The sequence below is a fragment of the Alnus glutinosa genome, chromosome 7 (genome assembly GCF_958979055.1).
Source record: "Alnus glutinosa chromosome 7, dhAlnGlut1.1, whole genome shotgun sequence".
Taxonomy (NCBI): Eukaryota; Viridiplantae; Streptophyta; class Magnoliopsida; order Fagales; family Betulaceae; genus Alnus; species Alnus glutinosa.
In genome coordinates, this window is record NC_084892.1 from 5,788,550 (window position 1) to 5,932,728 (window position 144,179).

Consider the following 144,179-nt stretch of genomic DNA (forward strand, 5'->3'; position numbering starts at 1 on the left):
AGAAGGTGTGCTTGGTGCTTGGTGCTTGGGCTTGTGCTTAGCTTTAGACATAAATTCTTCTTGGAGGCCTGACAAGTTGAAGAGGAGAAAAACATGGCAGAAGGCCATCCCAGCACTACGATGAGCGGTTAAATTCCTAATAGGGTGTTGATGTAGCCATTTTCAAGTAACAATGGTTTAATTGTATTTTAGTTTGGGATTTTCTCTATGCATGATGGTTGTATAACTGTGAGAATTGATTTTAATGTTTATATTCAATCATTATGAATTTCTTATCTTGTCTTAGAAAGTCTTTTATAATGATTGAACTCAATCCTTCATATTTTTTGTGATTATGTGAATGATTGTTATACAACGGTTTTAATTGATATATGATCAAGAGGAATAGATAGACCATGCCTAGGGAAGACGAATTGTACTACACCCTAGTTTAGTGTAATTTAGGTAGACAGTCTGTGCCAACCGAAGATAGGTTATACTATTCCATTGATTGTGTGTATATCCTATTAAAGACGTAGTTAGTCCATGCCTAGGGAAGACGGGTCGTACCGCATCTTAGTGGTTAGGTGGACGGTCCGTGCCAACCGAAGATGGATTATACTTATTCTTTAGAGGTAATTTCTTGACTACTCGAGTGAGACGAGTCCTATATCATGCATAGTATGAATTTTCCTTGTTAATTTATGATTGACCATTGTTATGCGGTGAGTGGTGAAATCAATCCCCTATTCTTAATCTCATCCCTACTATCTTTAAATTTATGTCTTTTACTTTTATGTATTTCTTTTTTATAAAACAAAAACCAAATCAAACATCTTTTTAATTAAGTTATATTTAATCTCGAAAAGCTTGATAATAATACATACGCAGTCCTTGAGGTTTGACACCCTCTATATAGCCTTATCCTACAAGGATTCGTACTATTGCGAGTGGTAATTTTATTATTGATATATTTTGGTAAACAAAAGACCACATCAGTATCCTTATCCTTATCCCTTCGGAAACCCCCAATCGATGGGTTTCTTTTCTTGGTATCCTTTCCATAACCCTTTCGGGTTGTCCGAGGAAAGGACTCGGGTGGATTCTCAAACTTTCCATAATTTTTGAAACGGATCGGCAAACGATCTGCTTTATTGATGATAAAATTTGTAGAAAAAATAAAAAAATTACATATAATATTTCTTCAAGTGTTCGGCGTTCCATGATCTTGGGAGCATCTTCCATGTCTCGGTCATCAGACGATAAGCCCCTTTTTGATGACATCTTACTACCTGATAGGGACCTTCCCATTTTGGTGCCATTTTTCCTTCTGTTGGATCTTTTGTCATTAAGCTCACTTTCTTGAGGACTCAATCTCCGACCTAAAACTTTCTAGGAACCACCATTTTATTGAAGTACCGAGTTGTCCGATTTTGATATGCTGCCCATATAACTTGAGCGTCGTCTCTTTTCTCCTGCAAAAGATCTAGGTGTAGCTTGACCTTTTCATCATTGAGCCTGGGATTGTAGTAAGCTACACGAAAACTCGGGGATCCCACTTAAGTTGGTATCACAGCCTCGGTCCCATAGGTGAGTGAAAATGGCGTCTCGCCTGTCGGAGTTCTCCTTGTGGTTCGGTATGACCAGAGCACCTGTGGAACATATTCAACCCATGCTCCTTTCTTCTTTTCGAGCTTTTTCTTCAATGTCCTTACCAGGGTCTTGTTTGTCGTCTCCACTTGCCCATTCGCCTGTGGACGCAGTACCGAGGCATAGTAGTTTCAGATACGAAGTTTTGAACACCACCTCCGGAATGGTTCGCAGTCAAACTGCTTTCCATTATCTGTGACAAATGCATGTGGGATTCCAAACCGACACACCACCGACCTCCAAAGGAAACTTGTGATATTTGTTGTGGTTATAGCTGCCAATGCTTATGTCTTTGCCCACTTGGTGAAATAGTCTACAGCCACAACTAAGAACTTCTGACTCCCCTTCCCTACAGGCATTGGGCCAACAATATCCACCACCCACTTCGCAAACGGCCATGGAGAAGTAAGGGGAGTAAGCTTTTCAGGAGCTGTCTTCATAATTCTTGAGAATCTTTGGCACTTGTCACAATGCCTCACAACTTGGGCTGAATCTTTACTTACCGTAGGCCAATAATATCCTGCTCGAATGGTTTTTTGCGCTAGCATTCGACCTCCCGAATGGTTCCCACACACACCTTCATGGATTTCTTTCAGCACATACTCCGCCTCGACTTTGGAAATGCATTTCAGTAAGGGTTCAGAGTATCCCCTTTTGTAGAGTACTTCTCCGAGGAGACAGAATCGAGTTGCTTGATTTTTGATCTTCCGAGCCACAGTCTTGTCTTGGGGTAATGACCCGTTTTTTAGAAACTGAATAATCTCAGTAGCCCATTCCGGTTCATTTGGTATTGTATCGGCCTCCATAATGTTAACCTTCGGGGTTATGGACGGCTCGGTCAAAATAATAATTTGTCGTTGTGAGGTCTCGATCTCCTCCTCTGTTCCCGAAGCTATCTTTGAAAGCTCATTTGCCCGGGTATTTGCCTCACGGGGTACCTTTGTGACAACAACCCTGTCAAAATAAGATTGGTAATGGCATACCTGTTCCAGATATCTGGACATTCAGTCTTCTTATGTGTCAAACTGTCCTTGAACTTGGCCCACCACTACCTGAGAATCACTTCAAATTTCAACGTTTGTCGCTCCCATCTCTCGAGACAGTGCCAATCCTGCTATCACTGCTTCATATTCTGCTTCGTTGTTGGTGGTGACAAAATCTAGTTTTATAACAAAACCGAACTCTTGGCCTTCGGGGTTCCTAAGGATGACTCCCACCCCGATTCTGCCTCGTGCCGAGGATCCGTCTACATGCACAACCCAGGTTGATTGTTTGGGAAGTTCTTTCGCTTCGGGGACATTGTAGAATTCTACCAAGAAGTCTGCTAGAACCTGTCCCTTGATAGCTGTCCGAGGATGAAACTCAATGTCGAACTGTTCGAGTTCTATTTCCTAGTTGACTAATCTTCCTGAAAGGTCGGGTTTTTGCAAAATCTTCCTCATTGGATATTTAGTTAAGACTCGGATAGCATAAGCTTGAAAGTACAATCTCCGAGCCGAGACGACCAAAGCAAATGCCAATTTCTCGATCTGAGGATATCTTTCTTCTGCTCCATGTAAAGTAAACTGATTTTTGAACTCCTCCGTCTTCTCTAACTAGAGCGGAGCTTATCGCTGAGCAGGATACGGCCAGATAGAGATAGAGTATCTCTCCCTCTGTTGGGCGGCTCAACAATGGAGGATTCATTAGGTATTCCTTCAGCTTTCCGAATGCCCCATCACATTCCTCACTCCATGTAAAAGCTTTTCTCAGAATTTTAAAGAATGGAAGGCACTTATCTGTTGATCGTGAAATGAATCGGTTCAAGGCCGCAATTCTCCCTGTTAACTACTGGAGTTGTTTTGTTGTTCTCGGTGCCTGTATATTGAGGACAGCCTTGACCTTCTCGGGATTTAATTCGATACCCCTCTATGATACCATGAATCCCAAAAATTTACCTGAAGAAACACTGAAGGCACACTTCATGGGATTGAGCTTCATTTCGTACTTCCTTAAAGTTTGGAAAGTCTCTCGAAGATCTTCTATATGTTTGGTTGCCTGGATACTTTTTACCAATATATTGTCTACGTACACATCGACATTTCTTCCAATCTGACCCCGAAACATCTTATTTACCAATCGCTGATAGGTAGCACCGGAGTTTTTCAATCCAAAAGGCATCATCCTATAACAGTAGAGTCATCGGTCTGTGATGAAAAAAGTTTTTTCCTGATCTGTCTCTTCCATGTAAATTTGGTTGTATCCCGAGAAAGCATCCATGAAGCTTAGGAGCTCATGTCTGGATGTTGAGTCCACCAATAGATCGATCAGAGGCAAGGGGAAGCTATCCTTTGGACACGCCTTATTCAAGTCAGTGAAGTCTACGCACATCCTCCACTTGCCATTATACTTTTTTACCAGTACCACATTGGCCAGCCACTCGGGGTAATCTACCTCCCGAATGAATCTCGCTTTTAATAACTTCTCTACCTCTTCTGTAATAGCTTGATTCCTCTCAGCGGCGAATGTCCTCCTCCTCTATTTCATTGGCCGATGATTTGGCTCCACATTCAGCTTGTGGACAATGACCGAGGGATCAATCCCTGACATATCTTCGTGGCTCCAGGCAAATACATCACTATTGCACCTTAAGAACGCCACCAGCTCTTCCTTCACATGTTGGGGGAGTTGTGAACCTATTCGAACCCTCTTCTTGGGATCACCCACTTCAAATTCCTCCAATTCTTCCACAGGCTCCCTTAACGGTGATTGATATTTCTCTTCCTCCTTAGTCTTCTTACCCAGGCTGCACTTCTTTGGGGTATTTTTCAAAGATAAGTTGTAGCAACGTCTAGCCTCTCTCTGACCCCCCTTCACCACTCCGACTCCCTCTTCGGTCGGGAACTTCATACTGAGATGATGTGTCGAGGTAACAGCTTTCAAGTCATTGAGAGCTGTCCTTCCAATAATGGCGTTGTAAGCTAAAGCTTTTTCTACTATCAGAAATTTTACCATGATGACCTTTTGCCTCGGGTAAGTTCCTGCAGTGACATGGAGTTCAATTGATCCGAGAGGCACCATTTCCTCTCCGACGAAACACAGTAAGTGGCACGTGACCGGGATTACCTTCTCCAGCGGAACGCCCATATAGTCAAAGGCTGATTTAAACAGGACATCTGCAAAGCTTCCTGTGTCAACAAGGATTCGCCGAGTCTGATGGTTAGCTATTGTCAAAGAGACCACGAGAGCGTCGGTGTGTGGAAGAGAAACTCCCGCATAGTCTTCGTCTGAAAACCCGATAATCACAGGATCATATTTTCAGGCCTTAGGGGGCTTTTGGACCGAATAGACTTCAAAATCATCTAGCTGCCTGGCATAAGCCTTCCGAGCCGAATTGGACTCTCCTCCACCTCTAAATCCTCCCGAGATGGTGTGAATGATAGGAAGGTTGCCTTGCTGCTCCTGTCAGGCCCTACTCTTGCTTCTTCCCCTTCTTTCTTCCTCTCGGAGCCGAGGTGCTGGTTCTCTGCTCTTACCTTTTCTTTCTTCCTGCCTCGGTTGATAGTTTCTTCTTTCGTTTCGATCTTCTTCTCTTCTAGGCCCCGGATATTGGTCCCGTTCCTGTCGCTGCTGATTTCTCTCATCAACAAGAAATCGGACTAACTTCCTATTTTCTCTCAGGGATACACACTGCTCGGTTAGATGACCATATGAATCATGGAAGGCGCAGTATTTGTGAGCCAAGCGTAGAGGCGGATTTCTTGGGATGGGCGTCGGCCTCTGGTAGTGTGGATCTTTTTTGAGTTCCATAAGCACCTCGGTGAGAGAGGCATTCAATGGAGTCCACTTGTAATCTCTGAAATTCCTCTTTATCTTCTTGTACTCCCTAGGACTGTCATCCTGAGTGGCCTCGGGCTTCTTCTTTTTCTTGGGTTTCTCAGTGGAAGGCTGCTGTTGCTGTTGAGAATCACCGAGAAGGGCTCGGAGCGTTTCCTTCTGATTGATATACCTGTCCACCTTTACCATAAAGGTATAAAGATCCTTCGGTGGTTTCAATGCCAAATCAGCCATCAGCGGTCCGTCTTTTTTCAGTCCTTGGAAAAAAATCGCACCATAAATGAAATCGTCTGGCGCGCTTTCTGTCTCCAACTTCTCCTAGTTGAACCTCCATAAATAATCTTTCAAAGATTTGTTTGGCCCCTGTCGCACGGAGAGTAGATACCCTCGGGGTTTTCTCCTGGTTCTCTCAGACACAAACTGGGCCAGGAACTTCCTTCCAAGAGTATCGAAATTATCAATCGATTTTGGGAGAAGGTTCCTGAGCCAGTCTCAGGCCTTTCCTGACAAGGTGAGGGGAAAAGCTCGGCATGCCACCGCGTCGGGTGTCTTGTGTAGAGACATGTGAGCTCGGAAGTTATCCAAGTGCTCGACTGGGTCTTCACTACCTGAAAAAACAGAAATATCGGGTGCCTTGAACCTTCCAGGCAAGTCGAAGTTAGACACTTCATCAGTGAATATGGAATCCTTGCTTTGGAAGAGGTTGTCCACAAGAGACTCTTTCCCATCGCGTTTCTAATCCATAGTTCTCGATAGTGCATCATACTTTGTGCCCAAGTTTAGGACCATCTGCTGCAACCTTTTCTCTGCCTCCATTTGTTGGGGTGGAGCCGGGTTTGCAGGCATAGCTCGTGGCTCGGCTCTTTCCCCTGACCCTTTTGGGTGTTCAACTCGTGCCTCTGCATCGAGATTATTTTCCTCTCACTCCAAATGCGATATTGGTTGTGGCGTCTGAGCAGCGTGCAGCAAGGCATTCTGAGCCAACAAGTCCTCTACATTCTTCTGTGCCTGAGCCAATTGTTGGCTTAACTGGGCTATCCTATCCTCCAGACCGGCAGACTCTGCTATTTCATGGGCATCGTCTCGACCCGGATTAGGACGTCGTGCTTCTTCATGGACGTTGTCTTGAACCGGGTTAGATCGTCGCGTAGTCACCATCGCGGATTTGTTTTTGAGGAACAATGTCGAGTTCCCACAGATGGAGCCAAACTGTTGGTACAGTTTCCGGTATGGTGATGTGTCGCCTTATGATTCGTCGTCTATTCCTCCTTGTGATGAATTGATTCACCTTGTAACCTGCAAAAATAATAAACGACTTGTCGGGGGTGCCGACTACGCCCACTCCGATGCCTAAGTCAGTTAAAATTCTCTGAAGAGTATTTGCAATCTCAAAGCTCAAAAGATGCGTCTCAAAAATACCTGGCGTAGTGGTCTTATTTATAGGCTTGTAGTTACAAACTTACTGGAACTCTTGAAGCCCAATTGGACTAGGAGTTTGAGTCCCAGTTTGCTCGAGTCTCAGCCTTATCTTCAGGAAATTTGAATAAAGCAATAGAGTCTAGGTTGGATAGCACTCTGCCTCTTCAATCCTAGTTCCATATCATTAGCAGTCTTATCCCATTAATTATGGGATAAAGATTAGCCTCTAGGCTTCCGGGATATGGGCCTTATCACATTGTGTAGCGTTCTAGCTTCGGGGATTTACTCATGCTAGTGTTCTATAAATACTTAATCACTTATTAGTCAAGTTCAAGAAGATACCTCCGAGACGATTGTAGTGTGCTTTGACCAATGGCCTCCAAGGTGTAAATATCCGAGACATGTTCGCTCCGATCAGATTAGGAGATCTCGGAATATCTCACATTGTTGCTAAGTTTGGTAGGTCCGAGGTGTTATCATACCGAGACAATCTTCTTGTACAGGGTCATGATGAATGTCCGAGATGTAACACCGAGGTGACTCAAGGTTAGGATCCACGTGTCCTCGGAGTTGATTTTATCCCTAACAACGAGTTTTTGCTCACCCCTAATTGTAGTGTCCTCAAGGTTTGAAGGTTACAAAAAAATTTACATTTTATGCTCCGTTTGTTTCGACGTAAAATGGTTTCCGTCGTAAAATGATTTCAGGGAAGTCATTTTTCAGGAAACCATTTTCCGTCAAAAGCATTTTCCGGTGTTTGGCGCGTACGGAAAATCGCAAATATTTTTTTATATTTTTATTCAATCATATTAACTTATAAAAATCAATTTTTATTCGCAACATAAAAATATTAATATAAAATAATATAAAGATCATCGATGACGAGATTCCGTTACTGACCGACTAGATTCTGACTATTTTCACCTGATTCCGACTAATATAACTAGAATTCGAGATAAAGGCCGAAATCCAAACAGTTTCGTCGGAATCTGGGATAGCCGGATTCCGGCCATCTGGCCGGCAGGATGGCCGGATCTGGCCAGATCCGTCTGGCCAGGGCCGGCCGGAATCCGGCTCTCTGGCCAGATCCGGCCAGATGGCCGGAATCCGGCCTTTCTGGCCAGATCCGGTCAGATGGCCGGAATCCGGCCGGTCTGGCCAGATCCGGCCAGATGGCCGAATTCCAGTCAGATTGGTCGCCGGAATCTGGCTGACCGGATTCCGGCGAAGGTGGCCGGATTCCGTCGCCAGATTTCGGCGACATTAACGGATGTTGGATTCCGATACCGGCAATATTTCGATGATAGTCGGCTGCTTGAACGTGAAGGTCGACTGTGCCGTTTAAAATAGATCGATTGCGTCTGACGTCTTCGGAAAATGATTTACGCTTTTAAAAAGCGTAAATCATTTTCCGAAATTTACTAAGCATTTTTGGTCAAACAGAAATCATTTTTCGGTTGACTATTATTTTCGCCCCTACCAAACACCGGAAAATGCCGAAATCATTTTACGCCGAAACAAACGGAGCATTAATTGAATGTAAATTACATTATGCCAAAAAAAGAAAATTGTTACGAAAATGTAATTTATACGTAATTGCATACTATCCATCCATTATCCAATATTGTGAATTACAATGATATCCCTGTATTCATAACGTTGAATTTAACTCTTATCTAAAAAAACAAAAAAACAAAAAACAAAAAATAAAAACAAAAACAAAATTCAATTGCCATTATCACCATCTAGGAGAAGGAGGCTTTCTACGTAAGACGCTGTCCAATACTTGATGAAAGTATGCTTATTATTTTGATCAACAATCCTGCAGCATGTGTTCTCTTTTATGTTATACCAAAAGAGTTTATTGGACTCGTCCTCAATCAAAACCTTTTCACCATCCTTTGAAAGCGCTAGTGATCGGCTGTAGCGAAAAGTCATAGGTATAGTATAAAGCCGACTCCAACTGCTCGCCACTCCGTGCCCGTTCATCATCCAAACTTCAACGCCCATGTCCGCCGTGTTTCCAGAAACACAGAGTGATCCTCCCAAAACCTCGAAAGCCACATTCAAATACGATTCGAAGGGAAACGTTTGCACTCCAAATTTCTCGGTGGTGAGATCGAATGTGAGAAGGGTCCTTACTCCAGGTGCACTCATAACCAACCAATGAAAAACACCGTTGGAGAAAGCCGGCGGCCCCGAACAAATAAATGACTCCTCCTTGTAAGGCCATTGATCTTCTACTCTTCTCCAAGAATGTGATTTCAAACTATATACCATGATTTCAATGGGATCCATGATTTCTATGGCCCATTGAGGCTCAAGCCCCCAATTATCAGGCTTCACAGATTCTACAAATACAATCTTTAAAACCTTGTAGTCGTTGTTGACTGGGTCAAACCCGAATGCTAAATTGAGTCGCACTGGGTCATACCCGAATGCTGATATGATTTGGCTGTGCTTATCATGGTCTAGATCAGGCTCGTTGGGCAATTTCTTGTATTTTTTGATTGATGGGTTCCAAATCACAACTTCATCATCATATTTGCGGATGCAAACCAAGCTGTTGCAACAGCCTATCACAGAGGCAGAGGGGTGGTTGAGATTTTCTTGACGCCAGATAAATGGTGGGAAGATCTTCACGCGCTCCCCGAACGACCGATCCTCGTCGGAAAAGTTTACTGAGTAGTAATCCTTTGGCCAATGACGTCTACATGTCTCCACGATGAGACTACGTTCTCTGCTAGCAGCGTTGAGATGCATGTTGATGAAATATGGGTCGTTGATTAGAGCGCAGCATGGCTTCGAAACACACTGAAAACGTACCAGAGACTTGATGGATAGTGGAGAAAATATTTCGGCGATGAGGTCTTGGGGGAGTAGTACTGTTGACATATTTCCGTCCATTACGATCAACTGCAAAACAAAGCGACGACGCTTCCTCTCTGAATATCTCTCTCTCAAAAACACGGCAAGAAGCTAGAAATTTCTCTTATTTGCTGACTGAATGAATGAATACAATTATACGTACAAAGGCCATTAATTATATATAAGAGATGAAGGTCGGTCTAACATTACGTACTAATCACAGCCTGAAAACGAAACCAAGAAACCAATCATAATAATAATAATAAAAAGTTTCAGAGAACCACTGGAAGTGGGAGAGCAAAACCCATCAGTATATAGTAGTGTATTCCTACTTGTATTAGTTGTATGCGTTAGCTAGGGGAAATGCTGGTCGATTTTGTGGCCACGTGCGTTGACTTTTTCAAATATTTGCTCTATATTTTTTGATCAAGTCAAAAAGCAATATCAACAGACGTTTTCTTGCAAAAAAAAACTTAATTTTTTTTTAATAATAAAAAAACCCCCAAAAATTTCATTTATACAAATTTTTCTTATACATTAACATTATATAGGTGGTAATTCTTACGCAATTTATCTAGGGCCAAAATCTTAATTTCTATTTTTTGGAAGGATCTTAATTTATTTACCGAAACCATAATTCCGTAAATATATATTGAATTTCACGTGATCCTAATTTGGGTAAAATTTATGAGAAATGATCCATACACTCATTTCTCACAACAGCCCCACAACAAGCTGACGTGGCTGGTAATATTTTATTATTTTTTTACAAAAAGAAATGAAAACAAAACAAAAAAATAATAAAATATTACCAGCCACGTCAGCTTGTTGTGGGGCTGTTGTGAGAAATGAGTGTAGGGATCATTTCTCAAAATTTATATCAAACAACCCTTGTCAGGGTTTAGCGCCATTTACTACCAAAAATCAAATAATTTTTTTAGGGAAAGTACACATAACCCCCTCAAACTACCATTCAATTGTCAATGTACCCCTTAAACTACCAATTGTGTCAATCTCCCCCCTTAAACTACCAGAAAATGTCAATGTCCCTCCTAAGACCAACAAAAAGACAAAAATGACCATAATTTTTTTTTAATAAGGCAAAAATGTCCTCATAAATTCAAAAAAATTAAAACTAAAACTAAAAAAATTAAATAAAATAATAAATAAAAAACGAAAAAAAAATATTTAAAAAAAAGAACAAATTTTTTAATTTTTTTTTTTTAAAAAAAAGTAAACAAAAAATAACTGATTTTTTTTAAAAAAAAAAATGAAAAAAAGAAAAAAGAAAAACCTGCTTTTATTAAATTAAAAAACGAAAAATAACAAATTTTTTTTAAAAAAAAAAAACGAAGAAACAAAAAATAACTGAAATTTATTTTTATTTTTTTAAAAAAAAAATGAAAAAAAAAAACAGTTTTTATTAAATTAAAAAACGAAAAAGAACATTTTTTTTAAAGAAAAAAAAAACGAAAAAACAAAAAATAACTGAAATTTATTTATTTATTTTTAAAAAAATAAAACAAATGAAAAGAAAACCAGTTTTTATTTAATTAAAAAAACGAAAAAGAACAATTTTTTTTTTAAAAAAAAAAAAAGGAAAAAAAAAAACTGAAAATTATTATTTTAAAAAAATAATAAAAAACAGTTTTAATTTATTAATTTTTTTTTTGGAATAATTTTTTGTTATTTTATATTTTTTTAATAATTTTTTTTAGTTTTTATTTTATTTTAATAATTTTATGAAGGACATTTTTGTCATTAGGGGGACATTGACATTTTCTGGTAGTTTAAGGGGGGATTTTGACACAATTGGTAGTTTGGGGGGTACATTGACAATGATGTGGTAGTTTGAGGGGGTTATGTGTACTTTTCCCATTTTTTTAACATTAATTTTTTTTCAATTGTTTATTTTTACTTTTTTTTTTTGTAATTTTGTAAGGACTAAAATAATAAAAATATAGATGGAATTAATTTGTATAGAACTGTATGGTTTTACATTTCCTTTGCTCTAATGCCATTTGGGTACGTTGTTGATATACATTAATTTGAAGTAATCAGATGTTGGAAAAAAAAAAATGGAAAAAAAAAAAAAAAAATCTATTTTAACACAACTTCTCTCGAATGTTTTGAAAAAAAAAAGTTTTTTTAAAGGCTTTTTTTTTTTTTTTTTTTTTTTTTCATAAACACTTTTTAGACAGCTATTCAAACAAGTTTTTTTTTTTTTTTTTGACATGTCCACACAAGGGGGAGGGGGATTCAAACTAATGAGCTCCACTTGATGAGACGTGATCTCCAGCCAATTGAGCTACCTCTTGTAGACTATCCAAACAAATTTTCAATGTACATTAATTTGAAAAACAAAAAATACTTTCCGATTTTATTTAAAAACAAAAAACAAAACATTAAATACTTTTAAACAATTTATCTAAACCGAGTCAGTTATGTATTCCTTAAAGATCGCACAAAATTTGAAAAGCTAGATTTCAACAATCTATTATGTTTGTTTAAGAGAAATGATTTTTTGTTTTCTCAGCAAAAATGTACTTGAAATTTACACCAGAATACAAATAAGCATTTCTCTTATCTTTAATGTGATCAAAATCTACTAGCTTTCATATTCATTAGGTGGATATATAGTTTTTGTTAGAAATATTCAACATATTACTTAAACTAACATGCGCAGCGGAAAAAGAATAAGACAGGATTCGGGCTTACCTCTAGCCATATTTGCTCAAGCGTTTCCACGATCCATCTGAAGAACAAAAAAAAAAAGGATTATTTGAAGGATCTTCTAACCTATGCCTATTGCTTGATGGCTGTACTGATGGTGTACACAGGCACTCTATTTATAGGCTGGGTTAGGGACCCTCAAATGGTAAACACCGTATTGTTTCCTTCCATCAAGGAAACAATATTGTTAATTGATTTTTCAATTAACCGATTCCATATTTACGGTAATCTAAATTAATAGAAATAATCATAATACCGTATATGTTTATTAAAAAATAATAAACATAGCAAACACCGTAAATGTGATATAAAGGCCACATAAGGGAATAATATCTTACATTCTCCCACTTGGCCTTTATGACACATGACCTTATGGTATTAGGTTCTTTAGTTTGGCCAATCACTTATAGAATCCTCCCACTCAGATAAAAAATGTTTCACACGAATCATGGCGGTAAAACCATTATAAAATTAGGTTGTCCCTTCCATGTATCATAATGTAAAACACTCATTATATGAGTACTTTATGGATAATTAAGCTTTATGAATGAACTTCCTATAAGTCATTCGGGTCCAACTTTATTTATCCCCATGGATAAAATAACAAATGTGCACAAAATCTTTATTATAATAACTTTATGTCTGTAGACCAAAAAAGAGACAAACCAAGCAAAAAATGAATTAATGAGTCTCATATATTCCGCATGACTTTATTCTTTATTTACTGGTAAACTTTAAGTCATGGAATCCGCAATCATTAATTCAGTACTTATATGCTCAATAGACCATTTATGTCTCTTAATGTTATCTCTCGTACTGAGATACTTGATGTCGATTTACTTATACTTCTACTCTTTATTCTTATAAAAGAAGATTATAGTAGAATTATCGCAGAGTATCTTTATGGTCTAACTGTAAAAATCGACAATATTGAGACTTTCAACAAACTGTCTCAACCATCATGCCTGTGTACTAAATTCATAGCACGCTAGAATTTTAGCTTTCTTGGTAGACGTAACAACCATAGTCTGCATACTGCATCTTTAAGATATATCTCTCAATAAAAAGATATATACCCTAAAGTAGACTTTCTACTATCTACACAATCAGCAAAACTCAAATCTGAACAACTAACCACCTTCAAATGGAAAGTGTATCCTTAGGTTAAGTTGTACTTCTTGGTTCCTTGCATATACCGTAAGACTTTATTTGCAGCACTTTATTGACTCAATATACTTATTGTCAGTCATATGGTTATGTATAATGCAGACACTTAAAACTTTTCAATCTACCCTTATTCCAATACCTTTTGGAACATTAATCTGTATTTAATTGGTCCCTCTTAATTGCTACTGAACGTACATAATCCTTCATTCTAAATCTTCTCAAAACTTTTTCAATGTAGGCCTTCCGAGACAATGTTAATATTCTTTATGTCTCTGTGAATCTCTATGTCAAAAGACATAAGAGATTTCACCCAAATCCTTCATTTCAAAGTTTTGTGAAATGAACTTTATGTAGCAAACCTAAATCAGCACTTGCAAAAATAATATCCACATATAGGACCAGAAAGATTACTGTACTCCCACTGACCTTAAGGTATATATACTAATTAATAAGGTTTTCAATAAACAATAAAACAATAATCTTGTAAAAAGTATATTACCAATGAGAGATCTATCACAGCCCATAAATAGAATTATTTAATTTGCAAGCTTTTTGACTGTTATTTATAAAACCTTTTGATTGTTTCATGTAAACCTCATCTTTACGATCCCCATTCAGAAAAGTTGTTTTCGCATCCATTTGATGTAGCTTTAGATAAAAAATGAGCTACTAATGCTATTATTATCTTGATGAACCATTCTTAGACACTGGAGAGAATGTTTCACGATAATCAATGCATTCCTTTATGAGTAAAACCATTGGCTACGAGTCTAGCTTGACCTTTTAGCCATGGACTTATCTCTTACTTTATGACATTGAATCACAATGTGGAGTTTTCTCCACTCATAGCATGTGAAAACAAATTTGGATTATCTTTATGTCCAATGTCAACATCAGACTCTGGGAGATATACAACATGATCACTAAGAATTGTTGATCTCCTTATTCTATAGGATTTTTCTTAATTCTACTTCCTCTGCATTTTGCAATGGGAGAATAGAGTTTTGAACCTGTTCTGTATGAGTTGGTTGATTGTGGCTCAGGATAATCAATCTGATTTTTCTTGAATACAATCAATCATCCTCTATGAGGAGGAGATTTGGCCAACTCTAGTGCTTCCTCAAATTCCAATTTATGTGAATGAGCACTCCCACTAGGTTCCGTATCCTCTAGAAATTTTACAATCAACAACTCTATGCTTATATGAAGGATAATAAAACATTAAAACTCCTTAAAGTTTACTAGATAGCTTATAAAAGATCCACTGGTTGTCCTTGAATCTAATTTCCTTAGGCGAGGATTATAAATCCCTTTTTTAGCAAGGCAACCCCATATGTGTAAATAATTTAAACTTGGCTTCTATTTATTTCATAAGAGGTGTCTTAAGGACAATCTTAAATGGAATCCAGTTCAACATATACACAATGGTCTTCAAAGCTTTACTCTATAAGGGTAATAACAGATTAGTATTACTAATCATTTCCCTTTTGTGTGTACCTACCTTAATACTCTATGCCTATATTGAATCTTATGATCTTCATATTGTTTCTCTTCTTCTTCTTCCTTATAGGTATTGATAGCATTCAATACCCCAGCTTTAATATTTAGAAGATAGAGATACATAAACTTTATATGGTCATCATTAAAAGAGATAAAAAAAATCTCTGACCATTTAGGCAATGAGTATGAAAAGGTCAACACCTTTCAATGTACATGATCTCAAGAATCTCAAAATGCTCTATTTGGCACCTCTAATGGTCTTGTTGGTATCCTTTCCCTTATGCAGTTCACACAAGTACCAAAGTCAGTAAATTACCGACTTTTGTTTTCTATATGGAGATATATTTCAATCTCCAAAACCATAACAAGAGCATTTTTAAATTCTCAAAGACTCTACTTTACGTCAACATCAGTATGCAGAAATAAATAAATAATTTTGTTTCAAAAATTGGGATGTAGGTCAATTTTAAATTGACTTTAATTAAACCCCAACCAATATTCCACCAAAAATAAGAAAAAAATTTCAAGTTTAAAATAAAATTGAAATTTTTAACAAGTCAAACTTGAAAATAAATTTCTAAAAGATTATGGAATATAAATCATTTTTTTAGGTAAAAAATGTAACTGAATTTCAAAATTAACCTATAGATCCCAACAACCTTAAATTATAAACACGTGTTATTCATTTTAAAAAGGACTCTGTATTTGTGTTGACAACGTGGATTGTTAAACCATAATCAATCCACAACATATTTGAATGAGTCACTAAAAGATATTCACGACATATTAGATATATGAGATTATCTTTATTTTAAGTCATTTCTTTTACTTCATGCAATCTTTCTTTATATGCCCTTAATTTTCCTTATTGCATGAGAAATAGGTGTCTTGATCGCCATAATACTTTATTGGCACATTATTCTCATGCTTTAAGTGTTGGACATGATTGCATTTATTGGTCCTTCCCTTGACATGAGTAATCATGTGAACACTTTATGGATTCTCTCATATCCTTGAACACACATGGTTAGAAGTTTGTTTACTAACCATTTATCCTTACATGTGTTACAAAATGAAAATTTTACACTTAGAAGAGAGAATTCAAAAAATGAAATAGACCAATAATGACTCAAAAAATCTCAATCTTTAGGGATTTAAGCTAAGCTATAATATCCTTCATTCCCATGATGGGATTATAAACACTCAAATGAAAAAGTATATTAACCTTTTTCCAGTCAGAAAAATATTACCATAATGTATTGGAATATAAAACTACCAAAAGGTAGATTAATAGGAATAGCTGCAATTACCAAGAATATTAAAATAAAAAATACTGTAATGCTATGAAGTAACTTTATTTTAAATTGGCCAATGCCAATTTAAATAGTAAATAGTAAATTTCAACCTACCTGTGGGCAAAGGTTGCATCACGCATGAAATTTACTCTTTATTAATAAGATTAAAGCAAATTTAAATATTAAAAAATGGGAAAAGTACACATAACCCCCTCAAACTACCATTCAATTGTCAATGTACCCCTTAAACTACCAATTGTGTCAATCTCCCCCCTTAAACTACCAGAAAATGTCAATGTCCCTCCTAAGACCAACAAAAAGACAAAAATGACCATAATTTTTTTTTAATAAGGCAAAAATGTCCCCATAAATTCAAAAAAATTAAAACTAAAACTAAAAAAATTAAATAAAATAATAAATAAAAAACGAAAAAAAAATATTTAAAAAAAAGAACAAATTTTTTAATTTTTTTTTTTAAAAAAAGTAAACAAAAAATAACTGATTTTTTTTTAAAAAAAATGAAAAAAAATAAAAAAGAAAAACCTGTTTTTATTAAATTAAAAAACGAAAAATAACAAATTTTTTTAAAGAAAAAAAACGAAGAAACAAAAAATAACTGAAATTTATTTTTATTTTTTTTTTTAAAAAACAAATGAAAAAAAAAACAGTTTTTATTAAATTAAAAAACGAAAAAGAACATTTTTTTTAAAGAAAAAAAAAACGAAAAAACAAAAAATAACTGAAATTTATTTATTTATTTTTAAAAAAATAAAACAAATGAAAAGAAAACCAGTTTTTATTTAATTAAAAAAACGAAAAAGAACAATTTTTTTAAAAAAAAAAAAAGGAAAAAAAAACTGAAAATTATTATTTAAAAAAAATAATAAAAAACAGTTTTAATTTATTAATTTTTTTTTTGGAATAATTTTTTGTTATTTTATATTTTTTTAATAATTTTTTTTAGTTTTTATTTTATTTTAATAATTTTATGAAGGACATTTTTGTCATTAGGGGGACATTGACATTTTCTGGTAGTTTAAGGGGGAATTTTGACACAATTGGTAGTTTGGGGGGTACATTGACAATGATGTGGTAGTTTGAGGGGGTTATGTGTACTTTTCCCTTTTTTTAATAAGGCAAAAATGTCCTTATAAATTCAAAAAAATTAAAACTAAAACTAAAAAAATTAAATAAAATAATAAATAAAAAACGAAAAAAAAAATATTTAAAAAAAAAGAACAAATTTTTTAATTTTTTTTTTTAAAAAAAGTAAACAAAAAATAACTGATTTTTTTTTAAAAAAAATGAAAAAAATAAAAAAGAAAAACCTGTTTTTATTAAATTAAAAAACGAAAAATAACAAATTTTTTTAAAGAAAAAAAACGAAGAAACAAAAAATAACTGAAATTTATTTTTATTTTTTTAAAAAAAAAACAAATGAAAAAAAAAACAGTTTTTATTAAATTAAAAAACGAAAAAGAACATTTTTTTTAAAGAAAAAAAAACGAAAAAACAAAAAATAACTGAAATTTATTTATTTATTTTTAAAAAAATAAAACAAATGAAAAGAAAACCAGTTTTTATTTAATTAAAAAAACGAAAAAGAACAATTTTTTTTTTAAAAAAAAAAAGGAAAAAAAAACTGAAAATTATTATTTAAAAAAATAATAAAAAACAGTTTTAATTTATTAATTTTTTTTTTGGAATAATTTTTTTGTTATTTTATTATTATTTAAGTGAACACATGTATCTATTAGTTTGTTTATTTTAAAAGATTAAAACGAAAAAAAAAAAGAAAAAAGAGTGCAACTTTTAGATTTGAGAAGAAAGGCCTTTATTGTTGCCACTAGCTAATCGCGCCTAAAACTTAAAAGAGTAGACAAAAATTAATGTTCATATTCTTGTTATGCAATATGAATTTCAAACTGGTACAATTCTTTATTGTTAAAAGAAAAAAGTTCAATTATTTCTCCACAACTGCTGTACTTTCCAATAAGGCATAGAGAGAACGTCCTGAGGGTTCTAGAGAGAGAAAAAAGTTTAATATTTTCGTTTGTGAGGGGAGGCCTTACACCTTCCTCTCCTGGTGTTGTTTTTGTTTTTTTTGTCCTCTCGGCCTTTTGGGCTAAGGTTTTTGTTCCCCCTAGCTAATTTTTAGTGGTGGTTGTCTTCTCCAAACCTTTAGGATTTGTGGAGTTTTGGTCCTTCCGGTGTTTGTATCGGTGAAGGTTTGTTGTTCTATTTATTTTTCTTGGGCAAGCAGGTGATTTTAGGTATTGGTTTGTGGAGAAAGGAGGGTGTTGGAAGATTTCTGGTAGAGACGTTGTTCAAAGCTAAATCTTGCAAACTCGGCTAGTTTTTCTTCTACATGAATCCTCCTGTAGTGGTTTTTGGCCCTCTCCGGTCACGATGGATGCCTAATGAAACTGTGTGGTGCGTTCCTGTTTGGTACGTGACCTACACGCGTTGGGGGTTTCTCTTTCTACTCTTGCGCATGTGAGTCACAGCTTGCTTTTCCGACTTCGGAAGGTGTCGATCTAGGATCTGGAAGGTTGGCTGTCATTGGGACAGCTCCCGGAGAAGGCACGTGCTCTACATGTGCCGGTTCTGGTGGGGTTTTTTTTTTTCGGAGCCTGTATTTCTGAGTTTTCTATTTGTTTGTTGTTTGTATATTTTTATCTTGATTCACAGTCTATCGATTTGTAGCTGCTTTAAGCTAGGTTTTCCTAGCTTTCTGGGTAGAGAATCTTTTTCTCTAGTCACTCCTATGGTCTTCGGGCATTGTTGTTATTTGCCAATAGGCGTTTGTAGTAACCTTCGTTGCTTTGTTCTTGTATCCAATGTTCTGGGGTAACCCGTTGGGGTCTATTTTTCTAGTAATGAAGAAGGTTATTGTGTTAAAAAAAAAAAAAGAAAAAAAAAAAAAAGAAAGTTCAAGTTCAAACTTCAAACCTTCACATTTTAGGATACGAGAGAAAACAACAGAACCAACCAATTTGACTTCCGATTCATTTTTGTTTCATCGATCCTATTTAATTCGGGATTTCGGGTGAATAAATGTGGTTTGGTCGCTCATATTAAATTTGCATGCAAATTTATTTAATTTAATTTGCTCACAACTCTAGTTATATATTTTGGATAAATTGACTCAATCAGTTATAGATTAATCTATATATATATATATATATATATATATATATATATATATATATATATATATATATATATATATATATATATATATATATATTTCATTTAATGGAGTACTAAGTTGAAAATATATGTGTATTGTATCATATTCATTAAGAAAAAAAAGGTCGTATCATGCATGGCAAGAGGGAATGACCCAAAGAGAAGCTTGAATACTTCGTTTAATTTTGAAACTAAAAGAAGGCTTTTTTTTTTTTTTAGAAAAATATCCCCCCGTAGCACAGCCATGGTTATGAAATTTTCAATGTAACCACTACGTTAATTATTTTTGTCTTCTCTAACAGAAATTATTAAAAAGGCCTAAATGCCTCCACTTTCCTAAAAACCCACCTCCAAACCAATTGGAGTGGTTGAGCTACTCCCTTCTGATCGGAATGTGGGTTGTTCGGCCCTCCCCAATTTTTTTTTTTTAAAAAAATTAATTCATTTTGAGAATTCAATTCGTGTATATGAAGTAATTTGGAAAAGTTTGTATTGAAATACAAAAATAGATAACGTATGAGTTACATTGAGAATTTCGAAAACGTTGAGATACATTGTCAAGTTTTAAACATTGGGGTCAAAAATGAAAAAGTGGTAAAATTTTGAGGGGGTAAATGTTACTCTACAGACTAGTGAGAGTCTGAGACCCATCCAGTGATCCACAAACATACTTATTATATTTTTATACAATAATGTCAAGTATATATAATATATTATATATGCACATTCTTTATACTCGATGGATCCATTTTCTTTCTCGGGGTACAGATCGACTAATAGAAAGTTTTATTGGGGGTAAAATAAGAGGCTACAATTAATTGCAGATCTTCTGTCACATGCATATATATATATATATATTTGAAGATATTATACAATTAATTAAAATACGTATGTAAATTCGTATACATTCGTTATTGTAAGTTACACCAAGCTAGAGTTCTCTCCAGTGAGACACGTAGGTACGGTACTTTCCATGCAATTCCTGACGCGCGACTCAAGGAACATCTAGACGAACGTCACGAACCAACGCAAGATGACGCTGATCATCGTGATTCACGGAGGCGGCCTGCCCATGGACGACATTACGCCAAATGAAATTCTTGACGACAATAATCACGAAGATTAATAACGCCGCAAAAGCCCCAATATAATTATAAGGGCGCCTATTGATCAGCAACTCCAAGGCGAAGTGCATAGTCAACGTCGTCGTGACTTCAAACATGAAGTAGTGGTGGCCGGGCCTGAGTAAATTGATTATAGAGAGGGCATCAACTGTGATAAGAGCACTCGTTACTACACCTGCAACTTCAGAAAATCTTATGCAGCAGTCATGATCATAAGGTGCCATCGCCGGGATTATTATCTGGCTGTTGTGCCTTATTTTCAGAAGCAGTAAACAAGATCCAAACATGACTAGAAAATCTCCAACGGACTTTATCAGAAAATAGTGCCTGTATCTCTCGCACGCAGCATCACAGAAACCAAAGAATAAGAGAGACACCAGTGCAATTGTGTGGATTATTACCGCCGTGCAAAAGAAGGCCACACGCGCCACACGCCCACGCGCTCCAATGGTTAATGTGTAATACTGAGTTGTGGAGAACGCGTGCAACGCGCAAAGGAAACTTACAGAGCCCACAATGAACCAGAAGCGTCGAACTGGGGTCACCCGGGGATGAACATTCCGATCGACTTGTTCATCGGGGGCTTGCTGGCCGCCCCAAAGATTCCTCCACGAAAGATGTACTGCTTCCCAAAACGTGGTTATTGGCACATTAGGGGGAACCTGCAGATACAGTACCTGACTTGCCAACACATCGCGCCGGATATTCCACGGTGGATGATGGCCATCTCCTGGCTCGGGAGGCACATTCATAGGCCGAGCTGGTAACTGATCAGGGTTCATGAGAGACAAACAGGCCAGGGGTTTGAATTGGCTATTTGAAGAGTAATGAATCAGAGAATGTAATGCAAAAGGTTGGGGATTTGGCTGGGCGGCCATGGGTAGAGAAGCCAGAATTTTTATAAGGGTTTTTCAAGGCATTTGTTCCACAGATCGAGAGCAAGAAAAGGAAAGCATAAAAATAAGAAGAAGAATGTAAGATAGGAAAAGCATAAAGTATGATGTAAAGGGGGAGACAGGAATTTTATTTTTATTTTGTTTTATTTAAGTCTTATTAGTTAATTAGATTATTAATATTTAGTTTATGTTTTGTTCACTTTTCAAGAGTCAACTTATTTTTTGTAATTTAATAAATAAGTGTACGCAGGAGCTGCATGAACTAGCTAGGTAAGCCATTAGTCCCCCCTAAATTTTATGCTTTTTATGTAATATTCTCTCCAAAATTAACAAATGTCCCCCCAAAATTTTAAAATTACATCTAAATTTTATGCTTTTTTCAGTTATGTCCCCCACTTCAATGTATAGTTCATCCCAGAGTGTACGTTGTTCTAAATTATTTTGAGTAACTCAATAAAGATGTCGCCCTAAATTGGTTTTGGTAATTCGATATTTGAGTATTGCCCCTAGATTAGGGTTTAAAGTCTATTTAAGTGTGATCATTTGTATTCGGATGGAGGAAACTTGATGGAATAAAAAGAAAATAAAGAATTGGTTCTTCTCTTTTTCCTTCTCTCTCCCTCCTCCTCCTCCTCCCTCTCTTTCCTGGTTTCTTCTTCTTTCTATCTCCCCCGGAATTCCGAGTAGTGTTAGGAACCATTTTTTTATCCTCTCAAAATTGATTCGGCTTTTAAAATCAACATTAGCTTTGAAATCGACCACTATTAGATTTTGATCCAATGGTGATTTTAAAAGTCACATAAACTAAGAATAAAAAGATGGAAAATGCTAAAGGTACTTACAATCTTTTACAAAGACAATTTTACAAACTGACGTGGCATGTGAGGTAGATTTTATTAATTTATTTTCATTATTTTTGAAAAAAGAAAAAAAAAAACCCACATCTGTTTCTCCCCCTTTCCCCCTCTCCGGCACTCTCTCTCTCTCCCCCCTCTCCCTGGCACTCTCTCTCACCCCCCTCTCACCGATCGGCCGGAAACCCACGCTCGGCCGACGTGGGTTTGAGAAATCCGGCCGGATCTCAGATTTGGCTATGCGTGGGTCTCGGCCAGATCTGAGATCCGACCGGATACCCACGCTCGGCCGATTGTTATGAACCTTAAGATTTCCGACCAAGTGCCCATAACACCGAAACCCAATACGTGTCGTTTCAATCTCACTGGATATCGTATCGACCATGATGGAAACTGCCGACAGCGCCTCCGTCCCGGTGGTCTTCTTCGACGGGGTGGCCAGAGATCCGGCCGAATCTCTGGGTTTCCGGCCATCTCTCTCAGTCGCCGGTGGTCGGGTTCCCTTTTGTACAAATAAGCCAAGCCATGTCAGTTTGTAAATATAAGTCATGTCACATTCCACGTCAGTTTGTAAATTTTTTTGTAAGCTTCCCTTTGCACATGTAGCAGCTCTCTAAAAGGATAATGAAAAAAAAAAAAAAATTGGTTCCAAGCATTACTAATCTCTCTCCCCAAGCTTCCGTCTCCTCTCTTTTACCTTCTGTATTCTTATTCTTTCCCCGCTTCTTAGCTTCTTGTTCTGTGATGGATTAGTGTAAACCACTGTCAAGTAAAGTATCACTTTCTGAAATTTATGTAACACATTACACTTTTTTACGTAGACATTTTAATAGCATATATAATTTGTTGGGCATAGATCTATTTTTTGGATTATAGCTAGGTTGATTATTGCAATGTGAGTGAATGGATACTGGATAGAGTATCTATAATTTGTCTTTAACCTTTATATATATAATCCAAAAATATAATTTAAACTAGTAAAAACTGTAAGATATTATTCCCTTATGTGGCCTTTATATCACATTTACGGTGTTTGTTATGTTTATTATTTTTTAATAAACATATACGGTATTATGACTATTTCTATTAATTTAGATTACCGTAAATATGGAATCGGTATTATGGTTATTTCTATTAATTTAGATTACCGTAAATATGGGATCGGTATTGTGGTTATTTCTATTAATTTAGATTACCGTAAATATGGAATCGGTTAATTGATTTTAAAAATCAATTAACAATATTGTTTCCTTGATGGAAAGAAACAATACGGTATTTACCATTTGAGGGTCCCTAACCTAGCCTATAAATAGAGTGCCTGTGTACACCATCAATGCAGCCATCAAGCAATAGGCATAGGTTAGAAGACCCCTCAAATAATCCTTTTTTTTTTTTGTTCTTCAGATGGATCGTGGAAACGCTTGAGCAAATATGATTAGAGGTAAGCCCGAATCCTGTCTTATTCTTTTTCCGCTGCGCATGTTAGTTTAAGTAATATGTTGAATATTTCTAACATGTGGTATCAAAGTCAACTTCTATGCTATTTTGCTTAGCAATAAATTTTTGTTGAATCCATAATTTCTGTGAACATAGTCTGTTTTTTATTGTTCAAGTTCGGTTGTTAAATCATAGTTTTGTGAACATATTTTTGTTCAATCCAGTAGATATTTTGTGAATACAATTAAATTTGTTGTTCACATACGTTTGAAAACTCATAAATTTGATATGGCAATTTTTTATTATTATTATTATCACTATTATGTGAATTGTGATGTACTGCCTATTTTTGAGTTGCTGTAATCTTGATATGGGTATTTTCATAAAGGGGTGGCAGCTAGGGTTCCAATTTTTAGGGTTTTCAACCCATCTGGAACATTAAGGGTCGGGTTGGTTGGTGACCGGGTAGGGTTTCGACCCATTAAGGTTTCTAGATTGGATATATTTTCGGGTAGGGTTTTTTAAAACCCATGCAGTTTTGGGCCATTTAAGTGGGCTGACCCAATTTGGGCCAGCACTATACATAGACCCAGAGGCCCGACCCGATTAAGTGGGTTGACCTAATTGCCCAATACAGTAGCCCATTTGGAGTCTTGTGACCCAAAAGCCCAACCCAATATAGTAGCCCATTACAGTAGCTTTTAAATAAAATTAAAAATGGTAGGCTCATGTGGGGTTTAGAACTTGGGTTGACCAAGTGTAAAGGACTAAGGCCATTTACTAAACCATTGAGCCATGTATTTTATTATGTCCTCATGTTGCAATTTTTATTTTTCTTATGATTTGCATTGATCTGTATTAAAATTATTGTTTCTTTAATACATAAATTGAGGAATATTTTTTAATTGTTAAATTTATATTGTTTAAATATAAATTGCTTGATGCCTAGACCTAAGAATAATTAACAATACCATATACGCTGGTGTGTTTACAGTAATATCCAAGAATGCAATGTCTAGAAAAGTTCTGGCTAGGAAAGTCTTGGGATTTAAGTGTGTCCAAGTGACCCCCTCACTTTCCTGGGAACTCACCTGGTTGCACCTTGGAAAATACTGTTTACCCCATTTATGTATTGGTTTGTTATATTCCTAGGGCTGTTAAGGGGGCATCTATAAAGTTGTTAGATGTTAATGAAGTCGCAATTATTATGATAATTTTGGGAGAACCAAAGCACCCAAATTTTTGAATAATAATTGCATCAAAATTACACACACGTAATTATCATAATAATTATGGGAGAGCCAAAGCATCCAATTTTTGTATAAGAATTACATCAGGATCACACGCATGAACCTCATAAAGATTTATTAGATGTTCATGAATTACAACGTGATTATTATGATTTTGGGAGAGCCAAAGCATCCTAATTTTGTAATAATTGCATAAGGATCGTACACATGAACTTCATATAGAAAAATTAACATCGTATTGTAATTAATTCATAAATTTAATTATCTATCCCCAAAGGGAAGTTTTTATTTTTTGTGACTTAATTAGAATGAGATAACAAATTTAGTATTAAAAGTAAAATTTCTCTCGGTTGCCAAAAGGTACGAAGAATTTTATTTATTACTATTTAAATTTATTAGTCTTATTAATAAAGAGTAAATTTCATGCGTGATGCAACCTTTGCCCAAAGGTAGGTTGAAATTTACTATTTAAATTGGCATTGGCTAATTTAAAATAAAGTTGACATCGTCTTGTAGTTAATTCATAAATTTAATTACTTATCCCCAAAGGGAAGTTTTTATTTTTTTTGACTTAATTAGAATAAGATAACAAATTTAGTATTAAAAGTAAAATTTCTTTCGGTTGCCCAAAGGTACGAAGAATTTTATTTTTTAAGGGAAAAGTACACATAACCCCCTCAAACTACCACATCATTGTTAATGTACCCCCCAAACTACCAATTGTGTCAAAATCCCCCCTTAAACTACCAGAAAATGTCAATGTCCCCCTAATGACAAAAATGCCCTTCATAAAATTATTAAAATAAAATAAAAACTAAAAAAAATTATTAAAAAAATATAAAATAACAAAAAATTATTCCAAAAAAAAATTAATAAATTAAAACTGTTTTTTATTATTTTTTTTAAATAATAATTTTCAGTTTTTTTTTTTCCTTTTTTTTTTTTTTTTAAAAAAAAAAATTGTTCTTTTTCGTTTTTTTAATTAAATAAAAACTGGTTTTCTTTTTATTTGTTTTATTTTTTAAAAAATAAATAAATAAATTTCAGTTATTTTTTGTTTTTTCGTTTTTTTTTCTTTAAAAAAAATGTTCTTTTTCGTTTTTTAATTTAATAAAAACTGTTTTTTTTTTCATTTGTTTTTTTTAAAAAAAAATAAAAATAAATTTCAGTTATTTTTTGTTTCTTCGTTTTTTTTCTTTAAAAAAATTTGTTATTTTTCGTTTTTTAATTTAATAAAAACAGGTTTTTCTTTTTTCTTTTTTTCATTTTTTTTAAAAAAAAATCAGTTATTTTTTGTTTACTTTTTTTTAAAAAAAAATTAAAAAATTTGTTCTTTTTTTTAAAATATTTTTTTTTTCGTTTTTTATTTATTATTTTATTTAATTTTTTTAGTTTTAGTTTTAATTTTTTTGAATTTATGAGGACATTTTTGCCTTATTAAAAAAAAATTATTGTCATTTTTGTCTTTTTGTTGGTCTTAGGAGGGACATTGACATTTTCTGGTAGTTTAATGGGGGAGATTGACACAATTGGTAGTTTAAGGGGTACATTGACAATTTTTTTTTTTTTTTGAAGGGAGGGTACATTGACAATTGAATGATAGTTTGAGGGGGTTATGTGTACTTTTCCCCAAAAAAATAGAGCAGGCAAATATTTATGCATTATAATATTTAAATTACCACTTTTACATTAAAATAATCATGATATACCTAGATTTGGAAAGTCTTTCACTCACACGCACACATATATTTTCCGTTTTGATCATATCATCTTTTTATTTATTCTTGCATATTTACCTTATAATTTTACTGTTAAAGCTAGCGTGGAGAAATATGTATTCGCATAACTTTTATGTATTTGCATCCATGTAGTTATTACGGTTATTATCCGCTATCTGCTATCCGCATATGAGGTAATGACCGTTTTGAAATACTATCTAAATTTATATTCAATATTAAATAATGTAGTTATTACTATATGCAAGCTTAAATAAATTAAAATTTCATTATCTTATATAGTAATGGAGATTTGGATTACCCAAAGAAAAGAAAAGAAAAGAAAAAAATGTAAATATAGTGAGATATGACTTTGAGATGATAGTGAAAAAAATATAACATAATTTAAAGGTCATAAACTTACCAAATTCAAAATAACGTCGTTTTAGTGAATTTAACTCTCTCTCTCTCTCTCTCTCTCTCTCTCTCTCTCTATATATATATATATATAAGGGTAATGCGTACGCGATCATTAACCGCATCTGCATACCCTAAAACCGTTATCTGTATACCCAGATAGTGGATAACGATTGAATGCATGTAGATAGCGGATGCGAATGGTTATTATTCGCTCACATTTTCATCCCTATATAGTGAAACTGTAACTTCTATTAGATCCTCTAATCCGTTAGAAATCTTTCAGCCAGCTCTGTTTATGTACCATGCATAAATAACCATCATTCTATATATGTAAACATTTATTCTCTCTCTCCTCAGACGTGACTTGTGAGTTTGGAATGGAATAAAGTCGTGATCAAGTTATCATAATTGTAGACAAGCTTAATTAGGATGTCGTATTTCTTTTTCTTTTTCTTTTTCATATCAAGCTGAAGTTAGCTAGTAACGTAATTGCTCCTAAGCATTTTGATATATTTTTTTTTTTCCTTAATCTTCATTCTTTGCCTACTCTTCAATTTTTTTTGGATAGCCTTGAAAATTTACTTGGAACCAGGTATCAGTACGTAGAAATGGGATTTAGTTGACGCCTACATACGTATGCACGTATGTATTTCTTTGCCTACATTCCTGTTTTTCCTAAATTATAGAAGATTAAAGCTATTTAGTAGTCTTTTTTACGACAATCAGAATGATATGATAATGAAAATCAATAACTTGATCAACAAAGATTTGTAAAAAAAAATTAGAGCTGGTACTACTGCAATTTTTTTGGACCAAATTAAAGTACGCCTTTATAACGACTACTATATAAACAATTTCTTTTGAGGAAATGTATATTGAAGATTGATCAAGAAATTGTTTTGGCCGGGTACATGCAGCGTTGTAGAGCTTTCAATCAGGCCTAGCTAGAGAAAGAAAGCAAGAGCATTTTAAGAACTGTCCTGTGTGGAAATTTGTGATGAAATATAAAATAGGAGAAAAATAGCGGAAGTAATAGAGAAAATGGAGACAATAATTTTGGGTGATACAGCTTTAGAAGCCTAACTACTTTCACCGCGGCTAGAAATCCTGGCAATTAAGCTATATTTTGCTCTTATTCAACGTGATAATTAAATTCTAATCAAACTTAAAATGTTAAATATTCTAATACGAAAAAATCTATCAACTTCATCGATCTTACAAAAACCATATATTCTAACGTCCCCTCAAACTCAAGTTGAATGAAAGAAAAACAATTGAAAACCTTTTTTTTTTTTTTTGTCAATTAAAGCATGCTGGTTTTTTTGGTTCTTTCTTTATTTCACTTAATCTTCATTCTTTGCCTGCTCTTCACTTTTTGGATATTCTTTCCTTTACGTGCAAGGAGAGATTTGGAATAAATGCTGTTTGAAGACCAATATTAAAACACCACCACTCTTCCATGCATGCACCAACTGCATAACCAAATCCAAAACCGTGTGTTTTTTGGCTGGATGATCGACAGATATCGATCAATGAATTTCCAGTCGCAGATTCGGTTCAAAAATCCCGCTCTAACACTGGAGAAATGGGTGTCATCGTGCGCTTTGGAATGGGTGGAATGGGCAAGATCTGCAGCACCACCGCGTGCGCGGTTGTTGTGGGCTTTCTCAGTGTTGATGCCCTCTCTATAATCAATTTTCTGAGGCTTGCCCACCACTACCTAATGGGGGTTTGTTCGTCTTCTTGTCAAGAGTTTCTGATGATAGAATATTAGGTAGATGATTAAATTTATTATTAGTTTAAATTTTGGAATAAATAATGACTTAACATGATACGATCATATCAAAGCAAATGTCTGCTTTATGAATCTATGATTTACTTTTCATTTCAATCAAATATTTCACGTACCTATATTTAAATGATTCCTGTAAGGAATTACTAATTAATTGTAGAGTCCTAAAGGTTTGAAGGTTACAAAAAAAAAAAAAAAAAAGTGTACATTTTAATTGAATGTAAATTGCATTATGCCAAAAAAATTGTTACGAAAATATTGTAATTTAAATGCAATATATATTATCCCTCCATTAATATCCAATATTGTGGATTAATTACAATGATATCCCTATATGCATCAAAGGAAATATATAATATATAATGGAAAGATCATTAATCCATCATTGAATTCAATTATCACTATCACCATCTAGGAGAAGGAGGCTTTCTACGTAATCCGCTGTCCAAACATATTTATTGAAAATATGCTTATCATTCTGATCAACAATCCCGCAGAATTTCTTCTCTTTTATGTTATACCAAAAGATTTTATTAGAGTAGTCGTCCTCCATTAAAACCTTTTCACCGTCCTTTGAAAACATTAGTGATCGGCGGTAGAAGAAAGTTACAGGCACCGTATAAAGCCGACTCCAACTGCTCGCCAATCCGTACCCCTTCATCATCCAAACTTCAACGCCCTTGCCAACAGTATTTCCAGAAACACAGAGCGATCCTCCCAAAACCTCTAATTCCACATGCAAATATGATTCGAAGGGAAATGTTTGCACTCCGAATTTCTCGGTGGTGAGATCGAATGTGAGAAGGGTACTTATTCCAGGTGCACTATTAACCAACCAATGAAAAGTACCGTTGGAGAAAACCGGCGGCCCTGAATAAATAAATGACTCCTCCTTGTAAGGCCATTGATATTCTACTCTTCTCCAAGAATGTGATTTCAGACTGTATACCATAATTTTTTTAGGCTGCATAATTGCATTGGCCCATGAAGGCTCAAGCCCCCAGTTATCAAGTTTCACATTCTTCACAAATGCAGTCTTTAAAACCTTGTAATCGTTGTTGACTGGGTCATACCCAAATGCAAAATTGAATAGGCTGTGCTTATCATTGTCTAGATCAGGCTCACTGGGCAATTTCTTGTGTTTTTTGATTGACGGGTTCCAAATCGCAACTTGGTTGCTTCCACGATATTGATCATATTTGCGGATGCAAACCAAGCTGTTGCAACAGCCTATCACTGAGATCGAGGTGTGGTAGAGGTTTTTTCGACGCCGGATTAATGGTGGGAAGATCTTCACGGGCTCTCCGAACCGATCCTCGTTAGAAAAGTTTACCGAGTAGTAATTTTTTGGCCGATGTGTAGATGTTTCCATAATGAGACTGCGTTCTCTGCTACTGCTACGCTCGAGATTCATGTTGATGAAATATGGGTTGTTGATTAGAGCGAAGCATGACTTCGAAATGCACTGAAAACGTAGCAGAGACTTGGTGGGTAGTGGAGAAAGTATTTCGGCGATGAGGTCTTGGGGAAGTGTTTTTGACATCTTTCCGTTGAATGTGATGAATTGCGTAAAAAAGCAACGCCTGCCTTTTACGTAGCAGCCAGCACCCAGATGCAGAGGAGATTGATTCTACACTGCAATCCCTTCCTCTCTGAATATCTCTCTCTCTCTCTCAAACAGAAGAAATTTATTCGATCTTATTTGTTGAATGAATGAATCATGAATGAATACAAAGAGCATCAATTCAATGCCATTAATTATATAAGAGACGAAGGTCGGTCTAACATTACTAATCCCACCCGGAAAATGAAACCAAAAAACCAATTAGAAAGACAAAAACAACCGGAGTGGGAGTGGGAGAGCAAAACCGATCAGAAGTAGTATTTTGATAGACGAATTCTTCTAATCGAAAAATAAAACAATTAAGTACTAATTAAAAATAAAGAAAAAACTATAAAAAAAAAAAAAAAGTACCTCTGAATTAACAACCGATTTTAGAATAGTTTCTTAAATTTTCAGGTGCACTAATGTGACTCATCAAACTATCAAAGTGGGTCAAAGATACCATTTTTGTCAAAATATTTCTATAATACTTTTATTCTCTTAAAAACTAAAATAAAAAATTAATAAAAAACAATTTTTTAAAAAAATATTAATATAAAACTAAAAATTTAAAGAAATTAAAAACTTGAATTTTTTTTTTTTTTTTTTTTTTCTCATTAAGATGAAGAAGAAGAGGAGGAGGAGGAGAAGAAAAGGGATGGCTGCGTGCTACCCCGGGCACCTCTGAGGTGGCTTGTGGGCCACCGAGGTGAGGTGTGGCCTCTGAGCCATTCCAAATGGTGGATCTGGGGTGGCCTTCGAGCCACCCTAGAGGTGGCTAGGGGTGGTGCGCGCCACCGTTGGCTCATGGGGGCGACTGCGGGTCACCCCAACTTCCACTGGGTTAACCTTTAGACCACCTCAGATTTACTATTGGGGGTGACTCGCAGCCACACTCAGCTAAGCATTTTATTGATGTTAACGTCGCATAATAATGGAATCCGTCAAGTGTTTTGACAAAATTTGACTGGAGTGAGTGATTAGTTTTATAAATGTATATTTTTAATATATTAATTTTTTTTTTTTAGTAAGAGTGACACATCTCATCATTTTATTGGTATTCACGTTGACACTAACAGAATCCATCAAATATTTTGATAGAATTTGATTACAATGACTAAATTGTTATTTTTTGCCTACCTTAAAGACCTTTGAATTATTTTTTATTTCACAGTGAACGATTTATAATTTAGGTCAATCACATGGATTAATTTTGCATTTTTCTTTAAAAAAAAAAAAAGTTTCGTTTAGTTTTTTTTTTTTAGTTTTTAAGAGAATAGGGGTATTATAGGAATATTTTGACAAAAGTTACATATTTGGCATACTTTGATAGTTTGATGGGCCACATTAATATACTTGAAAATTCACTGGCTATTAATTCTAAAATTCACTGTTAGTTCGGGGAGCTTATATATATATATATATATATATATATATATATATATATATATATATATATATATATATATATATATATATATATATATATATATATATATATATATATATATGAGAGCCCCTTCTATCAGGTCATGGCAGAAAATAAGGGTTTTCTGCCCCCCAATAACATATTGATACATCTTCTCAGAACAAAAAAAAACTCAAAGTGTTGTTAAAATACCGGATCTTTTGCCCCATTTCCTTCTCAAAGAAGTTGAGAACAATGAGACCGTCCCTGCCCAAATCCGCACCACCACAGCCAGGCCAGACCACGCCGCCAACGCCCGTACTGGACCATGCTACCATCGACCGAGTCAGAAGACGCCGCCACAACCAGGCCAACCCCAACTCCACCGACGTGGGTCTGGACGCTTCCGGCACCGTCCAGGTCAGAAAACGCCACTAACGCCCGTGCCGGACCACACCGCCCAGGTCGGAAGAAGCCGTCACAGCCAGGACAAACCCAATGGTGAGTGATGCCCGAACAGAAGGGTTGGCCCAAAGGCCACCCCTAGGTTCGGGCCAACCCCAGACCCCGCGCGACCGCCCTATGGACCAGGGGTAGTCGCGCGACCACCCCCCAGTGGCCAGGGGTGGCCATCAGGCCAGCCCTATATCCATCTAGGGCTGGCCCGAAGCCACCCCAGACCCCGGGGGTGGCCGCGCAAGCCAGGTGTGGCCATCGGGCCAGCCCTAGATGGATCTAGGATTGGCCCGAATGCCACCCCCAGACCCCAGGGATGGCCGCACGACCGCCCCATGGACCAGGGGTGGCCTTCGGGCATACCCTAGATCCATCTAAGGGTGGCCCGAAAGCCACCCCCAAACCACGGGGGTGGCCGCGCGGCCTGGCGGCGGCGGCTTTTCGGCCTGGGGTTGTGGATTTGGGGCGGTGATGGTGCTCTTTCGGTTGGGGCCTTGGGGGAGTATTTCTTCAGGCTAGATCATGATTTTCTTAGGCAGCAGGATTTCATTTTTTGAGTTTTAGCTGACTTGTCAATTTCTTATTAGTTGGCAAAAATCCCTTCCTTTCTGTCACAACCGAACAAAAGTTATTCTCTATATGTATATATTCTTTTCTTTTCTTTTCTTTTACTTTTAAGTTTTTGTTCTTTCTTTCTTTTACTTAATCTTCATTCTTTGCCTACCCCTCACTTTTTGGATATTCTATTATTCTTTCCTTTACATGCAAGGAGAGATTTGGAATAAATGCTCTCTGAAGACCGATATTAAAACCGTGTGTCTGGATGATCGGCAGATCGATATTAATGCCAATACAAGCCTTCTTCATCACTCGATGAATTTCCAGTCGCAGATTCGGTTCAAAAATCCCGCTCTAACACTCGAGAAATGGGCGTCCTCGTGCGCTTTGGAATGGGTGGAATGGGCAAGATGTGCAGCACCACCGCCCCTCCCTTATAGCGGAGCTGCCGGTGCTGCCCCATGGCCAGTGATGGCACCTTATGACCGTAAAGAAAAAGTTTCCTAAAGGTGTGTTGGTGTTGTGGGCTTTTTCAGTGTTGATGCCCTCTCTATAATCAATTTACTCAGGCTCGCCCACCACTACCCAACGAGGCTTTGTTCGTCTTGTCAAGAGTTTTAATGAGGGTGATTTAACATGATATGATGAAAATCCCACGCTCAATTATTCTTTTTTTATGGCATGCTACTAATGAAATTCTTCCTACCAAGAGCAATTTATTTAAAAGGAAGCTAGTTTCTGACTCGTTGTGTCCCATGTGTGGTACTGAAACTAAGACTAGTGGCCATATTTTGTGGTCATGCGATGCTGCTCGGGTGGTGTGGGGAATTTGTGGAGGATCCATCCAGAAGAGCTCTATAGTAGCTTCGGATTTCCTTGCCATTTTTGGTTACCTCTGTGATAGATTGGATGATGGGGAGTTGGAACTGTTTGCTGTGAATGCCCATAAGATCTAGCTTCGCCGGAACAGTTTGGTTTTTGGAGGCTTGGTTCAGTCCCCTTCCTGTTTGTTGAAAGGCGTAACATAGGAGTTAAATGAGTTTCGTAAAACTCTCGTTGATACGGTGAACCAATCCAATAATGGCCATTTTTCTCCCACTCAGTGGACAAGACCAGCTAAAGGTAATGTTAAGATAAATTGGGATGCGGCTTTGGACTATCAGAACGGGCTTATAGGAGTGGGGATTATCGCTAGGGATTCAATGGGCAGGGTGGTGGCGGCTATGTGCTCAACTTTGCCTTATATTAAAGATCCAACCGTGGCTGAAGCCATTGGGGCTAAGACGGCTATAGAATTTGGGAGAGAGAGGGGTTTCCCCTCAATTGAATTGGAGGGAGATGCTCTTGAGATTGTTTTGGCTCTGAGGAGTTTGGAGGAGTGTTGTGGCGCTTATAGGAATGTCATTACGGAGACACAATTATTGTTAGAAACTTATCCTTGTTGGAGGGTCGGGCATGTGGGTCGTCATGGTAATAGGGTTGCTCACCTGTTGGCCAAGTTTGTTGTTTCCCACCAAAGTCATCATGTTTGGGTTAGGGTGTGTCCTGATGTTATTAAGGATGTTGTAAGGGCTGAACAAGTTTCTTAATGGAAAATTACATTTTCCTTTCAAAAAAAAAAAAATATATCAGAGCAAATCTCTGTTTAATTTATGAATCTGTGATTTACTTTTCATTTCAAAAAAATATTTCACGTTAGAGTTTTAATTATTACAAGGGGACTTTGAGTCCAAATATAAAAACTATTAAAAAGTATTAAAATATTAATTAAATAATTAAATTTACAATTTTCTATCAAATTAAATCATCCTTTATAATTGATCTCTCTAAGTAGGAAAAATGTTACTTGCACTACAAGCTCATAACATGGCACAACAACCCCTCACATGAGGGTGAGCCCCACGAGAAATGATCCCTACACTCATTTCTCACAACAGCCCCACAACAAGCTGACGTGACTGGTAATATTTTATTATTATTTTTTTTGTTTTCTTTTTGTAAAAAAATAATAAAATATTACCAGCCACATCAACTTGTTGTGGGATTGTTGTGAGAAATGAGTGTAGGGATCATTTATCGAACCCCACACACTGGGCCTCACCCTCATGTGAGGAGTTGTACCCATGTTGCATTTGAAGAAATGGAAGCCGCGAATTTATCTATATATATATATATATATATATATATATATATATATATATATATTGATAGTTTGTAATGGAAATTGAACAAAAGATACGAAATTGTATTGATGTAAAGATTAGCTTCCAAGATCGAGAGAAAGGAAATATACAATTTGAGTGTTTGGGCAACCTAATTCGAACTTCCCAACACTTACAGCACGGTCCACTAGACCCAGCGTACATTAATTTATCCCATACAAATAAGACTTAAAACGCATAATACCAAACATAAAACGCAACTCTAAACAAATCACACTCATAAACCCATCTGACGGCCAACACCAGCGTCCAGCGGTCTCGCCTAACCAATAAAGCCATCAGCCAACTGTCCGGCATTAATGATTCAACTTTCCACAATTCATCTCAGCCATACACTCCTCGCAATCTTGACCGTTCAATACTAAGAACCCTAAAAGGAACTAGTCTTCCTGCGCCGTCGTTTCAGTTACTCTTCCTACGTCTTCCGCCGCAGCTCACCACAGCTCCTCCAGGCTCCATCGCCAGATTCACGGCACGGAGTGTGGGTCATTAGAGACGATGATTCTATGCAGGTTGGGCGAGACAATTTGTGTCAAAACCGAACCCTAACTGGATCGGATCACCTAATTCGCAAGCGAAGAGACTAGAAAAAGACTCTCCGGTGGTGTGAACCACTGATCTGTGACAGCGGCGCTTCTTGCGGACGAAGGGAGTCGGAGGGGGGGACGGAGACGAGAAACTCGGCTGCTCCGATACCTTCTTGGCGTTCGGATTCAGAGAGAGCGTAGCGAGATCGTCGCGCAAGGAGCGCTTCCTTCCCACTTTCACGGCCGGAGTTCGCTCTCCGATATCCCTCGCCGTCTTGGCCTCTTCCATTGGAAAGCAGGCCAGAGAGTTCTAACGGTCTTTCTGAAATCCCTCAATCTTAAACAAGGGAGCGAGAAACCCAACGGTCGAATTTTTCACGCTCCGTTGTGAAGTAACAGAGTGCAGTAGATGTTCGATTTATAGTGCGTTGATTTTTCTAATGGGCCGCGAGTCCATGGGCCTCTGACCCAGTAAAGGCGGGTTATTCGACGTAAGGGTCTTGGAGCGTCGACCCATCTGGATTTATAAGACGTGTTTTCAAACGTTGTTTTTTAGTGGGCCGCTTGACTAGTTAAACTCCCAACGGACCCTTAGTTCGTTGACTCTCTCTCTCTCTCTCTCTAGGATTGATGGTTTTTAAAATCTTTTTTAATTTAATAGATCAAAATTATTTTAATTTAATTGATTAAAAGATAATTAAATTATTTGAATTTGATTAAAAACCAATTAATTCAACTTCTTCATTAACAAAAAAAAAAACAACACTTTACTCACACCTATATATCTACCTAATTTATTCCTTTAGTTTAGTCAATATAGGATAAACTCAATCCCTTTCTCCCACAAACTTCCACAATCCTACAATCTCTAAGTCTAGTAGATTACAAGGTTATTGGTTTCATGCAATATGGATTCTGATTAAACTATAATAATTATTCTCCATTGTTTTTATTGTTTGATTTTCTTCTCCTTTCTTCAAGTAAGGAAAAGCATATCAGCCCCACAAGAGAGGGAATGAGTGATCTCAAAGTGCTAGTGAGAACTACAATTCCTTTCAGCCAGAAATTCGGCTTCATTACAAGCTCATGAATCAAACTCTAGAATCTTTTCCCTCTATATGCTTTAAAACAATAATTTCTTTTTTCCCATCTTGATAGATCTTTTCCCTTATAATAATCTTTTCAAAGAATCCTTCTGTTTATGCTGTATACATAACTTAGTTGCTATAAAAATTAATAGCAGATTTTTTTTTTTCTTCAGACAATGAGATCTTTCTTTTGATAAGTGATAATGAGGAATTTTCATCAAACATCATAAAACATAAAGTGGATATGGTAAGTCACAACCAATAAAATGCTTCAGTTGCTATGCTTACATTTCCAAACTAGGTCTTAGCTAAAGATTAAAATCCCTAATAGGAAGTCAGGTTTAAGCTTAATGCCAAAACTATGGTTCAACTGCAAACTCCATATTCTGACTTACTGTAAGGACCTCAGAAAGCTGAAATTAAAGGATCAGCTTTCCTCTATGTCGTATGCAAATCACATTCCTCATGCTAAATTCAGAGAGAGAGAGAGAGAAGGTGGGGGGAAGGTTTCAATGCATGCCCCTAGTTAGTGGAGAAGCAGGGGAATCAACATACTGTTAATTCCCACTGTGCACCTAGAAATTAATGCACAAAAATCTGCGTAAATGGAAATTGTTAAAATCACTACCATCCACTTCTAATTTGACATGGGCCATGGCAATCAAATAACAAATTACAAGACATTGACATGCAAACCCTATTAATCAATGCTGCTATTGCCAACTTGCTTTTGTGCCTCATGTTCAAAATTAGTATAAGTACTTTTATCCCTCAAACTATTACAGCAAGAAAGATCTTGTTAATATGAAATGACCAATTATCCCTCTTGTTGAAACAACTGGCTCATATTCTATCTCAAGTATTGAAATAAGCGAAATGGAGTGAAACATCCGTACAATTAGAGTTTTCTTATAAGTATGTTGTATTGTAACCTTAAATCATATAGGAGAATATAGCCGCACTCATGTGGACGTAGGCACATTGCCGAATCACGTAAATTTGTGTATCAATTTTCTCTTACTCTTTTTCTTTTCGATTCCGTATTATTCATCATTGTTGTGCACAGTAACAACACCTCTCTTGCAGATCAATCCACCACACAAAATAGCTGCCTCCAATGCCAGCCCAACAACAATCAACAACCACCATTGTTTTTTATTGGTAAACAGAGAAAAAAGTAAAAGTATTAAGAAACATTTCAATACACAAAACACTTAAAAAATATTTAAAACTACTTTTACTTTTGCGTCGCATACATTATAACTAAAAAGCAAAAAACACATTGTAAAAAGAGTTGCCAAAATAACCTAAGGATATGAGCATTCTTGTCAACTAATCTTGGTAAGTAAGAACCCTTTTTTCTTTTTTTTCCTAATTAGAACCCTTTGTGTTATAAATGTGAATAGCAGCAAGAATATAGGCGTTTCTTCCCAGAGTTTATTCTTTGGTTCCGTTTCCATCTTTTATATATATATATATATATATTAACAAAAAAAAAAAAAAAAAAAAAAAAGTAGTACTACCCTCAATGGGGTGCAGCCACCCCTCTAATCCACTTAGGGGACCATTCTAATTTTCGACAAAAGTGAAAAATTCAAATTGAAAAAAATTAGAAATTAAAAAAATACAGTAGGTTAGCAAACATAAAATGAAATAGGATCTTCTCCATTTCATTTAATGAAATGAATACTATCCATTTCAAATGAAATGTCAAGATTTAAAATTAATGTATTTAATAGTGTATATGAAGTTGACACGTCTTTTAAAAATTTAAATAATCTAAAATCATGTATACCATTAGATGCATCAATTTTAAATCATAATCATAAATAAGCAAAATTTTAAAAGAGGGAAAAATAAAATGGGTTGTGAAGTAGTAGAGTCAAAAAGATAGACTTGTATTGGCGTCCTGCATTTGCAAATCTTCCTTATAGGTGAGTTTGGAATAAATTAATGATCAAGTTGTCATAATTGTAGACAAGCTCAGCACAGCATATCTTTTCTTTCTTTCTTTCTTTCTTTTTTGAAAAAAAAAAAAAAAAAAACCTAATTCGGCTCTACAAAGTGACTTGATTAGTTTCATGCCTTTACCCAAGTTCGTTTCCATTCATCTCTAGCTTTTTCTTTTCTTTTCTTTTTCTTTTTCTCTTTTTTTGACACAGAATAGGCATTCTTCATTAATAATTCAGGAGGAGACAAATGATCCAAGAAAATGATCTATGAACCAACAAAGTCCCCAAGTACAAAACCATGTATACTGCTAGGCATAGTCTCCAGCCACTCTTTGTCTATACACTGAGAGGAGGCCTCCTTGGCAAGCTCATGTGCAACTGAGTTGAAATTCCTAGAGACATGGAGGAAACATGCTGATCTTAGATAATTCATCTCATGTTTTATACTCTCAACAAAGTGACTCGTGCGAGAGAGGAATGGTGAGGCTGCGTTTATTTCTTGAATGACTTTCAGTGCATCACCCTCAAAAATGGCATAAAAAAAAAAACCTATTTCTTTGCAAAAAATAACAGCCTTAAGAGCTGCCCTTATCTCCACCACGTGAGGCTTAACTAGTCCCTGTAAATGCAAACATTTTGCCCCCAAGAAAGCACCTGCACTGTCACGGGCAATGTTTTATCTCTTGCTTTTCATTCTTCTTTCTTTGCCTACTCTTTACATTTCTTCATATTTTGACCTTTTAGACATTGAAAGCATTTTTGCTGCGCAACCAACAAACTTCCTTACTGTTTATCTCTTTTGCAAGCTCTCTGTTTTGACTAGACACATGGGACTCATCCCATGTGTCTACACTCCTGCACAACATGTGCACAACTGTTGAGCATAAATCATTTCCCCCATTTTAACCTCAGCAGTGGGGTCACCAAGTTATCAATTGGAATCAGATATCTTTGGGTCAATCTTTTGTGCTTTGCTTTACCTGCAAGTGGAGATTTGGAATAAATTCTCTTTGAAGACCAATATAAAACACCATCACTACTCTCCCACTAACCATATGCAAACCACGTTCTAGAGTAACACCCTTTTCCTTCTTCTCCACCCTCCTGATACCAAATCCAGCCTTCTTCATCGGACAATGAATTTCCAATTGCAGCCTCGACCCAAAGAGCCAGCTCTGACACCGTAGAAATGGGCGTTATCGTTTACTTTGGAATGGAGGGAATCGGCAATATTGGCAGCACCATCTCCCCTGCCTTATGAGGGAGTTGATAGTACTGCCCATCTCTGGTGATGGCACCTTCTGACCATAAAGCTTAGACTTCTTGTGGGTGCCTCCTCAGTGCCAATGCCCTCTCTATAATCAATCTATTTAGGCTTGGCATTGCACTTGAGAGTTACTGGAATACTGGATGTTGCTTTTTTGCTATGTCATTCTTTATTAATTAAATTATTTTAATTTAAGCTCACATTAGAATTTAATAATTCTTTTGTAAATTTTAAATTGTCCGATTCACAAAATTCACTGCTGGAATTTTGAGGAGGCTCTGTATTATGGATTTCCTTAACACGAACCTAAAATATTCAGTTGAAGAATGAACTGAAACAGGAAATCGAGGGAATTGTTAATTGCAAAGGATCATTACATGTTTCAACGACACCAAAAAATAATTGGTTCATTAATCAGAGGAAGAACTGGCACAGCAATCCTTCAACTGGTACACAATCTAGCCTCCAAACCCGTACAGAGTCCTTCCTTGCCTCTTCAAGGCGTAAACGACATCCATGGCCGTGACAGTCTTCCTCCTCGCGTGCTCGGTGTATGTTACTGCGTCGCGAATCACGTTCTCGAGGAATATCTTCAGTACTCCGCGGGTCTCCTCGTAGATCAGTCCGCTGATACGCTTCACACCGCCCCTGCGAGCCAGACGGCGAATCGCGGGCTTGGTGATGCCCTGGATGTTGTCGCGGAGGACCTTACGGTGCCGTTTGGCTCCCCCTTTGCCCAGACCCTTGCCTCCCTTTCCACGGCCAGACATTTTCCCTGAAAGTTGCTGAGAAAATTGGTTTTGATGTCTGAAATTGAAATGTGTTCTGATTTCATGGGAGAAACGGTGGGAATTGGAGTGGCGTTTATAGATTGGGGGGTTTGTGGATTGGGGTTTGAAGTAAGGGCGGGGGTTAATGGGGGCCGTTGGAGTTGGGAAGTTATCGACGGCTAAGAGACTCGATCCGCGTGAAGTCGGGCAAGATGATGTGAGCCGTTGATAAGATTTGAATCGACGGAGAATATTGTTGTATGTGCTGTGCCACGGATTGTGCGTTTTCTGTGAGATTTCTTGTGCTTGTTAATTTTTAGGATTATTGCCCAATAAGCTTTCCAGCTTTCCAAGGAATAGCATCGCGTGTCCCTTTCTTTTTTTCAAAAAAAAAAAAAGGGGAAAAAAAAACTACATATAGTTTGTAACTCTTCATACTACTACTTAATTAATGCATTTTCAAAATTGTCAATTGTGTTAAGAGAATTGATCCCTACACTCATTTCTCACAACAGTCCCACAACAATTTCATTTCTCCTTCCAACCGATTTTCAACCAAAACAAAAACAAAACAAAAAAATAATAAAATATTACCAGCCACGTCAGCTTGTTGTGGGACTGCTATGAGAAATGAATGTATGGATCATTTCTCTTGTGTTAATATTCTCCCTAAACTACTAATCAAACACATGTCATTGTTCCTCCTAATGACAAAAATGTACTTAATAAAAATAAATAAAAATATTTTTTAAAAAAAAAAAAAAAAAACTTTTTTTTATTCAATAATGGGACAATGGTTACGGAAAAAAAAATAAATAAATAAAGCGGGGTAAACTCCCCAACAACAAAATCCAAATGGAAAAGGTAATACAGAGATGAAAAAAAACAATAGGCAATGAGATGGTAAATAAGGGCAAAAAAACTTGGTTAGAAGCCCCAAACAATAAAAACAATTACCATAAGGTAGTTGTTGCCTTTAGGGAAGTATTGCCATGAATTGAATAGGAAGCGTCAAAGAGGAACAAATGCAGGCTACAAAAGTCTCCACTAGTATATCAGTCCACATAAGTGCAAGGAGACGGTAACCCAAACAACATAAAACAAGCAGCAAAGCACAAAAAAATAAAAAAGCTGCTGAAAAACACCAAAAAGCCAAAACCACCATTACGTCAGCGGAGGCTCAGCCACTCCCAAAAATAATGAGAGTGGCAAGTGGTGATTTTAAAACTACATCATTCTTTGAAGGATATACAAGAGTGGCTTCTATAATTACTCAGAAAGCACCCAATCCATTTGATCAGATTTTTAGAGACTACGATGCAAGCGGATGGAGTAATGCTAGAAGTCACTATTTTGTCACTTTTATGTCACTCCAAGAATGATGTGGCTTTTAAAATCACAATTGAGATTGTGATTAATAACTACTAAATTTTGATTAAGAGATGATTTTTGTTAGGGATAAAATCAACCCTAGAGACACGTGGATCCAATGACATCTCGGAGTTATGTCTCGGCTACTTGTTCCGCATGGTTCCATCCAGTGAAGGGAAGGTCGTTTAGGTCCGAAGACATCTCGGAGATATGACGATGTCTCGGTCTTAACATTCCAGGTTACGGTATGTAAAATATCCCGAGATCTCCCAGCCAAGATGGAGTGAACATATCTCGGATATTTGTGCCTCGGAGTAATAACACCTCGGTATGATATCGAGTCGGTGCGGTATCTTCTCGGGGTGATATCCATTGGATGAGTCAACATCTCAGAGTATAAACATCTCGGACTTACACAACCCTGTTATGGTGCGGATATATCCCGAGATCTCCAGGTAAGAGCGGAAACGTCTCGGATATCATCACCTCGGAGGTCAGCTGAAATGTGCTACAGTCTCCTAAGAAGGTGCCATGCGCCACACCCGTCTCAGAATTCGATAAGGATAGAATCCCAGGAGATCAGGGATAAACTACAGATCCATGATTTATGGGATAAGATGGTTATTGACATGGAATCGAATTCAAAGAAGTACAAACGCAATCAACTGCGGATTCAACACTCCTACTCAAATTCCCAGAAGATATGATTAAAACTCAAACCAGGCTAGGACTCAAACTCCTAATCCAACTCAATGTCAAGAGGGTCCGGCCTATAAATAAAGACCGTCACACCAGGTATAAAGACACGAATTCTCTAAGCTCTTGAGATTAAGATTAAGAATTCTCTACAGAAAACTTTTTAGACTGACTTAGGCATCGGAGTGGGCGTGGTCGGCACCCCCGACGAGTTGTTTGTTCCTCTTTGCAGGGTTGAAGTGTTCGGTAGAAAATCAGGCAGCGAATCCTTAGGCGACACGTCACCATACCGGAAACTGTACCAACAGTTTGGCGCCGTCTGTGGGAACGATCAATTGTTCTTACAAAAAACAAATCCGCAATGGTGACAACGAGACGTTCCAAATCAATCTTAAACGAAGTGCCGCCAACCAGCCGAGACGATGCTCGTGGAGAAGCAGAATCTGCGGATCCAGAGGCCCGGATAACCCAACTGAGTCAACAGTTAGCCCAGGCGCAGAAGAATGTGGAGGATTTGTTGGCTCAGAACGCTGTTCTCCTAGCCGCACGAACTCCGCCGCCCAATCATGACGTAGCCGATGGGACAAACCACGAAGGTTCAGGAGAGAGAAACGGGCGGAACGAGAATCATGACGGGCGGAACGAGAATCATGACGGGCAGAACGAGAATCATGACGGGCAGAACGAGAATCGTGAAGAGAGAGCCGGGCGGAACGAGAACCATGAAGAGAGAGCCGGGCGGAACGAGAACCATGGAGAGAGAGCCGGGCGGAACGAGAATCGTGGAGAGCCCATCAATCTGGTTCCACCCACGGAGGCAGAAAGGAGGTTGCAGAAGATGGTCCAGGATCTGGGCGCGAAATATGATATGCTGTCAAAGACGATTGACCAGAGGCGTGATGGGAAGGAGTCCCTTGTTGACAACCTCTTCCAGCACAAGGAGTCCATATTCACCGAAGAAGTGTCCAACTGCGACTTACCTGGAAGATTCAAGGTACCTGACATTCCTGTCTTCTCAGGTAGCGAAGATCCAGTGGAGCATCTGGACAATTTCAGGTCCCATGTCTCCCTGCACAAGACACCAGATGCTGTGGCATGCCGAGCTTTTCCTCTCACCCTGTCAGGAAAAGCCCGAGACTGGCTCAGGAATCTCGCACCAAGGTCGATTGATTGCTTTGACACCCTTGGACGAAAATTCCTGGCCCAGTTCGTATCCGGGAGAGCTAGAAGGAAACCCTGAGGGTACTTACTCTCTGTGCAGCAGGGACCAAATGAGTCTCTAAAAGACTATCTGTGGAGGTTCAACCAGGAGAAGCTGAACACAGAGAGTGCACCAGACGACTTCATTTACGGTGCAATTTTTCAAGGCTTGAAAAAAGATGGACCTCTGATGGCGGAATTGGCGTTGAAACCGCCGAAAGATCTTCAAACCTTTATGGTGAAGATGGACAGGTACATCAACCAGGAAGAAACGCTTCGAGCCCTCCTCAGTAATTCCCAGCAACAACAGCAGCCGTCCACCGAGAAGCCTAAGAAAAAGAAGAATCCTGAGCCCGTACAGGATGCTGGTCCCGCAGAATATAAGAAGGTGAAGAAAAATTTCGGAGATTATAAGTGGACACCGTTGAACACCTCCATCACCGAGGTGCTCATGGAACTCAAGAAAGATCCGAATTACCAGAAACCGAGACCCATTCAAGGAAATCCCCCTCCGTACTTGGCTCACAAGTACTGCGCCTTCCACGATTCACACGGTCATCTGACCGAGCAGTGTGTTTCATTGAGGCAGTTGATCGAGAAATTCATTGAGAATGGGAAGCTAGTCCGATTCCTCGCCAATGAGAGGAATCAACAGGAGCGAGATCACTATCCGAGGCCTAGGAGGGAAGAAGATCGGGATAATAGAAGAAACTATCAACCGAGACAAGATGAAAGAAGAGAAAGAAGCCGAGAGCCAGCACCTCGGCCTCGGAGGGATGAAAGAAGGGAGAGAAGTAGAAGCAGGCCTCGGGGGGCACAGCAAGGCAATATCCCTATCATCCACACCATCTCGGGAGGATTCGGAGGAGGAGGCGAGTCCAACTCGGCTCGGAAAGCATACGCCAGGCAGCTCGATGATTTCGAAGTTTACTCGGTCCAGAGGCCCCCAAAGTCTCGGAAGTATAACCCTCTGGTTATAGGGTTTTCTGATGATGATTATGCTGGAGTCTCGCTTCCGCACACAGACGCCCTTGTGGTCACCTTGACCATAGCAAACTATCAGACCCGGCGGATCCTCATTGACACTGGGAGCTCGGCTGATATTCTGTTTAAATCAGCTTTCGATCACATGGGTGTTCCATTAGAGAAGTTGGTTCCGGTCTCGTGCCAGCTACAGGGTTTTGCCGGAGAGAAGGTGTTGCCTCTCGGTTCTATCGATTTACCTGTGACAGCCGGGACTTATCCAAGGCAAAAAGTCATTATGGTGAAATTCCTAATAGTTGATAAGGTCTCGGCCTACAATGCAATTATAGGACGTACGGCTCTCAACGATTTCAAAGTGGTGACTTCAACACCACATCTCAACATGAAGTTTCCAACAGAAGAAGGAGTTGGAGAGGTAAAAGGAGACCAGAAGGAGGCTAGGAGATGCTACAATCTGTCCTTGAAAGATACCCCGAGGCAGCACGGTCGGGGGGAGAAAACTAAGGAGGATGGAAAATAGCAATCACCGTTGGGGGAGCCTGTGGAAGCCTTGGAGGAGTTCGAGATAGGCGACTCGGGAAACAAAATTCATATAGGCTCACAACTCCCTCAACCCCTGAAGGAAGATCTGGTGGCGTTCTTGAGGCGCAACAAAGATGTATTTGCCTTGAGCCATGAAGACATGCCGGGGATTGATCCCTCGGTTATAGTCCATAAGCTGAATGTGGACCCAAATTATCGCCCTGTGAAGCAGAGAAGAAGAGCTTTTGCTGCCGAACGAAACATGGCAGTTGCTGAAGAAGTAGAGAAGTTGCTGAAAGCTGGATTCATCCGAGAGGTGGATTATCCCGAAAGCTGGCAGACCCCTCTTCAACGCTCACCCTAGGTGATGGAGCCGAAGAAGAAGTCCTCCTGGCACCCGAAGCGGCCAAAGGAATCTTCTGTTTCTTTGGTGCAGGAACATCCCCGAGAACTTCCTCAGAATTTTTGAACGACCTCTTCTTAGTAGCAGGCCTCGGGGATGGAGGGGCGTCATTCCTCTTCTTGACAGCTCCCCTCTTGGTGATTAGCTGTTTATCTCTCGGAATGTCGTATCCGAGATACTGCCTCAGATTCTCCTCGGTGACGAGATTATCGAAATCAACCTCTTCAAACTTTTCGGCCTTGACCCTGGCAGCGGACCACCCACTTATCTCCTTAACATCCTCCAGTTCAGATACAGTGAGTGAAGGGGGGTCGCTTCGGTCAGATCGCAGCAATTGCCAAGCTCGAGGCATCATACGGTCTTCAGGAAGAAGAGTACCTTCGGGGCATTCCCATTCCCCGGAAACTCTGAAGAATTGCATCTCCCAGAACTTGTTGTTCGTCAGCCCACTCTTGAGCTTGATGAAGACAGGCGGGTGACGAACGCAGAGTTCAATCATCCCCTCTGCAGTCTGCCTCGGCCTGTAGATGTTGAAGAACTGCGGAATAGTCATCTCCTTCTTCAACACAAGCCTCCACAGAATGTAAGAGGCAAACAGATATCGCCAGGCATTGGGCATTACCTGACTGGGCGCGATCATCAGAAAGAAAACGAAGTCTCGAGCAATCTCCGGAAACGGTAATCGGAGCCCAGCAAGAAACATCCTCTCATAAAGGGTAATATCGCCGCCATTAATGGATCGAGCTCCAGGCGCCTGATAGAACATCTTCACAGTTGGAGAAATTTCATAGTTCGAGCGAAGGACACCCTCATGCTTCGCGAAGATGATGGAATCGACCCTGCTCTCCAAAGGAGAAAGATCCACAGAGCCGTCGGATCTCTTTGTCCGAGCCCGAGACGAGGCTGAGACAGCTTTCTTGGGAGCCATGGAAGAAAGAAGAAAGGCAGAAACAGAAAAATACAGAGAAAGGAAAAGTTTGGGGAGGAAGACGACAATGGAGTATCGAGAAAAGGAAGTATCAGTGAATGAACAGTACAATATCCCAACTTTAAAGGCCTCCACTACCACGTGTCCGAAATGCCAAAGGGCGCTGTCGATTCAAAATTTCCGAAGGTGAAAAGGCGCGCCTTCCGTAAATTCAGCATTAAATACGCTGCCTCGACAATACCATTTAATGATGACAAAAAGGCGGCTGTGCAGAGATGACGTCGACATTGGGAAAAGAAGCGGTCAAATTTAAAATTTGAACTGTTGAAAAGACGCGCCCTGCGCAAACATCAGATACAGACTGGCAGCCGGAAAGTAATTCTCTTATTTCCGTTTATTTCTGAAATTAGAGAATTAGGGGAGTAACTGTTAGGGATAAAATCAACCCTAGAGACACGTGGATCCAATGACATCTCGGAGTTATGTCTCGGCTACTTGTTCCGCATGGTTCCATCCAGTGAAGGGAAGGTCGTTTAGGTCCGAAGACATCTCGGAGATATGACGATGTCTCGGTCTTAACATTCCAGGTTACGGTATGTAAAATATCCCGAGATCTCCCAGCCAAGATGGAGTGAACATATCTCGGATATTTGTGCCTCGGAGTAATAACACCTCGGTATGATATCGAGTCGGTGCGGTATCTTCTCGGGGTGATATCCATTGGATGAGTCAACATCTCAGAGTATAAACATCTCGGACTTACACAACCCTGTTATGGTGCGGATATATCCCGAGATCTCCAGGTAAGAGCGGAAACGTCTCGGATATCATCACCTCGGAGGTCAGCTGAAATGTGCTACAGTCTCCTAAGAAGGTGCCATGCGCCACACCCGTCTCAGAATTCGATAAGGATAGAATCCCAGGAGATCAGGGATAAACTACAGATCCATGATTTATGGGATAAGATGGTTATTGACATGGAATCGAATTCAAAGAAGTACAAACGCAATCAACTGCGGATTCAACACTCCTACTCAAATTCCCAGAAGATATGATTAAAACTCAAACCAGGCTAGGACTCAAACTCCTAATCCAACTCAATGTCAAGAGGGTCCGGCCTATAAATAAAGACCGTCACACCAGGTATAAAGACACGAATTCTCTAAGCTCTTGAGATTAAGATTAAGAATTCTCTACAGAAAACTTTTTAGACTGACTTAGGCATCGGAGTGGGCGTGGTCGGCACCCCCGACGAGTTGTTTGTTCCTCTTTGCAGGGTTGAAGTGTTCGGTAGAAAATCAGGCAGCGAATCCTTAGGCGACACGTCACCATACCGGAAACTGTACCAACAATTTTAAAAGCCACATCATTCCAATTAGCACAAGAATAATTAGCACAAGAATGATGTGACTTTTAAAATCACAATTGAGGTTGTGATTCATAACTACTAAATTTTGATCAAGTTGTGATTTTAAAAGTTACTTCATTCTTAGAGGGACTCAAAGACACAAGAGTGACTTTTAGAATTACTCAAGCAAATGATATCCTCGTGAGGCAAATCGATCACCAAGATTAATGAAGTTCGATTTCGCAATATTGACTAGGACTGAAAATTGTTCGTGGAGGCTTCTTAGCAATTTTTTGAGTGGGTGTTTTTCCCTGAGTACTCAAATTGTTTGGTAATTCTATAAAGTTGATGTGATAAAGTCTAATAGTCATTGATTTTTTATTTTTTATTTAACAATGGATAATCTAATGGTTAATTACTATATACACATCGTCACATCAACTTTATGAGATGCTTATGTGATATGTAGCATTTATCTTATTATAAATAAATAATGTCAGAAATCACATTTCGATCTCATAAAAAGTTTAATAGATTGATCTGGATAAACTTTTTTCAACTTAATTCGGAAGAAACTTTATTTCCTTGTAAATACTTTCAAATCCACTACAAGATATATATATATATATATATATATATATATATAGCTAGCTTTAAACCCATACGTGGTGGCATGCAGTAGTATCCACTAATTCAGCACAAACAGTTCAAACGGATAAATGTGAGGTCTGTGTTGCAGCCGATTTGTGCTTAGTGGGACCGGTTAACTGAAGTCGAGGACAACTGCAGGAATTAGCACTCCAAGGAATTGCCAGCGTTATCTTCTTGAGCAAGAACTTGTAAGTTTTTGTCAGAGCGACATAGAGGGGGAGATATGATAGTGCGAAGATACCGACGGGAAGGAAAGAAAGGGAATATAGGACAATTTTCATCCAGCTTTCTTTACTACGTATCATGAGAACGATTGTTGCTGCAAATGATATCATCATCATCGACACAGAGAGAAACAGAAATGTGACGCCAAGCATCAGCTTATTAGGAAGAGAATACTTGTAGTCTTCCAAACGATAAGGCGCTGTGAGGATTGAAAGAAATATAACCACAGACGTCAAAGCGCATGCAAGGGAGAGCACATCAGCTGCAGTGAAAACCACAAAGAGAGGTTGATAGAGAAGGACTGGGACCCCAGTAGTCTGATTTGGACCTCCTGGTATTGTGTAGGCCGCAGCAAAGGCAACTGTTGAAATCAGAACTGCCACGATGGAGCATCCTTCTGCTGTCCTCTTTAGCCATTCTTTGGCATCATTTCGGAGATTTTTGTAGGTAATAGCAAATAAGCCTTCAGCAGTCTGCTTCTCATTGTTATGGTGATCAATAAAATGGGCTTTTGTGACTAACTTCACGCGCTGCGCACACAAAAGCACATACATGACAACCACGTTAAATGACCACCCGAAACCACCAACTCTAAAAAGGAGAAACGGATCCCTTATTTTATAACTGGTAAAATAGTTATTTTACCTTTTTAAACAATTTTACCCCTTATAAAATAGGGATAATTGCACCACTCGATTATGGGACCGACTTAAATTATAAATCACTCCCTAGATTCATTTTCTGTCCACCAAGTAAACAAAGTCCGTTAATAGATTATAATACAAATGATATTTAGAGGTTGTCTCACTATTTATATGACGTGGCAAATTAAACTAACGGATTCTGTTAATTTGGTGGACGAAAAACGGGTTTAGGGAGTGATTCGTAATTATAGTTTACCACAAGGACCCTCCATAAACTTTTTGTACCACATGAAGTAATTCGTAATTTAGGTCAATCTCAAAGATCAGCGGAGAGGATCCTGATAACTAAAAAGGGCACCTTTATATATATATATATATGGAAATTTCCCAATCCCTGAATTTCTTTTCGTTTTGAACCAATCCTTAATTTTTAGTATCGACCTTTTAATTTGATGCAATGTCTTCCATCATTTCAAATTTGGCGTAAAATCAGATGGTAAAAAGAGTGAAATGACCTTTATGTCCCTAAAACTTCTATAAAATTGAAAGTTACCTTTAATTTCAAATTAAAAATTAAAAAAACAAAAAAAAACAATTTTTTTACTATAAAAAAAAAAAAAAAAAAAAAAAAAAAAAAAAATGTGACCCAAGCTAGCCAGCATGGGTCACGCTGCGACCCAACTTGGGTCACTGTTGACCCACGGCTGGGTCACCAATTTGGTGGTGACTCCGCCGTGGTTAGGCTATGGGTCTACTGACCCGAACCGATTCTTTCTTCCTTTTTCTTTTCTTTTTTCTTTTTTTTTTTAATAAAATGAAAAAAAAAATGAGGGTATTTTATATTTTTCAAGGATGCCGATAGGATTTAATGCTAAACCCTATCAGAATGGGACATTACATCAAATTAAAAATTTGATGGTCGAAATTGAAAGTGTTTTTTAACTTTAAGGACCGGCAGTTTCAAAATGAGTGAAAGTTTATAAGGATTTTATAAATTTTCCCCAAATTTAATTGTTTGAGAATAATTGAGAATGGCCGGATCGAAGTTACTGAAAATAATAATAATAATTATAAAAAAAAAAAAATAAATAAAAAAAAAAAAAAAAAAAAGGGAAGAAGAAGGAGAAGAAGAAGAAATGCACCTCAAACCAGAGCAGCTCCTCTCGCAATTCAAATGCAGGGCCTCGCAGCTTTTGAGGCATATAATCCTCTCTTTTTATTCCAACCATATGCAGAATGGTGTTCCCACTGTTGTCAATCCTTCGTACCAGCCACCTCATTGCTACTTCCATTTTCGACACATACTCGAAAACCTCCAACTGGCGGTACTTGATAGCTACATGCAAGATAGTCCGCCCTTCCATATCAATGTGCTCAACTGCCTGCGGATATTTGTCCAGTATTTCTGTGACGATCTCTATGCAGCCTAACTTAGTTGCCAGAAACAAAGGTGTAATTCCTCCCATTTCCACCTGATCATTTAGAGAAATAGAAGAGGGCAGCGGCCCTTGATCTCCACTACCTTCTTTCTCAGTAGATGGAAAATCAGATCGAATAGGATCGTATTTGTGCGGCTTCGGCTTCCTCTGGTCAATTGGAGAACTAGTTATCTCCCATGAGGTATCTTTTTCCACTAATATCTTGGCAAGCAGCTCCAAATCTGATTTACTGTTTAACTTTTCCTTCCCAACATCATTGCTCCTGGCACAACTACAGTACATTTGGACTTTTGAAGACTAAAATTAAGTCAGTACGTAGTTGTTGATACATATTACACAAACACGTACAATTCGCTAGCTAGCTGGAACTAAATTAAAAAAAATATCAAAATTTTATTTAACCATTATTTAAACAAAATTAAATGAAGAATACAACACATATATATATAAGGTCAAGAAAAGGGAAACACTAGTAATTTTCGAGTAGCTAGGTAGAGTTGATCGATCGTACATACCAGAGCTGGAAATTCTCTTGAGGAGTCCGCGTTTGCGCACATTTTCAAAAGCTGAAGCGTTGCATGAGAGAAGCTGAAGAGCGGTCATACCACATTCGTCTCTTTTATCAATTATATGTCCGAATTCTTCAGTTATTTTCAGAGCCAAACCTGTTTATTCATTTTGTGTATGAAAAGCATACGGCAAACAAATGAAAAAAATCAAATAATTAAATAGAAATAGGACTAACCGAAGTGCTGAGAAAGGATGGCGATGTGAAGAATAGTGGTCTTGTCATTCCTCTGAATAGATCGTTGCAGGCTGGCTTCATCATGATGTTCCAAGATTTTTTTTGCCAGAAAGTTGAAGATCCCAGTGTTGCCATAGCGGGCTGCCCGAAAGAGTGCGGTTTCTCCAAGTTTGTTGGTCATGCACAACAACTCCGGGGCTTTCTCTAACATGTTCGTGGCGACCTCGACGGAGTTTTCTTGGTCGAGAGTAGCTGCCTCGTGAAGGATAGTGTTGCCGGCTTCGTTTTGGTGGGTCATTTTATCGAGATGGCGGGGAGGCAAGGCTTCGAGAAGTCCGAGTACCAAGTTAGCTTGTTTCGCGTAAATAGCCTTGTGGAGCACTGTGTCGTTGTGTATGCTCAGTATGTGGAACGCATGCTCATCAAGACGTGCACAGAGCTCCATCACCTCCATCTCCTTGTTTTCGATCATGAGCAGAGCTTTGTACAGTTCTCCGTTTAATTGATGATCTTTACCGATATTCTTCTCCGCAGTGGAAGCCATGATCGATCAGTTGAAGCGTTAAAGAGATAGATGTATTGGATCCAAAAGGCTAGGAATTTATGCTCAGAGAAAACAAAAAAAGGCTAAGAATCTATTCTTTTGAAAAACAGAGGAGATTGATGATCATATATATATATATAGATAATTGTGCCAAAACTCCATAGCTAGATTTCTCAGTAGTCCTCCAGAGTGTTAAAAAAACAACGAATGCATCTGTGAATATATAGGTACTCGGGGGGATTTTTCTTTCTAAAAAAGTTAGACAAGAATTTTCGCTTTAACATGTTGCTTTAAGAACATTAGAGACTGGACTGGTGATTGCCTAGCGCACTTCAAAAGCATATCATTAGTTATCATGTTAAACATGCTAATTAATTAAGACTATACAATTCGAACGAGTAGCTAGCCAGTCAAAGGCATTTATAATGATACTCTTCCGAACGAATAAGTAATATTGTTCGGACGAGATCGAAACCTTATGTTTAATTTCGAGGTTTACTTGTGATAAAGTCCACTGAACCTTACTCTTCCACAAAAGGCACCTTAAGGGAAAAGGTTTGCTCAAGACTTATAAAGCCCACAACCCAGGCATACCTTGGCAATGTGGGACTCTTAACACGCCCCCTCACGTATGGCATCTTTTTGGCCAAACACGTGTTCAACATCGGGAGGGAAGGCCCAATATTGTCCAAGGGCTTGTGGCTCTGATACCATGATAAAGTCCACTGAACCTTACTCTTCCACAAAAGGCACCTTAAGGGAAGAGGTTTGCTCAAGGCTTATAAAGCCCACAACCCAGGCATACCTTGGCAATGTGGGACTCTTAACAACTTGGTTTAGGATTTTAGTTACTATATAAACTCTTTATATATATATATAGGCGTATTTAGCCGCGGTGTATATTAATTTTACATTTTTCTTTGATTTATTTGATTGTATACAAGATCTCTATTTATAGAGAAAGTGTAGAACGTTACAAGTCTCTTCTACTTCCACATTAACACAACAATAAATTTAACTAGCACAAAACCCATGCTTTGCGTGGGATTCTTCATTATAATTTAATTTCAAAATTTAAATACATTTCTATTTTACTTTTCATTATAGGTTAAAAAAAGCGTGTAAAATAATATATCATATGATTCACTTGAAATACATGGATCGGTTCAGTTTTACTTAAATGATCCGTTCAATGTTTAAAAAATATGAATTCACGCCACGTGTCATAATTCTATGTTAATTTTAAGTTGAAACTCGGCTTTTATATAGATATATATGATATGATATGATGTTTTACATTAAATATACCGTTTATTTTACTTAAAATACATGGATCGGTTCAATTTTACTTAAATAACCGATTCAATGTTTAAAAAATATGGATTTACGCAACATGTCATAATCCTAAGCTAACTCTAAGTCGAAACTCGGCTTATATATATATATATATATATATATATATATATATATATATATATATGATGTATCATCCTATATATATTGTCTTTTAAATTTTTGTAACTCTTATGTCAATTTCTTTTTACTTTTTTTCTTTTTCTCGATCTTTTGTTGGATACGTAAGGTGTAAAACTTTATAGCCAGTCTTTACACTAATCCTTAACGTTCTTTGTGAGCTCTGTTACAAGGGTGATGATGCCTCCAATTTATTGAGGTCTGAAATTCAAAAGGAATAGGAATGAAATGCGCCCAGCATAAACTAACTAATAAAGTCGATGGAATGAAATGCGCCTAGCATAAAATAAAGTTTAACTGAGATGCTAATTTTTGGGAGACATTTGTATGTAACGACTTAGAAAAAAAGTGTTAGTTGCATCTACGCTATCATCACTTCAAAAGAACTAGGTAATGTGCGACTTAACACTCATGATTATATATCTTTATAAACTACACACTCTATGTGAGCTGGCAGAGCTGCTCATCTTTTCAATATAGGATCGAGATATTACAACGGTTCCCAACTTTATTTTAGGATTTAATGTGGTCATAGAATATGTTATTCGATGTCCAGATCGATGATTATGCTTTGGTTCAGTCTATTCTCTTTCTTTCGTTTTTTCTAATTGGGTGTGGGTGGGCGTGGTAAGTAAGGAATTGTTTGCAATTAAGCTTTTACATCTATCTTACGTACGCAGACCAATTGATGATGTGCCATGTCATACAAGAGGAATCAGAAGTCCATAGAGATATTTTCCTCTCCTAGTTGTTCCTCTTTGAAAAATAATAGTGACTCGCAAAAGGTGTAATCAACGGTAACACATGTTAGCAACCAAAATATAATGTGAAAAAGTAATAGACACAAATATTTTGGTTACAAAGTGAAAATTATTTGCACCAAAAAGAAAAACCACTTCAGAGCAGCCAAACTCAAAAAATCCACTATTCAAAAGAAATAGCTAGTTACAAGATAGTAATACTCACATACCCTTTTGCAGTAGTCATACCTTGAATTCTGACACATACCTATACGTGAACGTCTCTCAACCAGACTTCATGTCTGAAGAGTTCTTCAATGAATCCCTTTAAGTTAGAGCTCATCTCTAAGTTAGACTTCAAATTGTTGAACAATACAACACCAAATAAAAATTCTAAGAGAGTTAGCGCATCTAACAATTTTTGTTTAAACACCATCTCTTAGTATAATGAGAATTCTACTATGGAATCCTTACAATTACACAGCCTATGAGCCTCTTTAAATAGGCTTCAGAAATCCTAATTCTACTCAAACTCGACTTTGCATAGCTCAGAATCAATTATCCTAGGGGCTCTCTCTTTTTCTCTCTCTCCCAGAAGTTTCTCCCCAAAAAGAGCCCCCTCCAAACACTGTCGTCGTTGCCGGGGGGAAGGAGGTCCTTGCCTCCTTCCCCCTCGGCTCTGGGTTGTCTCCTTAGTCTTGGACTAAGGCGGTTTTTGTTTCCTCACTGGGGTTTCCCAGTGGAGGTAGAGTCTCCTAGCCTTTAAGGCTGTGGTGTTTTGTCCCACCGGACTAGATCCGGTTGTGGTAGTTAGTCTCCTAGTCCTTTTAGGACGATGGAGTGTTGTGTTTCTTAGTTTTGTTCTTTGTGGTTTATGGCAGGAAGGTCCTCTCCAGATGTGCCGAAGGGGAGCGGGTCGTGTCTCCGATCGTGTCGACGGCGTGAGATCTAGCCGAGTCTCCAGTTTTGAAGCCAAATTTCTTATGATCAGCTGTCTTCTGCTAGACACGTGTTTCGACGTCACTCTCTGGTACGGGTTCTGCCTTCTACGGCCGTGGTGTTTCTTGGTGCTCGGCGCGTGGCCAGCACGCGCCGGTTTATTTGCTTATTTCTATGCGCGTGACGGTCACGCACCGTTATTTTTGCTGTATTGGGTGTTGGCCGGTGCTTGGTGGCGTTCGTTTGGCCGTTGGGTGCTTAAGGAGATGATGGTTTTCCCGGAGGTGGATTTGTGAGGTGTTTCCTGTTTAGTTATTTGTTTGTGCTGTAGTTAGGTTTTTATGGCAATTTGCTCTGTTTGAATTAATCTAGTCATTGGTATTAGCCCAGAATGGCTGACCTACTCCCAGATCAAGGATTTAGACCTTATGTCAACGCAGTAGGCATCATTCTGTTTGGCTATATTTCTTTGTTAGCAATTGTCTAGGGGTGGCTGAGTCTTTGTTTGGCTCAGTGGGGTATTCACCTTCATGAGGTGTTGTATGTACACCAATTTGGTGGATTGTTATGTACCCGTATCTTCTTTAATGAAAGACTGAACTTTCCTTAAAAAAAAAAAAATAATAAAAAAAGTAGCCCAGAAATAAAAAGTGTTTATCAAACAACTAATAAAAATAAAATAAGTGATGCAACACTTAATCTTTCTCAATGTCTTACGCCAAATGACGTAGAGATGCCTCCATGTTGATACCTACTCCACCTTGGCATCTAACACCTAGAAGGCTGGAATCGCTCATCAACAGACTAAAAATGCACAGTCAACCTGGTGTCTATAGAATGGAACTGCTCACTCCACCGAGCATCCATAGTCTGTAGCTGACCTGTGATCCGCTCCAGTGCACTCATGACTGCATCACTGGGGTCTGGGAGGGGTCTCCTGAGAGGAAGAAGTGGCTAATGGCTCTGGCTGGGCTCGTGGAGCTCCGCTAGGCAATCTCTATTTTTGACCTCTTGTTTTGGCTAGACATATCTGTTAAACAAAACAGGGAAAAAAAAAAAAAAAAATGCACCAATTTTTTAAAAATAGATCTCATTAGCATGTCAGAAAATTTCCAAAACAGCAGTTGAAATCTAAAACAGTTAGATTCCACTTGTTGTTAATGGCACATCTCCGGTCACCGTCTCTGACTGCCATCAACTTCAGTCACCTCTGCCGGCCACCACCAACTCCAACGAGTCTCCAATGAAAAAAAAAAATTAAAATCAAATTCAAGATTCCACAAATTTTCACCTTGAGTTTAAGAAGAATGTTAGAATATATTATAGAGTTCAAGAATCTAAAATACTAACATGTACAAGCGATTACGACCAGCAGTTGTGGTTTAACCGCTAACCACAACTGCTTAAGACGATTATTGAATTTTAACAACCACAACCGCTTCGCTTAAACAGTTAGTGATTATTATAACCTATAACCAGCAGTTTAATAACCACTTTTTATATGTGGTCTTTTGAATCTTTTATGCCGATTTTTAACCCTTTGTCACTAAAACTCTATTTGGTTTTTAAGAAAACATCATGAAAATTAAAAGGGAGTTTTTGATCGACAGTCAAAAGCCAACAAGATTAAAAATAATTCAATCTTATGCACTTAAATCAAATTAACAGTAACAAATAACCAATTAAGTTTAACCAGACATAATATTAAAACCCAATTAGCAATAACCCAGATCGAGAACAGGAAATTCAACCAACTTATACGAAACCCAAAACAAGAATTAGATAATTAATTCTACTCTAATTCCCACCAATCCTATAAAGCATCCATCTTTCAAGAAAGCACAAAGATCAACCAAAAGAATAAAACAAAAGATGATTAACGCATCGTTGAATTTAGCTCTTATCTAAACAAATAAAAATAAAAAATAAAAAATAAAACAAAATTCAATTGCCACTATCACCATCTAGGAGAAGGAGGCTTTCTACGTAAGAAGCTGTCCAATACTTGATGAAAGTATATATGCTTATCATTGAATCATTCAGATCAACAATAAATCAACAATAAAGTATATATCCTTAACACGAACATATTCAGTTGAAGAATGAACTGAGACAGAAAATCGAGGGAATTGCTAATTGCAAAAAATCATTACATGTTCCAACGACACCAAAAAATAATTGGTTCATTAATCATAGGAAGAACTGGCACAGCAATCCTTCAACTGGTACACAATCTAGCCTCCAAACCCGTACAGAGTCCTTCCTTGCCTCTTCAAGGCGTAAACGACATCCATGGCCGTGACAGTCTTCCTCCGCGCGTGCTCGGTGTATGTTACTGCGTCGCGAATCACGTTCTCGAGGAATATCTTCAGGACTCCGCGGGTCTCCTCGTAGATCAGCCCGCTGATACGCTTCACACCGCCCCTGCGAGCCAGGCGGCGAATCGCTGGCTTGGTGATGCCCTGGATGTTGTCGCGGAGTACCTTACGGTGCCGTTTGGCTCCCCCTTTGCCTAGACCCTTGCCTCCCTTTCCACGGCCAGACATTTTCCCTGAAAGTTGCTGAGAAAATTGGTTTTGATGTATGAAATCGAAATGTGTTTTGATTTGATGGGAGACGTGGTGGGGATTGGAGTGGTATTTATAGATTGGGGGGTTTTTGGATTGGGGTTTGAAAGTAAGGGCGGGGGTTAATGAGGGCCGTTGGAGTTGGGAAGCTATCGACGGCTAAGAGGCTCGATCTGCGTGAAGTCGGGGAAGAGGATGTGAGCCGTTGATAAGATTGGAATCGACGGAGAATATTGTTGTATGTGCTGTGCCACGGATTGTGCTTTTCTGTGAGATTTCTTGTGCTTGTTAATTTTTTTACGGGTTATTGCCCAATGCCCACTAGTATTCTTAATTTCTTATATACTGATTGCTCTATTTATTAATTTTGAAAACACTCAAAATATTTTATATTTTTATCATCTGAAATTGAACAAAGTATGCTTGGATTAACAAATGTGCGAATGGAATTAACCAAATACAAAATTAGCAGCATATTGTTTAGTAAAATATAATTTAAGTCAAATTGAGTTAGGTCCGATTAATAAACTGATCAGTTTTGATTCAATTCACTTAACCTATAGGCAATCGTATAATTTGTATAATTTGTTTTTTAAATTTTACTTTTTAACATTAAAAAATAAAACCGTAAAGTGAAAATTGGATTAGAGATGTAATTTTATCGCTACGTGTTTGTTTATGTAGATGAAGTGATGAACTTTATTATACTATAATATTGTTCGATTGAATATCATGTTCAAAAATTGGGTTATGTTTATTAATTATGGTTATGATTTATTGTATGTTGATTGTCATGAATATAGTTGTGAATGTGTATAATTGATATAATTTATGCTTATAGACATTAAATTGTGTTAATCATGTGCCGCCAAGTATCTGGATTAATTTAATCAATTTATATTAATACATGTCGAAATGAGTTGAAATTGGTCGTGTTCGGTGACACCAACATGATATGTTTATGAAATAAGTTATGTGTACCGTATCTGGTCACCCATTTAAACAAGGCTGTGTCAGGATTGAGAAGTTTGATCAGTTGAATTAAAGAAGTTGAGTTCAAATTGACCCATATAATATTATACTTATGACTTAACACGACACAAACCCAGTTCTTAAACTTGAATTGTCACCCCTAAATCCTAATCTTATTACGTTTGCGAGTGAAACTTCAAGCCTTACCCAACCCATGTGGAGGAAGTGCTTTGCACATTGTCCCAAAAATCTAGTCGAGGCGAAATTCCAAATACCTTTACTATAATAATAATAATAATAATCGCTAGTGGTCTCAACTCATCAAATAAATTGGTTGGATTAGAATAAGAGTGCGTTTGAGATTGTGATTTCGTAAACAAAAAATGCGATTTTAAATTATATTGAATAAAATGAATCGTTTGGAAATTGCATTTTCAAAAAAATTGCGATTTAAAAACGCAGAAAATTGTTTTTTCAAGTCGCAGCCAATGGGATGCTTTTTTTAAAATGCATAATTTTAAAGGCTAACCTAAGGATGTACAGGCGAGACGGTTATTAACCGCCAACAACTGGTAACCAGGAAAACCGAAAAACTGGAAATAACCGCAATCGAATAACCAGATACCCGATTGCGGTTACCCGGTTGCGATTACCGTTTATTACATTCTAAAAAACCGGTTAATAACGGGATAACCAATTTATATATATTATGCCACTTTGTGATTGTTGTATTTTGTTTTAATTAGCAGGTTGGGATTCCATTCAAGAGGTTGCTGGACAATGTTACTGTGAAATGTGGTCACTGCAATAACCTCTATTTTATCAACACCAGACCTCCACTGCAAGGCCAATGTCTTGACGCCACCTAATGACTCTTCAGATTAGAGCATTCACATCAGCTTCCCTATAAGGGTCTGTTCCCTATATTTTAAGAAAAATTTTAAGAAAGTCACAAAAAGCCACCCATAACATCTTCCCTATATTTTTCTGTTCCCTATAAAGTGAATGAAGCACTGTTCACTTCCCATTGCTTTGTTTATTAAAAAAAGGGATACTTGCACCGTTGGTCCCTGTGGTATGCCATAATTATTTTTCACTTCCTGTGGTTTAAAAAGTTCATGGGAGGTCATCGTGGTATGCAATAATTACAAAAATCGATCCTTATCGTTAAATTCTGTTAAAATTTTTAACAGATTCCGTCAAATGTCACGTCAGCGAAGATGGCGACACGTGTCCATTTTAATAAAAAAATATAAATTTATTAAAAAATAAATAAAAATACTTATTTTTTTTTAAAAAAAAAAATTTCAAAAAGAAAAACTGAAAGGGTGGCAAGGCCACCCCCATTGGCCTGGGGTGGCCTAGCCTTTAGTTTTTTTTTTTAATTTTAATTTTATTTTTTAAAAAAAATATGTTTTTTTATTTATTTTTTAATAAATTTTTATTTTTTTATTAAGATAGACACGTGTCGCCATCTTATTGGCGACACATGTCGTTGACGTGGCATTTGACGGAATCTTTTAAAAAATTTAACAGAATTTGACGTCAGGGATCGATTTGTAATTATTGCATATCACGAGGACCTCCCATGAACTTTTTAAACCATAAAGAGTGAAAAATAATTATGGCATACCACAAGGACCAATGGTGCAATTATCCCTTAAAAAAATCCGTTCTCTCTCCACTGTATCTTCAACCTCCCCTCTGGTTCTCCGTCTCTCCCCTGTGGTTCTCTCTCTCTCTCTCTCCACATTATCTTCTTTTTCCTTTTTTCTTTTTCTCTCTTTTTTCTACTTCAAATCAAACACAGCAAACCTCCCCCTCTGGATCGAACCTCCCCTGCCTCAAGATCAGACCAGATCTTTCCCCAATTGCCACCGAGCACTTCATAGCCGTAGAGTGGTCAGCGTTCAACGATATTCATGTGGTGGGTTTGCATCTGTGTTCGACAGCTTGGTATGGTGTTCACTAGCTGGGTTTGCATCTAGGGGGAGTCCTCGATTGGTCCGATCCTAACGCACCCCGAAGACTCTGTGTGGAGAGAACGCCAACAAAAAGGAGGCATCTTGGGGAGTCCTATGTTGGTCCGATCGGTAGAGAACGCACACGACGACTCTGTGTGGGCGTCGATGTGGGGCTCTAGAGCTCCAACGAGCTGATCCTAGAGCGTACAAACAAAGGTCACTGCCTGGGAGTGGCGTCGGTGGCGGCTCACCTGTTAGGGCTAGCCTCGGCTTCTCTCGACAGCTTCGTTCGGGTCTTCGACGTCGATACCAACGCCACTCTCGAAGCTCCACTCTCTGAAGACTGGCAACTGTGCTTCAATCCCCATGTGGGGTTTGATTCAAACGGGATGGTACCTGCTGGAAAGTGAGAGAGAAGAAACGAAACGAATTAAAAAATAAAAATAAAATAAAAAAAGGAAAAAGTAAAAATTAATATTTTAATGATATAGGAAAAAGTAAAAGGAAGCTGCTGTGGGGATTTTTTTGATTGGAAAGCAAAAAGAGTTTTTGTTTCCTATACTGGCTATACATAGGGAAAATAATTGGGAAGAAAATGAAAGCTGCTAAGAATGCTCTTGGTCTCCACATTTTTGTGCCCTAGCCAACCTCCCCAATAAGGAAAAATCACATGCATGTAGAAAAAAGGACGAAAAATGTGTAGCTTTTTTCTTTTTCCCAAAAGGCCGCAATACAGCAACATTACTAGCCCCCTTTTCTTTTTTTATAAAAAAAAAAAAAAAAAAAAAATTCTTTTCAGTCTTCGTAACCCAGAAAAATTATCCGGAAATTTTACTTCACTGAAGTATTACCCGAAAAATAAACCAACACAAGACACTGACAAGTTTGGTTTAAAAAAAATTCAGATATTGGATTTTAAAAAATTAAAAATATTCAACAATATATAAAAATCGGTTATCCGGTTAATAATCGGTTTAAAATAATCGGATAACCGTCGGTTGGTAAAGATCATAATCGGTCTACCAGCTGCAGTTGCGATTATTGAAATAGAAATAACCGGGATCTTAGTTGCGGTTGTGGTTATGAGCAAATAATCGCAATCGTAATCGGTTGTACACTCCTAGGCCTAATTTACAATTTTTAAGGTCAAACTGCGATTTTATCAAACGTTTAACTGCGTTTTTAAAATTTAATTTTTTAAATCGCACATTTTGAAATTGTATTTTTTAAAATCACAAATTCGAATAAACCCTAACTATTAACACGAGACATGTTACATATATAAGAAATGTAAAAATCATTTCTTTAACGCTCGAAATTTCGGTAATTTTATTCTTTCACGATTCAAAGTGATTCTAAATGACATAAACGCAGCGTTTACAAAAACCTACCCGACCCGACCCAAACCAGCAAGCCCCTCTGCGCAAAGTGGAGGCATCTATAGCTCGAAACTCTGGAACTGACAAAGATTTCAATGTTTGACACACAGCCTGGCGAATATTACTCAAAGCTCCCTCGTATTGCTTCACCCTTTTCATCTGGGTTAGTATTCTCTCCCTTTCTCACTCTGTTTTACTGTAATACATGCATTTATATGAAGCCCATCTCAAGCTTTTTTCAGTTATGTATTACTCGGACTCTGCGCGTTTTTTTTTTTTTTTTAACGATTTAAATTGCCATGGCATTTGGGCTTTTTGGCTTTGTGGTTTTCTTTTAGCATCTGTATTGAGCTCTTCAATTTAAAAGTTTCACCAGATTTTGAAGAAAAACCCAAATTTCCTTCATGCATCAAACTCTTCAAACTTTCTCCAAAATAATTTGTCAGAAACCCTCTCTATATTTAACCCCACAATTCCTTACGGTATCTATTTTTTTATCATTTTTTTTTTTTCCTTTCCCGCTTCTTCCTTCTTCTTCCTCGGCGCCCCTTTTCCTTTCACGGTGGCTGGGTCGCACAAGCGGGACGAGCTGGTCCGGATTGGCCACGATTCCGATAGTGGGGTTAGTGTTCTCGACGTACCCTTTTCGGATTTGAGTCCAAAAAAGAGTTTCGTTTTTGTGCAATCTATTTAATTGTTTATTTTGTTTCTGTCTTTGCACTGTGGTGCGTGGTTCTCAGGGGTAGCGTAAAATGTGAGCCCCGGATTTTGGGTTTTACGTGAATCGGGGAAGTAGGTGGTGGTCATGCTTGAGATGTTTGAATTATCTTTGGTTTTCAGTATGGCAATCATTTCATGTTTTTCCTTTGTTGCATTCTGGTGCTTGGATCCGATTGTTGGTTTTGTGGGAGTGAGTGTGAGCTCAAAGTTCATACCGTTTCTTTGGAAATAGATGACGGGCAGGGGCTATTTCAGTCAGTTTTGGGGATTTGGCATGTGGGTTAGATAAGAAAATTGTCTGTTATTAAGTTGTGATTTTTGATGAGCTGAATTCTCTGGATGAAATTGAAGTTGTGATTTTCATGATAGGTAAAGTAGTTGCTCCAAAACCAATAAAAAACAATATCTAGTTAAAATAGAGAAATTTTTAGAGAGTTTGATGTAGGAAGTTTTTTATACTTGGGAATTAAAAAAAAAAAAAAAACAGAATGTTTAGCTAAAATTTGGAGAAAATTTGAAGAGCTCAATACGGATGCTGTGTTGTTGAGCATCAGCTCTCTATTTCAAAACTTTCATCAAATATTAGAGAAACTTGTCAAAATCTCCCCTCCCCTGCATCAAGCTCTCTATAGTTTCCTCAAAATAACTCTTGTCTGAAACCTCTCCAAATTTAACACCCATCTCCTCTTATGCCATTCATTTTATGTCATTTTATTTCACTTCTCCCGCTTCTTCACTTTCCTCCTCGCCTTCCGCTTTTTATGCATCTCTTTGGCGCCTTCTTCTCACTGTGTGATTTGCTTTATGCTATTTCTTCACTGAGTGCGATTTCAATGGAGATTCACCGTGTGCTCGGTACTGCTCTCTCTCTCTCCCTCTCCGTTGCTTGGGTGCTTGGGGTTTAGTTCAAAGGGGTATGGGGCTATGAATGGGTTTAGTTCAAAGGGGTATGGGGTTTTCTTTTATCCCCATTTGCAGCTTGATTATAAACCCAAGAAACTTTAACGAAGTTTCTTTTGTTGGCGGCGTTGTAAGGTCACAATACTTTTCTCTTTCACTTTGTTTCCCATATTTTTGTTTCAATTTTCTCTCTATTTTTCTATCTATCAGTCTGTCTCTCTGTTTGATTGCTGAGAAAACTGTCGCTGGTTTAGAAAATTTGAGGAAAAAGACCGGTTTTTAGCAAATTCGAGGGGTTTGCATTTAATTTTTGGATTTGACATGTTTTAAGATCTCTGGGGTTTAATGATCTCCAGAGCCATCATTGTTTGTCTTATGAGTTTGTTGATGTTTCTTTGTATGGGATTCTTAGATTAAGTTTCTTTTGTGGCCAGAAGAACGTAAGAAAATGTTTGTTCTTTGTCGAATGCAGAAAAAAGATTATCTACTATATTGGACGAAACCCATACTGTTTTGTAAAGATTATCTGCTATATATTTGCTTCCAAACGGTTTCTGGTGCAATTTTGATGGTCATGACATTTAAAGTAGTTAAAGTGGTTGTTCTCAAAACCAATAAAAAATAATATCTAGTTAAAATAGAGAAATATTTAGATAATTTGATGTAGGAAACTTTTTAAAAAGTGATAGATAAAATAATAAAAGTAGATTGTTTGGCTAAAATTTGGAGAGTTTGATATAGATACTTTATACATCATTCTCGCCTGCAAGAGGAAGTTGTATAATTTTTTTTTTTTTTTTTTTTTTGTTAATGCCCATATATATTTCATAGACCTGAGAACTCGTTCTTCCCCGTTACTGCTTTCGAAATCGGAAGATTGACCTAGTTCAGCTTTTTTCCCCACTCCTATTCCATCCTCTTGAAGACTTACGGTTGCTGAGTGCAAGTTAGTCGTCCTTGCCGGGCCTACATCCTTATCTGTCATATGGTCCAACTCTCCCGGTAGGTTAATATTTGCAAGAGGGAGTTGTATAAATGGCCATTGATATGTATATTTTTTTTTCATAAACTGTATAGGGAAGAGATATTTTCAAGACCCTAGTGGTTTTTTTGGGTTTAGATTAATATGTCAAAGGCCGCAATGTTGTTTCTGATTCATGTAACTGCCCGATGGTGCTGGTTTGAAGCGTGAGGTTATAGGGTTAAACAAGAAATCAAAGGAAATGCAAAGCTATTTGTGATAGAATTATTTATATTTGGTTTTGAATTATGGAAGGCGTATGTGGATTTCATGCTTAATGTTCTGTTTGATTGCCGAGAAAGAGTAGGAAAAAGAAAAAAGAAGTAAAAAAACTTGTAGCCTCAGCTGAATGCTTTTTATGATTGCCTATGAAGGGTAGGAAAGGAAGAGTCAAAATATTTAGGCTTTGTTTGGCTAGCATCTAAAAGTTTTTTTTTTTTTGTCATCTTGTCTGAATGTCTGTTTCCTCAGGGAAAATCAAAGCAAAGTCTATTCTGGAATTCAACAATGTATTGCATATGCAGTGATACAGATACCATGATGCATTTTTTAGATTTGTTAGTTGTTTTAGATGCTAAAAGATTGTCATTTTTTCCCCTTTGAAGCTTAAGGGTCATTAGATAAAGAAGAGAGAATGGGATTGCCAGATACATCCGGAGATTTGTCATCGGAAGTGGAGGTTGATGCTTTTAGACGCCTCTTCCCTCTTCGTTTTTATGAGCGTCATCTCGCTGAATCTATCCGGCCTGATGGTAGGCCACTTGGAAGAGCTAGAGATACAACTATATCCCTTGGTTAGTTAAAGCTTGTATCATTTATTGACAATCTCATTCTTCCACCTCTTATATATATTTTATTGGTGTTGCTACTCAAACTTAAATGGTCAATCCTTTCTTTATTCTTTTTAATTCAAGGGGCTGTTGCATCTGCTGATGGGTCAGCATTGGCAAAGATTGGTTCAACTGTAAGTGTCTTTCTATCACTTTCTCTCTACATGTGTGGCCTGGGGTGACTAAGCTTAGTTGCGTATATCAGGTGTGTGCTTTTATTTGTTTTCTAACTCAAGAACTGACTTCTTGTTCCTTGGACAGACAATGTTGGCTGCTATTAAAATGGAAGTCATGACTCCTTCCATGGAGTCACCAGATGAGGGCTGCTTAGGTTGACTATTGCTAAGTGCATATGTTCTTTTACTTATTTCTCTTGCCTTTGTTCACTTTTATATGTGGGATGTCAATATGGTATATCTTTGTTATTTTCAGCTATTGATTTCCACATGCCTCCAATTTGTTCTCCAATTGTTAGGCCTGGCAGGCCAGCTGAGGCAGCACCAGTAGTGTCAAAACAATTATCTGACACTATTTCAAGGCACGTAATTATATTCTCTAGCTACTTGCTGGTTAAATTCTCTTTTCTGAAGTCCTTTAACTTGGAAAAATGAGTTTGTTAATTGATGTTTAGTCTGTCCTATAGTCATTTAGGACACATTTATGGTGCCCAATGATTATTCCTTAGAATAGGGTTCCGTGCTTCCTTGTTCTGTCCCTTGGCACTTGTTGTGCCTCTATTTGTTGGGTTGATCAGCACTTATATGACTGTCAATGATCTCATTTAATGTTACTTCATTCTATTCCACTTTTATTTCTAGCCAGGTGTAACTGTTCTGTAATGACTAGTTATATGTGCATTTGCAGTTCTGGCACGGTTGATTTGAAAGAGTTATCCTTGGTCAGTGGAAAAGCTGCTTGGATGGCATACTTGGTAATGGCGCTATTGTCCATCTTCATATTTATCCTTACAAATTTAGAAAATCTTTCTTTTGGTGCTTTGAGCATGTTCTTTTAGACATTGTGAATTGTAATGGCCAATTTTCTGAACTGGATTATAAAGAAATATCAAACTTATATGTTGCAGGACATATACTGTTTGGATGCTGATGGTGCTCTCTTTGATGCTGCTTTACTTTCAGCTGTTGCTGCCTTGTCTTATTGTAAGAGTTGCATGCTTTCTCATTTGGTATTGTCTATGGTCCATTCAAATGCTTGCAGCATGGCTAACAGCAACAGCCTAGACAATTCACTTGCCCACAACCCAACCCAACATTCAGTTCTGCATTAGCAATATATACTGTTTGCTTAACTTTTCTGGTTTGATGGTGAAGAGTGATGTGACTCTCTGTATGAAGTAATGATTGTACTTGGTCACATATATGAAATCGTGTGTTTTTCCGCTTTGACAGATATGTGACTCTTGACAATGTTCTATTGGTCTCATGGTCGTGTTTTTACTTTTTGATACTAGTAAAAATTTATTTAATAGACTCTGGGAATATGCATGTCAACTTCTTTTATTCCTCAGTTTCTTATGAGCACAGTTACTAAGAAAGCTTCTTGCTTTCAAACCTCAAGCCCATAGCATGGGATTTTGAGGTTCTATAACTCATTGGTGCTAGGCCAACCATGTATTCGGCTCCCGTCAATTTAATAGTTGAAACTGTGCGACAACTATAGACCAATTGATTTGAGAATTTTCTGTTGCATTATCTCCTGAAAAGCTTGTCATTGGCTAATTATCTTGCTAGAATCAGATGGCCTAAGATCATTTTTTTTTTCTATTGTCAGAAACTATGGGTGGGATCAGCTCTCTCTCTCTCTAAGCAAGCCAAGTTAGTAATAGACTGAGTGTTTGTTAGGAAAATCTTACTGTTCATTAGGGAACTCTTACTCTGTTCCAAGTTTCTATAATTACATTAAAGATTTGCAATTACACTTGCATAGACTTCTACTTTCATTTGTATATATTTGAATGCAGATTTAACTTAAAATCAGCAACTATATCTGCAGTGCTTACTCTTTATAGAATCTTTCATGCGTTGCAGTACAAATCCCTGCAGTTTCCCTAAACGAGGACGGTAGAGTTGTTGTTGTGTCTGAGGAAGATGGACGAAAGACGGAAAAGGAGCCTGTTAATAAAGAGAAGAGGAAGCTCACACTGAAAAGCATTCCTTTCTCACTAACATGCATACTTCATAAGAACTACATCTTGGCAGACCCTACTGCAGAGGAAGAGTCCATCATGGAAACTCTTGTTACTGTGGTTTTGGATTCATCAAGTCGACTCATTTCTCTTTATAAGCCAGGCGGACCAGTTCTCGCTTATACATCATCTATCCAGGTCAGTTTTTCACCCTAGAAACACGACGTTAAAGGATCCATTAAAAGTGCCAATTTGTTGATCAATTTAGTATGTTCCAACCTGTTGCATCATTACAATCTACTTTGTTGAACCATGATAATTGGAGCGATATTTATATTTGATTGGGGGCACATCGCCATAATATATCTGAGATTAAGGCTGCATTTATTTCAGTGTAAAACGAAAACATTTTCCCCATTTTGCGGTGTTTGGTGTGAACTCAAAGCCTCCCCCACCCAAAAAAAAAAAAAAAATCTTTTCGCCAAATTTCCTCTGTTGGGGGGCTTTTATTCTATAGATGTGGGGGGTACAAATGTTCAATTTTCAGTACTTTATTTTGCTCAGAACAAAGATGCCATGTGACAATGTGTTTTTTTTTTTTTTTTTTATTAATTTTATTATTATTATTATTTTCAGGATCTCAATCAAACAATGGAACTGATTTTCCCCCGAAAATATTTTCAACTGCAAACATTCAGTCAAAAAAATTTTAAATCGAAATAAACGTAGTCTTAATACTGGTTTTGACATCTATTCTCATCCTTTCATGGAATCAAATTGGAATCCAAAACTCAATAGTCTTGAAAGATTTGAATTCTGTGTACTTAGGGGCACCTTACGCTTTTTTAATGAAATTTTCTTACTTATCAAAAAAGAAGAAAAAAATTGAATTACTAGAACTTTGTGTGGAGAAGGACCTGAAATTTTTACTGATTCCCCCCCCCCCCCCAAAAAAAAAAAGAGAGAGTAAAACTCAGCAGAAACAATGTTCCATTGAGCAGATAAACTGGTTTATCCAATCTGTGCATATGATTCTGCCAAGGAACATATATATATATATCCTGTAATACTCTTACTTTGTCTAGAGGATTCATTCTTTCCAATAAGTAGAAAGTTGTCTGGCACAAATTGTATATTGTACATAAATTAGGCTTGCCAAGGCACATTAAACAATGGCCTATGGAAACACAAAGAAAGTTATTAGCTGAATGCTGATGATGAAGGGTTGCTGTGGTTTTAGGATTCCATTGCACTGACAAGGCAAAGAGTGAGGGAACTACAGAAGATTTTAGATGAAGCCAATTCTGGTATGGAGGTGGACTAGCTTTGATATTTATTTTTCGAGGGGACTGTCATATTGATTCATGCAGTTGGTGAGTAGTTCTGTTTTGCATCTCTATTTGTTTATTCCTGGTTGCTGTAGTGACATTGTTTACTCTATAAAAAAGGTTTTGAAGAGTAGCATCATTAATCAATCTTGGCTGGACATGTGGTAGATTTGTTCTTTGCATCTTCAGAGAAATTGAGTAGCATCTCTTTATTCTTAAGGGTAAATAAAGCATTACTTTGATAAAAAGTCCATCTAGCACTTGGTATATCTTTTCGACTCCGCGTCCTTTTTAGTGTTAACAACTTCACCAAGGACTTCATATCTGTTTTTTTTTGTTTTTTTGTTTTTTTTTTTTCCTTTTTTGTGGTTAAAAACTGGAGAAAGTGTTTTTTTTTCTCCTTTTATATATCTTATTACATAACTTGAAACAATAAGGTAAAACATCTCTTGCTATTAAAGTTTCAAGAAGTTGTACAACAAGACATTTTTATAGATGGAGCAGAGCAGTAGAAAATGATTGTTGTTTTGAGTGGTTGGAATGAAGGCATTGAAGTTTACTTTTTTGCATTTCACTTCATTAGTATATATGAACTTTGAGGAGTGCTACACATATCTCTCACCGAGTCTCACGTACTCATTCTCTGATGTGACAGTAAAAATCACTATTGGATGAAATAACAAATGAAAGTACATGTAGCATCTAATGGGTGATTCTCACTACCACGTCAGGGAGTCAGCACTAGGAAGAATGTGTAGCTTTTCTCACGAACTTTATGCTCCGTTTGTTTCGGCGTAAAATGATTTCTGGAAAATGATTTCGGTATTTTCCGGTGTTTGGTAGGGGCGAAAATAATAGTCAATCGGAAAATGATTTCTGTTTGACCAAAAATGCTTAGTAAATTTTGGAAAATGATTTACGCTTTTTAAAAGCGTAAATCATTTTCCGAAGACGTCTGACGCGGTTGATTTATTTTAAACAACGCAGTCGATCTTCACGTTTAAGCAGCCGACCACCATCGAAATCTTGCCCGTATCGAATTCCGACAACATCCGGATAATGTCGTCGGAATCTGGCGACGGAATCCGGCCACCTTCGCCGGAATCCGGTCAGCCCAGATTCCGGCAACCAATCTGGCCGGAATCCGGCGATCTGGCCGGATCTGGGCAGACCGGCCGGATTCCGGCGATCTGGCCGGATCTGGGCAGACCGGCCGGATTCCGGAGATCTGGCCAGATCGCCGGGATCCGGCCGGCCTCTCTGGCCAGAGCCGGCCGGGAACTGGCCAAGGCCGGCCGGGATCCGGCCAGAGCCGGCCGGCTCTCTGGCCAGACCGGCCGGATCTGGCCGGGATCCGGTCGGTCTGGCCAGATCGCCGGGATCCGGCCGGTCTGGCCAGAGAGCCGGCCTGCTCTGGCCGGCTGGAATCCGGCCAGTTCCCGGCCGGCTCTGGCCAGAGAGGCCGGATTCCGGCCGGATCTGGCCGGATTCCGGCCGGATCTGGCCAGATCCGGCCTCTTTGGCCGGAATCCGGCGGGATGGCCGGAATCCGGCCATCCCAGATTCCGACAAAACTGTCCGGATTCCGGCCATTATCTTGAATTCTGACTGTATTAACCGAAATCAAGTAAAAATGGTCAGAATCTTGTCGGTCAGTGACGGAATCTCGTTATCGATGATTTTTATATTATTTTATATTAATATTTATATGTTTTGAATAAAAATTAATTTTTATAGGTTAATATGTTTGAATGAAAATATAAAAAATATTTGTAATTTTCTGTACGCGCCAAACACCGAAAAATGCTTTCGGCAAAAAATATTTTCCAGAAAAATGACTTCCCTGAAACCATTTTACGACGGAAACCATTTTACGTCGAAACAAACGGAGCATTAGTATTGATAAACAGGCCATTTATGGAAGGAAAGTTTCTGTTGAGATTCTGCTTGTGTCCAAATTAATTAGACTATTGGATTCAAGCAGTCAACCTAATTTCAGTCCCTTGGATATCTAAGTGCTTATATACTTAATTTTCAAACCAGCCACTTGGCCTGTAAAGAGACTAACTGGCCTTTTGCAAAATGAGCTTCTCTCCTAGCAGAATTCCCTTGGTTATGTAACTATGTTCATTGCAAGATCTCTGCTATGTTTACTAAACTTCCCCAGAACTTGAATTTCTTTCTTTCTTTTTCCCTAGTTTAATCCGCTTATCACCTGATGAATAATGAGCTGCTCAATTTGTTTCTCAAATCCTTTGCTATCAATCTGCATGAGTCATTAACAGAGACTATGTTAGACTACTATACATGAAAAAGGATTAATTTTGTGATATTGACGATCTGAAATGTGCTATAACTACTTCGAGACATGAGTGGAACTATGGATTGATGCAACCTAATCTATCAAAACATGGTAAAAATAAGGGCAACTAGAACAAAAAATTGTAAAATGCATTTTTCTTGAGAAAGAGCAGAATGTATAGCATAACAACAGTAATAGCAGAAAGATTGAGCTGAAATGCCCTCTTTGTAAGCATGTTTAGCATGATTCCTTTTGTCTATTCTTTTCATCGTTCAAATAAATTTTCCTTAAACAGGTTTTGAGTATAGCATACTCCTATATTCAAAATATTAAAAAAATCCACAGAAAAACCTATCGGGTTTGTAGATTACATAACATGAAGAAAACAGGATATGCTATCACGTTTAGGGACTCCCAATTCAACCCACTGGAAATGATTCAAATAATCCATTTCAAGTGAAATGGAAAGCACTCATTTTACAGTTAAAGATAGAGATTTTGTTTTGTTTCATCCAACGAGGTAGATGGTTTATGAAATTTAATCCAAGTTAAGAAATTAATCCTTTCCATTTCAAAATCTCAACTTCTTAAAAGTAGAGAATTTTATCAGCCAAATCAAAAGGTTTACAAGATCCTAACGTTGGAAAAAAAAAAAAAAGAAAAAAAAAAAGAAATATATAGAATCACCTTTTAATTAAATATATCATTCTGTTATAATTTTTTCATGAGATTTGTTGGAAACGATATTTTCCTCAAGTTTTGGCTCTGAAATGGTAGTAACCGTTGATAATGATAGGTGCTGATTAGTTATTATATTTATATATCCTTAATAAGATGTCAAATAAACAGTTAAGATGAACAAACTGCTAGGGATTGTCGTAAGGGGTACTACAATTTTTACTTCAAATTCTTTATAAATTGATGTGGCTGTTCACATGTTACCTATCATATTAGCTACTAAATAATTAAATTTATTAGTCAAATTTTGTTGTTTATTTATTTATTCTTTTTCATTCATGTAGCACGACGTGAGACTCAATCACTCATGAAAACTATCATGTTGCTTTGTAACGAATTGTAGTAAAAATTATAATACTCCAAACATTTTTTTATTACGAGTGCCCTCCTCCCTCAAGTGAATTTCTAGATCTTTTCCTTGGTCCAAGTTTCAACAGCGTGAGAGAGATGTCCTAACAATAAAAGAGCCCATAGATTTTGTTATAGTCATGTTGTTTTCCTGCCTATCATCTCTCTCTTGAGCTTGCGTTTTTAAAAAAGTTGCGATTTGAAAACTTAAAAATTTGTGTTTTCAAATAGTAAATAAGAATGTGTGATTTTAGAAACGAATGATCTTAAAAGTTCAACTATGATTTTAAAAGTCTAATTGCGATATACCAAATGCTTAATTACGTTTTCAAAAATCGTGTTTTGAATCTGCACATTTTTAAATCGTACTTTTTAAAATTGCAAATCCAAACGGATCCTTAAACTAAATAACGAAAAACAGTGAATGAGATACACAATTGAAATACTGAAAACCATATTTTTATCTCACAACTATTTCACAGTACTAATGTGTCAATTCCAATGACTGATAAAATAGTTAGTTGGGACTGCCATGTCAGCATTGTAAGATAGTGATGGAATAAAAATATAGTTTCTAACATTACTCGTGTAGTATAGTTTCTTCAAAAAAGTTTCGTGAACTACATATTTTATGGAAATGAATGTCATATAAATTGTCACATAACTGTTTACATTTTAGTGACAAATATAATAAGTGTTTATATGGACTGCTACGTGGTGTGACCATCTGTGTTTTAATGACTAGTGTCTGGTTAATGTGATAAAGACCACATAATTTATAATAAAAATTAGGGATAAATACCCCATTGGTACCTGAGTTTTACGTGTTTTTAAATTTAGTACCTCAGTTTTGTTTGGTATCATAGGTGGTACCTGAATTAAGAATAAAAACCCATTTGGTACCTCTGTTAGATTTTCCGTCCAAATTTTAACGGCTCGCCACGTGTCAACCGCTGAGGTTGACACGTGGCACTACATAAAAAAAAAATTAAAAATTAAAAATTAAAATCTTTAAAAAATGATTAAAAATAATAAAATTTTAAAAAAAAAATTAAAAAAAGAAAAAAGGAGAGGGGTGGCTGAGCCACCCCCCTTGGCCACCATGGGGGTGGCCGGCCACCCCCATTTTGGCCAAGGAGGTGGCCCAGCCACCCCCTTGGCCGGTCTGACCGGTCTGGGGTGGCCGAACCACTCCATAGGGGATGGTTCGGCCACCCCACAGCTGAAAAAAAAAAAAAAAAAAAAAAAATTTGAAGGGTTTTGGCCCTAGGGGTGGTTCGACCACCCCCAGACCGGCCGGACTGGGGGTGGCCGAACCACCCCCGTGGCCCTAGGGGGTGGATCGGCCACCCCCAAGGGCCAACCCAAAATTTTTTTTTGAAGGGTTTTGGCCCTAGGGGTGGCCGAACCACCCCCTAGGGCCACGGGGGTGGTTCGACCACCCCCAGACCGGCCGGACTGGGGGTGGCCGAACCACCCCCGTGGCCCTAGGGGGTGGATCGGCCACCCCCAAGGGCCAACCCAAAATTTTTTTTTGAAGGGTTTTGGCCCTAGGGGGTGGTCGAACCACCCCCGTGGCCCTAGGGGGTGGCCGAGCCACCCCCTAGGGCCAAAACCCTTCAAAAAAAAAATTTTTTTTTTTTTTTTTTCAACTGTGGGGTGGCCGAACCACCCCCTATGGGGTGGTTCGGCCACCCCAGACCGGTCAGACCGGCCAAGGGGGTGGCTGGGCCACCTCCTTGGCCAAAATGGGGGTGGCCAAGGGGGGTGGCTCAGCCACCCCTCTTCTTTTTTCTTTTTTTAATTTTTTTTTTAAAATTTTATTATTTTTAATCATTTTCTAAATATTTAAATTTTTAATTTTTAATTTTTTTTTATGTAGTGCCACGTGTCAACCGCTGCGGTTGACACGTGGCGAGCCGTTAAAATTTGGACGGAAAATCTAACAGAGGTACCAAACGGGTTTTTACCCTTAATTCAGGTACCACCTATGATACCAAACAAAACTGAGGTACTAAATTTAAAAACACGTAAAACTCAGGTACCAATGGGGTATTTATCCCTAAAAATTATAATAACTCAAATTTCCCTCTACCAAGAATTAATATATATATTAAAAAAAAACAGAAGCAATGGATGATGATGTTCTGGCCTTCTGGGTAGATTACTTGGAAGAAAAACAAGGATACCTGGCCCCATGCGTGACACACAAAATATCAATTAGAAGCACAAGGATCTTAAAGGTAGAAAAGGCCCACGTTGCCAAGTGAAAGAAAAATCTTGTCAATTCAATTCCTCTCCTCTCATTATCAGTTTATCATCATCCACACTCCCACTCACGCCCTTTGTTACTTTTTGGCGAAATCCACTCCAGCCAATCAGAATCCAGGGAACTCCATCGTGAATACCCCCAACAGATAGATACTCTCTCTCTCTCTCTCTAAAACAACCTAAAAATAAAACTGGACCTCAGAAACCGCCTCAGCTCAGTCGATTGCTACACTTGTTGCCACGTGTGCTTCCCTCCCACCACTAAACGAAAAAAAACCGACAGTTCCAGTTCTCAGTTCTTTGCCACCCTTCCGTTTCCCCTCCACTCAAAATATAAACTCACGGCCTTCAACCTCCCAATGAAGAAGAAACGCTGAAACTGAACCAAAAAACCCAGAGAGAGAAGAGAACCAGACCCATCTCTCCTCTCTCTCTCTCTCTCTCTGTTTCGGCTCTTTTTTTGCTTTCTTTCTCATTTTTCCTCTCCACGATTTACAGAGAGAGTGAGTAATACACAATCTTCCTGATTTATACCTTAATTTCAATGGCTTCTTTAGTATCTTCGCCCTTTACAGTGCCAACCTCCAAAGCTGACCATCTTTCATCTCTCTCCCGAAAGCATTACTTTCTTCACTCTTTCCTCCCCAAGAAAACCACCCAAACCAACTCGTATTCCTCCATCAAAGTAAAATGTGCTGCAGTTGGCAATGGCCTATTCACCCAAACCACCCAAGAAGTTCGTCGAATTGTTCCAGAGAATAACCGGGGCCTCCCCACCGTAAAAATCGTCTACGTAGTCTTAGAAGCGCAATACCAGTCATCCTTAACGGCCGCAGTGCAAGCTCTCAACAAAAACGAAAGGTACGCTTCCTTTGAAGTTGTGGGGTACTTGGTCGAAGAGCTTCGTGATGTCTCAACCTATAAAAGCTTCTGTAAAGACCTCGAGGACGCCAACATCTTCATCGGGTCTTTGATTTTCGTTGAGGAGCTCGCTTTGAAGATTAAGTCTGCTGTGGAGAAACAGAGGGATAGACTTGATGCAGTGTTGGTTTTTCCCTCAATGCCTGAGGTAATGAGGCTGAACAAGCTGGGTTCGTTCAGCATGTCGCAGCTCGGGCAGTCGAAGAGCCCGTTCTTCCAGCTCTTCAAGAGGAAGAAGCAGTCTGCTGGGTTCGCAGAGAGCATGTTAAAGCTTGTGAGGACTTTGCCTAAGGTTTTGAAGTATCTGCCTAGTGACAAGGCTCAGGATGCTCGACTGTATATACTTAGTTTGCAGTTTTGGCTCGGTGGGTCGCCGGATAATTTGCAGAATTTCTTGAAAATGATTTCCGGGTCTTATGTGCCGGCCTTGAAAGGAACTAAGATCCCGTATTCCGACCCGGTTTTGTTTTTGGATAGTGGGATTTGGCACCCTTTGGCTCCTTGTATGTATGAGGATGTGAAGGAGTATTTGAATTGGTATGGAACTAGAAGGGATGCTAATGAAAAACTAAAGGATCCAAATGCACCAATAATTGGTCTGGTTTTGCAGAGGAGTCACATCGTTACAGGGGATGAAAGTCACTATGTGGCTGTGATTATGGAATTGGAGGCAAAGGGGGCTAAGGTGATACCGATTTTCGCCGGCGGGCTTGACTTTTCGGGACCGGTTGAGAGGTATTTGATCGATCCGATTACGAAGAAACCGTTTGTGCATTCGGTGATATCGCTGACAGGCTTTGCGCTTGTTGGGGGGCCGGCGAGGCAGGACCACCCGAGGGCTATTGAGGCACTGATGAAGCTTGATGTGCCTTACATTGTTGCGTTGCCTCTGGTTTTCCAGACTACAGAGGAGTGGCTGAACAGTACTTTGGGGCTGCACCCAATTCAGGTAGCTTTGCAAGTTGCTCTGCCGGAGCTTGACGGAGGCATGGAGCCCATTGTCTTTGCTGGCCGAGATCCTAGAACAGGCAAGTATAGCTTCCTTATGAATTATGTCTGTTTTTTCTTGGTCTTTCAATTCATTATAATCAGTTTTGTAGTCTGTCTTACAGTTAGCTTATCACCTTGGGAATACTCTGAGAGAACGAAAATAATTTTTGCTTTTGAAAGCTGGGAGAGCAAGTTTTACTCTCAAACCAGTTGCTTTTGACTACTAAAAAAACAAAAACCTGAAAAAAATAAAAATAAAAAGAAAAGAAAAAAAAAAAAAAGCTTCTTTAAAACAACTTCCTTAAATCAACTTTTTTAAGAGCATAAGCGTTAAAAAAAAAAAAGGCACAACTTTCTATATACTAAAAAGCCCTTTTTAATCTCTTAAGACAATCCTAAACAGGCTCTTAGAGTAACTCTAACCAGACAACCTAACAGATACATTTTTTTTATTGGGTTAATGATTGATGTGATGTGATGTGATGTGATGTGATTGCAGGGAAATCACATGCTCTTCACAAGAGGGTGGAACAACTATGCACCAGAGCAATCAGATGGGCTGAACTGAAGAAGAAATCAAAGGTATATTTGCATTTGTGCTACATACTCACTTACCTGATAAGACATTTTATTTCTAGATGACTTATTATGTATATTTTTTACCATGACATTTGCAAGAACAAAAAAAAATCAAAACTTAAGTCAGTTGTAAGAGTTCTAGTCCAGAAAGGCTGCTACATGTAATAGTTATTAAAACAGAGAATTTTGTTGTTCATGTTTCACTATTTGAACTCGTAATTACAAATGACTCTGGCGAAAAGAGATGGAAATAATGAAAAGGAGATTGAAGTTAATATCAAAATATTAATACTGGGGCTTTATTGATGTTGCTTTAAAACTTTATATCCCGGTAGCTTATTTTCCTAATCTACATTTGCTAATAATTGAGGGGAAAAGGGCAAATAATTCTTTCCTTGTTACCATCTTATTCATGAAACTATGAGCCCCAATTAATTATCTATATTTGGGAATTTGGACTGGCCATGAGTCTCAGGATTACCTCAGTTGTTTAGAGAATGATTTCAATGTCTACAATTATGACTGCTGAACTTTATTATTACATAGAATCAGAATAGTATCAAAGGACATATTGAAGATTCCTCTTTCATTTATCATCTGTTTCGCTTTGTAGAAAATCCTTTCTTTCTTTCATGTTTACTTAATAAATGTAATTTGTAATCTACATTTGCCTTGTAATTAGAAACTTCATTCCTTAAGTAGTGTTCTATGTTCTCTTTTCTGTTGAGAATGTACTTGAACAAAAATAGACTTTCTTTCACTGAGCTTGTTTTGATAAATACATGGACCAATGCAGGCAGAGAAGAAGTTAGCAATAACTGTCTTCAGTTTCCCTCCTGACAAAGGAAATGTTGGAACAGCTGCCTACCTTAATGTCTTTTCTTCCATCTTCTCTGTTCTAAAAGAACTCCAAAGGGATGGCTACAATGTTGAGGGCCTGCCAGAGAATTCTGAAGCCTTGATCGAAGATGTAATTCATGACAAAGAGGCTCAATTCAGCAGCCCAAATCTGAACATTGCTTACAAAATGGGTGTCCGTGAATACAAAAGCCTAACTCCCTATGCCACTGCATTGGAGGAAAACTGGGGAAAACCTCCTGGGAACCTGAACTCCGATGGAGAGAATCTCTTGGTATATGGTAAACAGTATGGTAATATCTTTATTGGGGTTCAGCCCACTTTTGGCTACGAGGGTGATCCCATGCGGCTGTTGTTCTCCAAATCAGCTAGCCCACATCATGGCTTTGCAGCATATTACTCTTTTGTTGAGAAAATTTTCAAAGCTGATGCTGTTCTTCATTTTGGCACTCATGGGTCACTTGAATTCATGCCTGGAAAACAGGTGGGTATGAGTGATGTCTGCTACCCTGACAGTCTAATTGGGAATATTCCAAATGTCTATTACTATGCAGCTAATAACCCATCTGAAGCAACAATTGCCAAGCGCAGGAGCTATGCCAATACCATTAGCTATCTGACTCCTCCAGCAGAAAATGCTGGGCTTTACAAGGGCCTTAAGCAGTTAGGTGAGCTCATCTCCTCATATCAATCCCTTAAAGACACTGGCCGTGGGCCACAGATTGTGAGCTCAATCATCAGCACAGCTAGACAATGTAATCTTGACAAGGATGTGGAACTCCCTGATGAGGGAGAGGAAATCTCAGCAAAGGAACGTGATCTTGTGGTTGGAAAGGTATATTCCAAGATCATGGAGATTGAATCCCGCCTTTTGCCTTGTGGACTCCATGTCATTGGTGAGCCTCCATCAGCCATGGAAGCAGTTGCAACTCTGGTTAACATTGCTGCGCTAGACCGTCCTGAAGAGGGAATTTCATCACTCCCAAGTATACTAGCTGAGACTGTAGGAAGAGATATTGAGGAAATTTATAGAGGGAGTGACAAGGGAATTTTGAAGGATGTAGAGCTTCTTCGGCAAATAACCGAGGCATCGCGTGGATCTGTTTCTACCTTTGTGGAGCGAACAACTAATAAGAAGGGCCAAGTCGTCGATGTAGCTGATAAACTAAGCTCGATCCTTGGGTTTGGTATGAATGAACCATGGGTTCAGTACTTGTCAAGCACAAAGTTTTCCCGGGCTGATAGGGAAAAGCTTAGAACGTTGTTTGAGTTCTTAGGACAGTGTTTGAAGCTGGTTGTGGCTGATAATGAGTTGGGGAGTTTGAAACAAGCATTAGAGGGAAAGTATGTGGAGCCAGGGCCTGGCGGCGACCCAATTAGAAACCCGAAAGTATTGCCAACAGGAAAGAACATTCATGCACTCGATCCACAATCAATTCCCACAACGGCAGCATTGCAGAGTGCAAAAATCGTGGTGGACAGGTTGATTGAGAGGCAGAAGGCTGACAATGGGGGAAAGTATCCTGAGACAGTTGCACTTGTATTGTGGGGAACAGATAATATTAAGACTTATGGTGAGTCCTTGGCTCAGGTCATGTGGATGATTGGTGTGATTCCAGTTGCGGATACATTTGGTCGAGTGAACCGGGTAGAACCAGTAAGTCTTGAAGAGCTTGGAAGGCCTAGGATCGATGTCGTTGTTAATTGCTCTGGAGTGTTCAGAGATCTCTTTATTAATCAGGTATAAATCCAACTCATGATTCCCATTTCTTTTGGATCTTTAATATTGAATGATAATACGTTGGTACACATGAAGGGCCAAGCCTACCTCTATGACCATATATGGTGAATCAAGGTTTTGAATTTTAACTCTTACAAGAAATTGCCAATTTTCGAAGTTCTGCATAAGTGTCAAAAAACAATTCCCAGTATTTTGATGATGTTTTCTTAAATGGTGACATTTACGTATAATTTAAGTTCTGCAGCACCATAATTGATGTTTTAACTTGAAATCAAAGCAAACTACCTATTTTCTATCAAGACATTTCAGTTCTTCTCATGCTCTCCTACTTTTTGAAACTGTGTTTTGTCAGATCCTTCTGCTAATGATATTTTCATCAAAATTTTCGTGTTGTTCAGATGAATCTCCTTGACCGGGCAGTGAAGATGGTAGCTGAACTAGACGAGCCGGAAGACCAAAACTATGTCAGGAAGCACGCAATAGAACAAGCCAAAACTCTTGGGATTGAGGTTCGTGAAGCTGCAACTCGAGTTTTCTCCAATGCCTCAGGATCCTACTCCTCTAACATCAATCTTGCTGTGGAGAATTCTTCGTGGAATGATGAGAAGCAGCTCCAAGACATGTACTTGAGCCGAAAATCTTTTGCTTTTGATAGTGATGCCCCTGGTGCAGGCATGACTGAGAAGAAGAAAGTTTTTGAGATGGCTCTGAGCACAGCTGATGCTACATTCCAAAACCTTGATTCCTCAGAAATCTCACTCACTGATGTGAGTCACTACTTCGACTCAGACCCAACCAATCTAGTACAGAATTTAAGGAAGGATGGGAAGAAGCCTAGTGCATACATTGCTGACACCACCACAGCTAATGCCCAGGTGAGAAATCTTGCCCTATTTTCCTATTTTCATAATAAGTTCCAGGTTTTATCAAGCAAAGACGCTTATCTTACAGCTCATAATGGTAAGACTCAAGGAAACACTACAATTATCCTTCTCAAATTTCTTACTTCTAAAGAAATGGGAGGTGAATGATGAAGATAAGCTTCAAATTCAAGACTTTGGACTTTGATATTATGTTAAATTACTATTTATTTCAAAAGTTTAAGCTTATAAGAAGTAAAGTAAATCATTTAATCAATACTTTAATATTTAACACTTCTCCTTATGTGTGAGTTTAAACTTTTTGTGCAGGTACGTACCCTCTCTGAGACTGTTCGTCTTGATGCACGAACCAAGCTGTTGAACCCAAAGTGGTATGAAGGGATGATGTCTAGTGGATATGAGGGTGTTCGTGAAATTGAGAAGAGGCTTACAAATACAGTTGGGTGGAGTGCAACTTCTGGGCAAGTCGACAATTGGGTGTATGAAGAGGCCAATTCGACTTTCATTCAAGATGAGGAGATGTTGAACAGGCTGATGAAGATGAATCCAAACTCCTTCAGGAAGTTAGTGCAGACTTTCCTGGAAGCCAATGGACGTGGGTACTGGGAGACTTCCGAAGAGAATCTTGAGAGACTAAAGCAGTTGTACTCAGAAGTTGAAGACAAGATTGAAGGGATTGATCGGTGAACTGCAAATCGAACTGTCGAGAAAAAAAAATTGTAAAATGCAAATATAAAAAACACTTGTGATTTCCTTGGAGTTCTTTCTCTTTCTCACTGTAGGGTAAATAGATGTGATTTCGAGAAATGCAAATGCACCGATTGTACTTCTTTTTTCTGATAATTCATAACTGGCACCCTTTGTTGCTCTTGCCTTTCCATGATAAAAAAAGATAAAAAGATCTTACACGAGTTCGAAAATGAGGCTAGAGTATGAAATACCAGTAGAGAAATAATTGTATTTTCTGCAAAAAGAGGAATAGATCATGAAACAAGAATCTGAACCATTCAATCAACAACTTTGACTGTCAATGTTAAATACAATTTTTCTTTTCATATATTCACGAGCAAAAATAACAGATTACATTTTTCTGTGGAGTGAATCTCCAATCAGTAATGAATCAGACAAGGTAAATCTACAAATATGAAACAACAAAAAAGGAAAGAAATAATACCCTCCCCCTCAATAAAAATTACAAGACAAAAAAAAAAAAAAAAAAAAAAAAAAAAAAAAAAAAATTACAGATACAGTTTGGTGTAACAACTAACAAAAGTGGTACATGTTCCTTGCTTCCTCTCTCGCCGTTAATTATTTCAGGTATCAGATTACCTTTTACTTTCAGACTAACTCAAGTAGGAGAGGGTCACCTTCTGCCATTATTCTGATCAGCTTTATGAAATCTTGTTCGCTTGACACATTCAATGGGTGAACAGCAGGTACTTTAGCTGAATAAAGGGTTGAAGAATTATTTGTAGGTGGTTTTTGCTTATAGATCATATTACTAAGCACCGGATCAAAATTCAGTGGTGAATCCATTGATACGAAGAACATGGGTATTGCAACCTTTTGATGCATTTCTAGAGGGCCCACTAGATTAACAAGTTCGACAAAGTCCGCAACAAAGCGCCGGGGAACGTAGAATACCTCAGAACTGCATACTGTGATGCCCTGTCCATTTGTTACGCTTTCCTTATAACTGACCTGGAAGTGAGCTGGCATCGTGCTAACAACCTTCTGTACCATCTCTGCTTGTTTTGAAAACCAATCTTTGTTCTCGTTGGTTGGCACAGTAGTCCAAGACTCGGCAACCTGAATGCCATTGAATTTGTTAGAGAGAAGGAGGGGGAGAGAGAGAGAGAGAGAGAGTTCGTAATGGTTTTCAAAGGAAACTAATCAGCTTTCATCATTGATGACATCAATGTGTTATAACAACAATATCATTTTCCTCTTCAGGTGAACCAAAGCATTGAGTTTTAGAGGGCCATTAAATTGCAATGGGCAAAAACAATGTCTAACCTAATGAGAGAACATAACATTCATATTAGGGGAAACAGATTCCAATTGGAGTATTTCAATATTATGGGCGCTTCTTCGGTTTTTTGGGCTTTGAGTGTTATGGGTGCTCTTTGTGGGTTTCAGGTTTTAGGGTTGATCCTTGTAGGTTTGTTTGGGTTTTTTCCTATTGTGGGCTGGCTTTGGTGGTTCTTGTGTATACTCCTAGTGTACTTAGGGGTGCCTAACGCTTTTTAATAAAATCTTCTTACTTGTCAAAAAAAAAAAAAAATTGGAGTATTTCAAGTTATATTACCTCATTCGTGATCCACAGTTTAGTACTGTCTGCCTGAAGCAGATTCCAGTAATTAAGAATGGTGTCATCCTGAAGGAATAAAAATCCTTCTGCACTACCATATCTATCAAAAATCTTAGGCAAGTTCCTGAAAAGAGAATAAGACAACAATTAGACAACATTATTATGAAATTTTAGAGGCAGGCCATCTCAACTAACTAAACTAACTATAGTATAAAAAATAATTATGTGGCATAGCCATAACGCAGATAGAACAGTTAGAACCTCAAACTACACCTACTCCTTTCCATCATAATTAAGGTTGCTTCTGAGAGAACTTTGATTTAATAACAAGCAAAAACTCAAATCAACGTTATTTAAACCAAACTAGGAAAGAGGGGGGGGGGGGGGGGGGGGGGGGGGGGGGGTGGGCATCAATTAGTTGATAGTAGATCTTTACTCAAATATAAGAAAACCAATCAGAAGACCAAACCCACCAAAAAAAAAGAGGAATTTTGAAATTCAGGGAGTCGGTCTCTGAACCGCTCTACATTTCATTCATCTTGTGTTAGCATACATTTCGATTGCACAACATACAGATGTCATACTTGTATTGCCCATGTGCGTCGCCCAGGGCATAGGGGGCATGAACCGTCCTCCGTCTTATTACCGGTAGTCTGCTTAGGGCTACAAACTCAACGGGAGAGTTGCACTCGTTGCAAATTAGCATTAACACTCTCCTTTCCTAAGTCTCGATTCTTTTATAAACCATTTGGAGCCTAGATAATCAAAGGTTACTATTAACAACTCCAACGTTCAGCAATGGCACAATTCTAAAACAAGATTTTGGACCAAATTTTTCAATTATAAAATTAACCAATATTTTTAAGGACCACTTAACAGTGTGCCCCGTGTTTTTTTCTTTTTTCTTTTTTCCTTTACTAAATGAGGACCATACCCAAAGCTGACAAGAACAGCACAGGCCAAGTACATAGACACGGTGCTTGGAACTGATGAAATATACCTCTTTCACTGCCCAAACCACACGCAGATGGTGCAGTGTGGCTACCAAGTTAACTCAGGTAAGTGCTAGTGAAATTGCAGGTCTGGGGCAAGAGTCTCCCTTTCAGCACGTGATTAGTGTCATAGAGATTCTAACGATCTACTCATTCAGACACTTTTACGCATCCACCAAGTATCATTTTCATCAAAGAGGTCAAATTCTATTTATTTGCGAAATTCAATGAATGGTGCAATTTACATAAAAAAAGAAAAAAAAAAAAGAAAAAAGGTAAGCTCAACAGTTTATTTACCATAACAGCATTTTCAATTTCATCACAACTCACACCCATAAGGTCCTATATACCATCAGAGTTTCAATACAATAATATTCACATGTAAAGACAGAACCAAAAGGAGACCCACATCAAATGAATACTATCGCCCTCCTCATTACTTCTTATTGTCAGTTAGCATGTCTGTATATAGTGAGCCAATAATCATCTCGTGATAATGTCAAAAGTTTCACATTAGTTCTCATGGTCAATGAAAAGCTAATTGTCTTACAATTGTGATTAACCATATATGTCCAAAAACAATTCAAACAGAATATTTTACTGCAGCAACCCTCCATCTTTTTGAGCTCTCCTACTTAGCACACAAAGGGCATAGTATAAAGTAATATTCAATAGTCTTACTATATGAAAAGCGAAGGCATGGTAATAACAACTTACTTGTATAGTTGCTCCAATTGGCCCTCCTCAACAGCAAGATCTGGGTTCTTCTGCCCTGACAAAATAACCACTGTCTTGAATATTCGGCCATAGAGTAATCTCCATTCAAGAGCAGTACGTTCCACAGGCCCACTGCAAAACATAATAAGCACAATATTCCCAAAATTCTTCCTCCAATGAATCAAATTTGCAATCTCATAATTCACGGTCCCTGTTTCCTCAACCCCAAGATGAACAGATGGCAACTTTTGTGGGATAAATTCTTTCCTATCCCCATGACCAATGGTTGCCCGTGGCCTATCCAATTCCAATGACATCAGCCTTGGCTGCTGGTAACCAACTGCAATCAAGTCCTGAAGCCAAGCAGCAGTAAACTTCACATCCTTATCGGTCCAAAACCCCTCCTCTGCCATTACAAAACTTAATTCCAAAATCTTTTCAAACAATCTATGCTTGCTTGATTTCCATGAAAGCAAGAACTTAACTAAACGACCTACATTCACGTGAAGATCCTTCTCTTCTGAAAATGGGTATGCCTCAATCCTATCATATCGATGAACCGTAGGAGGGTAAACTACAACATAACCACCAACTTCCCACAAAATCCTTTGTCCCCAATATCCTCTCAATACATCAGAAGCCATTGTGCTAATGGAAACAGGAAGCATCAAACCCCAAAATGCCGGAGAATGGTAAATTGTATTGAAAGAATTAACCGGCACCATTACTCCTTGTGGCAGTGCCACCTTTGGGGCGTGCTCATCGAACTTAATATCAAACGCTTCCAAACCCGATTTCCTCGTAAAATAAAACACAGAATCAACATCAGGCAGCCCGTTCGAAATCCCCTGTTGGATAAACTGCCTTCCACCAAACACTTCAGTGTAATACTCCTCATGCCCAACTTCACCCACATTCTCCAGCGGCAACCCCCTAGGCCAAACTGATCGCTGTCCGAAATGGATATACGGGTTCACGACAGTCCGATTTGGGTTCTCATGGCTATACTGCAATATAGTATCTTGCCTAGCACCCTCCCCAAACAATTCTACATCAAAATGCTTACCCAAATCCCCATTAATCACATCCCCGCGATCATCAGCGTCGAAGATCTTCTTCGCGCCGTGCTGGATCGCGTACAAATACCCAACAGTCTTCCTAACATAAGAGTCATAAGGAAGAAAATCCACAACACGAAAGCCTAAACTAGCTTGCTGTTCCAAAGACAAGAAAATCGCACCTTTTAGGCTCCAATCCGACGGCGTTCTGGAGTTCCCGATAGCGAGGACTTGCCAGCCCCTGATTCTGACCAGGTTGCGGAGCGAATCGGAGGGATAATCGGACACCGAGACAACGATCCACCGCTCGGTTCTGAAATTAGCGTAGGGGGAAGACTTGTCAGTGATGGTCGCGATCGAGTTCCACTTAATTTGGGGTAATTCGATCTTCTCGAGGTTCTTAGACTGGGTTTCGAAGCAGAGGAGCGCTGCGGTGTCGCCGACATTGCGGAGGAAGAAGAGGGCGGCGACGGTGGCGACGAGGAGCAGGACGGTGATGATCTTGTAGAGATTCTCGGAGACCCATGTGGAGAAATCGAGGCTCTTGGCCTCCGAGAAGCGGTTTGGGTGGAGTGTGGGTAGGGTTCTGGTCTGGCCTTTTGGAGGTTTCGGCGTTGAACGCTCTTGGACCAACATTGAACTCCCAAATCTGATACTGCTACTGCTGCTACTAAAGCTTGACTGCCAAACAGAGCTCAACTCTCTCTCTCTCTCTCTCTCTCTCCCCTACTCTCAGCTCTCTCTCTCTAGCACACTTCCTCTGTACGACATTTCTTTTCTGGTACGCCTTTCTCTCTCCTTCCTTTATTTCTTCGTTTCTGTCAGATGTGGTTACCTTGCCGACATTGGTTGGGTTACTTAGGCTTCAAAGTAACTACTTGTAGTTGTAGTTGCGTCGTTTGGTCACGGTGGGCCGGTTGTCCCTGTCTTGTTTATATATATATATATATATATATATATATATATATATATATAATAAAAAATAAATAAAAAATCGTTTTCTTTATCTTATGGTTGATATGCAGTATATTATGGTTGGATTGATTATGAAACACTTAATATAATGTGATGATGATGATATTATTTGGGATGGTAGGTGGATTTTGGGACGTTGTGGTGTCAATGTCATGTCCTTTGTTGGACGTGAGCCTGGATCCAATGGGTGAGAGTTTGCTGATATGTCACTCTTTTGAATCTGGGCCGTTGGATCCAAATGATTGGATCTCGATTTAATTGTGATTGAACTGTGATGTTTACTTGACTATTTAATGAAGAGTTTTTTACAGTAGAAACAAAAAAAAAAACTTTTGAGTTAAAATTGTCAAGTTTTCATAGAAAAGTTTTTAAAGCTCGTGCATAATAGAGTGATATTTGTAAAAGAGAATGAGAAATGCTTTTATTTATTTTTATTTATTTTATCGTCATTTTATTTTCTCATTTAATTGTTAATTTTTAAAAATTGAGGATGGGAGACGGACTTAAGAGTATTAAATAGTATGTCTTAATGCTATATATTATATTTTTATTTTACAATGATAATGCGAAATTTCCAACAAACGGTATGATATATATAAAGATAAAGACTAATTCAAGAGTTAATTAGAACTGGCTAATCAATATTATGAGATAAAAATATAGTTTCTATTATTACTCTTTGTAAAATTATAAGAAGAATAATTGCACCAACGCTTTCCAATGTATATGTAAGGATAAATGTTAGATATTATAATTTTATTAAGGGTTAAGTACCTTTTTTGCCTCCTATAATTTCATATTTTTATTTTTTGCCCATTGTACTCCATTTTTTTTTATCGCAGATGGTGCTTATACTTCATTTTTGGACGAAAAAATAGACAAAGATACCCATTTCCGTTTTTTCTCATAGCACTTGTGATAAAAATGAAAACACAGTGAACAAAAAATAAAAATTTAAAACTATAGAGAATTGTAACGTATTTACCCTCTTTGTTAAACATTTATCTAACAATGTTAATATAGTACTATCAATTAACCGTGTTAAATAAAAACAAAATAATTCAATAGTTGATTGAGATCGAGTGTATACAAGCATTATTAAATGAATATTTGAGACAATTATAATATCTAGCCTTTATGATATTTGATACCCAATATCGGTTAATTTAGAGCCTGAAAAGTTTTTCCAAGGCATTGAGCTGCTGGTGGCTCATGGCTGTTATAAGTAGCTGTTGGACAAGCACTTATTAAGCTAATAATTTTTCACCAATCTTCGATTGTTTCATATTAATTAAGTGTAAAAGAACTTTCAAGCTCTTTAGATTGTGCTGTGCATATATCCCCAGAATTAAAAGCTGTCTAAACTTTCATTTTGTTCCTCAAGATGAAACTCAATTTTTTATTCTTTGGGATTTGATTTTTATAATATTTTTATTGAATTCAAATGGGGGTGTTTTCTTATTTGCAGTAGCCACTGCCTACTGCCTCACCCCATCTATTCAGCACACAAAAAGCCTTTACCAAACAGCCAGCAACATTTTCAGCGGCATTTGTTTCTGTTGCTTAGTGAATAGTGCCATAGTGGTTGTAAGTTGTAACTGACCATTAAGGCTAAAAAATTTATTTTTATTTTATAATAATAATAATTATTATTATTATTTTGACATGTTCACATTAGAAGGGATGTGAGATTTGAATTAGTGATCTTCGCTTCATGAGGCGTGGTTCTTAGCTGATTAAGCTACCTCTTGAAAAATTATTCTACGGTTCTGGCGTGACAGGTGAAATAATTATAAAATAAAACAACACTAAGCGATAAGTCGGAAGCAAATTAATCATCACCACCTTGACAAATTACAATACAAAAAGGTATTAAATAAAATAAGTTCTGAATGGTTTTTTATTTAATTCTTCATTGAATCGAGCATTAGGAAACGCATTGTTGACCTTGTACTCTTGCCATTATCAATTGTTGACGGGGGATTATAGAAGCATGGACTCGCCAGTCGTCTGTTTGTATGAGCCAATTGTTACTTTTACATGATAATATGGTTCTTGGGTTCAACAGAAAAAAAAAAAAAAAAAAAATAATAATAATAATAATAATAATAGTAAATAAACACCCAAACGAAAAGAAAAAAATAGTTGTAATGTATTGGAAGAAAATCGAGGATCGAATACATCAATCTTTTTAAATCCCATGTGTTGGGAAGTATGACTTACCCAACAGTTGAGACGCTCGACAAGACAAGACTACATAAGTAGTTGGGAATTAGGATCTTGAATACGGCAGCTTGGTACCCGGTTAGGTAACCAAACCCTGAAAAATTCGGGGTTCTGCAGAAACGATCTCAATTCCATGCTTGGCAATGTCAGGTCATCTTACCGATCACTGTTTAAGGTGTACTCGTGTACTATTCATGATAAGGTGTATGAAATCTCCAAAAATTCAGAACGATCTTACCTTACAACTGTTACATGGACCTATAAATAGCAAGCCATGAGGTAATTTTTCACACGAGCATACAAAAATAGAACTTCAAAAATATATATATCAATCTAACTTGAGCGTCGGAAGAGGATTCCCGGTGAAAACCCCAGTGTGTCCTTCACATTTTGCAAGAAATCGCACGCATCCATATGGAGCCCGGAGGAAGCGAAGCCTCCCACGTTGCATCGGAAGCTATACCAACACCATGCTTCATAGTTTAATTTATATACTTCAAGAGTCATGCATGAAATCAACTTAAAGGAATTCAACGTCCAACTGAGAAAATGAACATAGAGAAAGATGGAATACCTTGCGGTGTAAAAGTTCACGTATACCTGTTCAAAAAAAAAAAAAAAAAAAAAAAAGGAAAATGTTCACGTATATTGACAGCCAATAAAATTGATAAATTACATTCCTTTTGGATTTTTCGTGGTTGATACGATCATACGACTGAAAATTATAATCAAACCGAATATATTTTTTGGTTGACGAGAAAAACCTTCTTTAATTTTCATAAGATGGTTTCTACTTTTTAAAGTCGTAAACAATTTTTCGAGTTTGAACTTCTCCTTTTTGCATGTGCTCTCTCTCTCTCTCTCTCTCTCTCTCTCGCAGTTCATTCTCTGTCATTGCTCGCATGAGATCATTAGAACCTGCTGCCAAAGTTCACTAGATGGTATCGAAATTTGCCATTGGCTGCCACCGGAAGTTGTTGGAATTTGCCACATGAGGTTGCAAAAAGTTGCCGATTAATTGTTTTTGGCCGGCATCAGAGATCGCCAACCGTTCCTGATTTTTCGTACATGCTAAACGCGAAAAAAAAAAAAAAAAAAAAAAAAAAAATCATTTTCTTGAAAATTAATTTCATTGAAAATATATTTTTAACTAAAAAAAAAAAAAAACGTTTTTACGTCCAATCAAACCAACCTAAATTTGGAGTGTAAACTAGCTGGACTTTCAACTAGTTTTTTTTTTTTTATTATTATCTGGACTGTACGTATCACAATCTGAGATGAACAATGGTAGGTTTTGAAGTATGTCTTTAGCTTGTGCTTCTCTACTTCTGTTATTGATATAAAGGAATGAAAGGACTAAAGAAAGTCAACGGTGGCCCAATCGCCAAACATGTTGTTGGCATTCTAGTTTGGGGAGGACCGAAGAGCTTGAGGTTCAAATTATGGAGATACAACGGAACAATACAACATCGTAGTGAGAACGCTATTGGGCTACAAACAAGATGGGGCCTAAATGGGTTGGGCTGAAACTTGCATTTAGACCAGAAACACAATAGGCCCAAAAGGAGTGAGACAAAGCCGAAACCCTATCCAAATCGACCAGCCTTTTGTTATTGGGAATGTTTCGATGCATGATTCTTCTTTATTGTTCTCAAAAACAAATATCACCCAAACATCATTTTTAATTTTGATTTTATTTTTTAAACCATTCAAACATAATTCTCTATTTTTTTCTCCAGTACCCGTAATTTTGAGAAAAGTTAAAAAAAATATATAAAACAATACAAAAAATCGCACACTCAAACATCTCCTTAATTGACGATCTTGATGTGGTTTAGGGTTAAGATTTAGTGCAATTTATTTTCTTCAATTTGTGAAGTTTGTGTGGGCTTACCACCATTCATAAATTCCTATTCCACTTACACACCATCTTCTCTCTTATTGACACCAACTCTCGTTGAAATTCACTCTACCAAACAGCAAAAAAATAAATAAATAAATAAAATTAAAGAAAATATTTTCGTGATGTAATTAAACATCAACAAATTAATATTTTACATAAAAACAAATAAAATCTTAATTTTATAATTTACTATAGAGCACTTAAATTTTGTTCACTATAATTTTTTTTTTTTTTTTTTTTAGATGTTCACTATAATATTTCTAACTTGCTTGAAAATGGTCTCCCTTTTCAAAAGCTGAACCCGTTGTTCGGCTAGCGTTGGTGACTCCATTTCACTCGACCGGCCAGATGCTCCGAGTCCACCCATGACCAGGTGCCACTTGGCACAGATCCTCAACTCTGCCCGTCACCCTAGACTCTCTCCTATTAACGTAACAGAATGGCAATTTTCAAACATTAAAGAGTAACCCGCCAGTTTTGAGAAACAGAAAGAAAGAGAAGGCTCTCTGAGAGGCAATGGCAACGTCCCCGTCTCCCCTCGAACTCACAGTAGCTTCGGCTCTGCTTCTCCTCTCAGCCACACCTCCCTCTCCCTCTCTGATCTCTGCTCCGCAGTAAAATTCATACTTCCAATTCGAACTTCTATTCTCATTTCCATTTGTATTTTTATTTCTAAGAATTCACTCTCTGTTTTTGAAATTTTGTTGAATAGGTTGGGTTCTAAGGACCAGTCCCTCAAGGATGGAAGGGAAAGAAAGAATTGCAGAGAGAGCTTGGTGCTGAGCGATCCCAACGCAGTGCCGCTCAAGGAAGTGTCACGCTCTGTTTCTACGTCATGCACTTCATCGCTCGCCAGCGAGGGATCTTCTGAGGATATTCGAGCTCGTCGGCTGAGCATCATGGCCATTCTGGCTCGCCGCCACGAAATGAAGCTCAAGGTTGATCTGATTTCTCCTCCTGTGGCTGTGAGTACTTTGCTTTCTAAGTGTCCTTCCTCTAGTTTACCTCTGTTTAATCTGTTTGGATTCATCGTCACTGCGTATTGGTTGAATATGCTGAAGGATATGCTTGAATCTGATTTTTTCAACTACCGCGTATTCAATCGCTGTTTGGTTGTTTTTTACATGATTCGATGCTATTATCTTTGAAAATTTGGCGTGTATTTTCAGTATTTGTTTGAATTTCGGTGCTGAACTGCTTTCGCTTCTTTTTTTTTTCTTTTTTTTTTTAACGTCCATTCTGAGTTTTGAGTTTAGTTTGGTGCTTGTTTTCGGATTTGAAGCTCACTGTGTTCGGACTCTTATATTTTTCGCTCCTATTTCACTTGAATTTGCTTGCTCTTACTCTAATTATTCCTGATACGAATTCGAAATTTGTTGCAAATTTTAATCGTGCCAAAATGATCTGCTAGCCTTGCTTTACCAGTTCACAATCCGACCTGCTATCCATGGTCAAATACGATTCACATTGTTTTCAATTTCCACGCTGACTCCTTCCAATTTAATTTCTCTCTGTTCTAGTACCATCAAAGTTTCTCCGCTCTATCAAATTCGAGTTCACAATGTTCCGTGAAATAGATAAGAAAATTGTTTAAATTGATCGAATGTTAATTATTCCTTCTTTTTTCCCTTCATTGTTTGAATTGATAGTTTGTTAACGAAATCATTTACAGTCTATGAAAACGAGTTCCGAAAATCTTCGAATTTTTTCAGGTCATACGGAAGAGCCGGTCGAAGATTCTCTATAGCTCCGGTGGGCGGGACACCAGCTCCAGCAAGGCGGCGATAATAACCTCGGGATCCGAGTCCACTGACGCATCGTGCTTGTCGAGCAGTTCGACCGCAGGCTCAAGCGCACGAAGCCGAAGAAGCCGCTACATTAGCAGAGGTGAGAAAAGGCTTGCTATGGTCCACGAGGAGATCAGGAGGAAACATGTCAGCTCGGCTCATATGCGCCGCCGAGCCGACGCCATTTTGAAAATGCTCTCTGGCGGTTGTTCCTCTGAACTGAAGATACGTCAATTTCTCGGTGACAGCCCTGACACAAGCAAGGCTCTTAGAATGTGATCTTTCTCTCTCTCTCTATGAGCTTGCCACATGGCGTTTTTGAGTGTGTGCTGCCCGTTGGCATGTGCTAGCTCTCCAGTTTGCTTTTTCTTTTTTCTTTTTTTGTTGTAAATTTGCTTGTTAGGTTTTTGTCTGTTAACTAATCGGAGTGTATGAACATAGTTGATCATCTCAACCGTTAGATTGCATCATAAAATTAGACGGTTGAAATGTATCCACTCATACTGGGTGTTGTTATGAGTGCTTTGATCCACTCAGTGGATTCCACGGGATGTATTCCCCAAGCACTTTTTGCGCTGATACGGCACAAGGTGATCGAGCACCGGCTGCACCGCATGGTCCACATTACACGCTCTAATCGGCTAATTGGGATGGGTCCAGTTGGCATGATTGATAAAGACTAGCAACTATATGATTTAAATCAACGGCACTTGATGTTTTTGTGTGGAAGGAGTTCATAATAATTGGCTATGGTTCCAATGCAGGTTGTTGAAGTTGGATGAGGTGCAAAGGTCCGGCACAGGAGGACGTCAGGACCCCTATATTTACAAGGTATTTCTGCTCCTCACAATTTGGTACCTAAAATTTTGCACCCATTAAAAAAGCCCAACATGAATGTATGTCCCACATGAATTATTTGGGGTTGATACATACTTCCATTGTTCTAGCATGTATTAGAAAGCTTCTTTGGCATTTTGCTTTATACAATTTGAATTGGATATATTTCTTTGTTTTGAGTGCAGATAGCATCAAAAAATAGAGATTAGTAAGACTCGGGTAGGCGTTCATTTATAAATTTTTGGATTATTCGACTCATTTCTCTAGTAAGGAAATTTTGGTTATGATAGAAAGCTAAAAGTGAGAATAGTGATATCAATAATTGTTTAATATACTGAATATTGCTTTAAACTTCCAATATTATGTTCTAAGTGTAAATGGAAGGATCTCTATACCAAACTTTCATATAATACTCATCATAGCTGATGGAATTTTCTTATATCACAATGTTGTTGGATCTTGTTTCGTTTATTCTCCTAGAAAAGGTTAGAAACAAAGAAAAATTGTTGTGATTTCAGATATACTCTCGCTAATATTGTACACGTTGGAATCGATGTTCTGTCTCCTAGTTAGGGCGGGAATTCAATAATTATAGAAAATTATTTCTATTCAAAAAATTAACCCCCAAAAAAAAAAAACCAAAACCAAAACAAAAGTTGTTGATTTACGTTTGGATGTGGCTATATTGAGCTGAAAACTTTCTTGCAGCTACTTGAATGGTGTGGTCATTTGTTTTGAGATGAACTGATGATCAGTACAGTTCACATGTGTCTTTTATTGTTGAGTGTTGATGGTTAATTTTTTTTTTTTTTAATTTTAATTTTAATTTTAATTTTTTGTAATTTTAAATACTCATTTCCGATGAGTAATATGGTATACATTACCTTAATTTTCCTCATTATCCTTTCCTTCGTCATCCTAAAGCCTATGTGCCGGGTCCCTTCATCACTTGGTGCATAAAAATTAAAATTTTGATTGAAGGGACAAGCTACATAGACTTTGAGGTGACGAGTAGAATTTATCCATTTCAATATTTTTAGGTTGACCTATTCGTGTCCATTAGTCTTTATTTATTTATTTATTTTTTCAAATAAAAGATGATTCAATGACCGGTGGATATTTTCACATTGGTCCAGTGATATAAGAATGAGATTGGAGATAAGTACGTGGCATTACTCTTAGTTTTGCTGTTTTAATTTTTAAAAAAGGAAAATGTTATTAAATAAATTATTATACCTCTGTCATATAATTGAGATTATATGACAATAAAAATCAGCTTTTGAATCAATAAAAAAAAATTAATAATTAATTTTTACTGTCATGTGATCTCAATTATATAGCAGTTACTAAATAACGTTTTTCTTTTTTAAAAAAAAAAAAAAAAAGACAAAAATAAAGTGGAGTTGAAGCAACCTTTGGGCAAAGCCATTTGCTTCGAATTGAAGCAAGATTTGGACTACAAGGTAAACCTTCTTTTCTTTTTTAATAAATTATGACACGCAATCAATAGTTGAAACTTGTTCCTCCCCGGCCACTCCCATAACCTAACAGATAAATTATGATAGTCCCTCAAAATTGATTTTAATCATATTATTTATATTATAATAAATCGATTATTATATATAAAAAGTGTATGGGTTCTGTTAATATATTCTTGGAAGATTTTTTGTTTGTGAAAGTTTTCTAACGGCGATGAAAACAATTTTTTATTATTTTTTAACAAAAAGATAAATCTTTTATTAATCAAAAGAATGGTACATAACAAACCACTATATAGGTGTACACAAGACACCACCAACCTACCTCACTTGAGCCACAAGATTCATATTATTACTGACAAAAATGCTACAAATAAGACTTACCTAACCAAAATAATGACTCTACAATGACATAAACTTTTTCTTAAATAAAAAGCAAGTTACACATTTTAGGCTAAAAGTAATGACTAAATTTGATTGGCACAAAATAAACTGCAAAAGAACACGCCAACAATCAACGACCAATCCCACCAGATTTACACCAACAATTTTAAGTCTTTTGCGAATGTTTTATTTTTTTAAAAAAAGTTATTATTAATTTTTGAAATAAGACCTTACCAAAAGAGACATAGTGCTTTACTTATAGTCTGTTTAGATGTTGAATTCGAATATTATTTGAATTTATTGTGCGAATTACGATGTTTGACTTTGTAAGATAAAATTTGAAAAATTTTAAAATTTTTTGAAAAAATTTAATAAAATATAATTTATTTTAAAAAAAAAAATTGAATATTATTCTAAATATTATTAAAAACAAACACACCATTAATTACCAATACGTTTATGTCATTATAAGTGATGAAAAAAGTGAATTATTTAGGACCAAGTCTTAAAGTAAGGTCTGACCAAAATAAAAGGTCTTAAAGTCAAAAAGCCAATCTAGAAGAATTGTGATTTATTGAAAAGTTGTGAATGTTTAAAAAATTTGAAACAAAATTAATGCTTCGTTTGTTTCGGCGTAAAATGATTTCTGGAAAATAATTTTGGTATTTTCCGGTGTTTGGTAGGGGCGAAAATAATAGTCAACCGGAAAATGATTTCTGTTTGACCAAAAATGCTTAGTAAATTTCGGAAAATGATTTACGCTTTTTAAAAGCGTAAATCATTTTCCGAAGACGTCTGACGCGGTCGATTTATTTTAAACAACGCAATCGATCTTCACGTTTAAGCAACCGACCACCATCGAAATCTTGTCGGTATCGGATTCCGACAACATCCGGTTAATGTCGTCGGAATCCGGCGACGGAATCCGGCCACCTTCGCCGGAATTCGGTCGGCCCAAATTCCGGCAACCAATCTGACCGGAATCCGGCCAGATTGGCCGGATTCCGGCGATCGGCCGGATCTGGCCAGACCGGCCGGATTCCGGCGATCTGGCCAGACCGGCCGGATTCCGGCGATCTGGCCAGACCGGCAGGATTCCGGCGATCTGGCCGGATCTGGCCAGATGGCCGGAATCCGGTCAGTCTGGCCAGATCGCCGGAATCCGGTCGGCTCTCTGGCCAGACCGGCCGGATCTGGCCGGGATCCGGTCGGTCTGGCCAGAGAGCCGGCCGGCTCTGGCCGGATCCCAGCCGGCTCTGGCCAGTTCCCGGCCGGCTCTGGCCAGAGAGGCCGGATTTCGGCCGGAATCCGGCAGTTTGTGCCGGAATCCGGCCACTTCGCCGGAATCCGGCTATCCCAGATTCCGACGAAACTGTCCGGATTCCGGCCATTATCTTGAATTCTAACTGTATTAACCGAAATCAAGTAAAAATGGTCAGAATCTTGTCGGTCAGTGACAGAATCTCGTCATTGATGATTTTTATATTATTTTATATTAATATTTATATGTTTTGAATAAAAATTAATTTTTACAGGTTAATATGTTTGAATGAAAATATAAAAAATATTTGTAATTTTCTGTACGCGCCAAACACCGAAAAATGCTTTCGGCGAAAAATATTTTTCAGAAAAATGACTTCCCTGAAACCATTTTACGACGGAAATCATTTTACGTCGAAACAAACGGAGCATAAATAGAATTTAAATTTTAAAAAATAAATTTCACTCAAACATGCCATTATGGCACGCGTACGCGTTCCACCGAAATTGTCGCCGTCGTCTTAGGACCTCGAGAGTCGAGACGCCAGCTTGGAAACAGTCCAACACATACAGTCAAAAAGAAGATTACGCAATGCTAGCTTTTTCGCATATTTCAAAAAGAAGATCTTCAGTTTTGAACTTTTAAACTTTGTCCCAGAATATCTCAAATCTCTTCGATTATCCCCAAAAACTTCTAGACTTTTGTACTTGTCTTCTCATTTTTTATTTATTTTTTGGAATAACGCATTCAGTTTGAAAATACCTTAAATTCGATTTTACATGAGGCCTGTTTATTAGATAATTTTCGTTGTTTTTTTGAGATCGACATAATTTCCTCTTGAAAGTGAGTTTTCACAATTTTGTAGGAACTAGTGGCTATTTGACCAATAAAAAAAATAAAAATAAATACACGCACACATTTCACTCTTACAAAACATAAATATGAAAAATTAATATGTGACAATTCGTCATATTGTATGTAATAAATGTGATTAATAGGTTATTGAGTTTGTCAAAAAAAATAAAGGTTATATTGAGGATTTAGATTAAATTATAAGTGTTGTTAAGGGTACTACAATTTTTATTATAAAGTCCTTTACAAACATTTAACAATTCATAATTGGTAAATGATTAGTTTTTTTTTTTTTTTTTTTTAAATGTGGTAAATGATTAGTTCATTGTTGACTTGTCAATTTATACTCTTAATCATTTTATCAATTATAAACTGTTACATCAATTTATAAAAAACTTTACAATAAAAATAATAGTTCCACGAACATTTTCCTTAAATTATTTTTTGACCAAAGCAACAATGAATAATTATCTACATGATCACATAAATTCAATAATAATTCTGAAAAGTGGAAGGATGAGAGAAGCAGCAGAAAAAAAAAAAAAAAAAGTATTATATATATATATAATTGAAAACAAAAAATAGGTTTGGTATGGTCTAGAAAAGAAAGATATAGAATAATTATCTATAAATAATTTGATTTGTGTGGCCCCTGATCTTATTTTAACATGGGTGATACACTTGTTGCATAACCTAACACCAACCCTGCCCATGTTGATTATTTGTATGTGTTTTTCTTTTTCTATTCTTAACGTATATTAACAAACAACTTAAAATATAAAAATAATTTACTTTCATATTACATCATAATATTTTTAAAATAAAAAGACATAAAAAAAAAAAAAAAAAAAAAAAAAAAAAAAACCTTTCTTAACAAAATACACCCTCTATAATTTTATAAAAAAATTACTATTGGAAGCAGGAGATAAAAATTGAAAACTCATTTCATGCTTATAAACAGTAAGGATTGGAATTACTCGACCGTGTTAATATTACCGAAATAAAAAAATAATAAAAAAAAAAAAACCAGTAATTCAGTAAAGGTTATTAATTTTTTTGAATATTTTTCAAAGTATATAAATAAATAAAATTAAAGAATACAGGGGTCAACCGCAATAAGCTAGAAACACAGACCGATATGCAAAAAAGAAACTTCCAAGAAAGAGGAAGGAAAGACCAAGAAAAATCAACCAAGAAACAGGCTATTTAAGCCTACTTTCTCCATTCTCCAAACCACTTCTCTCTCTCTCTTTCTCTCTCTCAACTTACAAAGGAGAAAGAGAAACAGAAACAGAAAGAGAAGGAGAGATCTATATAGATTGCACAGAGCCAATTAGTAGCAGAGGACCATGGGGAAGTTTGTGGAGATGTTGGATTTAGGGGTGAGAATAGCGGCGAGATTTCACTCTCATTGTCCCCAAACAGCGCGCGTATACTACCACCCTCCCTCGGCGGCCCATGAAGACCATCGCCGCCACCACGACGACCACCACAGTGGCAGCCAGGACCAGACCTGTGTCCCCACTACGTGGTCCGATGCCTCCTATTTGATTTTTCTCACTGCTGTGTAAAAAAGAGAAAAAAGAAATTACTTGACAACAATTTTGTCAAAGAATTAGGTGTACGAAATTCTTTTGTTCTTGGAAAGTTTTGTTTAAATTAATATTTTGTTATTATATACTCTCGTTGATTTCTAATGAATATTTTCTATATTTGTTTCTCTTTTTTTTTTTTTTTTTTTTTTTTTTTTTTTGCCCTAGTATTGTTGAATTTAAGGCTTGAACTGGATCTGCAGTTGGGTGAATGATTCGTGTTTAGGGTACTTTGTTGCCTGATTCATCTTTTAGTCCAACTTGTTCAAATTTGGTTGCTTTCAATTGTCAGTTTCTTGAATTGGTTTTCACCTAATTGAAGACTGAGTCTTTAGTTGTCTAGACAACGGGTGGGTTAGGTGAGTCAGTTCGAGTTTGGATGGGAAAACAATTTGAATTGACTTTGAAGCTTTGGGTTAAGAAAGAAAGAACAACGGTGGAAGCCGAATAAACTTTACCTCTTTAAAGTTTAAAGACTCTTAATTAATAATTAAGGTATCAATAATTATAATTTTTTGCAATAAGAGCATTTCCAATTCCCCTTCTTTTTCTTTTTAATTTTAAAAATTTTAACTAGTCATTTTTTAAAATTATCAATCAATAAACTTTTTAAATATTTATCAACTTTAAATAAATATTACTTTTTAATTATTCACCATAACTACGAAGAGTCAAAGAATACTATTGTTTTTAAATAAATACTAGTTTCCTTTACTTTTGACACTGTTTACAAAAAATATTATTACAAAAATTATAATATTATTTTTTTACTCTTTAAATCTAAAGAAAAAATTAGACAAATGTTACCTGTAACAGTTACTAAAAAAGTTTATTATATGGGCTTATTTATAATTTTTGTTAACATTATAAAGAAAAATTAAATATGAAGAGCCTATTATAAGTGTTTAATCTCTTCGTAGGGTTTACAGTTAAATCAGATTACAAAAAATAAAATAACCTCTATACTTCTAAGTTCTAACAGATGTATAAAATTTCAAATTTATCTTTTTTTACTCTTAAAAAGTTATTTATTTATTTATTAAAAAAAGTGACACATTGGGCCTAGACGAGACCCTGCAACCGTGGGTCATTTTGTAACTTGTGACTCACGATGGGGTTTGGTGTGACCTAGTCGATCCACGAACACGGGTCATATTGTAACCCATTACCCAACCGTGGGTCATAAAGTGACGTACGGGTCAAATGGTCGGTATGGTGACCCACCAAATTTCCTTTTTTCCATTAATAAAACAAACCAAAAGAAATTGAAGGTATTTTGAAAATTTCACCCTACCATGGCACCATTCATGCCAAAATTTAAAAGTTCAATATTTTAAATTGAATAATTTTTTGAATTTTTGAAAATCAATCGGCAAATGTCATGAAAATTCAAGAGTTAAACGAACTTAAAATATGTCATTCCTTTCTACTTCTTTTTTTTTTTTTTTTTTTTAAAAAAAACAACTTTCGAGAATTTTTCTCAAATATAACAATCATGGTTTTACAAAGGCAGGAAAAATAAAAATCCTCTACCTAGAGGCATGCCCTGGAGTATGGACGACGAATTTACAATCAAATTGATTAAAACTAAAACTAAATTGCTATTTTCAAATGGCACGTTTATAAACAGCAAACCCTATCGAATCCTTTGTAAGGTTAGACAGCCAAAATCGTCGTACCCTGTCGGTAATTAAGAGGAATATCTCTACATGATCCGAGCAAGCAAGGATATCACACGCTCTCACAAACGACTCCATTGGGGTACCGAGCTCACGTGAAAGCTCGTTTAGTATCCTCATGAACTTGACTACGTGGTCTTCGGAGATAGTGTGGCGGCTGCATTCACCCTTCTTCATCGGCGGTGCTCTTGTCTCTTCAAATTCGCCGGACACTCTTGACAAAAGACGTTGATCGGCAAACAACTGATTGCTTCCTTGAGACGATCCGGCAAGAGACGGTCGCTTCCTTCTACAAGCTGTAGTCAGGGCAAGAGAAGGCGGCTTCTTGGTAATTTTGGCGACGGATGAATGCAGGAAATAGCCCTGGCGTTATCGAAGTGCATAAACAAACATTAGACAAAAGACATTATCGATCTCTATCAAAAACCGAAAGATAAGAGTCCTGGGCTTTGGAGTGACTTTGGTATGTCATGGCGGTATCGAGGGGAGTGGTTGGCGGCAGTAGCGGCGCCAGTGGGAGCAACAAGTTGGCTTGAGCGTGTCATGGGTCGATTGAAAGTTGGAAGCTTGAAGTTCTGGGAGAGAGAGAAAGTAGACGAAGGAAGATGAGTAATCTAGAATAGTAGAGTTTTGTGAGTTCAGTCCTTGCACGTGGCGTAAGAGGACAGCTCCTTTTGATGATGCGATCCAGCTGGATCCCATTCTGGGTGTCCTAAACGGTGCGTTGAGGAGAATAGAGGCAGTGCGTTTTATGCTTTGTTAAGTATCGTTTTATACCTATTTTATGCATTTAAGTGATCTTGTTGTAAAGGTCAGTATATAAGGCCTATTATGAGAAAGGTTAGGGATCTGATGAATTGTTAAGCTAACAATGGAGGGAAGGCAGCCTCGAATTTGCCATATCCAAGCTTTTCTGCTATTTCTATGAAATTCCAGTGACAATTTATACTCATTATCATCTTAAATTCACTATAAACACCTAAAGCACCATTATACCTGTTACAATTGGTATCAAGAGCCAATTGATCCCCACCCATTGCTTCCTTTTCTACCCATTTTTTTTTTCCCACTCTTGCGCTTATGCAAACCCGCGCCGCTACAATGGCGGACCACTCCCGGCAGCTGAAGGAATTACATGATGGAATGGCGCAGATTCAGGGCGACATGGCCTCCTCTCTTGATCTGAACGATGCTATGCTTTCTGTCGAGTCTCAGATCCAGGGTCTCCATGATCTGGTTCTCGCAAATCCGGCCAGAGCAACGGTAAGGACCCTCTGATTAATTTTGGTTCTTTTAACAATCATCTGGGTATGGGGGAAACTTCTTACCAGGAGGGCTCCACCTCCGGTGAAGGGATTATTAAGGCCAAAACTGTCCGTTTGGATTTTCCCCGCTTTGAGGGAGAGGACCCAAAGACGTGGAGTTGCCGTGCTGAGCAATTCTTCGATTTCTATAACACCTCGCCCAATCACCGCATTTCCATTTCCTCCTTCCACATGGATGGACGTGCCTTGGTTCCGAGAGCTCCGAGCTAGTAACTCTCTCACCACGTGGGAGGAGTTTGTTCGTGCCATGCAAATCAAATTCGGCCCCAGTTCTTATGACAACCCCGTGGAAACCCTGTCCAAACTCAAACAAGTAGGCACTCTGGATGAGTATAAGACTCTGTTTGATACATTAGCCCTCAAGGTTCAGCGCCTACCGGAAGAACACAAACTTAGCTGCTTCTTAAACGGCCTCCGTGATGAAATCTGAGTCCCTGTTCGGAAGTTCAAACCCAAAACCCTTGTGGACGCTTACTCCTTGGCGCAAATGCATGAAGATTGCGTTCTCACTTATCGGAGGACGGCTTGATCTACTTGGAACTCCTCTCAGTTCCAGCACTCACGTTCTGGTTGGTCTGCTAATTTACCAGTGGGAGCTGCTAAGGGAAATTTTTTCTCTAATCCTACTCGGGCTCCTGGCCCAGATCCCCATCAGCCGCCCTCTCTGGCTCAGCCAGGGTTGGGTCCTGCGCCAAAGGGCAATCTTAACCCGACCCAGGCCTTAATTCCAATCCAAAAAATTACTCCGGCCCAGATGGATGAACGATGACGGAAGGGCTTATGTTACACCTGCGATTCCCGCTGGAGTCGTGGCCACTTGTGCGCTTCTCCTAAACTGTTCCTCATTACCACTGTGGAGGATGGGGACACTACCTCTGTGCCAGACACTTCCGTTGTGGAAGAGGACCCGGGCGAGTTCTTTCTCGAGGAATTTCCCGAGATTTCCCTCAATGCCATCACGGGCACCCCTAGCCCAACCACGATGCGCATTGTTGGCTTCCTTAAGCTCCACCCAGTGGTCATTTTAATTGACTCGGGCAGCACGCATAATTTTGTGGATACTAAATTGACTGCCACCCTTGGTTTACATCCTTTGTGTAAGGATGAAATTAAGGTCCAAATTGCCAATGGGCAAGAGATTGTTAGCCCTGGCCGCGGTAAGGAAGTTGAGGTCAAAATGCAAGGCCATGCTTTCCAGACTGACTCGTTTATTTTACCTCTAGCTGGGTGCGACGCGGTATTGGGAATCCATTGGCTTCAGACACTGGGGCCTATCTTATGGGATTTTACAAAGCTTCAAATGGAGTTTTCGTACAATGGGGTTCCTTGTCTTTTGTAAGGGTTACAAACCGGTCCAGCTCTTCACTTGACTGAGGTTGAGGGTTTCAAACTTCCTAAGCATGAACGCAAAGGATTTTTGCTCCAACTACAAGGCTGTCCGGCCCAGTGCTTGGCCCTTTTTGGGCCAGCCCACCCCAGCCCCTCGCCCCATGTGGTTCCCCCACCACTGGCCAAGACTCTGAAGCAGTTTGAAGATGTATTTCAAGAGCCTACTGGATTGCCTCCCCGACGCCTACACGACCACTCCATCCCTCTCTAGGAGGGTGCACATCCAGTCTCGGTTAGCCCTTATCGATACCCCTTTTATCAAAAGGAGGAGATCGAGAAAATTGTCCAAAAACTCCTACACTCGGGAGTAATCCGGCCAAGCCACAACCCTTTTTCTTCCCCGGTGCTTCTGGTTCGCAAGGCGGATGGCACATGGCACATGGTGCATGTGCATGGACTATCGGGCCCTTAATCAGATCACAGTTAAGGACAAGTTCCCAATCCCGGTAGTCGATGAGCTCTTAGATGAACTCTGTGGCGCACAGATTTTTTCTAAATTGGACTTGAGGTCCGGGTACCACCAGATTCAAGTGGTGGATGCTGATATTCCTAATACGGTCTTTTGGACTCACGAGGGGCATTATGAATTTCTGGTTATGCCCTTTGGGCTCACCAATGCCCCCTTCACATTCCAAGGTCTAATGAACAGTATTTTTCAACCCTACTTGAGGAAGTTCATTCTGGTTTTCTTTGATGATATCCTCATCTACAGCAAGGATATGCAGTCCCACATCCAGCACTTTTCCCTAGCCCTAGCTCTCTTGTGGCAAAACCATTGTTTGCTAAGCTCTTTAAGTGCAAGTTTGGCTGCTCGGAGGTTGAGTATTTGGGCCATATCGTTTCTGCCAATGGAGTTTGTGCAGACCCTGGGAAAATTCAAGCCATGGTTGACTGGCCTTTTCCCAAATCTGTCAAAACCTTGCGGGGGTTTTTTTAGGCTCACGAGATACTACCGAAAGTTCATCAAAGGCTATGGGTCCATTGCTGCCCCTTTGACCAACATGTTGAAACAAAACTCTTTCACGTGGCCTCCTGAAAGTCTGGCCGCGTTTGAATCCTTGAAGCGGGCGGTCACACAGGCACCCATCCTTGCCCTACCTAATTTCTCTCAGCCGTTTTATCATAGAATGTGATGCTAGCGGCCTAGGTATTGGGCTTGTCCTTATCCAGGGAAACCGACCTGTAGGCTACCTCAGTCAAGCTCTTAAGGGGAAATCAGTCCACATGTCTATCTATGAGCAGGAGCTCTTTGCCTTGGTCAATGCTATCCAAAAATGGCGGCCCTACCTCTTTGGGAAACGATTTATTGTTCGCACCGACCAGTAAAACCTTAAATTCCTATTGGAATAGAAGGTGGGCACTCCTTTCCAGCAGAAATGCCTAACCAAACTCATTGGGTACGACTTTCTCGTGGAGTATAAGAAATGGGTCAAGATTAGGGTCGCGGATGCACTCTCTAGGAAGGACTTTGATCCACCCGACATTCAGTTATCTCTCTTATCTATCCCCACAGCTAGTTGGGTGGAGGACTTAAGGAGCCAATACCAGGACGATGATGCGCTTAAGAATTTCTTGGCTCAATGGCATCGGCATGAATTGGACGCCCACAAATACTCTTTACGCGACAACCTCCTCTTATACAAAAACAAGCTCCTACTGGGTCAATCCCCTACATTAAAGGCTCAAATTATTCTTTATGTTCACAGTGATCCCCACGCAGGGCACTCGGGTTATGAGAAGACACTGCACCGGGCTAAAAGGGACTTCTATTGGAAGGGCATGTGCAAGGATATTAAGCGCTTCATTCGGGAATGCGATGTGTGCCAACAGACAAAGCACGTGAACACCTCCCCAGCAGGCTTGCTACAGCCCCTGCCAATTCCTACCTGGGTGTGGACCGACATCTCACTGGACTTTGTGGAGGGTCGCCCTCTTTCTAAGGGTCACTTGGTCATTTTGGTGGTGGTCAATCGACTGTCTAAGTACAGTCATTTTGTCTCCTTCCCTCATCCCTACATTGCAACCACTGTGGCCCAGCTATTCATCGCCAATATCTTTAAATTACACAGGATGCCTCAATCTATTATTTATGATCGGGATACGACTTTCACAAGTCTCTTTTAGCGCGAACTCTTTCGTCTCCAGGGTACTTCCCTACGGTTCAGTACCAGCTATCATCCATAGACGGATGGCCAGGCGAAAATCGTCAATAAGTGCCTCGAAAACTATCTCTGGTGTTTCACCCATGATAGCCCTAAGCATTGGACAAGGTGGCTTCCTTGGGCGGAATACTGGTTCAACACAACCTGGCATTCCTCTACCCACATGACCCCCTTCGAGGCGGTGTATGTTGTTCCACCACCTCGACTCCTAAACTATATTCCCGGCACCACCCGGGTTGAGGCCGTGGAGGAGGTGCTGCGCAATCGCGAGCAAATCCTCGGCCTCTTCCAGCAAAACATGCATCTGGCACAAAACCAAATGAAGAAAAATGCAGACTTGCATAGAACATTGAGACAATTACAAATCGGGCAGCAAGTGTACCTCCGGCTCCAGCCTTATCACTAGTACTCGGTTGCCTACCGCCGTGCCCTCAAACTGGCCCCCCACTTCTATGGGCCGTTTCCGGTCTTCCGCAAGGTCGGGACGGTGGCTTATGAGCTGGATCTTCCCCTCGATACTCGCATTGATCGTGTCTTCCATGTTTCACAGCTCAAGCCCAAACTGGGCTTGGCCTTTACCGCTATTCCGAAGCTTCCTCCGGTCGATGGTAATGGTGCTCCTCGACCTGAACCAGCCGCAGTCCTGGACCGCCGTGTTCGCCCGAAGAATCACCACCCTCTCACCGAGCTCTTGATCCGCTGGGAGAGCCAATCGGCGGATGACGCCACCTAGGAAGAATTTATTGCGTTGAAGGATGCCTACCCACACCTTGTGAGCAATGTGTTTTGAAAAGAGGAAGGTATTGTCATGGGTCGATTGAAAGTTGAAAGCTTGAAGTTCTGGGAGAGAGAGAAAGTAGACGAAGGAAGATGAGTAATCTAGAGGAGTAGAGTTTTGTGAGTTCAGTACTTGCACGTGGCGTAAGAGGACAACTCCTTTTGATGATGCGATCCAGCTAGATCCCATTCTAGGTGTCCTGAACGGTGCGTTGAGAAGAATAGAGGCAGTGCATTTTATGCTTTGTTGAGTATCGTTTTATACCTATTTTATGCGTTTAAGAGATCCTGTTGTAAAGGTCAATATATAAGGCCTATTATGAGAAGGGTTAGGGATCTAATGAATTGTTAAGCTAACGATGGAGGGAAGGCGATCTCGAATTTGCCATATCCAAGCTTTCTTGCTATTTCTATGAAATTTCAGTGACAATTTCTACTCATTATCATCTCAAATTCACTATAAACACCTAAATCACCATTATACTTGTTATAGAGCGAGAGGTATATAAGCGCGCGGAAGAGCTTTCTTTTAGTCTCTTCTCAAGGAAGTTTCTGGGTCTCATTTTTGTAAAAGGGAGCTTGATATGACAAGTTGATGACACACTGCCTCCCTTTCTTGTCACTCCTCAACAGTGCACGCTATGCAAGGTACCAGCTCCGGTGTTCCATTTGATTTTTATTATTTTAATCCCTTGTGTGTTGTTTTTCTTTTATTTTTTTCTATTTTCTATCAAATTTTATACTTTATTAAAAGTTTATATCAAAATCAATTTAGAAATAATAATAATAAAAAAATTATTTGAATATATAACCATATTTTTAGATTTTTTTTTTAAAGATTTTATTTTTAAATTTTAAATTTTTATTTTTTTATAATTTTTAATTTAGAGTTAAATATCCATACTTGAGTTATAGGATTTTTTAAATTTAGTATTTGAGCTAAGAGTAAAAATTCATTTAGCATTTTTGTTATATTTTTCGTTCAAATATTAACGGTTTATTACGTGTTAATTGTTGAGATTGACACGTGACACTATATAAAAAAAAAATTTAAAAATTTAAAAATTAACATTTTTAAAAATTAATTTAAAATAATAAAATAAAAAAAATTGAAAAAGAAGAAGAGAATTAGACGGTATGAACATCTCAACCGTTTGATTGAGTGTATGAACATGGTTGATCATCTCAACCGTTTGATTGCATCATAAAATTAGACGGTTGAAATGTTTCCACTCATACTGGGTGCTGTTATGAGTGCTTTGATTCACTCAGTGGATTCCACGGGATGTATTCCCCAAACATGCCATTATGGCACCCGTACGCGTACCACCGAAATTGTCGCCGTCGTCTTAGGACCTCGAGAGTCGTGACGCCAGCTTGGAAACAGTCCAACACATACACATACGGACTGACTATACAGTCAAAAAGAAGATTACGCAATCCTAGCTTTTTGGCATATTTCAAAAAGAGATCTTCAGTGAACTCAAACTGCGGAGGGGAAATGCTTGCGCAAGCGCCGAGAGACGCTCGTTCGCAGGACTGTGACTCTCTTCGGCGTGCTGTTTTTTCGGAGCTTTGTCTTCGGCTTCTTCTCCAAGAGAATTCTCTTTGCTACGCCTTTTTTTTAGCCTCTCCCCCAGAGTAAGCTGAGGCCCCTGCTGTCCGGAACCTTGAGCCTTGTTAATGGTCCCGCAGGCTAAGTCAGCTTCCCGGACCGAGCCTTCTTCTCGAGGACTCCCCCTGTTTTCGCCGAGAGCAAGCAGATCTTGAACCTCCTCGGATTCACCGAGTGAAATTTGAGGAGACCTTAACTCCTCCCTAGCCTTGTCCATCTCCGCCTCCAGTGCACGGAAAGGAGAAGACGGAATAGTAAGAGACGCCTTCTGCCTCACAACATCAATATGTTCGGCAGAATTCTCCACCACTCTACCTGAAGCCGCCTCGGGCGCCCCAGAGATCTCTTCCTCCAGAACTGCAGAGGGTGGAGCCGAAGCAACCCCCAAGGTCTTCTTCTGGACCTTCTTCTTTTTCTTCTTGGGAGGCTCCTGAAAATATAATCTCTTATACGCAAAATATAATCGAACAGATGGCGGGATATCGTAGTTGCTTCGATCGGAGAACTCATTCGTGTTCAGAAAAAAGGAGAGCTCTTTCCCTGTTCTCAAATGGCACCAGAGCAAAACTGTCCCCACTACGACCACCCGCCGAAGCTTCCTCGGTAGATGCCGGTCTGGTCGCAACCTTGGTTGAGGCAACGTCAGGAGTGGTGGATTTGCTCTGAGCGGCCATTCTCAGCCCAGAAATGATTGGGGGGGGGGAATCCTTGCATTTATTTAGTATCTCTGAGCATTTATTAAGTTACAGATCACATAGTTAAATCAAGTCAGAAGAGTGAGGCAGAAGAGTGAGGCGAATGACAGCAACGTGCGTCGCTTGACAAAACAGATCATCATGCCAAACGGTAGGTATTCATACTCTTGGATATTGGTGGGTATTCCAACAACTCACTGTGGAAGCAGCAAATTTTCAGGGTTTCCGGAGAATGGGAGTTAAAGGTCTCTTCAAATTTTACTCGGCGAATCCGAGGAGGTTCAAGATCTGCCTGCTCTCTGCGAAAAAGGGAGAAGTTCTCAAGGAGAAGGCTCGGTTTGGGAAACTGACTTGGTTTGTGGGACTATTAACGAGGCTCAGGGTTCAGGACAGCAGGGGCCAGCTTACTCTGGGGGAGGCTCCAAAAAAGGCGTGGCCAAGAGAATTCTCTTAGAGAAGAAGTCGAAGACAGAGGCCTTGTTTGTTAAGGCACGTTACAGTACAGAGTCGTGCTGTAAGGTCTCACGGCTGACATTTTCTTTAGTTTTTTCAGATGAATTCGTTCTGAGAGAGAAGAGTTTACGTTGAACTGGTCTTTACGTGGAATTGTCAACAAAAGCAACGTAAAAGAAAAAGAAAAAAATATATATTATACTTGCTTTTGTTGACAATTCTACGTAGAGACCAGTTCAACGTAAACTCCCCTCTCTCAGAACGAATTCATTTGAAAAAACTAAAGAAAATGTCAGCCGTGAGACCCTACAGCACGACTCTGTACTGTAACATGCCTTAACAAACAAGGCCAGAGCTCCGAAAAAACAGCATGCCGAAGAGAGTTACAGTCCTGCGAACGAGCGTCTCTCAGCACTTGCGCAAGCATTTGCCCCTATGCAGTTTGAGTTCACTGTGGTTCTATTGCCATTTTCGGGCTCCGTGAGACCTGTACCACCCACTCAAACTTTGTCCCAGTATATCTTAAATCTATTCGATTATCCCCAAAAACTTCTAGACTTTTGTACTTGTCTTCTCATTTTTTATTTTGTTTTTGGAATAACGCATTCAGTTTGAAAATGCCTTAAATTCGATTTTGCATAAGGCCTGTCTTCTAGATACTTTTCATTGTTTTTTGAGATCGACATAATTTCCTCTTGAAAGCTGGTTTTCACAATTTTGTAGGACTAGTGGCTATTTGACCAATAAAAAAAATAAAAATAAATACCCGCACACATTTCACTTTGACAAAACATAAATATGAAAAATTAATTGCAAACAGTTTTTCAACTATATTATCTCTATTTAAATTGAATGTGAAAATTCATCATATTGTATGTAATAAATATGATTAACAGGTTATATTTAGTTTGTAAAAAAAAAATAGAGAGAGAGAGAAAGGTTTTATTGAGGATTTAGAGAAAATTATAAGTATTATTAGGGGTACTGCAATTTTTATTATAAAATCTTTTACAAACTGATTTAACAATTCATAATTGGTAAATGATTTTTTTATTTATTAAAAAGTGTGGTAAATGATTAGTTCATAGTTGACTTATCAATTTATACTCTTAATCATTTTACTAATTATAAACTGTTATATTAATTTGTAAAAAACTTTACAATAAAAATAGTAGTTCCATGAACATTTTCCTTAAATTATTTTTTAACCAAAGCAACAATGGATAATTATATACATGATCACACAAATTTAATAATAATTCTAAAAGGTGAGAGGATGAGAGAAGCCAAGGAAAAAAAAATGTATAACATATATATATATATATAAACAAAAAATAGGTTTGGTATGGTCTAGAAAAGAAAGATATAGAATAATTATTTATAAATAATTTGATTTGTGTGGCCCCTGATCTTATTTTAACATGGGTCGTACACTTGTTGCATAACCTAACACCAATTTTGCCCATATTGATTGTTTGTATATGTTTTTATTTTTCTATTTTCAACGTAAATACATTAACAAATAACTTAAAATATAAAATTTTCTTCAAAACATAAAAATAGTTTACTTTAATATTACATAATAATATTTTTAAAATAAAAAGACAAAAAAATAAAAATAAAAATTTCTTAACAAAATACACCCTCTATAATTTTATAAAATAATTACAATAAAAATTGAAAACTAATTTCATGCTTATAAACAATAAGGATTGGAATTACCCGACCGTGTTAATATTACCAAAATAGAAAAACATGTATAGGTTATTAATTTTTTTGAATATTTTTCAAAGTATATAAATAAATAAAATTAAAGAATACAGGGGTCAACCGCAATAAGCTAGAAATACAGACCAATATGCAAAAAAGAAACTTCCAAGAAAGAGGAAGGAAAGACCAAGAAAAATCAACCAACAAACATGCTATTTAAACCTACTTTCTAGAAGAAATGAGATTTTGGCTTTATCCGGTCTTTCTGAAGCTAATATGTATGATTTTATTTGGGTCTTCCAGCTTTGGTGGGTAAAAATCGGAATTATGCTTTTAAAGAAATCAAAGAGAGGGTTATCCGGAAACTAAATAATTGGAAAACCAAGTTATTAACTTTGGCGGATAAAGAAGTTCTTTTAAAAGCTGTTGTGCAGACCATTCATACTTATTCTATGAGTGTTTTCCTTCTTCCTATCAGCCTTTGTAAAGAATTAAATAGGCTAATGCAATCCTTTTGGTGGGTGCATTTAAATAATGATTCTAAAATCTATTGGATGAGTTGGTCAAAAATGGGAAGATCGAAAACTACTGGGGGGCTTGGTTTTAGAGACTTGATTATGTTTAATAAAACTCTCTTAGTTAAGCAGTGTTGGAGACTAATTCAGAATCTAGACTCTTTGATTTCGTAGATTATTAAAGCCAAATATTATCCTTATTCTTCTTTTTTGGAATCAAATTTAGGCAAAATACATTCTTTTATTTGGAGAAGTTTTATGGCAGCAAAAGAACTTCTTTCTCATGGAATCATATGGAGAATTGGGGATGGGCATTCAATTAAAATCTGGGGAGATAAATGCCTGCCTAATATTGGTTCCTTGAGTTTTTCTCCTGAGTCTAGTTTTCATTGTGATGCTAAAGTGTCAAATCTTATTGATGTCTCTATTCAGGGATGGAATTGCTCTCTTATTGATAGTTCTTTTTCTGCCTACGAGGCAAAGACAATTAAAAGCTTCCCTTTATGCCCTTCTCTGCCTCCGGATAAAGTTATTTGGAATGATACTTTTAATGGAATGTTTTCTGTTAGAAGTGTCTATCATTTGGGGATGGATTTGATAAGAAGTAAAAAATAGGGATGTTCCTCTAGTTTTAGTAGAGATGAGTTATGGAAAAAAACTTTGGGCTATTAAAGCTCCTAATTCTTCAAAAATATTTCTTTGGAGAACTTGTCAAAACTTGCTTCCAACTAAGCAGAATTTATTGAGGAAAAGAGTGGTGGAGGATGATCTATGCCCTTGTTGCAAAATTTAGGAGGAGTCTATCATCCATACTTTATGGAATTGCTCTAGTTCTCAAGATGTTTGGGGTTGTGCCTCTATTATATTTCAAAAATGTCCTTCGATGTTTACAGGTATGGTGGATCTTGTTTCTTTTTTGTTTAGTAAATTGAATGATGAATTTTTGAGTTTAACAATGGCTGTTTTTCGTAGCATTTGGCTAAGAAGGAACAAAATGGTCATTGAAGAGCAGTTTTCTTCCCCTTTGATGGTGTTTACAGAAGCTTCTAAGTATATTGAAGATTTTCGAATGTTTAACATGAAGGAACAATTGGTAAGGACTCCTGTTGATGATAATTTAAATAGAAGTAAATTTTGGAAAATTCTTGATGTAGGGTTTGTGAAGGTTAATTGGGATGCCTCTCTAAATTTGAGAGAGGGTATAGTTGATTTGAGGTGTGTTATAAGGAATGATGAAGGCTTGGTTGTGGGTGCTAAATGTTGTGCATGTAAGGTACAGACGGGTCCTTTGTTGGCAGAAGCTATGGTTAGATCTTGCTATAGACTTTTGTAAAGAATTGGGTTTCTCTAAAATTTTAAGTGAAGGTGATTCTTTGCAGGTGATTAAAGGAATTTGTGATTCAGGTTCTCTTTTTGTTCGAATTGGGACAATATGTGGAGACAATTAGACAGAAAGTTTCTAGCTTTTCTATTTGTTTTTGGGTTCATTGTTGTAAAGAAGTTAATGTTGTTGCCCATATTTTAGCTAGAGAGACTTCTTCAAAATGTTTATTTAATTGTTAGATTGAGGAAATGTCTAGTTTTATTTCTGTTGTTTTTTATAGAAACTTTTCGGTCATCTTTTATTAATGAGAAGTGATTAGTGTTAAAAAAAAAACCTACTTCCTCCATTCTCCAAACCACCTCTGTCTCTCTCTCTCAAGAACAACTGAACAAAGGAGAAAGAGAAACAGAAAGAGGAGAGATCATGGGGAAGTTTGTGGAGATCTTGGATTTAGGGATGAGGATAGTGGCGAGATTGCACTCTCATTGTCCCCAAACAGTGCGCATGTACTACCACCCTCCCTCGGCGGCCCATGAAGACCATCGCCGCCACCACGACGACCACCATAGTGGCAGCTAGGACCAGACCTGTGTGCCCACTTACAGTTCCAAGGCAGCCGCTTTGTGGTCCGATGCCTCCGAGTTGATTTTTCTCACTGCTGTGTAAAAAAAAGAAAAATAAAATTACTAGACAACAATTTTGTCAAAGAATTAGGTGTACGAAATTATTTTATTCTTGGAAAATTTTGTTTAAATTAATCTTTTGTTATAATATACTCTCATTGATTTATAATGAATGTTTTCTATAATTATTTCTCCTTTTTTTTTTTTTTTTTCCCTACAATTGTTGAATTTAAGGCTTCAAACTGGATCTGCCGTTGGGTGACTGATTCGTGTTTAGGGTACTTTGTTGTCTGATTCATCTTTTAGTCCAACTTGGTCAAAATTTGGTTTCGGTCAAGTGTTAGTTTCTTGAATTGGTTTTCACTTAATTGAAGACTGAGTGTTGTCTAGACAACGGGTGGGGTTAGGTGAGTCAGTTCGAGTTTGGATGGGAAAACGATTTGAATTGACTTCGAAGCTTTGGGCTTTTTTTTTTCTTTTTTTTTTTTTTTTTTTTTTTTAATCTTTTCGAACATGTAGCATTTGCTACCATATATAGCTGAAAGCCCAAAGGCCAATACTGAGAAAGGAAAGCCAATAAGACCCTAAACTCAAAGTTAGAAGGATTTAACCTAAAAGAATAACGGTGGAAGCCGAATAAACTTTACCTCTTTAAACTTTAGACTCTTAATTAAGGTATCAAATTTTTAGATTTTTAATGTTTTGCAGTAAGCGCATTTACAATGACTTTTTTATAATTTTTCTAAATTTAATTTTAAAAATTTTAACTAGTCATTTTTTTTAAATTATCAATCAACAAGCGTTTTAAATATTTATCGGCTTTAAAATAAATATTATTTTTTAATCATTCACAATAACTAAAAAGTCAAAGAATATTTTTGTCTTGAAATAAATATTATTTTTCTTTATTTTGACACTGTTTACAAAGAAATATTATTAAGAAAATTATAATATTGTCTTTTTTATTTTTTAAATTTAAAGAAAAAAATTTGACAAATGTTATGTTTAACATTTCTTAAAAAAATTGTTATATGGGCTTATTTGTAATTTTTGTTAAAAATATAGAGAAAAATTAAATATAAAGAGTCTTTAATCTCTACAGTAAGGTTTGCATTTAAATCAGACCGCAAAAAATAAAATAACTTTTGTACTTCTAAAAGACTTATAAAATTTTAAATTTATCTTTTTTTTTTTACTAATAAAAAAATATAGTAAGTTATTAATTTATTTATTAAAAAAAGTGGCACATTAGGTCTGGACGAGACGTTGCAGCCGTGGGTCATTCTGTAACTTGTGACTCACGATGGAGTTTGGTTGGGAAAAAGATTTTTCACAACAAGATTGTACAACATATGCACAACACAAGACATATAAAGTGTTTCAAGGGATTGCTTAAACAGTTAGAGACCATGTTTTATCTCCAAAGTCACTAGTTTGAATTTCTCTTCTTTATTTTGTGTGGACATGTAAAAAAAAAAAAAAAAAAAAAGACATATATATGGAGTAAGACTCATATAAGAGCATCCTCATTGGGCTCTTCACTTCAAAAAATTCACCAAATTTTGGTTGAAGTGCTCAAAAAACCCCATGCAACAAGCTCTTCAAAATTTCTCTAAAATAGGAAAGTAAGAAACCCTCTCTATATTTAACCCCCAAAATTCTTTCTCTATTTATTTTTTAATCATTTTCTTTCATTTTCCCGCCTCTTCCATCTCTTCCTTGCGCCCCTTTTTCTTTCCTTTTTCCTCTCCAGACGCTTGCCTCCATCTTCAATGGCGTCATTAAGACGAACTACATCTACAAATAGGGAAGACGTTCTAGGTGGATCGATTTCCGATGGTTTGGTCTAGTGGGTTCCAGTGGTCTTGTTTGGTGGTTTTCAGTGATCTGGTCTCGTGGGTGTCAGCGATTTTCGGTCTGATGATTTCCGGTGGTCTGGTCTGGTAGTTTCCGGTGGTCCGAAGATTTGTGGGTGACAATAAGTTAGGTGGACGGGCGTGTTTTCGGCGGTTCTATGTAGTCTTGCCGTCGCTTCGGCAATTTTTCGGCGGTCTGTGGGTGCTATTCGGTGTCAACAGTTATTTATGGGGTTATGATGCATTGGGTTTTTGGGTTTTATTTAGAGAGATCCCCCTGTGAGTGTGGATAGCATTTTTTGTATTGGGATTTGGAACGTGTGGATTCAGAGATTATTGTTCGGCTGTGAGGGGATCGATCCTCTTGCACTATGATTGAACAATGCTGAGTGGCAGTTAAATTAGTTGCTTTCAAAACTATTAAAAAGTAATATTTAGTTAAAATAGAGAAATTTTTAAAGAGTTTGATGTAGGAAGCTTTTTAAAGGTGATAGTTAAACTCAAAAAAGAAGATTTTTTTTTCACTAAAATTTAGTGAAATTTTGAAGAGGTGAATGAGGATGCTCTAATGAGTCTCACTTACATGGATCTCATCCATATCTTGTCTTATGCATAAATTATGCAACCTTCTTGTGCACGGGTCATAACATTTGGTTGTGACCTAACTATAGGTCATTTTTTTGGGGTCAAAAGGTCAGTATGGTAACCCACCAAATTTCCTATTTTTTTATTAATAAAATAAGCCAAAAAACTTGAAAGTAATTTGAAAATTTCACCCCGCGCTATGGCGCCATTCATGCCAAAATTTAAAAGTTCAATATTTTCAATTGAGAATTTTTGAATTTGAGAATCAATCGGCAAATATCATGAAAATTCCAGAGTTAAAACGAACTTAAAATATGCCAATTGCCTTACCAAGAGAGTACAGCTACGAAATTGTTTCGAATAATGAATAAATAAATTTCTAATAAAAATCTCTCTAATTTGAACAAAAGAAATTATACTTTCAAAACTCCTTCCTTTCTTTTTTTTTTTTTTTTTTTTTTTTTTAACATTTTTCGAGAATATTTCTCAAAAATAACGATCATGGTTTTACAAAGGTGGCAAAAATCAAAATCCCCTACCTGGAGTCATGCCATGGACGACGAATTTACAATCAAATTGATTAAAACTAACTAAATTAATTGCTATCTTCAAATCGGACGTTTAGAAACAGCAAACCCTACCGAATCCTCAGTAAGGTTAGACAGCCAATATCGTCGTAGTCTGTCGGGAAGTAAGAGGAATATCTCTGCATGATTCGGGCAAGCAAGGATTTCACACGCTCTCACATACGACTTTATAGGGATGTCGAGCTCGAGGGAAAGCTCGTTTAGTATCCTCATGAACTTGACTACGGGGTCGACGGAGAAAGTGTGGCGGCTGCATTCACCCTCCTGCTTCGGCGGTGCTCTCGTCTCGTCAAATTCGCCGGACACTTTTGACAAAAGTTGATCGGCAGACAACCGATTGCTTCCTTGAGACGATCCGGCAGGAGACGGTCGCTTCCTTCTACGGGCCGTCGTCGGGGCAGGAGAAGGCGGCTTCTTGGTAATTTTGGCGACCGATGAACGCAGGAAATAGCCCTGGCGCTATCAAAGTGCATAAACAAACATTAGACAAAAGGCATGATCTGTCGATCTCTATCAAAAACCGAAAGATAAGAACGGGTTGGTAGGTCACCTGGGCTTTGGAGCGAGTTTGGTAAGTCATGGCGGTATCGAGGGGAGTGGTCAGCGGCAGCTGCGGCGGCGGTGGGAGCAACAAGTTGGCTTGATCGGAGCGAGAGCTTGTGATGGTCCAACTATCTCATAAAAGCGCGCGGAAGAGCTTTCTTTTTTTTTAGTCTCTTCTCAAGGAAGTTTCTGGGTCTGGGTTTTGTAAAAGGAAGCTTGATATGACAAGTTGATGACACACTGCCTCCCTTTCTTGTCACTCCTCAACAGTGCACGCTATGCAAGGTACCAGCTCCGGTGTTCCATTTGATTTTTATTATTTTAATCCCTTGTGTGTTGTTTTTCTTTTCTTTTTTTCTATTTTCTATCAAATTTTACACTTTATTAAAAATTTATATCAAAATTAATTTAGAAATAATAATAAAAAATTATTTCAATGTATAACCATATTTTCAATTATTTGTAACTCTGTATATGATTTCTCACCCCTATCCCACTCCCATCCCACCAACCCTAAGTGATTTTAATTTTTTATTTAATAAATTCATTTTCAGATTTTTGCACTTAGGAGGTGGTGGGATGGGAGTGGGATAGGGGTGGGAACACTAGCATTTCTCTTTTTTTTTTTCTTCGACCCAGGAAATTGAAGAACCTCGATGGAGCATTTCACAGTTAGGAATGGCCAGCGGTGACTGGGTGAGGATGTTCTTGATATTTTTTGTTTAATTTTTTTTATTTTCAGATTTTATTTTTAAAATGTCTTTATATATATATGTAACATAATGAAAAATATTATTTTAAGGTGACGCGACAAAAATGATGATGTAACATTAACAGACATTGCAAAATAGACGGAAAACATATAGATTAAGGGTGTACAAGCGGTTACAGTTAGCAGTTATTGGGTAAAACCGCCTAAGGAAATTATTACATTTTACCAACTGTAACTGCTAACCGCCTAGTCAAATGCAATTATTTTTATAACCGCTAGTTAGTGATTATTATGTTTATAACCGACGGTTTTAAAATTGCTTTTTAATTTGAGTTTTGGATCGGTTTTGGACGGGTTTTGATCAATTTGATTGTATTACTTTGAGAATTAAATTAATAAAATTTGTTAATATCATTTATTTATTCTTAATTTAAGTTCTTCCTGCAGTTGAAATTGTAAACTGACATTACCATCATCTCTCACTCGAGTTTTCAGAGTCATTTTTTGTGATGGTTTTGTATTTCTTCAACGGATGCCAAAAATATTTTTAATTACTTCCGGTTAGTTTGAGCACACAATGCATGTGAAAAAAGTTAGTAATAATTAGTAGCTTGGCTTTTTGATGTTACTAAGATTATATTCTGAAAGAGCATGCTGTCTTGTTATGTTATTGGGAAGATGATCTTCATTTGGTGCAGTCTGTGCTGGATTCAGCAGCGCAGGAGTATTCTGAGATAGAAAATAGTCGACAATAATGTCTATCTTCCGCCCCCTCCTGCCCAACATAATGCTCAAGATCCCTTTTGATACGGTTTTTTTTTTTTTTTTTTTTATTTATTTATTTTAAAATATATATATATATATATATTTATAGGCGTTTTTTATAATTTTATTATTATTATTATTATTAAATTGGGCTTGACATGTAAGCTGGGCTGAGTTCACGGGCTGGGTTGTGAACTTGTGAACATGTGGGCTGAGTCTCACATGGGTTGGGCTGAGTTTCTAAGAAATAGAAATGGGCCCACAAATATTATATATCAATTTTCGTCCAAAACAAATGTAGAATTTTTCGTGGGTGTTTTCATACTCTTAACGAAGTCCAAAAATTATGAAATTTGGAGGGTAGCTAAAGGACTTCGAGACAAGCGTTCTGATTTTTTAATTGACTAAAACGGAGTTTGTTTGACCATTTTTTCGTTATTCTAAAGTTTAAGGTCCGTTTGAACTTTTATTAAACTAAAACTATAAACGCTTCTTAATAAATGAATATTTATTTTCGTAAATATTCATATTTATTCTTTTACCTTATTATTAGGTCTTAAATCATATTACTAGAATGTTGACGATTTAGTCCACTAAGTGGTAATGTTGATTTATAAATATAGATAAGTAGTATAATTTGGAGATCTATGATTACATGTTATAGAATATCTTAGCTTAATTTTTAGGCTTTATATCTTAGAATATTTCTCTAAACTTCTTCTGGCAATTTATTTAGGTAGAAGGTCGACCTTGACGCTAATGGCAAGTCAAGGTAAGGGGATACAACACCGAAAAAACTCCCAACAAGATTTTATTACAAATCTTTTGAGAAAATGTTGGAGAATTTTACGAAGCATTTACTTACATGATTTTTAATTATTTCAATGCCAAGCTTTGATTATTCATATATTATTATTTAAGAATTTTGTGCATAGATTACAGTTATGATTAAGAGCATTTTACAGTTATGGTTTATGCATTTCAAAGTTATGGTTATGAATAGAGCATTTCAAAGTTTATGATTCACACATGAATATAGTTTTGAATGAAAAAAAGATCTAAAGTTTAAATTCTGCACATGACTATATTTATGAAAATGGCTCTTACAGTTTTAAAGTAAAGTGTACAGTTATAGCAGAGCCTACAGAATTACAGAAAACGTTCATGTGCAGTAATTGTTTAACCCTGAGGTACTATTACAGTTATGATCGATACCATATAGAATAGCATGTCAAACACACCGAAGGACGGTTACGCGAAATTGTGTGCTACCGGCCGAGGTTGGCCTTCACCTAGGGAAGTTCCTCAATCCGGCAACTCTCCCCTGTGACGACAGACTGAGTCTATAGGTCCTTGGGACAAAAGCCAACGTGCTCCGCTCACGGGTAATAGCGGTGTAGAGTCTATAAATGGGGAAACTATAGTTTTTAAGAGAAAAAAAAATGAAAAGAATTTACTTGATCATTTATACATTTCTTATGCCATTATTCATGTTCCTTGTGCATTTATATTTAATTTCTGTTTTAATTGTTAATTATATTATAGCATGTTTTATTTCCCTGGTGTTGTGATTTCCTTGTTGAATTGTCGAACTCACCCATTTTCTCCAAGTCTTTTCAGATGACCCAATAAGACGAAGTCATTTCTTTGCAATGGCGTAGATCTCACTAAGAGCAATAGATTGTTGCGAACCGACCAAACCTTTATATTGTATAATATGTCTATTTTTGGAATTCATGGCATTGTAAAAAATTATTATTAGGCATGAATAATAAAATAGGAAGTTACAATCTATATGTTGTAAATGTACGCTTTCATTTAAATGTTTTTGGCACTCAAGTTCGCGTTTCCCTTTATATCCCAAAATGGGGGCGTGACAAGTCGAACCTTAATAAACGAGTCGATCCTTATACGAGCGGTTTCACGAGCTTTAATTGAGTCGAACCAAATTTATACAAGTTTGCATCGTTTAATAATCAAGCCTAATTCCGTGTTCACGAAAAGCTCATTTAATAATCGATTCGAGCACGAGTCGAGTTTATTCAACTCGATCTCAAGTAAGCTCAGGAGTAGCTCAGTTCGTTTACACCCATAATTATTATTAATAATATATATATATATATATATATATATATATATATATATATATATATAAGTGTTAAAATAAAATATATATATTGTGCTTATGCAGATCAGAGAGTTTGGTGGCCTTGCTGTTGGGTCTACGGTCCTACTTAACGTAATGTTTGCCGGGTAATAGCTTAATCTAATCTTAATAGAATATATTACACAAATTATATGTTCACATGCACAATTTTTTTTATTATATATATATATATATATATTCATGTTGAAGAATGTTATTCAGTAGACTGTTATACGTACAACTATTATACACTTGGAATGACGTAGCACTGATATATATATATATATATATATATATATATATATATATATATATATATATATATATATATATATATATATATATATTTTTTTTTTTTTTTACTTTTACATGATCAAATTATATGACAGTCGTATATATTTATGTTCGGTACATATTTTAAGAAAAATGCTGAGAATGCTATAGTTTTTACTACATTCTCTTATCAACTCATGCGACAGTCTACATTTTATAAAATTGAATGCTACAAAGACGGTCGTGTGAACGGTAAAATCAATTTATAAAGGATGTATAATAAAAATTGTATTACCCTTAACTACGCTCGTATTCTAACGATGTGGTAATACTATTTGACAGGCCAATTTCAGGAGCATCAGTGAATCCAGCAAGAAGTTTTGGGGCCTGCTATTGTACATTCCAAGTATGAAAGCATATGGGTATACCTTTTGGCGACGATTCTTGGGGCTATATCCGGTGCATGGGTCTACAATATAATCAGGTTCTCGAACAAGCCGACGAGCCGTTACGCGAGATCACCAAGAGTACTGGCTCTTCCCTAAAAGTGTCAAGAAGTAACGGCTCTGTCTAACGGAGTAATAAGCTTAGAAACACTTTTTTTTTTTTTTTAATCTGATTTTAATTCGGATAAAATAGTTTTTCCAACTATTTATGAGAAAAAAATAAGGTTTCCTCCATGTTTTGTAGTTGTTTGGTGATTGCCGCGTAGGATGTGGTACCATATACCCTATATTGGCTTAAAAAGTGTAAGGAGAAACTCACATGAATGTTATGATGAAATGCAGTAATCTTTATCTCCTTAACTGTTAAAGTAATTTCATATCGCTAAGATTTTTTTTTGTTTTTTTTTTGATACTTTATAAGTTATATTGTCTATTCCTCTCTCAATGCATCTTTTGAGAGTGTTAATGATCCTATGGACTTTTATGTAGTATTAGAGCCACATGTTTCTTGTGATGATGAGCCTTTTTCCTTCTGTTGTTATCTACGTGTATAGCCATTAGTTGTCACACACGAAGAGGCGTGTTAAAGCACTCCCACATCGCTAAGTTTTTTTTATCTGGACACTTTATAAGTCATGATGTACGTTCTCTCCTTTCTCGATGCGTCTTTTAAGAGTGCCAATGGGCCATGAACTTTCATACTAACAAATCATATAAATGAAAGTTTGCTTCATTGTTATTGTTGGCGTTAATTTATTTCAAAAGTTTAATCTTGAACCGGATCTGCAGTTGGGTGACTGATTCGTGTTTAGGTTACTTTGGTTGCCTGATTCATTTGTTAGTCCAACTTGCTCAAATTTGGTTGCGTTCAATTGTTAGTTTCTTGACTTGGTTTTTACTTAACTGAAGACTGGGTCTTTAATTGTCTAGTCAACGGGTGGGTTAGGTGAGTCAGTTCGAGTTTTGATCTTTTTGTACCAATAAATTGGAGTTGCTGGGTGTTCTTTGCCAAAGCTGAGCAATCTCCTTTCTCTGTTCTTTCACCTCTGTTCCTTCCTCGATCTCTTTTTGTGTCAAGAGCGATGGCAGAGAATTCAGGAAGTAATGGAAACCATGATGTTGCTTTGACTGTTAAAGAAAACGAGGCCAATCACAACCATGCCTCCCCTGCCTCCAAAACCAACCTAGGAGGACGCTTCTGTGTCTCTTATCCTTTCATGCAGAAGGTGCATATATTTAGTTGATTCCTTTTTTATTTTCCAATTTATTTGGTCCTACAAATATTATTATATATGCCAAGTTCTAGAAAACATGAGCTTTAAGAATGTTTTTGGGTCTACATATCCAGCCTTATCTAAGCCGATTTAACATGAAAAAGGGAAATTTTTTTGTTGATGACAGTTGGTGGCAGAGTTGTTGGGTACCTACTTCTTGGTCTTTGCCGGTTGTGGAGCGGTGGTGGTGAATTTGAACAATGACAAGGTGGTGACTCAGCCGGGAATATCAATAGTTTGGGGGTTGGCTGTGATGGTTCTGGTTTACTCTGTTGGCCACATCTCCGACGCACATTTTAATCCTGCGGTCACCATTGCCTTTGCCACTTGCATAAGATTTCCATGGAAGCAGGTAGACTACACGAGAGAAACTTTCTCATTCTTGCTTGGGTGTACTGCAACAAAGCGCATTAATTAACTCTTTCCTTTCAAAGAAACATTCTTCGACTTGTTTTAAAAGATATGTTATTAAATATAGTTATTGTTGTCTCAGTTTTTTGTACGATGATTTGTCGCCTTGTGATTTGTCTACTGAAAATATGAGGAGGCATGCCTAAGTCAATTTTGGTAGACAACTTTTGGGAGTATTGAGAGCAAAATAAACTAAGATATTGTAGCGTAATTTTATACGGAAAATGTTATATTTACAACACCAATACAACAACTGTACAACAACCCCTCACATGACGGTGGGCCCTAGTATGTGGGACCCACCCTCATGTGAGGGATTGTTGTACAGTTGTTGTATTGATGTTGTACAAGAATCAAATCCCATTTTATACATGGGGTTGCAGCTTATATTTATAGGCGCACAGTTTTGAAACTACTGAAATACTCTGATGTAATTCTATTAGGAATCTGATCCCTGGATTGCATGGGATCAGACTTACCTTCTTGGGAGTCCAGTTTAGGTAGGACACACCCTTCTAGTTGATTATAGATAGATATTAGGTTTTTTATCTCATATTTTATGGGATAAAAGTCTATCCCAAAAAATTCGGGATAAAGTCCTTCTGCCACTCGGAAGGGATTTAGGAGATAAAACGTAATTATCTGAGCTCTAGTTATAATCTTTCAATAGTATTCAAACAGCTTTTAGGGTGACCTCGAGAAGTCATTTCCGAGGCCACCTAGATATGATCATTCAATGTATTCTTGTAACATATCCGAGACGGCATGGCATATATGAGATGCTGATATCCCAAAATGATTCATCTATAGGATTTTGTAGTAAATATCCGAGACCTTCGTTATTGGGTGGGTCTAGCCGGGTCAATCTGACCAACTGGCCCCGATTTAGTCATGGACTCACTTAGCTTTTGGGGATAATTATTTCCCCAACAGTTATTAACACCCAAATGAGTATGTAAAAAATTCATGTCTTTTCAACTTATTTACAAAAAAATTACTTCAATTTTGGTGAATTTTCAAGCTGTGACAAAAACCCATGATTCATATGCCTTCTCCCAACCAATCCACATTGTATTCAAATAATGTTCTGCAAAAAATACCATGTGAATCAGATTTGTCTGTCTGATTTAAACTTCATTTCTTTTTTTTCCTTTTTCAAATTTATATCTTGTAGGTGCCAGCTTATGTATCAGCTCAAGTCCTTGGGTCAACACTAGCGTGCGGCACCCTTCGGTTGCTATTCAATGGGCACGAGAACCAGTTCGCCGGAACAATTCCGGCAGGGTCTAACCTGCAGTCTTTTGTGATTGAGTTCATAATCACATTCTACCTCATGTTTGTCATATCCGGTGCTGCCACCGACAACAGAGCTGTTAGTTCTTCATCCTTCTATTCGTTTAATTTTGTTATTTCTGCCAGTTATTTCAAAAGTTTAAATTGATAAGACATAGTAAATTTAATCATATGGTGAGCTTAATCATATAGAGTCAGTGTTTGAACTCAAATATCTGTTCTAATATGGGTGAAATATAAAGTCACGATTTAAACTTAGGATCTTTTAGCTGTGTCGGGCAGAAACTTTTAGGATCAAAGAAATAGTTGTAGAATTGACTTCTTTAAAAAGTTCGCCCGAGACACATAAAAAAAGAGATCCGCTACTTTTTAATTCATCTCCAATATCTATTCAAGCTTTTTTTCAAATTAATTATTAGAATTTATTTTATTTTATTTTATTTTATTTTATTTTTTTATATATACGTGAGTCTTATATATTCAATGGTTGATTTTAAAAAAAATTATTAGAGTTGAATAGAGTTAAAGAAATAACATTTTTCATTAGAAAGAAAGAAAAATTCACGACTACCCTTAACACCAAATCGCCAACAATACACCTAGTCTTCTTGAAAAAATAGGAGATAAAGCCATCCTGATCTGGAGCTTTGTTGGCCTTCAAATAGGAAAATGCTTATCTTAATTCTTGATAGTGATATCATGTCAAATCACCAATAAAATATTTTAAAAGTGGTGAATTAAATCATATAATTAATATTCAATCAAACCCTCCTATTAAATTAATCGCACAACAAATTATAATTAGCCAACGTGGTTGGCTTATTAATTACTTCTCCTATCTCATTGGGGTCCATAATCTTATGACATCAAGCAATCTGCCTTATATATAAATCCAAACGGGTTGAGTTATAATACGAAAATAATTTTGAAGCTTACCGTGTTGACAATTACGTATGAATATTTTTCTACACTGTTCAAAGAAATATATATATGGGAAAACTTCAATTTAACCCCATGAAGTTGTCACCGATTTGCAATTTAACCACCAATGTTTCAATTTTGTTAATTGCACCCCATTAAGTTTCAAAAATTTTCAATCCACCCCATTCCGTCCAATTGAGCCGTCTGAAGAAACGGAAGTGGACCCACGTGAGTGGCACATGCGATTTTTTGTCCAAAGTTGACAAAAATACCCTTACTGAAACGACAGCGTTTTGCCAAAACACTACCATTTTATTAAGGGCATTTTCGGTAAGTCAGGACAATTTCGTTAATTCAGACGGATCAATTGGACAGATTGGCTGAATTGAAAATTTTTGAAACTTTATGGGGTGCAATTGACGAAATTGAAACATTGGTGGTTGAATTGCAAATCACTGACAACTTCATGGGGGTAAATTGAAGTTTTCCCTATATATATATATATATATATATATATATATATATATATATATATATATATATATATATATATATATATATATATAGAGGGTGGTAAACGAGCCAAGCTTGAGCGGGTAGTGTTTGTGTACGCTCGGCTCATTTAAATTTATCACGATTCCGAGCTAAGCACGAGCTCATCTATCACGAACCCGAGCTTATTTATCACGAGCCCAAGCCGAGTTCATGCTCCTGACGAGTTTTAAAAATTAAGATCAACTTAACTGATTTCGTTGTAACTTATATAGTTTATTTAACATAAAAAAAATGGGTGAGGTCATTTAAAAATTAATATTACATTATATAACATATAAGCAATATATATTTTTATTATATGTTTTTTTTTAAGGATTATTATATGTTAAATAAACTATATAACTTAAAAAAAAAAAATGATGTAATGATTATTAAATATCTAATGATAATATTTATAATATATAATAAAGTGATTACATGTCATATGCCACAATGTTATATTATTATATGATCATATAGTCCTATAATCCTATTATATTACATGAATAATATAATTAAGTATCTAGATTGTCATTATATCATATGACTAACAATTAAGTATTGATATTATTCCCTTTTACTATTTTATATACATTATACATATAACAATAAATTTTATATAACCAATTAATATATATTGACCAATGACCATTGTCATTTGTTACCTAATTTATGCTTACATGTAGTATATTTTTTTGTTAATATACTATATTATAAAAATAAATTATATATTAACAAATTAATATATAAGTTATATATATATATATATATAAGAGTTGAGCCTTAATAAATGAGTCTATCCCTATACGAGCGGGTTCACGAACTTTAATCGAGTCGAGAAGAATTTATACGAGTTTGCATCGTTTAATAATCGAGCTTAATTCCGTGTTCACGAGTAACTCATCTGGTTTACACTCCTTTATTTATTTATTATTATATTTATATAATTGTTAAAATAAAATATATATATTGTGCCTATGCAGATGAGAGAGTTTGGTGGCCTTGCTGTTGGGTCTACGGTCCTCCTTAACATAATGTTTGCAGGGTAATATCTTAATCTAATCTTATTTGAATATATTACACAAATTATATGTTCACATGCACCAATTTTTTATTATATATATTTATGTTGAGTAATGTTATTCAGTAGACTGTTATACAACTATTATACAATTGGCCGAAATGGCTAAACACTAATTTTTTTTTTTTATTTTTTATTTTTTTTTTTTAAATTTTTACATGATCAAGTTGTATGATAGTCGTATATATTCATGTTCAGTACATGTTTTAAAGAAAATGCTTAGAATATTACAGATTTTACTACATTCTCTTATCAACTCATACGACAGTCTACATTTTATAAAACTGAATGCTACGAATATGGTCATGTGAACGGTAAAATCAATTTATAAAGGATGTGTAATAAAAATTGTATTACCCTTGACTACGCTCGTATTCTAACGATGCGGTGATACTATTTGGCAGGCCAATTTCAGGAGCATCAATGAATCCAGCAAGAAGCTTGGGGCCTGCTATTGTTCATTCCAAGTACGAAAGCATATGGGTATACCTTTTGGCGACGACTCTTGGGGCTATATCCGGTGCATGGGTCTACAATATAATCAGGTTCACGGACAAGCCGACGAGCCGTTACGCGAGATCACCAAGAGTTCTAGCTCTTCCCTAAAAGTGTCAAGAAGTAACGGCTCTGTCTAACGGAGTAATGCTTAGAAACACTTTTTTTTTTTTTCTTTTTCCTTTTTTTTATTATCTGATTTTAATTCGGATAAAATAGTCTTTCCAACAATATGAGAAAGAAATAAGGTTTCCTCCATGTTTTGTACTTGTTTGGTGATTGCCGCGTAGGATGTGGTACCATATACTCTATATAGGCTTAAAAGGTGTAAGGAGGAACTCACGTGTATGTTATGATGAAATGTAGTAATCTCTATATCCTGAACTGTTAAACTACTCTCATTTTGTTAAGATTTTTTTTTTTATTTTTTTATTTGAGCACTTTATAAGTCATGGTGTTCATTCCTCTCTCAAGGTGTTTTTTGAGAATGTCAACGAGCCCATAAACTTTTACACAGTATCAGAGCCACATGTTTCTTGCGATAATAGGCATTTTCCCTCCCGTTGTTGTTCACATGTTTGGCCATTAGTTGCCACACGTAAAAAAGCGTGTTAAAGTACTTCCACATTACTAACATTTTCTTTACCTGAATACTATATAAGTCATGGTGTTCCTTACTCTCTCAAAGCGCCATTTGAGAGTATCAATGGGCCATGAACTTTTATACTAACAAATCATATAAATGAAAGCTTGCTTCATTGTTATTGTTGGCGTTAATTTATTTTAAAAGTTTAAGCTGATAGGAATGGGTAAATTTTTTTCATTTGACCAATACTTTAACACTCATCTTCACGTGTAGGCTCAAACTTTTCTTAAATAGGTTTCGGATAATCTGCTTCATGGAACTTTCAAAAATGATAAAAGTTTCAGACCCAACTCATACAGATAAAAGTTCCGGATGATCTGTAGTCGTTTTGGGGGAGTATTCCACAAGAGCCAATTCAGGTCTCCACGAAGGATTGCTAGCAGGAAATGAAACTGGACAGAAATAAAACAGGAAATAAAACAGGACCCATAAATGATAAAAATAAAAATAAAAAAGGAAGAGGAAGAAGAAAAAAGCCATAAACAATAAAGAGCAGAGAAAAAATGGGATATGGAAAGAAAATCAAAAGGAAAAATCGATAAAAAAAAAACTAAAAAAACCTTATGGTGGATGGGTTCGTTAGCAATGGTGGTGATTCGGTTGGGACTCCTCATGGCAGTATGGTAGTTGGGTCGGCAGATTCGTCAAAGCCGAACTGAAGATAGAGAAATCACGGTACGTTTTGTTTGGAGATCCATTGAATAAAAAATAATAATAATAATAATAATAATAAAAGAAAAAAAAAATTGAAGTGACGTGTCTACAATAATGCATTTTTTGGCACGTCAATAATTAATGACATGTCAAAAATTGCCACGTCACTAGATTTATTAGTGACTTCTAGATTTTTGACATGTTACTAAATTTTACACATATTTTTAATTTTTTTTTAAATTTAAATAATTAGTGACTTGTCAAATTTGTCACATCACTAAAAATTTGAAGGGAATATAATTTTTAAAAAATAATTTAAAATTTAAATTATTAGTAACATACCAATACCAAATTGGCACGTCACTAAACCTCGTTGGACAGCACGTGCTGCCCCCCGCCCCCCACCTTTTTTTTTTTTTTTTTTTTTTTTTTTTTTTCTCTCTTTCTTTCTCTTCACCCCTGCTTTTTCTTTCTTCTTTCTTGTCTTCCTTAGCAAGAATGCGAAGGTACATCTCTGCAATATGTAATTGAAACTCACGGTTTGATTTACGGTATGATTTGTGCAGTTCTCAAAAACCCTTACTTCTTTTGTCCATTTGTTATGTAATTGAAACTCAGCTGTGTTAGCAAAGCAGTAGGTAGCAGAGAGAGAGAGAGAGAGAGTTCCTAGCCATGGCCAAAAGCTCCTTCAAGCTCGAACATCCCCTTGGTTCTCTCTCTCTCTCTCTCTGCTTTGCTTCTTTTTCTTTTTCTTTTTCATTGTAAGGAAATTGTGGTTGATGTTGTGGAACTCTTAAGTTTTTTTTAATCTGGGTTGGGAAAATGATTTGTTTTTAGGAATTCGAAATTTTTATTGTTTTGGAATATATTAGAAATGTGTTTCCTTTTTTTTCCTTTTCTTGTTACAGATTTTATGATTTGGGTTTTTGGTGATTTAAAATTTTAATTTAGAAGAAGTGCCTAGCTATTTCACTGTTGAATGCGCTGATTTATGAAACTTGTGGAGCATACTTGTACTTTTGGAACCACATATGCGTGTTGTTTGATGGGAAGATCGAAGGCATGTCCTTTGATACTTTGGCGAGTGGTAACCTGTCATGCATAATTGTAGTGTCTTTTGTATCCAGATATGATATTATAGTTCCGCGATTCTTTTCTCATGCGTTCTTCACCGACTAGTTTTTTTTTTTTGTTTAATTTTTTTTTTTTTAAAATCTTGATTTTCATCTGTTATCCAGATATTTTATAGTGCTTGTCAATATGGATTTTTATGTATTTTGGGATTTTTTTGTTTGGGATCTTTTAGTTATAAAATCTAAATTTAGTGACGTGTCAAAAATTGACGTCGCTAATTAGTGACGGCCAACTTTGACACGTCACTAAATCCAAATTAGTGATGAACACATTAATGATGTGTCAAACTTTCTGGCACGTCATTAAATGTCTGTCACGATTTTATTTTATTTTATTTTTTGTAGTGAGATATGGAGATGGAGCTGGACGTACCGGTGGCTGTGGTAGCTGGTGGCCGACGGTGGGGGGCTCGTGGCTGGCAGTCGAGGGGGTTGAAGTTCGAGATGGAGAGAGAAAGGAGGGAAAAAGAATTGGGGGAAATTTTTTTGGGAAGATATGGCTGTTATGTTGCTAACGCACGATTTCATTTTTTTTTTTTTCAAATGAGGGCCGATGTGGTGTGGTGCCATGTCATATGGGGATGAACTATTGATGGACGATTTCTCGCCGTATAAAATTACTTGTCAGAATGGGTAAATCGCTGTCACAACTAACATTTAGTTACATGCTGCAATCCAATCCATAAACCTACCACCCCTTCTCAGCTATGTCACAAACTATCCATTACACCCACTGCCCAACCAACAGAAAATGCTAATTAATGAGTGGCCCTTTCCATTGTTTGCAGTAGATGGGCTGCCCTTGCCATGGTATATTGGTATTAGACTGCCCTTGTCCTTGTCCCTGGATCACACCACTGTCCTCAATTGGTTGGAATGCCTACATCAAACACTATAATGGTAGAAAAGTTTAAAAGACGCGCGTACAGTAAAATGTTAAAGCACATACTTGCACATGCTAAAAAACTGCAAACCAATTAATAGGCAGCCAGGCAGAACTACAGAAGTACGAACAATATTGAAGAAGAGCAAAACTACTGAATGGTCTCAAACACATGCCTATAAAATAATTCTGATTATTCATCAGTTTTGTGTGTTGGAATTCATGTAAATTGAGCTCATTTCATAAACGTATGAAGCATTAAGTCTGACTTAAGACTTGGCAAGTCAAACATAGGGTTTGATTTGATTGAATGCACAACTTCAGCATCAGAAATGTCAAAAACAACAGAATCGGGGTTCATAGGCTACATTATTTTCAGCTAGACGATTTAAACTTTCCCACCTACATTTTTCTTTGCTTACCCAGGCAAACTCTAATAAGCTATAACTAACATCTTTCTATCGTTGCTAATGCTATGATATAAACTTGAGCTGGTTAGGCTTCCTTCAAGACTAACTGGCAGTTTTGCCTTCTATGGAACGTCACTAAGTCAGATTTCAACCAGAATGGTAGCAAGCAACATCTTCAACTGATTGCCAGACCGAGCAAACAACAGGATCTAAACATACCCTAAACAGTATAATGCCATTTATTGAGGACAATAACAAAGACAACTTATCACAGAGCACGACAAAAACATGGCATGTCCGCTAGCTTAAGAAAAGATGTATATATTTATGTGAAACTTGAATGGATATTTTTGTCCGTCAACTTTCATTAAACCCGAAGTGTTTCCCACACCTTGGCGGACAAGAGCTTTTCAACAAAAGCTTCAAATTGAAGCTTTTATCCAAACATGATTTTCAGCTCTTGGGAAAAAATGAGTACTTTTAAGAGAAGAATACCAAATGAGCATTTTTTAAATTGAAAGAGCTGTGTTAAAAGCATTTTTTAAACTTCTAAACACAATCTCAATCAGGGCCTTTGTATCCTGTTGATTCTTAAGACCTTGTAGATATCTAAATTTTGTGTCCACACACATTTCATGTAGATTTTATTAAGGATCTTGCAGAGAACTAAAATTCCATCTCCACGAAAATTTTCTGTAAAATTTAGAAATCAAGCATGTTTGGCATCTAGTAGGTTTACAAAAAAGTTGGCATTTAGCCACCTACCGTTAGCGACGTAGAAGAAAAAGTGGAAGAGTGAACCCGATCTTCCAAAAATCCAGCCTGGAGCGGATCGGAGTTCGAAGCATAGATCTCCGTCACCACGACATCAAAACCAGCCCGTCGGCGAGACCTTGACGCCTAGATCTCCGTCACTGGCAACCGAGTCATGTGGCGGTGGGGTGAGTTGTCGTCTTTTGGAAAAAAAAAAAAATAGATTAGTAATATAGTGACAAAGATAGGAGAGAGAAATTTTGTTGAGACAAATTTTCAGAAATCACAAGAGAGAGAGAGAGAGAGAGAGTAAATGCTGGGTTAAGTTGATGGGCTAAAAAAAAAAAATAAAAAAAAAAAATGAAAGATCTTTCAAATATTCGAAATAATTGGCCATGGGATGGGAGAGGTGCACAGGACACGAAATTTAAGTTTCTGTCCCGCGCGCCTATAACGGCTCTACAACTGTTTTTTTTTTTTTTTGAATTAATTTTTTTATATTATATAAATGCAAATAGTAACGTAGTTTATTTGCCACTTAGCCACTTAGCGATGCGGCAAATAAAGCATGTAGCGAAAACTTCATGTCCTAAAAAAAATAAAAATAATAATCAATCAACCACGTGATTTATTTGCCATGTGACAAATTGGTGACATGAAAAATAAAGCACGTGGCTAAAATTTCAAATCGTTAAAAAAATTGGATTTTTTATTTTTATTTTTAACAATTAGCCACATGTTTTATTTGCCACGTCACAAATTGACGACGTGGCAAATGGAGCATGTGACTAAATTTTCAACATTTTTAAAAAAGAGAAAAATATTAAAACAATTAGCCACATGGTGTATTTGTCACGTGGCTAATTGGCATTTCACTACATGGTGAGTTACTCACGTGGTGAAATAGCGACATGGGTAATATATCACGTAGCAAAATAGCCACGTACAAGTTTTTTGTAGTGTCTTTGGGTGCAACACCTTTGAAATTTTAATACCATAATGAAACAACTAGGAAAAGAATGATATGTTTAAGAGTTTATCAGTGACAAGGGCTTTGCAAAAGCAACTAAGAGAAGCTCGCATTCTGCAAGACAACACAAGCCACTAAAAGTCCAAAATGTCTGCCTACATGCTTTATTGACAAAGGTTTCTACCTATCTCTAGATTAATGAAATTGAGGTCTAGAGTCCTTAATTCCTTGTTATAAATTTTAGAAATTTTCTTCTCATGAATAGAAGAAAATGTCATAGAAAAAACAAAAAATAGAAAAGCTAATTAAGGACATTCATATAATTTCATTAGGAAAATATTGTAAATAATATTACTCATCCAAATCAAAAACCATGAAATCAAAGTTTTCAATTATATTTTAATTAATGTGACAGTAGTTCTACTAAAGACAGCTTCTTTTTATTTCTATCCATGAAACCTTCCCTTCAAGGTGATCGATCTCCTGTTCTAAAATTGAAAATTTAAGAGCTTTCAGAAGTCCATAAAGATGAAATATTGAGCTTGATCCCACGTTGCTTTCCTCCTAACATCCTTCTAGTATCCGTATTTCAGTTATGATGCATTCAACAAAGACCAGGCACTAGAATATAAATATCAAAACTAACACGTAAAAAGAAAGGGATAGCGAGAGAAAGCAAGAAACTTACAGTAAAAAGCAATTCTGTATAACAGAGGGGCTGTCCACCTTATATTTGTGGGTGCGCACCACAGATATAGCCAAACTATTGTCCAAAGGCTTATGAACCACATCAATTATGACACAATGAACATAACCAAATGCGCATTGTACCATACTGAACCTCCCGTCCCCTAAATGTAGTAAAATAGGGGGAGAGGGCTCACTGCATTTATCATCAAGAAATGAAATTCCAAGCCCTTTAAGATTCCCTAAAACCCAAATGTCACTGTCGAAATAGTAGACAAGCAACATTGCATCCTCTGTTATCCAATACAATTTGCTGCCCACCGCTAAAGCCTTTCCTCCATCATATCCTAGAGGACATTTGGGGTGGAGGTTGCGCTCAGGCAGCCTTTTCCAATATTTATGGCTCAAGTCATACAGAAAAAACCTAGCTTTTCCATCTGAAAATGGTTTACCCCCTTTTGTAGGTGTAGCTACAAGAATCCTGTTTGGGTTCTCAAGAGCTGCACAAATGAAGTGAGTTTCTATAGCAAATGGAGGCTGGGACAAGCTCTTCCATCTTCCAGTGATAGGGTCATAAACCTCAATATCTGGAGACTCAGTGTTGGAGCAATAAAGCTCTAATTCGGAAAAGGGATCAGAGAGAAAGCGATCAGAGAGCTCAGAGAGCTCAGAGAGCCAATCATCTTCCTCGTCGTCGTTCCTAGTATAGAGCCATTTCAAGGACATGGAGTCAGAAACCTCATCATCCTTGGTGGGTTCATCATCATCCGTGGTGGGTTCATCAACCTCATCCTCCGAGTCCGAGGTGTCACCAACCAAATCCTCCCAGGCACCATCCACCCAGACTTCACCATCCTCATCCACCCAGGCGGGACCGACCTCATCCTCCAAGGCGTGACCAAGCTCATCCTCCCGGACGCCATTATACCAGTAGGTAGTAGATTCAGATAAAATATTACCGCCCAAAACAAATAGTTTACCATCTAATACTAAACTTTGGGGTTCAAATCTCGGGTAACGCATGGATGCCGCAGGAAACAAGCCATTAAATCCCAACCCATGTACATTTCGAGAAAACTTAAAAAATTCAGAAGCAGAATCAAGTTGGCCACCAAAAATGTATATATTGGGGCTTAGAGCTGCAAAGCTAGACATTTCTGGGAGTCTTCCTTCCCAGTAGGGAAATATTTCCGTTTCCTCACTCTCAAGCTTGATCCCGTACCATTTGTATAATATTTTTCCATCGTAACCCTTGTTGGAATCCGCCTCCTTCCCACTGTGCAAAAAAGACAGAGAGAAAACTATGTCGTAAGGATGAGAACAAAACGTATGAAGACGGAGACAAACAGATTTGAGACAAATAGATGGTGGTGGTGGATCATGAATTAATGATTCATAAACTGGTGAGCAAGAACGGCCAGCTGGCATCGCCAGCGCCGATATGGGTTTCTCCATGGAGATCGATTGTGAATTTGTGATGAGGGCGGTTGCTTGGACAGCAATATTGATGGTTTAAAGCTTGTGTGGAGGTCTGGGATTTTAGGGTTTGTTCCACATGGAGGCGAAGAGAAGAAAAGAATTTAGAGAATATATATTCTTAAACTTTAGAGAATATATATATTACAAAAGAGGCGATGTCACGAGATGTTTTACTATTCTCTCTTTGTTTGGAATAAATCTCTACCTATGGAATTAGTTCTTATTTTATTTCCAAGTGAGAGTTTATAACTTTATGTTTCCATTCAAGTTCTCATTGCATGTAGTAGTAATTTTCTTATATGAGTTGCCAGCAACGTGTGGGAGAAGTCAACTCTATATAGGAGCTAGTTTTTGTAGTGTTACGGTGCAGTAATATTGTTTCCATGTAAGTTATCATATATATATATATATATATATATATATAAAAGAAATTATTGTTGTACAACTCCTGATACAATTCTTATACAACTTTAACAACTTTTTTTTTTTTTTTTTTTTTTTTTTTTTTTTTTTTTCATACTAACCGTTTAATCTATTTTCTTACACGTTAGTCTTACATATCCAATGATTGATTTTAAAAAAAGTTATTAGAATTGTTTAGAAGTTGTAAACGTATCTCATATAAGCCGGGTTCTTCCTTAAAATGACATAGAATGGTAACACGTGACATGAACCCATACTTTTTAAAACAAGTCCTTTTAAGTAATGAACCGGTCTTTTAAATAAAATTGAACTGATCTATTTAATATATGTTAATGCGTTTAGTTAAAAATCCATATATAGAATAATTAAAGGGTTACATGCATTAATATGGCATTTAAAAACCCATATATAGAATCAAGAGTTATATGTGTTATATAGAATCTCATATATATATATATATATATATATATATAGGAAAACAAAAACTTCCATATATACCAAAAAATACGTACGCTACAATAAATCCATATATATGTTACCTAAATGCACGTCTCTCTCTCTATTTATATTAATGCCTTCAAATATTAATTGATTGACAATATGTATGAAAAGTAACATTATTTTATTGACAATTGATGTATTTGTTTGTACAGACTATTAGAAATAGATACACAAACTTAACTGGTAGAGCATTTTGTTCTCTTACTACATTGAATTATTCATTACAAAGATAGTGCATCATTAATCCAACATTACACATGCTCAACCAATAGCATCATTGTATAGAAAATTCAGAACAAAATAGTACATTAATGCATAACATAATTCTATGGAGTTAGCATTCTGTCTATACAAACATGTGAATACCTTGCAAAAGCACCGTCACTGTCATTACAAAAGCTGATAGAGAGTACACATAAAAACGTTAGTAGCAGGACTCAAAAATTAGCCAACAAAATCTAATTACAGAAGCTGTCACAACTAAAACTTAGTTACATGCTGCAATCCAATCCATAAACCCACCACCCCTTCCCCTTCTCAGCTGTGTCACAAAACATCCATACACACTACAAAAAACTCTGTATTTAATGGTGTATCTATAGTAAATTACTTTTTGTGGATTTTGTGTCTACAATATATATATAAACTAACAAATCTTAACACACTAAAATCATTAATGGCGTGTTTGAACTGAAGGCCACTAAATTAGTGATGTGCTGGATTCAGCACGCCACAAAATTGTGGCGTGTCAGTCAGACACGGCAGTAAATTAGTGGCGTGTCAGTTTATGACACACCACTAATTTTCATAGAACCGCGCGGGGATGTGCGGTTCTCCCTGTTTTCTCTTGCAATTGTTTCCATCTCTCACTCTACTCTCTCTCTCTCTCCCTCTCCCTCTCTCTATCACCGGCCGCCGCATCAAATTCGACCACCGCCGCATCACGGTATGCATCTCCTCTCTCTCTCTCTCTCTCATCTCTCTAGCTCTCCGCCCAGCTCAGACTCCGGCCACCACCGACGCCGTCCATCCCCAGTCGCCCAAGATCACCTCCGACGTTGTCCATCAGTAAGGTTAGTGACTCCGTTTTTTCTTCTTCTTCTTCTTCTTCTTTTTTTCTTTAGCAAAAATAATTTAGATTTTTTTTTTCTTTAGCAAAAAAAATTTATGCATTTGTCTTATGGATTAGGGTAATATGGATTGCAACACTTGGTACAAGAGTAGTTTCTCTGTCTCTCGCGCATATGTGTCCTAAGATTATAATAATGAAATATTATATCAAATTTGAGTTGTTTATATATGCCTAAATATATTTGTTTTTGAATATTTTTATTTGTGGTCCTTTTGAAGTATTTTTAGATCGTTTTTGACATGGATGAGTGATGTTAACTTTTATTGAATTGAGTTGAGCTACTTTCAACTTCGGTTTATTTGGTGTTTGTTTAATTTTTTAATTTTTTATTTTTACTTTATATAGGAGAAGTAGTACAGAAATTCAATATAGATTTTATTTTCTTCATGCTGAGACAACTATTCCTCTTGGTGACAATGTGTTTCCCATATTCTTTGAACATGTTATTCTCTCCTTTTGTTTTTCTATTTTTTTGAACCATAGAAGCTGCCATAAAGCTACTAGAGAATGAGACAATTAATTGTTTTATTTTGACTTTAATTATATAAAAAAAGACTACTTCTTGAAGATGGTATCCTTGATATGTTTCGTGGTGTCAACATTCATGACCTGTTTTATATATTTAGTGGTCTTCAAGTTGCGTGTTTTATTTATTAGGAACTAGGTGATGTTGGAGAAGGAAGAAATCATGTTATATATCAAAGGACAAGTATCTCATCTTTGGTTGCATGTATATATGCCAAATTGCATGTATCCAAAATGTGTATGCATGGAATAAAGGAAGAAATCATTATCATCTTAATTATTATCATGCTTTTAATTGGATGTGTATGCATGAAATTAAAACGGTCATGCTTGTCAAAGCAAAGGAAAAATATATCGATCCTACTATATATATAATTATAATATATGAAAATTAATTAAACATGTTAATTACCAAGTAGTCATAAAATAGAAGCCAAATGTTTACCTTTCATATATTGTTTTACTTATATGTGTGATTACTTATTTACGATGCACATTAGTTTGACGCACCAACATTTAATACAACATGTAAGAGATGATGGTGATGCTAATGCCAACCGACTCTGCCGAATCGTCAAGCATAACACAATGAATGATACGCTGGAGACATGACGATGCGTACGCCCAAGCGTTCAGCAATAAGCCAGAGTACGCCGGCAGAGTTCGGCAGGTTGGGCCAAATATTTGGCCTGTGCGGGGGGTCCATACGCTCATACCATACACCATCACATCCACGTTCACAAAATCAAGGGCACGCTGTTTTTCCGCAAGAAATGTTTGCTTCTGAGATGGGGAGAGCATTTGAGGTTGAGCGGGCATGACACACTTCTGAGATGGAGAGAGCACTCGAGGCTGAGCGGGCACGACAAGCTTCTGAGATCGAGAGAGTACTTGAGGGTGAACAGGCACGACACAAGTTACAAATGGATGAGGTGTTGGCAGCACAATCTCAAATTATGTCCCGTTTTAGCCAAATGGAGTCATTGTGGCACCAGTCAGTATCCGTGCCCGGAGTCTAATGATAACGCAGTGCAAGACAAAAATTCCGCACATCATATGAATGTATCATCTGTTGATAGCAGATCAGGTAATAATTAATTAATGGATTTTTTTTTTCGTGGTATGATTACGTCTGTTTAAATTCACAATTTGTTGAATGCTTAGGACTTGATATGATTTGATCATATTGTTTGCTAACTATATTTGTTTTTATCATTCACAGATCCTACGAAAAATGCTGTGCAGTTACCTGATCATGAAAATCTTGCTGACGATTGATATTGGGTAACATTTAGGTTTATTTTAGTTGGCAAATATGTACTTACCTTTTTTGTTCAAGTTTTATTATCAATCTATGACAAAGATTGATTGTATATTTTGTTTGTTGAAACCTTTTTTTTGATTGTTATGAATTTATGACATATGTTTATTGAAACTTTTGGAATGACTTTTTGGTATCAATCTAGGACAAAGATTGATTGTATATTTTGTTTGTTATAAGTTTTAGTTTGATTGTTATGAATCTATGTTATATATATATATGTTTAGTGAAACTTTTGGAATGATTTTTTTGTTGATAAAAATTCAAATTGTTGCAATTGTGTTGATCATGGATTGATAGAATTGTAGTAGATCAATACAGAATTTCGGATTGCAGGGTTTTTTGAATTCCAGAATTTTATTTTATTTTTTTAAAAAATACCTTAATTAGTGGCGTGTCTGTTTGACACGCCACAAAGTCAGAAATACTGACTCTCTGATTAGTGGCCTTCTAAGAAGGCCACTAATCACACGTCACTAATTAATGTTTAGTGGCCTTTCAAGGTGCCTGAAAGGCCACTAAAAGTTAGTCACAAATCACTTCAATTTTTGTAGTGACACTCGCTGCCCAACCAACAGAAAATGCTAATGAGTGGCCCTTTCCATTGTTGATGTAGGGATTCCAACCAATTGAGGACGGTGGTGTGATCCAGGGACAAGGATCTAATGCCATGGGCTGCAATATAATGGTAGAAAAGTTTGAAAGACAGTAAAATGTTAAAGCACATACTTGCACAAGCTAAAAAACTGCAAATCAATTAATAGGCAGTCAGGCAGAGCAATAGAAGTGCGAACAATATTGAAGAAGAGCAAAACTACTCAATGGAGTCAAACGTACACTACAAAAATAAACACAAATTTTGGACGGTTTAAAACCGTCCAGAAATTGAAGCAAACCGTATGGAAACAATTCTAGATGGTTTATTATGGACGGTTTAAAACCGTCTATGATAAAAAGTCGCAAAATAAATCTCTGGACGGTTTGGGCCAAACCGTTTGGAATTCTGGATAGTTTTGCCCAAACCGTCTAGAATTGAATCTGGATGGTTTGCCCATATTTTTTTTTAATATATATTAATATCATTAATATATGGAGTAGGACTCATATAATGAGTCTCACTTACATGAATTCCATCCATATCTTGTGTTATGCATAAATTATGCAACCTTCTTGGGCACGGGTCATAAGATTTGGTTGTGACTTAACCGTAGGTCATTTTTTTGGGGTCAAAAGGTCATAATGGTGACCCACCAAATTTCCTATTTTTTATTAATAAAATAAGCCAAAAAACTTGAAAGTAATTTGAAAATTTCACCCCGCTATGGCGCCATTCATGCCAAAATTTAAAAGTTCAATATTTTCAATTGAGAATTTTGAATTTGAGAATCAATCAGCAAATATCATGAAAATTCCAGAGTTAAAACGAACTTAAAATATGCCAATTGCCTTAGCAAGAGAGTACAGCTACGAAATTGTTTCGAATAATGAATAAATAAATTTCTAATAAAAATCTCTCTAATTTGAACAAAAGAAATTATACTTTCAAAACTCCTTCCTTTCTTTTTTTTTTTTTTTTTTAATTTTTTTTTTTAGTTTTTTTTTTTAATTTTTTTTTTTAACATTTTTCGAGAATATTTCTCAAAAATAACGATCATGGTTTTACAAAGGTGGCAAAAATCAAAATCCCCTACCTATGGAGGCATGCCATGGACGACGAATTTACAATCAAATTGATTAAAACTAACTAAATTAATTGCTATTTTCAAATCGGACGTTTAGAAACAGCAAACCCTACCGAATCCTCAGTAAGGTTAGACAGCCAATATCGTCGTAGCCTGTCGGGAAGTAAGAGGAATATCTCTGCATGATTCGGGCAAGCAAGGATTTTCATGTTGGCTAGCTAGGAACCTAAACACCAAAAAGGAGAGGAAAAAAATGAATGAAAGAAATATATCCAATATAAAACAAAAGGGTAATGGAAATAATGGGGTAAAAGCTTTTTTTTTTTTTTTTTTTTTTTTTTTTTTTTTTTTTTTTTTAAAAAAAAAAAAAAAAAAAAATCCTTAATATGATGTAATTTGTTGATACAGCTTCCGGTACGGTGACGTGTTGCCTTGCGATTCGTCGTCTTCCTTTATATTCGCTCTCTTCGTAACCTGCAAAATAATAAACAGCTTGTCGGGGGTGCCGACCTTACCCCACTTCGATACCTAAGTCAGTTCTAACTCGTGACTTTCTATGGAGAATCAATAAACTCAGAGTTTAGAGAAATTGCCCGTATTAATACGGGGTGGAACAGTCTTATTTATAGGCTCACAGTTAAAGACTTACAGGAGTTCTTGAAGCATGATTGGACTAGGAGTTTAGAATCCTGGATCGCGTAGGTTTCAGCCTTATCTTCTCAGAATTTGAATCAGGTGTAAATTGGTTGGTAATCTTCCTCTTTAGATTGATTCCACGCTAATAGATATCACATTCCATAAATGTTGGGATAAGGGTTCATCCTAAGAATCTAGGGATTAGAGTATTATCCGAAATCTGGCAGAATCCTAGATTCAAGTTTGTGCCCATGAATCTCGGATATAGTGTTCTAACTGAACTTAAATGCTTACCTATCGAGGTTGGGGAGATAACTTTGAGGCGATTGTATTGTACCTCAACCAACTTTCAGAGGTTAGAATATTCGAGACGTGTTCGCTCCATCCAGACTAGGAGATCCCGGAATATTTGCGCCCCGCGGAGTCTTGATGTCCGAGGTGTTTAGTTTACCGAGATATGTTCTAGCCCGAGGTGTTCATGCACCGAGATGATCTATTCACACAAGGTTTGTGAAAAACATCCGAGGTTTTCACTCACCGGGGTGACCAAGATCCGAGTCAGTCCTACGGGTTGAACCACTGATTGGTCGTGGAAATCTGTGTCTTCGGAGCTATTTATGTCCCCAACAGTTACCCCTTAATTCTTTTAAATTAAATATATATATATATATAAAATTTTTTAATTCAAGGGAATTACCTGTCTTCCACTGAATCTGTATCATGACAACTGTCATTGCGTATGTCAGCCGTCCTTGCAATAATGAACGAATCCTGACAACCCATAATGACGCCGATCGTTCAAATTTCTCTTGCACTTTCGAGGCCGCGTATTTAATGCAGACCTGATTTTTTGAATTTCTGCTTGGCGGTCATTTCTTCGATTTTCAAGGATTCGAAATAAGGGTGTCCTTTAGGCTTCTGGACACGTGTGAGGGGTATGTAACCTCTTCCTCTTTACCCCTTATAAATACTGTATTTCACCAGACTCAACGCTTTTACTGTTCACTTTGAATTTTCTAATCTCGTTCCCTTTGTTCCTCAAGCTTCTTCCTCCATTCTTTTTATTTCTTTCTCTTATATACTGTGGAGGACAATTCTGGACAAGGATATGAACATCTTTCAACTCTTCAACATCTATCGACCCAGGCAAACTGCAGATAGGGTGATAGATCTGACGGTTCGACACCCCCCGATTTTTATCAAACTAAAATCGGGTCTTACCAATAACAAGTTTTGGGATCAACAATTCTTCCGAGTGTCTGGAGAGTGGGAATGCCCCGAAGGTACTATCTTACCAGATGACAGAAAAGATGCCTCGGGTTTGGAAGAAGTTAAGCCTGGAACGAAGCGAAGCTCCAGAGATTAGTATTTCCGACCGAGCCGATGTGCAAGAGATACTCGAATGGTCTGCAGTGCAGTTGAAAGCTGAGAAGTTTGATGACATTGACTTTGACCATATAGTCACTGACAATGCAATGAGACAATTTCTTGGTTACACCATACCGGCAAACAAGAAGTTATTGACCAGAAGAGGGAAAGGCAAGAAGAAAGGTGATGCCTCTCACCAAAACCCAAAATCTCCGAGGCCACCTATTCAGAAGAAAACGGCTGAAACCGAGACTACCGCTACAAAAAGAAGAAGAAGCAAACTCCCCCTTTGGCTGCCTGTGTTCCTAGAAAGGGGCCTCCAAGAAGAGCAGTGAAACGTCCTTTTGAAGAGATCTCTCGAAGCCCAGTCCCCGAGACTGAAACCCCAACCGAAGAAGGTTCGATGAGTTTTCGAGGGTTCATCCCTGAACGATCTCCAAACCAAGAACCAATTATTCTTCCGGCTTTCCACATGGTGGATGAATCTAATTCCGAAGAGCCATCTAATGTTTCGGGATCTGAAGCTGATGATGTGAATCTTGGGGACTCCGAGGCGGGAGGTCCTCCGCATGTAGACGAGGACAACTGAACTCGCTCGACCTCGAGTGAAGCATATGGCGAAAAGGAAAAAACTCGATCCTCGGGATTGTCTAGCCAGTATAATTTCAAGTGCTGAGCGTAGGTGGGGCAGGCCAATTATGAGGCCCTATGAGACCGAAGAAGCTCGGTAGGAGGCTACTCTTTCGAGCAATGAGTTTGAAGTCGGAGATGGTGAGGAAGTAGCTTCACCTCACAATCGAACCTATACTGATGAAATGGAGGAGGAGCATACTCTTGTGATTCCCTCGGCTGAATGAATGAGCACACCTCCACCCCCTGAGACCAAGTTCGAAGGAGGAAACAGAACACCTTCCCGGGGTAGTCCGACCTTAAATCATGACGAGGCGAAAGTTACAGATAGCTCAGAAATTCATGCCGAAATCGTGGGAGCTGAAAGATCCGAGGGACCTGGAAACCCCCCGATTCAAGATAGACCCGGGACTGATCCTGGCATCAGCTCGTCTGGTCTGAGACCAACTGAATCTGTGGATGCTATACATACTCAAGCCGTTCCAAACTCCAAGGAGCCAAGTTCTTCAAGGTTTAGA

General features: G+C 37.4%; 10 protein-coding genes and 1 pseudogene across 11 annotated transcripts; 4 read left to right on the forward strand and 7 right to left on the reverse strand.

Moving 5' to 3' along the window:
- Positions 1 to 4,146: 4,146 nt before the first annotated feature.
- LOC133873182 (uncharacterized) lies at positions 4,147 to 5,679 on the reverse strand. Its single transcript, XM_062310912.1, has 2 exons — positions 5,145 to 5,679; positions 4,147 to 4,895 (listed from the first exon to the last, which is right to left on the reverse strand). The coding sequence occupies exons 1-2, from the start codon at positions 5,677 to 5,679 to the stop codon at positions 4,147 to 4,149; spliced, it is 1,284 nt and encodes a 427-aa protein (XP_062166896.1).
- A 2,910-nt stretch (positions 5,680 to 8,589) lies between these two features.
- On the reverse strand, positions 8,590 to 9,771 carry LOC133873183 (F-box protein CPR1-like). The gene has a single exon (XM_062310913.1). It carries the CDS (start codon positions 9,769 to 9,771, stop codon positions 8,590 to 8,592), a length of 1,182 nt encoding a protein of 393 aa, XP_062166897.1.
- A 19,727-nt stretch (positions 9,772 to 29,498) lies between these two features.
- LOC133873184 (F-box protein CPR1-like) lies at positions 29,499 to 30,650 on the reverse strand. Its single transcript, XM_062310914.1, has one exon. The coding sequence runs from the start codon at positions 30,648 to 30,650 to the stop codon at positions 29,499 to 29,501; it is 1,152 nt and encodes a 383-aa protein (XP_062166898.1).
- Positions 30,651 to 40,520: 9,870 nt separating this feature from the next.
- LOC133873621 (histone H4) lies at positions 40,521 to 41,041 on the reverse strand. Its single transcript, XM_062311352.1, has one exon. The coding sequence runs from the start codon at positions 40,956 to 40,958 to the stop codon at positions 40,647 to 40,649; it is 312 nt and encodes a 103-aa protein (XP_062167336.1). The 5' UTR covers positions 40,959 to 41,041; the 3' UTR covers positions 40,521 to 40,646.
- An 8,012-nt stretch (positions 41,042 to 49,053) lies between these two features.
- Positions 49,054 to 52,790, reverse strand: LOC133874068 (ankyrin repeat-containing protein ITN1-like). The gene is made up of 4 exons (XM_062311901.1): positions 52,115 to 52,790; positions 51,885 to 52,034; positions 51,073 to 51,656; positions 49,054 to 49,816 (listed from the first exon to the last, which is right to left on the reverse strand). Exons 1-4 carry the CDS (start codon positions 52,656 to 52,658, stop codon positions 49,118 to 49,120), a joined length of 1,977 nt encoding a protein of 658 aa, XP_062167885.1. The 5' UTR covers positions 52,659 to 52,790; the 3' UTR covers positions 49,054 to 49,117.
- Positions 52,791 to 57,918: 5,128 nt separating this feature from the next.
- LOC133873582 (histone H4) lies at positions 57,919 to 58,434 on the reverse strand. Its single transcript, XM_062311314.1, has one exon. It carries the CDS (start codon positions 58,354 to 58,356, stop codon positions 58,045 to 58,047), a length of 312 nt encoding a protein of 103 aa, XP_062167298.1. The 5' UTR covers positions 58,357 to 58,434; the 3' UTR covers positions 57,919 to 58,044.
- A 4,282-nt stretch (positions 58,435 to 62,716) lies between these two features.
- Positions 62,717 to 69,784, forward strand: LOC133872647 (uncharacterized). 2 transcript variants are annotated; one of them, XM_062310227.1, is made up of 9 exons: positions 62,717 to 62,855; positions 65,939 to 66,127; positions 66,248 to 66,297; positions 66,425 to 66,494; positions 66,596 to 66,701; positions 67,028 to 67,094; positions 67,248 to 67,323; positions 68,212 to 68,507; positions 69,550 to 69,784. In XM_062310227.1, the coding sequence occupies exons 2-9, from the start codon at positions 65,968 to 65,970 to the stop codon at positions 69,631 to 69,633; spliced, it is 909 nt and encodes a 302-aa protein (XP_062166211.1). In that variant the 5' UTR covers positions 62,717 to 62,855; positions 65,939 to 65,967; the 3' UTR covers positions 69,634 to 69,784. The 2 variants fall into 2 exon arrangements, with proteins under 2 accessions (XP_062166211.1, XP_062166212.1); XM_062310228.1 differs by lacking the exon at positions 62,717 to 62,855 and adding an exon at positions 63,039 to 63,314.
- Positions 69,785 to 75,592: 5,808 nt separating this feature from the next.
- Positions 75,593 to 82,134, forward strand: LOC133872645 (magnesium-chelatase subunit ChlH, chloroplastic). Its single transcript, XM_062310225.1, has 5 exons — positions 75,593 to 77,245; positions 77,707 to 77,789; positions 78,583 to 80,385; positions 80,784 to 81,260; positions 81,576 to 82,134. The coding sequence occupies exons 1-5, from the start codon at positions 75,841 to 75,843 to the stop codon at positions 81,951 to 81,953; spliced, it is 4,146 nt and encodes a 1,381-aa protein (XP_062166209.1). The 5' UTR covers positions 75,593 to 75,840; the 3' UTR covers positions 81,954 to 82,134.
- Positions 82,135 to 82,291: 157 nt separating this feature from the next.
- LOC133872646 (probable glycosyltransferase STELLO1) lies at positions 82,292 to 87,202 on the reverse strand. Its single transcript, XM_062310226.1, has 3 exons — positions 85,287 to 87,202; positions 83,575 to 83,701; positions 82,292 to 83,075 (listed from the first exon to the last, which is right to left on the reverse strand). The coding sequence occupies exons 1-3, from the start codon at positions 86,978 to 86,980 to the stop codon at positions 82,605 to 82,607; spliced, it is 2,292 nt and encodes a 763-aa protein (XP_062166210.1). The 5' UTR covers positions 86,981 to 87,202; the 3' UTR covers positions 82,292 to 82,604.
- A 4,762-nt stretch (positions 87,203 to 91,964) lies between these two features.
- On the forward strand, positions 91,965 to 94,281 carry LOC133873185 (uncharacterized). The gene is made up of 5 exons (XM_062310915.1): positions 91,965 to 92,062; positions 92,161 to 92,542; positions 93,161 to 93,510; positions 94,000 to 94,066; positions 94,258 to 94,281. The coding sequence occupies exons 1-5, from the start codon at positions 91,965 to 91,967 to the stop codon at positions 94,279 to 94,281; spliced, it is 921 nt and encodes a 306-aa protein (XP_062166899.1).
- A 28,521-nt stretch (positions 94,282 to 122,802) lies between these two features.
- On the forward strand, positions 122,803 to 128,220 carry LOC133873466 (nodulin-26-like; annotated as a pseudogene).
- Positions 128,221 to 144,179: the final 15,959 nt, after the last annotated feature.

Excerpts from the sequence above, each read along its gene's own strand:
- LOC133873184 (XM_062310914.1), bottom strand. The coding sequence starts at position 30,650 with ATGTCAAAAACACTTCCCCAAGACCTCATCGCCGAAATACTTTCTCCA.
- LOC133873582 (XM_062311314.1), bottom strand. The coding sequence starts at position 58,356 with ATGTCTGGCCGTGGAAAGGGAGGCAAGGGTCTAGGCAAAGGGGGAGCC.
- LOC133873183 (XM_062310913.1), bottom strand. The coding sequence starts at position 9,771 with ATGGACGGAAATATGTCAACAGTACTACTCCCCCAAGACCTCATCGCC.
- LOC133873182 (XM_062310912.1), bottom strand. The coding sequence starts at position 5,679 with ATGGCTGATTTGGCATTGAAACCACCGAAGGATCTTTATACCTTTATG. Across the intron at positions 4,896-5,144 it reads GAGGCAGGAAGAAAGAAAAG|ACGAAGACTATGCGGGAGTT; the intron begins GTAAGAGCAGAG and ends TCGGGTTTTCAG.
- LOC133873621 (XM_062311352.1), bottom strand. The coding sequence starts at position 40,958 with ATGTCTGGCCGTGGAAAGGGAGGCAAGGGTCTGGGCAAAGGGGGAGCC.
- LOC133874068 (XM_062311901.1), bottom strand. The coding sequence starts at position 52,658 with ATGGCTTCCACTGCGGAGAAGAATATCGGTAAAGATCATCAATTAAAC. Across the intron at positions 51,657-51,884 it reads CAAGAGAATTTCCAGCTCTG|TCCAAATGTACTGTAGTTGT; the intron begins GTATGTACGATC and ends AGTCTTCAAAAG. Across the intron at positions 49,817-51,072 it reads AGGAGCTGCTCTGGTTTGAG|CGCGTGAAGTTAGTCACAAA; the intron begins GTGCATTTCTTC and ends TTGTGTGCGCAG.
- LOC133872646 (XM_062310226.1), bottom strand. The coding sequence starts at position 86,980 with ATGTTGGTCCAAGAGCGTTCAACGCCGAAACCTCCAAAAGGCCAGACC. Across the intron at positions 83,702-85,286 it reads CAATTGGAGCAACTATACAA|GAACTTGCCTAAGATTTTTG; the intron begins GTAAGTTGTTAT and ends TTCTCTTTTCAG. Across the intron at positions 83,076-83,574 it reads AACTGTGGATCACGAATGAG|GTTGCCGAGTCTTGGACTAC; the intron begins GTAATATAACTT and ends AATGGCATTCAG.
- LOC133872645 (XM_062310225.1), top strand. The coding sequence starts at position 75,841 with ATGGCTTCTTTAGTATCTTCGCCCTTTACAGTGCCAACCTCCAAAGCT. Across the intron at positions 77,246-77,706 it reads TGGCCGAGATCCTAGAACAG|GGAAATCACATGCTCTTCAC; the intron begins GCAAGTATAGCT and ends ATGTGATTGCAG. Across the intron at positions 80,386-80,783 it reads GAGATCTCTTTATTAATCAG|ATGAATCTCCTTGACCGGGC; the intron begins GTATAAATCCAA and ends CGTGTTGTTCAG.
- LOC133873185 (XM_062310915.1), top strand. The coding sequence starts at position 91,965 with ATGGCAACGTCCCCGTCTCCCCTCGAACTCACAGTAGCTTCGGCTCTG. Across the intron at positions 92,543-93,160 it reads CTGATTTTTTCAACTACCGC|GTCATACGGAAGAGCCGGTC; the intron begins GTATTCAATCGC and ends GAATTTTTTCAG. Across the intron at positions 94,067-94,257 it reads AGGACCCCTATATTTACAAG|ATAGCATCAAAAAATAGAGA; the intron begins GTATTTCTGCTC and ends TTTTGAGTGCAG.
- LOC133872647 (XM_062310227.1), top strand. The coding sequence starts at position 65,968 with ATGGGATTGCCAGATACATCCGGAGATTTGTCATCGGAAGTGGAGGTT. Across the intron at positions 66,298-66,424 it reads TGGCAAAGATTGGTTCAACT|ACAATGTTGGCTGCTATTAA; the intron begins GTAAGTGTCTTT and ends TTCCTTGGACAG. Across the intron at positions 66,702-67,027 it reads TTATCTGACACTATTTCAAG|TTCTGGCACGGTTGATTTGA; the intron begins GCACGTAATTAT and ends GTGCATTTGCAG.